The sequence below is a fragment of the Dasypus novemcinctus genome, chromosome 26 (assembly GCF_030445035.2).
Source record: "Dasypus novemcinctus isolate mDasNov1 chromosome 26, mDasNov1.1.hap2, whole genome shotgun sequence".
In the NCBI taxonomy this organism is placed as follows: Eukaryota; Metazoa; Chordata; class Mammalia; order Cingulata; family Dasypodidae; genus Dasypus; species Dasypus novemcinctus.
In genome coordinates, this window is record NC_080698.1 from 53,521,492 (window position 1) to 53,651,597 (window position 130,106).

The 130,106-nt window shown below is 58.3% G+C and overlaps 1 protein-coding gene and 1 long non-coding RNA gene across 6 annotated transcripts; one reads left to right on the forward strand and one right to left on the reverse strand.

Moving 5' to 3' along the window:
* Positions 1–29,565: 29,565 nt before the first annotated feature.
* FBLN2 (fibulin 2) lies at positions 29,566–112,546 on the reverse strand. Of its 5 annotated transcripts, none has more exons than XR_011647570.1 (18): positions 109,990–110,093; positions 84,798–86,142; positions 58,946–59,057; positions 57,504–57,633; positions 54,844–55,024; positions 51,332–51,541; positions 50,677–50,790; positions 49,851–49,952; positions 47,955–48,095; positions 43,510–43,644; positions 43,141–43,278; positions 40,997–41,140; positions 40,755–40,883; positions 40,233–40,358; positions 37,664–37,780; positions 37,089–37,217; positions 34,125–35,426; positions 29,566–30,468 (listed from the first exon to the last, which is right to left on the reverse strand). XR_011647570.1 is itself a non-coding variant. In XM_058288938.2 (18 exons), the coding sequence occupies exons 2-18, from the start codon at positions 86,098–86,100 to the stop codon at positions 30,111–30,113; spliced, it is 3,693 nt and encodes a 1,230-aa protein (XP_058144921.1). In that variant the 5' UTR covers positions 86,101–86,142; positions 112,465–112,546; the 3' UTR covers positions 29,566–30,110. The 5 variants fall into 5 exon arrangements, 4 of the variants coding, with proteins under 4 accessions (XP_058144921.1, XP_058144920.1, XP_071068342.1 ...); XM_058288938.2 differs by lacking the exon at positions 109,990–110,093 and adding an exon at positions 112,465–112,546 and having other exon boundaries at positions 34,125–34,248; XM_058288937.2 differs by having other exon boundaries at positions 34,125–34,248; positions 109,990–110,090.
* Positions 92,225–94,008, forward strand: LOC131276198 (uncharacterized). The gene is made up of 2 exons (XR_009183713.2): positions 92,225–92,495; positions 93,550–94,008. It is a non-coding gene; the product is annotated as an uncharacterized lncRNA (long non-coding RNA).
* Positions 112,547–130,106: the final 17,560 nt, after the last annotated feature.

Below are 130,106 nucleotides of genomic sequence, written 5' to 3' on the forward strand. Positions count from 1 at the left end.
CCCCAGGGCCTTTGCACCGGCTATGCCCTCTGCCTGCACCGCCCTGCCCTCAGCTCTTCACTTGACTCGCTCCTTCCCCTCTTTCAAGTCTTCACTCAAATGTCCCCTTCCCCCCGAGTCCTTCCTAGACCCCTGGGTCTGAAGCTGCACCCCCCCACACTCTCCCCCTCCCCGCCCCTCCAGTCTCCTGCTGGCTGTTACTCCCTAATACTTATCACATTCCGTTCATCGATTTGTTTTGGTGATTGACTGTTTCCTCACTAGACGGTAGCTCTGGGAGGGCAGCGAGCTTATCTGCCTTGTTCTCTGCTCTCTCCCCAGTGCCCAAAACCCTGCGCCTGCACATGTAGGTGCAAAATAAACACGTGAGTCCAAACCACAGGGGACTTCTGCTGGGGGCGGGCGCTCTGGCCCCGACACCCCCACCCATCCTCCGTGGCTGGCACTTGCTCTGGGGCGCCCCCTCCGCCCGAGCCCGGCCTGGGGAGCCAGACCGCTGGGTTCTGCACAGCTGGGTTCTGCACAGACGGATTCTGCCTTGAAAAGAGCAGGCATTCCTGGGCAGCCCCTCCCGCCGCTCCCGGCCCCGGGCCCGGCGCGCGCAGGCACGTGTGCAGACAGGCCGGCAGGGTGGGATTCCAGCAGCCCAGGGAGCAGCCCCCCGGGCCCGGCAAGGGGCTGGCCACGGTGGGGCACCGCCAGTCCCCAGCCCCTGGGGAGTCCCGAATCTGCTACCTGTGAGGGGCCCTGCCCCTACACACACACACACCGGCACACATTTGGAAATTCTAGAACCGCAGAATCTTAGGATTTTAGAACGTTATTTATTTCACCTTAACCCAGACTCTGTTCTTGAACGTTGGGGACGTGACAAATTGTACCCGTTGAGAGTCAAAGCCCACGAGACGATTCTGCACCAGAGTCAGCTGGTAGCCCCAGTACCATTCGCCTCTTCCTTCAGAGCAAGAGAATTATATTTTCAGTGGGTCTCCCAGAATGAAGACTCCATTTCCCAACCTCTCTTGCACCTATGAGTGGTCAACTTACTTGGCTCTGACAGGCAGGCAGGATGTAAGCAAAAGTATCCTGCATCGGTTTCCAGGAACTTAAAGAAGACATCTGTTACTCACATTTTATTCCTTTTTCCTTCTGCCTCTTTCCTGCTGCCTGGAACTCAGATGTGATGGCTGGAATTGTGGCAGCCATCTTGGACTGCAAAGACCAGCTCTCTTACTGATCTTGGCAAAGCCACGTCCTCTGGGCTTTAATATGAAAGAGAAAGAAATTCTATCAAGCTTAAGGCATTACCCTTTGGGGTTTTCATATATAGTCAAATCTACTTCTAAGTGACACACAGTCCAACCCTCTTATTGTATAGATGGGGAAACTGAGGTCTGAGTTCAGCAATGCCCTGTGCAAGGTCGGGGAATGAGTGAGGGCAGGGTCAGGACAGAACTTAGATGCCTGCCCAGTCTTCTTTGCGCCCCTGGGCCGGTTCCTCCAATTTCTACTTTAAGGGATCACCCAGGCCCGCCCTCTGCCTCATTTTCTGGATGGGGCCAGCAGGAAGCCTGGGCAGATTGGGAAAGGCCCTTCTCCCCTCTGGGCCCTGAGTGTGCCTCTGTCACCCACAGTCCTGGTCTCCACGGCTCCCCCAGGACCCAGGAACCCTGGGCTCTGGGTCACTATGAAATCACAGGGCCAGAGTCCTTGGGGGCCCCCAGCGCAAGCCCTGTCCCCACCAAGCTTCCTGGCAGGTGGTCACCCAAGAGCTGCCGCCCACCTCAGGGAACGGGGAACGTCTCCTCCCCAACAGCCCAGCCCAGAGCTGCTGCGCTCGGCCTGGGGCCCTGGGCCACCCTTGAGCTGGCCCGCGCCCCCAGCCCCGGCTCTTGGGTCCCAGCTGGTCCTCTGGGCCCCCTGCAGAGACGCAGGGTCAGACCTGCAGCCCCGAGGTGGCTCCTCCAAGCTGCTGCAGGTTTGCTGCTCCGCCGCTCTCGGGGTTCTGCAGCCCGGGGAGAAATGGGGTCAGGAGAGAGGAGGGAAGGCAATGCAAAATCACTGGGGCCCCCTGAAGCCTCGGGGGCTGCAGAAGCTCACCCCCAAGTCTCACACAGCACGGAAGGGCTCCCAGCATGGCTTGAGCACCGACTGTTTACCATGCAAAGTGCTCTGAGTACCTTCCATGCATATCTAAATGGTGTAACCGTCTTCTAAGACACGCCTAACATTAAGCCCATTTTAGAGCTCTGCAAAGTGAGGGCCGCAGAGAGAAAGTTGCCCAAGGTTGCTCGGCTCACAAATTCAGGTTCACCCAGGCGCCTCCTCCTCCAAGGCCTGCGCCCTTGCTGTGACCCCCCACCCCCACCCCTCGAGCCTAGAGCGGGAGCCGCGGGTGGAGCCAGAGCTCACCCACCACCGCCCGGCGTCGCTCCCGCACCCCACGTCGGGACAAGACTCCGGCTTGCAGGAGAAATCATGCACGAGGCGAAAGAAAGCTGTCCTGGCCGCCGTGCATGCCTTAAGTATTTAAATTCTTTTTCATAATTATCTCAAATAGTAATTACTGCAGGAGCAGATGCGCTTATCACAGACAAGAAACCACCTGCCTTCCCGTTTTTGTCAAAAGTGGAAACACTGACATTACTTTTGCGATTCGCCTCAATAGCTGTTTTCACTGTAAATACCACCTTAACCACAAGAAAAATACCCTGGGAGACGCAGGAGGAATTCGAGGTTTCAGGGGAATTATTCCAAGAGGGCTGCGGGGGTCCCACGTGAAAAAACGGCTTCCTCTGTGCTCCCAAGGGGAAAGCGCTCCACAAAAGGAAGGGAGTCGACGCGGAGGGGGGCCTGCCACTGCGCTCCCCCCGCCCCGTCCCCCTCTCTGCCCTGACTCCCCACCATCACCCCCATGTGCCTAACTGAAACAAGTCGCTCACCCCGAAGAACAGCGCAGCAACCTGGGGGCTCCCTTGCAGGCGCCACTGGAAACGGGGGGCCCCTGTCCCAGTGGGAAGCTCTAAGGATTCAAAGATTAGAAGGGACCAGGTTTCCAAGAATCCAGGATGCCAAGAGTTTTCAGACACACAGATGGGCAGGGGGAAAGGTGGAGAAGAAAGGGACAAGGAAAGGTGGAGCAGCTGGAAGGCTGGCGGGCGGCGCCTCCGTCGGCTGCGCGTCCCTGGGCTCCTGCGAGCGGGGCCTGGGGGTCACTTCTCACAGGCAGTGAGCAGCCCGGCCGAGAGCCGGGGCGAGGGGCATTGAGGGAAGGTCCTGGGACCAAGCCCTCTCTCGGCCTCAGTGTCCCCATCGGGCGCCGGGACCCTCAGTCTTGGCCTCTCCTGCCTGCGCGTCAAGGTGGGCAGATCCCTCCCCTGTGGGAGCCCCAGGAGTTTCCTCCCGGCCGCGGGGCCCGCGCAGCTCCTCACCCCGGTCAAATGCCCCTGGCCTGGGTATGAATTGTCACGGAGCGTTCGGTACGCTCCGGGCACTGCGCTGAGGGCCCGGCATCTCGTCAGCTGCCTGGCAAAAGGTTCCCACGTCACAGCCCTCCCATCACCCCATTGCACAGATGGGGACCGAGGAGGCTCAAAGAGGCTCAGAGACTCGCCCAGGGTCGCCCAGCTCACTGGTCCAGCCGAGGCACACGTAACTGTCCCTCCAGGCAGGGGTCCCAGGGCCGGGGCTGCCCGAGCATCCTTGGACACCTATGATGTGCCCCCTTGCGCTGGAACTCCAATTGTGCGCATTTCACAGATGCGGGCATCGAGGTTCAGGGGAGACGTGACTGGCTGGAAATGGTGGAGCCGGACATGTTCCTGCTGGTTGGGAGGGGAGAGTCTGGGGAAAGAGAAGCAAGGATGGGTGAGAGGGCAGGGGATGGAGGGGACAGGAGCTGTGTCCAGCCGGGGCTCTGAAGGCTCTCTTAGGGCTGACAGTGAGTCTTCCGCCCCCGCGCCGGGCCCGGCCACGTTCTCCGCTGCCCCCTCGTGGCTAGCAGAGGTGATGCAGCCTCTTGGAGTCACACAGCTTGAGAGGCTTGGGGGTGCCTGAGTGAGAGGGGGGGACCCGGAAGACAGAAGGCAAGGGGACGCCTCCAGCAGGAGTGAGGAGGGGGAGACCCAGCCCGGCAGAAGGCAAGGGGACGCCTCCAGCCGACGATGCGCAGCCCCGTGCCCGGGCCCTTGCACCTGCAGGCCTTGCCAGGGGCACCTGTTCCCACTGCTGGCACGGCAGCTGTCCTCTCCTCACTCAGGTTTCCGGTCCTGTGACACCCCCTCCCTCCAGCCCAGCCCTCGGTGTCGTCCTCTGCCCCGACCCCGCTCTACTCAACATCTCACCCTTGTCACCACCTGCCATCACTTTAGGAATTTACTCATTAATTTGTTGACATCCACTTCTCTGGGAAAATAATGTCAACACCAGTGTCTGGTACACAGAAGGTGCTTAATAACGACTGCTGAGCAAATGACTAAGAGCATCTCCACCAAATAGACATACCAGACTTGCTCACCTCCGTGACAGGGAGCTCACTCCCTCCTAGGAAGCCCGCCCCATTATGGGGTGACTGCCCCACAAGCCTGGACTCTTCCTCCCCAAGGGGCCAGGACCTACCTGTCCCTCCTGTCCCTCCTGCCCCAGGACAACCCTGCTGAGAATTAGGGACAGCACTTGGGACCCCGGAGGTTGTTTTTCTCTGGGCTGAGTCACCCTTTCCCCTCACAGGATGGGGTCTCCAGTGTCACCATCCACCCCGGGGCCCACTGCCAAGTCTGGAGCTGAGCCCAGGATCTAGGGAGCTCTGAGAAGAACAGAGCAGAGCTGGACATCTCCTCCTTCATTGCAAGCATAGACCTGTGGTGATGTGGCCTGACAGACACAATCATTCCCTCAACAGATACATCTCCATGCTGCTCCACGCTGGGGCAGGCGGAAATGAATCTGCCCTGGAGATTGCTCATGAGCAAGAGATACAGGCTCAGCCTCCTGCATCCCACCTACCTCTTTCTGGCCGTGTGACTTGGACAAGTCCCTAAGTCCCTCCAGTTTTTCTTAGGTACAGTGTGGGGCTAGCGAGGATGGCCACAGAGCTCCCCAGGACCCCGGAGCCTCCCATTTCATTGCCGTTGAGCCAGTCTCTCCTGAACGGTGACTTTAACGAGCACCCCTGGCGGTGTGCCGTCCTGCTGTCCCACTGTTTCCCGCCTCCCCCCTGCTGCTCAGGGGACAGCGCCCATGGCCTAAGCAGGGAAGAGCACCCACGGTTGTCAGAGGAGCCAGCAGTCAGTCAGGGATCCGGAGGGCTGCCCGCCACTGCCCAGCACCCGAGATGGCCTGGCCGTGGCTGGCAGAGCCCTCTCCTGGGGCAGAGGGGTGGCCTGGCCCAGCACCCCGCCCGTACAAGCCTCTCTCTTGCCGTGGGACAAAGTTGGGGGAGGCGGCCGCCCCCGTTTATACAGCACCCGTCCTGTATAAACCACACCCCATCCCGGCCATGTCCCCTCGGCTCCCCATTCCACCACCCACCTGGCCAGCGTCTCCAAACCCACGTTCCAGTCGTCACCTGCCACGGCTCAACTGCTGCGGCCTCTCATTTTCCTGCTTTCCAGAAAGAGAACAACCGGGTTCAAACGTCCCCTGGGCCCCCTGCAGCCAAGGCTGCTGCAGTTCTCCACTTCTAAGAGCCCCACTTTCTGTGCCTCCCATTCTAAGGGTTTCTGAGTCCACGAAACAAATGCGCAGCCGTGGGGGGCAATAATTAACACCTCAGGCGCTGTGCTGGGGACTTCACCCTCGCTATCTCGTCCGTCGTCACCACACAGGCAGGGACTATTAGTAACTACTCCACCTTGCAGGTGGGGAAACTGAGGCAGAGAGCGGTAATGGACTTGCTGCTGGCCACAAAGTTGGTAAGTGGCCAGAGTCAGGATCTGACCTGTGCTCAGCACGGCCACACAGCACTAACAGTCAGAGCTCCCGGATTCAGAATGCCGGTGCTGAGGTTTGGAAATTGCCACATTTTAGACACAGGAGAAAGTCTAACCTCCTGAATCAAATACTCCTGTGGAAAGGCTCCAAGGAAGCCTCCACTTTCGGCTCTCTGAGAATAAAACACTAAACAAAAGCAGGAGTACACGTTTTGGGGGGGGCCAGAGCTCGCCCTTTGGCGAAGTGGCCCCAAGTCTCTCTGAAGTCTCTATCATCCCCGGGCCTCTGCTTCTCCTGAAAAGGGCATAGGGGAGGAGGACAGTTCTCTCGAGGTGCGGGGGCAACCCCGAATTGGTTTGGGGGCTCCCTCCAGCCCCGGGTCCTGTGGGTGTTACTGGGGGAAACTGAGGCAGAGCATCACGTGGGATTTGAGCGGGCCCGTCAGCCTTCCCCAGGGCATTTGTGGGGGAAGCGGGTGGGTGCTCCGCAAGAACCAGGCGCGGGGCGGGCCCGGCTCAGACAGCCTCGGGGCGCCGCTCGCCACCCACAGCCTCGGGGCGCCGCTCGCCACCCACAGCCCGTGGGCGCCGGCCACGCGCGAACGACGGCGCCGCAGCGGCCCCTGGCGGCGGGCGGCGTGCCTGCGGGCGTCAGCCTTGGCGCGGGTGCGGCCCTTCCTGGGGCGGGGGCAGGGGTGCTCCCCGAGGCCGGGCTGGGGCGCGCCCCGGGAAGAGGAAGACGCGCCCGCGCGGCGGGAGGCGGCCAAGGCCTGGCCCGGGGAGCGGAAGGCGCGCGGGGCAGCAGGGCCCCGGCTCCCTGGCCTGGCCCGGCCCGAGCCTCGGTCCCCCCAGCGGCTGGACGGGACGGGCTCTTCCGTGGAGGCCTGGCCTGCGTCACCTCGTGGGGGGCTCTTGGCAGAAGGGAATGTCTCCGGGGCAGCCCCCCTGGAGCCTAGCCAGAGAGGGCGAGGGCAGGGAGGTGGGCTGTGCATTGGGGGTCTTGGTTTTAAGGTGGAAATGCGGGGGCTAGGGCTGTCGAGGGCACTTGCCTCAAGCCACAGTGGGCTGGGGACCCGCCCTGGATCCTGATGCCCCCACCCCCGGAAACTCTGCCCCTTGACCACTGTCACAAAGTGGTGCAGCAAATGGCAGGCTGCGGGGAAGGAGCATGGTCAGAGGGGGCTCCCCAAGTCTTCACCCCTGGCCCTCAGCTCAGACCTCAGGCAGCGTCCTTTCTGGAATCCGGGCAGCGGGGACCCCCCCCCACCCCCAAGGCAGGCCCTGGATCTAACAAAGGAAGGCAGACGCTCCCTCCCTGGTGCCTCTGTTTCCATGGCAACCCCTCCTCCGGGACAAAGCAAAGCCTCAGAATTACCCGCATCATGTTAGCAGGCTGCTAGAGCAAGGGCCCAGCTATTGGGGTACAGGTGGGGAAACTGAGGCCTAGGGAAGGGCTGATTTGCTCCGAAGGTTTGCCCCTAAATGGAACCCGCCACAACACAGGGCCTGCCCCCCAGGGACCCTCGGGCGATGCTCACACAGCTAAATAGAAAAAACATCAGCCGGTGAACGTGCTTTAAAAATATATATGCAAATTATATGAACGTGGGAGAGTGTGGGCTATGGTGTGGACCACTGACCATGAGGTGCAGCGGTGCTCAGAGATGTGTTCACCAAGTGCAGCGAGTGTCTCACGATGATGGAGGAGGTGGTTGTTATGGGGGGAGGTGGGGGGTGGAGGGTATATGGGGACCTCATTTTTTTAATGTAATATTAAAAAAATGAATAAAGCCAAAAAAAGAAAAATACTTGATAAAAAAAAAATAAATATATAGATGGGTAAGAGGACAAGGAACTCGGAGGGTCTTCCAAGCGGCGCTAAGGAATTTAAATTTATTTTGGGTGTGAGGGGAAACCACGGGGGGCCGAGACCAGGCAAGTTATTTAAAATAATTGCTCAGGCAGCCAGGAGTGGGGGATTGTGACGACAGGAGGGCCCCAGGGTGAGGGAAGCGGCCAGCAGGCCCACCACCCAGGTGAGAGGGGTCGGTGCCTGCAATCAGGCTGGTAGCAGTCGTTCTGGAATGTTCCGGGAGTTGACTGTGCCGGACTCACTGATGGCTGTGGATGTGGGGGGTGAGGCAAGAGTCAGGCTTCTCCAGGTTTCTAACTGCGCAACGGGGCGCGGTTCTGCGCACCCCTGACCCGCCCCAGCCCCCCTTCTCCCCGATTACCACCTGCAGGCCCTTCCCCTGCCGCTCCCGGGGCTCGGTTTGCTGCCTGTCGGGGCAGGGGGTAGGGTTCACTTGGGGCCTAAACTGGGGAAAGGCTGGCGTTGCCCGATGCCTTCTGCTCCCGCCGCCCGCCCGGGCCGGCCCCCAACCCCACCCGGCCCCCTGTGCGTCCGGCTCCATCTCGGCTGAAGGGCGTCCGCCCGGTGACCGCCTCCGGGGGTGGGATGGAAGCATCCACCCTGACCCGGCTGACAGCGGCCTGGAGCAGGCCCAGCGGCCCCGCTGTCCCCTTCCTGTCCCCGCCCTTCCTGGCGTGCTTCACGGGTGGGGAGTGGCCGGGGATCGGGAAGAGAAGCACTTAAACCTTGGCCCCTGCGGCTGCCGGCCCGGCCTCGAGCTTCCGACCTGATAAATGGATGGAGGAGACGACAAAGCCCAGCCCAGGGGTGACCTTAGGGCTGAGAGAGCCACAAAGAACTGAGGCCCAACTGGGGGGGTGGGCTCCGGAGCCTGTGTCAAAGCAACAGCCCCCCCAAGACACATGCAGAGAGGCACCTAGAGCTTTCTGGTGTTGGGGGAAGTGCCCCAGCCTGAGTCCCCCAACCCAACTGCTGCCACCACCCCCCCCAGCCCTGCTCCTCCCTTGGGCTCTGGCCCCAGCTTGGGGCAGTTCAACAAACTTTTCTTACCCCTGAATGGATGGAAATGACTGGGGCCTTCCTCTCTAGCAGCCCATGGGTGGAAGGTGGGGCGAGAGTGCCCAAGCACGTTTATCTATTTATTCTACTAACAGCTGTCGGTGCCTGCTTCTATGCCGTGCCTGGTGCTGGGTACCGTAGACTCAGAGATTGAAGTGACAAAATCCTGAGCTGGGTCACCCTGCAGGGACCCGTGAAGGCAGTGGGGACACAGGGCAGGGAGGTGCCAACTCTGTGTGGGGCGGCTGGGGCTGAGCATTGTGGGATGAGTAGGAGTTTGCCAGGAAGCAGAGGAAACAATGGGCAAAGGCCTAGACAGATGTGTGGAAGGGCTTGGAGGGAGCCAGGAAGGGCCAGCGTGGGGGGAGAGAAAGATGGGCCGTGCAGCTGGATATGGGCAAGGGCCAGGGCACTGATGCTGTGACTGGTGGGGAGGAGGTAGCAGTGGGATTTAGAGAGGGAGGAACCCTGGTGTTCCCAAACTGAATGTTTCCCCTGCCAGCTCAGCCTCAGACATCCTCTTCCCATCTCCCGACCTGGCAGGCGAGGAGGAGTGGAGGCTCGGAGAGGGTGGGGGTCCTGCTCCATCCCCAGCAGAGAGAGGATAAGGGCAAGGAAGGCTCAATCCCCGGCACGACTCCTAGACTCTGGGTCTGTTTCTGCACTTGTACAGTGGGGGTGGCATGGAAGGGAGAGTGTGTTGGGCGCCGCGGGAAGCCTCCCCCTGCAGTTCACCCAGGTCCCTCCCCAGGCCACCCACCACCCCCGGAACACCTTCCGCCCTCCCTGGGCAAGACCGAGTGTCCCCCGAGGGCCAGGGTGGCTGGGCCTGACCTGGAGCTGTGGGCCAGGCATCCGTCAGACCCCAGGAACAGACATCAGAACCCACCAGAGATCAGAGTACGCCCCCCACCCCACGACGAGGGCAGGGGTGGACCCCAGCCCCAACCTCAGACCCACCCCTCCACGGCTCCCACTCACGCTCACTCTCCCACAGACCACAAACTCAGCTGCCGCCGATGCCCGAAGTCCTCGGACGTGGGAAGCCCTCGTCCTGGTTTGCCCGGTGGTCCCAGTTTACATCCATGTCCCAGCAGAATGTTTAGTAATGTCCCTTTCTCATTCAAGCATCCAGATCTAGAGGATAAATTATATGGTCCCTTGCCTGATGCGGGGCACTCACTGATGTCTCCTTTCCCCAAGAGAGGGAGATTCGCAACCATTGTGTGTGTGTATGTGTGTGTGTGCATGCCAGAGACACTTGAGCAGTCTGAGGGTGTCTGTAGGTGTTAAAATGCCTATTAGATAGAAATTACAGTTATCAAAATTCTAAGAAGCGGGAGAAGATTTGGGAAGATGGTAAAGTAGGGGGCTGCAGGAATCAGTCCCTCCATGGAACAACTATTAAACAGGCAGGAAATGTCTGAATCAGCTATTTCAAAACTCCAGAGTCCAAGAGAACACTGCACAGCATGCAGGGAGAGCAGGGAAGAAGCTGGTAAATCACAGTAAAGACCAGGCACGTTGCCCTCTCTGCCTGGTGGCTACGGTCTCGCGGCAGGCGGCAGTGGGGTCCAGCCCTAGAGTAGCTTGCTGGTGCCAGAAAGGACATAAACATCCACCTCCCCAAGATCCGGGGTGGGCGTGGGTGAACTGCTGATCATGGCATTGGATTAGTGACTTTGGATTGCTGGGGCCCCAACTCTGAGCGGCCACTGTTCCAACCCGTCCTGTACAAAGACGGTGACGGAGGAGACTTAGAGGCGCTGTGCTTCCTCCGAGCTGTGGCGAACTCAAAGGCAGCATTTGCTGGGTGTGTCAAGAAGGCACAGCTTTGGGGGGCCATGGAGGGAGTTTCCAGCACCCTTGGCACTTCCTCCCTCAACACCGCTCCAGGGCAGTCGGGAGGTGGCCTGAGCCCCCCGTCGTGGGTTCCTGGCCTTGTTCCAGCTGGGAAAGACTGACATGGGAAACTCCTCTCCTGCGAGAACCCCTCCCAGAATCTGCCCTCCCGGGAAAAGTAGCCTGGGACAGGGAAAGAAGTATAAGAAACAACAGAGGCAGCCAGCCTGGGGCAAAGGCTTACCTGCTTTAAGTCTGGCAGTGGAATACCCAGGACAGGGAGACGGTCTCTCTCCCGGGAAGTGGAGGGGCTCTCAAACTCCAGGAAACGGGGAAACTCCTGAGCCCCTGTTGAGCACCATCAAGCACAGGCCCAGAAAAGACAAGAGGACCTGTGCCTTGTATTCACCTCGGACAGAATTTTCCGATAGAGGTCTGTCACTCAAGAAAACCTGTCATATCACCAGCTGGTTACAAACTCAAGAAACAGACATCTCAGGGAGTAAATCCCTGAGTTAACATTTTAAAATATTAAAATGTACAATGTGCAACAAAAGATTACAAGACAAACAACAGGAAATCATCCAAAGAAAGAGGATAAAAATCCAGAAAGCACCAACAAAGAAGACAAGTGTGTGGACATTCTGCACAAAAGCTTTAAAAAATGATCTTATTTCAGGTGCACAGGCTCACAAGCATAGTCATTGCTATCAAGGACTCATTGTTGGACCTTCCTTCTTTTTTGGTCTTTGCCATTGCACTTGGGGGATTGTTGCTGTTCCTTTAGGGACTGTGATAGAGCTCCCCTGGCTAGGAACTCAGCACTCCCTCAGTTGTTGTTTTTAATTGTAACCACTATGAAAATATCCAAACATTTTTATGTACCCTGGATATTATGCCCTGTAGAACTCCCTGCCAACCATGTGTCCCCTGTCAATAACATCCCACACCAGTATTCCTCCCCTGCCATTGTTGAACCTCTCTGTGGTCCAAAACTTCCTGAAAAGTGAAGCCCAATATATTGCCAGGTTCCATTAATAGTAAAATGGAATATAGTAATGAGTTTAAAGGTTAGATATAGAATACATATTAATTTGGAAAAATCATAGTAAAAATAAATTGGCGTATCAAAAAATTTAAAAATGCAAAAACTTTGTTTTGATGTTTTGTCTTCCATCACTGCAATAAATGTTGCCCTGTATGCAAATTGGCAAGGCAACTACTTACGTCTTTTCCTCATTGTCTACGTCATATCTTTTTCTTTTCTTTTTTCTAATTATTAAGCTTATCTTCACATGAGTTTTAGATCACAGTAATTTGTATATACAATATACAGTACTCCTACATATACAACATAAAACATTTTCCCTTCCACAGCAATAATCTTTTTACATAATCATACTATATTTACTAAAACTGATGTACAAGAACAAGGCCTAGAGCTGCAGGGTGCCTAAGAGTTACCTCCTGAGAGCCTCCATGTTGCTCAAATGTGGCCAGTCTCAAAGCCAAACTCAGCATGTAAATGAGTCGCCTTCCCCCCAGCATGGGACATGACTCCCAGGGATGAGCCTCCCTGGTGCCAAGGGATTACTACCAAGTACCAGCTGATGATGTAACTAGAAAATGACCTTGAATAAAAGGGTTGGCTTGGACCAGCAGAATATCTCAGTCTACATATAATACTAGGAGTTAAAAATGCTTTTTGACCTGAATAAAAGGGGGAAATGGAAAGGACAAATGAGTTTATATAGCTATGAGTCTCCAAAAAGAGCCGGGAGGTTATCAGAGGGGTTGCCCTTCTGCACGCCTCAGTAGAGTCCCAGAGATAGATAAAGTAGATACAACCCCAGGTATTGGTTCTTCTGAGGGCTGCAGAGACCCACGGGTTCTATGGTCATGGCTGATGGAGTTCAGTGCCATGTCAGTTGGCCCTACTTTGGAGTTTGTGTTTCTGTGTGATGGAGCAGGACTCAGATGTGCTCTTTTTTCACAAGCCTCTCCTGTTACTTTTACCAGAACTGTAGTTGGTGCAGGGGTTTAATATATACACAGGGGATCTGAATCTCTGGACTGACCATATGATAGTCAGGCCCTGAGCCTCAACAATCTTCAGCTCCTACACTCTGGTTAATTGGACTTACCTCACTCAGCTAACATGGAGGTGAAGAAGGTCAACCATCACACCATGGAGCCAAGAGTGCCTACAACTGCAAGCAGGAGGATTGCATCCAGCATCCATGTGGAATCTAAGCCCCCTCTTGATACAGATGTGGAGTGGACACAACCATTCCAAGGTCCACAGGATGGAGGAATAGAATATGGATTAGAGTGGACTTACTGATATTCTATTCATGAACTATAATGATTAGTAATCAAAGAAAATGTGGCATTGGTGTGGAGAAAGTGGCCATGGTGGCTGCTGGGTGTGGGGAATGGGAGGAAGAGATGAGATGTGGAGGCGTTTTCGGGACTTGGAGTTGTCCTGGGTGATGCTGCAGGGACAGTTACTGGACATTGTATGTCCTCCCATGGCCCATGGGGTGGAATGTGGGAGAGTGTGGGCTATGATGTGGACCATTGACCATGAGGTGCAGTGGTGCTCAGAGATGTATTCACCAAATGCAATGAATGTCTCATGATGATGGACGAGATTGTTGCTATGGGGGGAGGGTGGGGTAGGGGGGTGGGGAGTGTATGGGGACCTCATATTTTTTGAATGTAATATTGAAGAAATAAATAAAGACAAAAAAAATGATCTTCAATGTACTCAAGGAAATGAAGGAGAATACAGAGAAAGTACTAGAGGGTACCAGGAAAACAATGAATGTACAATATGAGAATCTCAATAAAGAGATAGAAACTTTGAAAAGCCAAACAGAACTACTGGAGTTGAAGACCACAATAACTGAAATGAAAAATTCTCTGGAGGTTTCAGCAGAAGATTGGAGCTGGCTGAAGAAAGAATCAGCAAACTCGAAGACAAGACAATTGGAATGAGTCAGACTGAGTAGCAGAAAGAAAAAAATAATTATAAAAAGTGAGAGAAAAAAAAAAAAGCCTTGGAGACCTCTGGTGCACCATTAAACATATCAGTGTATTTACTATGGGGATCCCAGAGAAGAAAAAAGTAAGAAAGGGACAGAAGGAATATTCAAAGAAATAATGAAAGAAAATTCCCCAAACTTAGCAAAAGATGTGGATATGCACATCCAAGAAGCCCAGAGAATAGCAAAGAGGATAAACTTGAAGACAAACACACCCTGTGTGACAGTTTGAGATTATTTTATGAATTCCAAAAAGAGAAAGATGATGTTTGTAAACTAATCTATTTCTCTGGATATGATACCCTTTGATTGCATTAAATCCAGCTGAGAGGGCTTTGATGAGATTACCTGCTAAGACTGCTGTAGGGTTTTATTGACTATTTCAGTGAGGTGGGACTCAGGGGGAGTCCCCGTCCCCTTGCTGTGTCTGATATAAATGGACCTCACTCAGACCCAGGAACTGCGCCATTTTTTATCCTGCCATGTGACAAGTTTCAAACAGCTAAGACCTGATAGCTTACAGGAACAGTAGAGACTGATAGAAGAGGCCCAGAAAGAAACAAGCCAGGAGAGAGAAGAGTACAAAATCACTTAAGCATGAAGCCTCCCGAGAGCTCGAGAGGAAAGGGGGAGCCTGAGGGAGGCTGAAACCTGGGCAGAGACCAGCGGCCATCTTGCTTCCCCGCAGGGCAGCGCGCCAGGATCGACAGGAGCTGGCTTTGGTGAGAAGGCATCTCTGATGGTGTCTCCGTTTGAACTTTTAATGGCCTTGGAACTGTAAGCTTTTACCCTAAATAAATCCCTTTATAAAAAAGCCAACACATTTCTGGTACTTGGCATGGGCAGCCCTTTGGCAAACTAATAACACCCTGCCAGATAATGATCGAAGTGTCGAATGCAAAAAACAAGGAGAGAGTTTGGAAAGCTGGAAGAGAAAAGCAACAGATTATGTACAAAGGAGTTCCAATTAGATTGGGTGCCAATTTCTCATCAGAAACCACGGTGGCAAGAAGTCGGTGGGTTGAAATAAAATGCTGAATGGAAACAACCAAGAATTTTATATCCAGAAAGACTTTCTTTCAAAAATGAGGGTTAGATTAACATTCCCAGATCAACAAAATCTGAGATCACCACTAGATTTGCCCCACGAGCAATGCTGATGGGAGTTCTTCAGACTGAAAGGAAAGGACACTAGACAATGGTTCAAAGTGGCATAAAGAAATAAAGACCTCCAGTAAGGGTAACGATTTGGGTAATTATAAATGCCAGTGCTATTGTATTTTTAAAATATATAAGTCCACTTCTTCCTACAAGTGCTAAAATTCAAATGCACAAAAAAATAATGATACATCTATGGTTTTGGACATACAGCATACAAAGATATAATTTGTAACAAGTACAAAAAAGGTGGGGGGATGGAGGAGTAGAAGAAGAGTATATGTATCTGCTATACATGCTATTGAAGTCAAGTTTGTATCAAATCAGATTGTTTTATATTTAGGATGTTAAATTTTAACCCCATGGTACATACAAAGAAAAGATGAAAATTTTATCTAGATAGAAATGAGAAGGGACTTAATATGATACAATAAAAAATCAAATAAATATGAAAGTAAGCATTAACAGAAGGGACAAAAAAGGGGTAAGGCTTACACAGACTAAATAGCAAAATGGCAGTAGAAAGTCCGAAATTATCAAAGTGACTTTAAATGTAAATGGATTGGACTCTCCAGTCAAAAGGCAGAGATTGGCAGAATGGATCAAGAAAACATAACCCAAATATGCTGTCTACAAAAAAAACTCACTTTAAATTCAAAGAAATAAGCAGGTTGAAAATGAAAGAATGGAAAATATATGTACTATGCAAGTAATAACACAAAGACATCTCAGGTAACTAAACTAATACCAGATAAAATAGACTTTAAGTAAAAAACACTTATGAGGGACAAAGACAGTCATTATGCACTGATAAAGGGGTCAATCCAACATGAAGGCATAATAATTATAAATATATATGCCCCCAGTAGCAGAGCTCAAAATGTAGGAAGCAAATACTGACATATTGAAGGGAGAAATAGGTGATTCTACATTAATTGTAGGAGACTTCAATATACCACTTTCAAAAACGAATAGAACATTTAGACAGAAGATCAATAAGGAAACAGAAAACTGGGACAAGACTCTAAACCAACTAGACCAAGCAGATTATATAGAACACTTCACCCAGAGTACGCATTCTTCTTGAGTGCATGTGGATCATTCTCCAGGATAGACTATATGTTAGATCATAAAACTAGTCTCAATAAATTAAAAACATTGAAATCATACAATATATCTTCAATAACCACAGTAGAATGAATCTAGGAATCAATAACAGGGAAAAATGGAAAATTCAGAAATTAAACAGTGCAGTCAAACCACCAATGGGCTGATGGGAAATCACAAGGCAAATTAGGAAATCTTGAGGCAAATGAAAATGAAAATACAACATACCAAAACTTATGGGATGCAGCAAAGGCAGGGCTGAGAAGGAAATTTACAGTTGCAAGTGCTTACATTAAAAAAGTAGAATAATCTCAAATCTGAGACCTAACCTAAAAACTGGAAGAACTAGAAAAAGAAGAGCCAACTAAACCCAAAATGAGCGGAAAGATGGAAATAACAAAGATTAGAGCAGAGATAATGGAATAGTGAATTTAAAAAGAGAGAGAATAAAAAAACTAACTTGTTCTCTGAAAAGATTAATAAAATTGACAAAATTTTAGCTGAACTGATGAAGGAAAAAAGAGAGAAGACACAAGTGACTAAATTCAGAAATGAAAAGGGAGACCTTACTGCTAACCCCACCAAAATAAAAAGGAATATAAGAAGATATTATGAACAATTATACACCAACAAATTAGATAACCTACATGAAATGGACAAAGTCCTAGAAACACACAAACTACCTACACTGACTTAGGAAGAAATAGATCTCAACAAACCAATATGTAACCAATAAAGAGATTGAATCATAATTTTTAAAAACCTCCCAACAAATATCCCAGGATCAGATGGCTTCACACGGGAATTTTGCTAAATATTCCAAGAAGAATTAACACCAATCCTGCTCAAATTCTTCCAAAAAATTGAAAAGGTGGGAATACTCCCTAATTCATTCTATGAGGCCAACATAACCAAAGCCAGATAAAGATACCATAAGAAAGTAAAATTATAGACCAATAACTCTTATGAATATAGATGCAAAAAATCCTCAACCAAATAATAACAAAGCAAACCAACCATACATTAAAAGAATTATACATCATGATCAAGTGGGATTTATTCCAGGTGTGGAAGCATGAGTCAACATTTAAAAACTTATTTCATATAATACACCATATTCACAGAATAGAGGGGGAGGAAATCATATGATCATCTCAATTCACACAGAAAAGGAATTTGTCAAAATTCAGTCCCCCTTCCTGAAAAAAACACTCAGAAAACTAGAAAGAAACATCCTTAATATTTTTAAAAGCATATATGAAAAACTCACAGCTTACATCATCTTAATGGTGAAAAACTGAAAGCTTTCACCCTAAGACCAGGAACAAAACAAGGATATCCACTGTCACCACTGTCACTCAACACTGTACCGGAAGCACTAGCCAGAGCAATTAGGCAAGAAAAAGAAATAAAAGATATCCGAATTGGAAAGAAGAAGTAATGATCCTATATACAGAAAATCTGGAAAAATCTGGAAAATCTGGAAAAATCCATAAAAAGCTCTTAGAGCTAATAAATGAATTGAGCAAAGTTGTGGGGTAAAAGACCATCACCCAAAAATCAGTAGTTTCTATACATAGATAATGAACAATCAGAAGAAGAACTCAAGAAAATAAATCCATTTATAATAGCAACTAAAAGAATCAAACATCTAAGACTAAATCTAACCAAGGGTGTAAAGGACTTGTACACAGAAAACTATAAAAAACACTACTTAAAGAAATTAAGGAAGACCTAAATAAATGGAAGGATATTCCACGTTCAGGGATTGGAAGACTAAATATTGTAAAGATGTCTGTATTAGTCAGCCAAAGAGGTGCTGATGCAAAATACCAGAAATTGGTTAGTTTTTATAAAGGGTATTTATTTGGGGTAGGAGTGACAGATACCAGGCCATAGAGCATAAGTTACTTCCCTCACCAAGTCTATTTCCACATGTTGGAGCAAGACAGCTGCTGACGTCTGGGAGGGTTCAGGTTTCCTGGGTTCCTCTCTTCTTGGATCTTGTTTCTCTCTGGGTTCAAGGTTCCTTTCTTCCCAGGGCTTGCTTATTTCTGGGCTCAAGTTTTCTCTCTTCCTGGGGCTTGCTTTTCCTTCCTCTCTGTGCTTACTCCCTGGGGCTCCAGCTTAAGGCTTCAGCATCAAACTCCAACACCAAAACTCTAACATCAAAAACCCCCAACTCTGTCCTCTGCATGCCTTTTATCAATGCCCTAATGACATGGCCCAATCAAAGCCCTAATCATAACTTAATGCTGCCCAGGTACAGACCAGATTACAAACATAATCCAATATCTACTTTTGGAATTCATAACTGTATCAAACTGCTACAATGTCCATTCTACCCAAAGTGATTTGCAGATTCAATACAATCCAAATCAAACTTCCAACAACCTTCTTTGCAAAAATGGAAAAACCAATCATCAAATTTATATAGAAGGGTAAAGGGCCTTGAATAGCCAAAGCCAGATGAAAAAGAAAAATGAAGTCAGAGGACTCACAATTCCCAATCTTAAAGCTTATTACAAAGCCACATAATCGAAACAGCATGGTTCTGGCACAAGGACATACATTTATAGACCAAAGGAGCCAAACTGAGAGTTTGGAAATCCACCCTCGCATTTATGGCCAACTGATTTTTGACAAGGGGGCAAAGGACCACTCAATTGGGAAAGTACAGTCTCTTCAGCAAAGGGTGCTGGGAAAACTGGATCTCCATTTGTAAAGGAAAGGAGGCCCTCTACCTCACACTATTGACAGAAATCAACTCAAAATAGATTTAAAAAACAAAACAAAACCTAAATATAAGAATCAGAACTATAAAACTCATAGAAGAAAACAAAGAGAAGTATCTTCAGGACCCTGTGTTAGGCAATGGTTTCTTAGACTTAACACCCAAAGCACAAGCAACAAAAGAAAAAATAAATGGAACTTCATCAAAATTAAAATACTTTGTGAATCAAAGGACATTATCAAGAAAGTGAAAAGACAGCCTATAGAATGGGAGAAAATGTTTGGAAACCACATATCTGATAAGGGTTTAAATCCAGAATATAAAAAGAAATCCTTCAAATTAAGAACAAAAAGACAAATAACCCGATTGAAAAACTGGCAAAAGCCTTGAACAGATGTTTCTCTAAAGATACTCCAATGGCCAGAAAGCATATGAAAAGACACTCAACGTCATTACCATCAGGGAAATGCAAATCAAAACCACAATGAGATACCATTTCACACCAACCAGAACAGCTGCTACTAAAAAAATGGAAAATGACCAGTGTTGGAGAGGATGTAGATAGATAGGAACACTCATTCATTGTTCGTGGAAATGTAAAATGGTGTAGGTGCTGTGGAAGACAGTTTGGTGATTCCTTAGAAAGGTAAGAATAAAATTACCATTTAACCTGGCAATCCCACTTCTAGATACATACCCCAAAACATTGAAAGCAGGGACTTGAACCGATTTTTGTACACCAATGTTCATAACAGAATTACTTACAATTGCCAAAAGATGGAAGCTACTCAGGTGTCCATCAAGTGATAGATGGATAAATAAAATGTGGTATATACACACAATGGAATATTCTTCAGCCATAAAAAGGAGTAAAGTCCTGATACATGTGACAACATGGATGAACCTTGAAGACATCATGTTGTGTGAAATAAGCCAGACACAAAAGGACATATTATATGATCACACTGAAGAAATAATTAGAATAAGCAAACTCAGAGTCAGAATCCAGAATACAGGTTCTCGGGGGCCAGGCTGGGGGTAGGGAATAGGGAGTAATGGCTTTAAATGTACAGAGTTTCTATTTGGGACTATGGAAAAGTTTTGGTGACAGATAGTGGTGACGATGGCATAACATTGTGAACAAAATGAACAGCACTGAATTATATTTGCCTATGGTTAAAAGGGGGGGAGGATTAAGATTGTATATATGGTACTAGAATACAAATTTTAAAATATCCATGGAACTGTGCAACCTAGTACAATGATAAAAATGTGCTTTCATCAGTTGTAACAAATGTACCTGGCAGCGGACTTGGCCCAGTGGTTAGGGCGTCCGTCTACCACATGCGAGGTCCGCGGTTCAAACCCCGGGCCTCCCTGACCCGTGTAGAGCTGGCCCATGCGCAGTGCTGATGCGCACAAGGAGTGCCCTGCCACACAGGGGTGTCCCCCGCATAGGGGAGCCCCACGCGCAAGGAATGCACCTCCATATGCAAGGAGTGCGCCCCGTAACGAGAGCCTCCCAGCGCAAAAGAAAGTGCAGCCTGCCCAGGAATGGCACCGCCCACACGGAGAGCTGACACAGCAAGATGACTCAACAAAAAAAAACACAGATTCCCATGCCGCTGACAACAACAGAAGCGGACAAAGAAGACACAGCAAATAGACACAGAGAACAGACAACCGGGGTTGGGGGGAAAAGGGGAGAGAAATAAATAAATCTTTAAAAAAAAACAACAACAAATGTACCAACGCAAGGGCATTTGGGAATCCTGCATTTTATGCAGGATTGTTCTGTAAACGCACAACTTCTCAAATAAATGAAAGAAAGAAAGAAGAAAAGAAGGGAGGGAGGGAGGGAGAGGGGAGGGGAGGGGAGGGGAGGGGAGAGGAGGAGGAGGGAGGAGAGGGGAAATACACAGATCTGCCCAATGACTGGACGTGCACTTTGTTCTTAACAAATAACACAGTGTAGCTGCAGATCTAATAACCACTCAATAACCACTGAGGAATGTCAAACAGTATTTCGAGCATAAATGATGTTTTGAGCACCAGTGGTATTTTGAGGTCAGCCTTGCCAGGTGGGGCCAGCACAACCTCTCCTGTCCTGGACCCAGCACCACCCGCAGTCCCAGGCACTACCACTGGGTGTCGCCGTGCGCACGCCGTGGACTGGAGGAGCCTGGCACCCAGCCTTGGTGGTTCAATCTTCAGGCTCCGCAAGAGGCTCTAGGAACGGGGTTCTTCACCTTGTTTGTTCCCCGGCCCCTTGCCAGTCAGGTGAAGACCACGGATCACTATTGTAATTTATTGCACACGTTCATAAGGGAAGGACGCTAGATTTCATTAGAGGTCAGAGAAAATAAAGACAATAAATGGATTTTTTTCAATTCAAGCTCTCGGACCCCCGTCCGTGGACCCCTGGTTAGGAGCCCCTGCTCTAAGGGGCAGCGCCCACCCTGCTTTAGCCTGCCTCCTGCTACTTATCTCTGCACTGCGCACCCCCACGCTGCACCTGGGAGCCCCACCTGCCCCCCCAACATCTCTCACCTTGGTGCCTGTGCACGCTGATTCCTGCGTATCTCCCCGGGTACCTCCCCCCTGACCCTCAAAGCCCACTGCACACACCACCTCCTCCAGGAAGTCTTCCCTGATGCCAGCTGAGGAGCCTCTCTGAGACTGCACGCCCCCCGTGGCTTTGTCATCCTTGTAAACGGAGACTCCGGCACTCCTGTGTCCACCTCCCCACCAGAATGCAACTCCAGGAGGCTGTGGGGCGATGCAAGGAGTTTTCACAGCCAGGCTGGAATCCCCATGTGACCTTAGGCGGGTGGCGTGCTCTGGTTCTGCCTCGTAAAGCAGGGGGGGCGTGTGGACCGGATGAGGTCTCAGCAGCGCAGAGCCCAGCGGAGCCCAGCGGAGCCCAGCAGAGCCCAGCGGAGCCCAGGACAGCCCAGGAGAGCCCAGCGGAGCCCAGCAGAGCCCAGCGGAGCCCAGGACAGCCCAGGAGAGCCCAGCGGAGCCCAGCGGAGCCCAGCGGAGCCCAGGAGAGCCCAGCGGAGCCCAGGACAGCCCAGGAGAGCCCAGCAGAGCCCAGCGGAGCCCAGGACAGCCCAGGAGAGCCCAGCGGAGCCCAGCGGAGCCCAGCGGAGCCCAGGAGAGCCCAGCGGAGCCCAGCGGAGCCCAGCGGAGCCCAGGACAGCCCAGGAGAGCCCAGCGGAGCCCAGCGGAGCCCAGCGGAGCCCAGGAGAGCCCAGCGGAGCCCAGGAGAGCCCAGCGGAGCCCAGCAGAGCCCAGGAGAGCCCAGCGGAGCCCAGCGGAGCCCAGCGGAGCCCAGGAGAGCCCAGGAGAGCCCAGCGGAGCCCAGCGGAGCCCAGGAGAGCCCAGCGGAGCCCAGGAGAGCCCAGCGGAGCCCAGCGGAGCCCAGGAGAGCCCAGCGGAGCCCAGCGGAGCCCAGCGGAGCCCAGGAGAGCCCAGCGGAGCCCAGCGGAGCCCAGCGGAGCCCAGGAGAGCCCAGCGGAGCCCAGCGGAGCCCAGGAGAGCCCAGTGGAGCCCAGGAGAGCCCAGCGGAGCCCAGCGGAGCCCAGGAGAGCCCAGCGGAGCCCAGCGGAGCCCAGGAGAGCCCAGGAGAGCCCAGCGGAGCCCAGGAGAGCCCAGCGGAGCCCAGCGGAGCCCAGCGGAGCCCAGCGGAGCCCAGGAGAGCCCAGCGGAGCCCAGCGGAGCCCAGCGGAGCCCAGGAGAGCCCAGGAGAGCCCAGCGGAGCCCAGGAGAGCCCAGCGGAGCCCAGCGGAGCCCAGGAGAGCCCAGCGGAGCCCAGCGGAGCCCAGGAGAGCCCAGCGGAGCCCAGGAGAGCCCAGCGGAGCCCAGCGGAGCCCAGCGGAGCCCAGGAGAGCCCAGCGGAGCCCAGCGGAGCCCAGCAGAGCACAGCAGAGCACAGCAGAGCCGGGGCCGAGCCGCCTCGTTCCCGGGGGTGGCCCCTGCCCATGATTCCACTGTTAAAGTGCCCTGGCCATCAGCATGGCCCCATCCAGGACAGCCCAGGGTGTCGCCCATCAATCCGGTTGCCAGAAAAGTTTTTATGGGCGAGAATTCTTGGTTCCAGTGACGGAGCAGATGAGCGGACCCCAGGGAGACCAGCACCTTGAAGCTGGGGACTCACCTGCGTTCAGGGAGGGAGGAGACCCACCTGCGTTCAGGGAGGGGGGACTCACCTGCGTTCAGGGAGGGAGGAGACCCACCTGCGTTCAGGGAGGGGGGACTCACCTGCGTTCAGGGAGGGAGGAGACCCACCTGCGTTCAGGGAGGGGGGACTCACCTGCGCTCAGGGAGGGGGGAGACCCACCTGCGTTCAGGGAGGGGGGACTCACCTACGCTCAGGGAGGGGGGACTCACCTGCGTTCAGGGAGGGAGGAGACTCACCTGCGTTGAGGGAGGGAGGAGACCCACCTGCGTTCAGGGAGGGGGGGACTCACCTGCGTTCAGGGAGGGAGGAGACCCACCTGCGTTCAGGGAGGGGGGGACTCACCTGTGTTCAGGGAGGGAGGAGACCCACCTGCGTTCAGGGAGGGGGGACTCACCTGCGTTCAGGGAGGGGGGACTCACCTGCGTTCAGGGAGGGGGGGACTCACCTGCGTTCAGGGAGGGGGGGACTCACCTGCGTTCAGGGAGGGGGGGACTCACCTGCGCTCAGGGGAGGGAGGGGACCCACCTGTGTTCAGGGGAGGGAGGGGACTCACCTGCGTTCAGGGGAGGGAGGAGACTCACCTGCGTTCAGGGAGGGGGGGACTCACCTGCGTTCAGGGGAGGGAGGGGACTCACCTGCGTTCAGGGAGGGGGGACTCACCTGCGTTCAGGGAGGGGGGGACTCACCTGCGTTCAGGGAGGGGGGGACTCACCTGCGCTCAGGGGAGGGAGGGGACCCACCTGCGTTCAGGGGAGGGAGGGGACTCACCTGCGTTCAGGGAGGGGGGACTCACCTGCGCTCAGGGGAGGGAGGGGACCCACCTGCGCTCAGGAGAGGGGGACTCACCTGCGCTCAGGGGAGGGAGGGGACTCACCTGTGTTCAGGGGAGGGAGGGGACCCACCTGCGTTCAGGGAGGGGGGGACTCACCTGCGTTCAGGGAGGGGGGGACTCACCTGCGTTCAGGGAGGGGGGACTCACCTGCACTCAGGGGAGGGAGGGGACCCACCTGCGCTCAGGGGAGGGAGGGGACCCACCTGTGTTCAGGGAGGGGGGGACTCACCTGTGTTCAGGGAGGGGGGACTCACCTGCGCTCAGGGGAGGGGGGAATTCACCTGCGTTCAGGGAGGGGGGACTCACCTGTGTTCAGGGAGGGGGGGACTCACCTGCGCTCAGGGGAGGGAGGGGACCCACCTGCGTTCAGGAAGGGGGGGACTCACCTGCGTTCAGGGAGGGGGGACTCACCTGCGCTCAGGGGAGGGGGGAATTCACCTGCGTTCAGGGAGGGGGGGACTCACCTGTGTTCAGGGAGGGGGGACTCACCTGCACTCAGGGGAGGGAGGAGACTCACCTGCGTTCAGGGGAGGGGGGCCTCACCTGCGCTCAGGGGAGGGAGGGGACCCACCTGCCTTCAGGGAGGGGGGACTGGCCTGCGTTCAGGGAGGGGGGGACTCGCCTGCGTTCAGGGAGGGGGACTCACCTGCGCTCAGGGGAGGGGGGAATTCACCTGCGTTCAGGGAGGGGGGGACTCACCTGTGTTCAGGAAGGGGGGGACTCACCTGCGCTCAGGGGAGGGAGGGGACCCACCTGCGTTCAGGGAGGGGGGGACTCACCTGTGTTCAGGGTGGGGGGGACTCACCTGTGCTCAGGGGAGGGAGGAGACTCACCTGTGTTCAGGGAGGGGGGGACTCACCTGTGTTCAGGGAGGGGGGACTCACCTGTGTTCAGGGAGGGGGGGACTCATCTGCGTTCAGGGAGGGGGGGACCCACCTGTGTTCAGGGGAGGGAGGGGACCCACCTGCGCTCAGGGGAGGGAGGGGACCTACCTGCATTCAGGGAGGGGGGGACCCACCTGCGCTCAGGGGAGGGGTGGACCCACCTGCGTTCAGGGGAGGGAGAGGACCCACCTGCGTTCAGGGAGGGGGGAATTCACCTGCGTTCAGGGGAGGGAGGGGACCCACCTGCGTTCAGGGGAGGGAGGGGACCCACCTGCGTTCAGTGAGGGGGGGACTCACCTGCGTTCAGGGAGGGGGGGACTCACCTGTGCTCAGGGGAGGGAGGAGACTCACCTGTGTTCAGGGAGGGGGGACTCACCTGTGTTCAGGGAGGGGGGGACTCACCTGCGTTCAGGGAGGGGGGACTCACCTGCGCTCAGAGGAGGGGGGAATTCACCTGCGTTCAGGGAGGGGGGGACTCACCTGTGTTCAGGGAGGGGGGACTCACCTGTGTTCAGGGAGGGGGGACTCACCTGTGCTCAGGGGAGGGAGGAGACTCACCTGTGTTCAGGGAGGGGGGGACTCACCTGCGCTCAGGGGAGGGAGGGGACCCACCTGCGTTCAGGGAGGGGGGACTCACCTGTGTTCAGGGAGGGGGGACTCACCTGTGTTCAGGGAGGGGGGACTCACCTGTGCTCAGGGGAGGGAGGAGACTCACCTGTGTTCAGGGAGGGGGGGGACTCACCTGCGCTCAGGGGAGGTAGGGGACCCACCTGCGTTCAGGGAGGGGGGACTCACCTGTGTTCAGGGAGGGGGGACTCACCTGTGTTCAGGGAGGGGGGACTCACCTGTGCTCAGGGGAGGGAGGAGACTCACCTGTGTTCAGGGAGGGGGGGACTCACCTGTGTTCAGGGAGGGGGGACTCACCTGCGTTCAGGGAGGGGGGGGACCCACCTGCGCTCAGGGGAGGGAGGGGACCCACCTGCGCTCAGGGAGGGGAGGCTGCTCTGCCTCCGAGGTCCCAGCCGCCGGGGACCACGCCTCGGTCAGCAGCCAGCACCTCCTCCATCTGGCCCCCCAGACGGCCCAGGCCCGCGGCTGCCAGGCCGCACCCTCCGTCCTCATGGGAGGGCCGGTGGTGCCCCCCGCGAGGCCCCACAGCCCTTCCTGCCGCGGCAGCTCTTCCCAGGGCCCACCCGCCTAAATCCACGCCTCTCCCCCGGGCTGGGCCGCGGCCACGAGGGGGCACCCTTGCCCCGCAGACTGGAAGGCTGGAAGGCGCGGCTCCCATCCCACCCGCTTGCAGCTCACCCTGGGAGCCAGGCTGTGGATCAGGCTGGGGAAACTGAGGCAGCTCCCCTAAGTTGCAGCCTCAGGGAGCACGGGGGGTGAACACTTATAAAAATCAATAGAATCTGCAGACGGGACTGGACTTCAAAGGCCCCATTCCCATGCCTGGGGCCTTCCAGGCCCTCCTTACACACCCCCCGTGATGGGGAACTCACCACCCCAACCCCAGGCCACCTGGTTCGTCTCAGGACAGCTCTGCCTATGAGAGAAGAGCTGTGCAGTGGTCTGGGTTCATTTTGGAGAAAACAGGAAATCTTAAGTGGCTACCAAAATAAAAGAAACATTGAAGAGAACCCTGGCCCGGTCAGCCTCGGCGAGTGGGAGTCCGTGCTCTTGGCCCATAGGTCACTTCCATCTCTTGCACCACGACCACGCCCCTCTCATGTCTATCACGCCATTTCTGGGGTTGCCCATGGCAAAGACTGGCCATTGGCAACTGGCTGGCTCATTCTGTTTTCTTGGCTGCACTGCTTTCCCCGGGTAAATGCTCTCTGGTCGCATCAGCGTGTAAAGCATACGTCTTACCTCCTCTCTGTCCACAGCCCCTGCTCACCTTCTTGCTTCCACTCACCCAGTTCTTCTCTTCCCAGGCCTCTGTCACCGGCCACGGCCCAGGAATCTGCATCTCTCCCCAGCCGGAGCCCCTTCGTCCACCCCAAGTGGAGGACCAGGTGCCCTGCTCACAGCTCCCCCTTGGAGCAGGTTCCCTCCCCACTGCCCTGGTGACCTTTCACCCTTGAACTGGGCTGCGACGAGCTGCCAGCCACTTTCACCTTGCACTCGGCTCCTGAGCCAGTCCACTCAGAGCCCAAGCCCGGGTGAGTTCTTCCTCTTTCCGCTGGCTACGGCAACCCCCAGACGGCCACGGCAACCCCCAGACGGCCACGGCAACCCCCAGACGGCCACGGGCGCAGGCCAGGGTCAGGCCCTTGCGCAGCTGCGCCGGGTGACACGGGGCTCCGGGCTCCCTGTTTCTGAAGCCGACTCACGTCCCTGGCCCTGCTCGGGCCCATCCTGGAAGGTCTGTTTCCATCTCCTGATGGCCTGCGGATGGGCCCGTCTGCCTTTAGCCCCGATGAGTCGACAGACCCAGCTCAGCGGTGGATGCACGGCCACCTGCTGCCCCTGGCCAAGTGCACGGTCTCTACTAGGGCCTGGTAGCATGCCGCAAGCTGCTTCACAAAGGGCGGATGGCGCGGCCTCGCTCCAGAGCCCGGGGCCCCGCGCCATGAGTCTCCCACACCACGTTTTTTCCCACCACTGACTCCAGCACCCCCGGGGCTGTGGTCTGTCTGGCCCGTGGCTGTGCAGACCGCTCTGCTGCGCGGGCCTGCTGCAGCGTCACTGTTGTCCGCCTCTCACCCCCGGCGAGCAGTGCTCTCCTCTCATTTGCTCACCACTGGGTCCCAGCACCTGGAGAGCCGCCCAGTGCTCAGCACAGTGCCCGATGAGCGGCGGCAGGACAGCAGAGCTCTGTCCTCCGGCAGCGTCTCCCTCGCACAGTGGGTCGTGCTGCCCCCTCCCCGTCTGTCTCCGCAGGAGCAGCTTCCCTGAAGCCCAAGCCCTCCGGAACCTCACCTGCAGCAGCTCGGTCCAGCCACCCCACCTGCACGCAGCAGGCACCCCTCAATGCAAGACTGCGCTGACGGCTGGACTGAGCTTGCTCTTCTCCATGCTTCGGCTTATGGGAGATGAAACTGGACCCGAGCCTTGCTCTCAGGCCCATTTATCCTCAGCGGTGCTTGTTTCTCAGCTGAAAGAACCTTGGGGCAGATGCAGAAATTGGGGCACCCCCACATGGAGGGGGCTCGGGATCTGAGCTGGGATCCTGGCCACAGGGAAATGAGCATCGAGCCGGGAGTCTAGGCCTGAGGTCTGGATGGAAGCCCCGTGGAAGGCAGGCTGAACTGGGCTCAACCCTGACCCTGACCTTCGCTCACTGGGGGACTCCGTGGAACACCCCAGACTGCCTGGAGCCCCCATTTCCTCATTCATCAAATGGAAACTATATGGCCTTCCTTCTGTCCTCCGTGAAAGATGGTGGGTTCATGGGATGGGCTCTTTAAATCCAGAAGATGGTCTGGAGTTTCAAATCTTGGGAGCAAGCATGGAATTCTAGAACCACTGAACCTTAGAGACTCTAAGGTCAGACAGAAAAGAGCTATCTTCCCAGGGTCCACACGAGTGCCAGGTGCCAAGCTGGATGCTTTTTATGTTGTTTCATTTAATCCACGTGGCAGCCTGCGAGGGAAGAATTGTTAGTGTCCCCATTTGCGGGTGAGGCAAATGAAGCCCAGAGAGGTAAAGGTATTTGCCCAAGGTCACACAGGGAATAGCCCGTAAACTGGGAGAAGCACCAAGGGCAGTGCAGAAAGAGTAGCTGTGGCCAGCCCGGGTGCTGCACCTGGTAAGGTTCCTTTAACCCTGCCCATCCCTCGAAAGGAACTCCATTTCATACCAGGTTCCTGCTTAATATGTAACCGTGGGAGACAGAATGAGGCAGTTCTGGCTTTCCAGTCCCGAGAGAGACACAGTGGGGCTGGTGGGAAGGAAGCCCGTGCTTCTGCTGCACGTTTTTGGGGGAACAGGGGCCAGGGAAGGCCACAGATGAAGAATGGGGGGGAGCTCCAAGGAAGTCTTTCGGCAAATGGGCTTTGATTGGCTCACACCTGAAGTTTTAATTAATTGCCTATCTTAAAATCGGGAGATTTTACATCAAAATATAGTTTGGGAACTTGTCTTGAGAAATCAGAACATGCGGCCATGCCGGGCCCGTGTTCCCCCAAAGCAGCCATCACCGGAGCCCAGCAGAGCCACCCCCCTGGTTCGGGGCTCAGGCTCTCTCATCCCCAACAGGCATGTGGAGCCCCCACCTCTGACCACCCCCACAACGGGGACCGGACTTCAGGTCACAGGAAGCCTGTGTGCACCTGTACGTGAGCAGAGAGGCACACACTACCGTTCCACAGCTTTCACCTTCAGGAGGCTGACACTCTGGCACTGGCTACCTGATTTGACTTCATTCTTAAAACACTGGCCGCAATCCCAGTCCATTCCATTCCAGACCCAGACAAGTCACGGCTTGGGGGAAATCCACTGGCTTAGGAGAAAGAGCCGAGGCCGGTGGCAAAAGTCTGTGCGTGGGCTGAGGACAGTGACCATGGGCCCTGGGCACACCTCTTCCCTCTCGGGGCCTCGGCATCCCCAGGGGTTCTGATACATCCCCTTTGCCCCAGAAACCTACACCGGAGAAGAAAAGCTGAATTCTTGCCTCCTCGGGGCTCACCCAAGCCCACTGCCTGGTCTGTTTTAGGCTCAGCAACAGGGGCCAGTACAGGAACTGCCGGGCGGTATCCAAAGTCACCAACAAGGGGGGGTCCACATTTGGAGGAGGAGGAGGAGGCGAGAAGAAAGGATCACAAAGCGTCTGTGGATTCTTCTGCCTTTTCCACCTCAGGGTGAACTTGTTTGCAGGCAAATTATTGACCCAAGAGAACAAGATGTGGTGGTCAGCTAAGACGCCGGGACACTCAGACACTGCCACCAAACTCAAAAACACGTGACACAAGTAAGGGGACCAGAGAGGTTTTACTTTTTCACTTTATAACCCTTTTGTGCTATTGAATATTTTTTTTACAATGTACAAGTACTACTTTTATCATTAAAAAATCTTAAAATGATTTTTGAAAAATAGAGTAAAGAACGAATCACAGTGGTACATGAAATGAAATATCCACTTTGGGGACGGGTCATCCAGTTGAGTCCAGGGGTCCCAAGGCGGTCGCTGTTTCCCTTCTGCGCTGCTCCTCCAGCCTTCAGCCTTCCGCCGCCACCCACGGAGCACGCGGCGACCTTGACGCTGACCTTGAAGCGAAGCTGACCTTGAAGCCGCCACTCCTGCCGCCAAACGCCCTCCACGCGGCAGAGGCCACGCGCCCAAGAGGGATCAAGTCAGCAAAACCAAGGCCGTTTGGGAATTCCCGGGGAACGCCGCCGCTGGGGTCGCCCCACCGCACGCGGGCGGGTGCGCCCAACAGCAAAAAGGAGCGGCCCGCCGGGCGCAGGGCGCGCCCCGGGGCTCCGCGGGCGCGCGCGGGCTCGGCGGGCGCGCGCCTCACAGGGCGAAGGGGGTGAAGAAGATGCGCATCTTGGCCAGGAAGGTGGTGACCGAGCCCTGCCGCCAGAGCTTCATCTCCACGTCCAGGGCGAAGTCCCGCGGCTCGCGCACCGGCCGCCGCAGGAAGACCACGCCCGTGTAGGCGTTGAGCCGGCGCGTGCCGAAGTAGCCCTCCTCGTTGCCCCTGGTGATGGCCAGGGCGATGGTGTCGCCCGCGAAGGCCGGCGCGGGCCCGATGCGGAAGATGTGCGCGGGCACCTGCAGGTTGGTCTGGAAGCTGAGCTGGTAGTGCGTGATGCGCGCCGGCGAGTTCTGGCACTCCAGGAAGTCGTGGCACGTGGTGCGCTCGCACTTCCTGCGGGGCCGGGGCGGGGGCGCGGTCAGCGGGGCCGCCCACCCTTCACCGGCCACCCCGCCCGCCCGCTCCCTCCAGCCCCCGCCCCGGCCCCGGGTTCAAATGCCAGCTCTACCGCTAAGGAGCCAGGGGTCTGGGTAAGTCATGCGCCCTCTCTTGACCTGTTTCCTCATCTGTCAGATGGCGGATAACACCCTTTGTGGTTCCCCTGGGAGGATGGGGCAAGTTTATAAAACACAGCGCTTCGCACAGGGCCTGGTATGGTTTTGTAGTTCTTATTTATCTATATGCACTTACATGCCTTCTTCCGCCCACCCAATCCATCCATCCATCCACCCTTCATTCATCCATTCCTCCCTTCCCTCCTCCCTTCCTTCCATCCATCCACTTACCCATCTCCTTGTCCAACCATCCTTCCATCCACTCTTATCTACCTACCTTCCTTCCATCTATCCACCCATCCATGCGTTCATCCATCCTTCCTTTCCTCCTTCATTCCTATCTTTCTACCTACTTTTCTCCTTCCTTTATTTCCATTCATCCATCAATCTCCCTAACCATCCAACCTTCCTTCCACCCACTCTTACCTACCTACTTTCCTTCCATCCATCCACCCACCCACCCATCCATTCATTTAACCATCCTTTCTTCCTTCCACATTTCTACCTTCCTACCTACTTTTAACTTCCCTCTACCCTTTCTTCCATCCACTCACCAATCCATCTCTCTACCCATTCATCCTTTCTATCTACCCACCTGCCTGCCTTCCATTCATCCATCCACCCACCCATCTATCCACCAGCCTACCCATGCATCCATCCATCCATCCTTCCATTTTTCCTACCTTCCTTCAATCCTCCCTCCCTTCCTTCCCTTTTCCCTTCCTTCCATCCACCCACCCATCCATTCACCCATCCTTTATTCTGACCTCCCTTCTCTCCTCCCTCTCTTCCCCCTCCCTCCTTCCCTTCCTTCCTTCTTCCTTTCCTTCCTTCTATCCATCCATTCATCTATTCAGCAACCTTCATTTCTTCCTCTCATCCAACCATCCATCCTTCAATCTTATCTTTGCTCCTGCTTTCCTTCCTTCCTACCTACCTTTCATCCATCTGCCCATCCATCAATCCTTCCTCTTGCCTTCTTTCGTTGCTTCCCTCCCTCCTTCCATCCATCCATCCACTCACCCTTCTACCCATCCTTTATTTTGACCCACCTTCCTTTCTTCCTTCCTATCAACCTTCTCCCCTTATTTTACTTGCACACTCCTCATTGGCATGGATTCCCTGGCCAAGGTGTTTTCATTGTTTAATTAGTTTTCTTTCATAATTTGACTCCCCTTCTAAGCCATTTCCCCTTCTGACCTGGGAAAACCTGCCCTTTTCCAGGTGGAAGCCTCTCAAGTGCCAAGAGATGGCCCACCTGGGGCTTTGAGTCATGCCCTCACCTGCTGGAAGCCTCAAGACTCTGCCGTGAGAGATGACAAGGGACACCCCCCCCCCCAAACCCTCCAGGGTAGCCTTAGATTTCTAAGCACACAACTCGGTCCTTCTTGGCCCTGGGAGCCACTATCATTCAATCACTGACTTTAAAAACTCTGCTTCTGAGATGGGACATGGCTCAGGCCCTCGGAGCACAGGAGCTCTGCATGATCTCCCAGAATAGGGTCCCAGACTGGTGAGCCAGGGCACATGAGTTACACGGGCACAAAGGAACAACCACCACAAGTGACACTGAGGAGGCACCTATTACATGCCGTGCACTGTGCCCAGCCTCTGACATGCACTGGCTCATTTCATCCCCACGCCCACCCTTGGCGGGGTGCTACTGTCATCCCCAGGTGGAGATGAGGCAACTGACACCAGACAGGTGAGGCCCCTGCCAGGGGCACAGACACGGCACTTAACCTCCCCAGACATGCACAGGGACATCCACCATGCAGAGTCCACTGCAGTAAAAGAGCGGCCACCCCTCCTGCAGGGCACCCAGGGATACGTCATAACACAAGCCATCCTGGGAAACCCCGTGCTGCTGGGAGGCGCTGTGCCGCCTGCCCGTGCCATGGCAGACAGCGTGCAACAGGAAAGGAGCAAGCTGCGGAGCCGTCGAGGCCCTGCTGGACAGATGGCGCTGCCTGGGGGGTTACGCTCAGGTAAGGGGAGACGTCCGCCGGCGGGCAGGGCACTGGGGACATGCAGAGCGGGGGTCAGGAACATTTGCTTCTGTTGTTTGGATTTTTTTTTATAAGCACGTGTCACTTTAGTCATTTTCAAAATTTAGATCTGGAAAGATATTATACAAAATAAAATAAAGTGGGGAAACCAGCTGTATTTAGTAAGAACAAAGTGCTTTAAGAAAATAACATGGGGAAGCAGTTGTGGCTCAACTGAGAGAGCGTCCGCCTACCATATGGAGGGTCCAGGGTTCGATCCCCAGGGCCTCCTGACCTGTGTGGTGAGCTGGCCCACGCGCAGTGCTGCCGTGCGCAGGGAGTGCCGTGCCACACAGCGTGGGAGAGCCCCACATGCAAGGAGTGTGCCCTGCAAGGAGAGCCGCCCCATGCAATAAAAGCACAGCCCACCCAGGAGTGGCATCGCACACCCGGAGAGCTGATGTAGCAAGATGATGCAACAAAAAAAGACACAGATTCCTGGTGCTGCTGACAAGAATACAAGTGGACACAGAAGAACACACAGCGAATGGACAGAGAGAGCAGACAACTGTGGGAGATGGGAGAGAAATAAAATAAATCTTAAAAAAAAAATACATGTTTAGAAAAGGGCAGGAAATAGAGCAAAATGCCAAGCACCATTCAGTCACGTGATCCCAGCCAGAGAGACGCCCCATGTCCTGCACCCTGTGATGCTGCCTCCCAGTGAGCCACACGCGGCGCTGGGCAGGAGGCTCAGTCACCCCTGAGGTTAGGTTAGGTCACAAAGGCCCACGGCTTCTGTCCTCATCCTCTCTCTACTCGCTCTTGGGGACACCATCTCATGAGCCCACCTGGCAGGAAACTGAGGCCTCCTGCCCTTGCCATGGGAGGGAGGTGTGGGGTCCCACAGCCCTGGCCGAAGGGTTATGGCAACCCTGAGGGAGACCCTGGCCAGAACTGCCCCACTCCGCGGCTCCTGAATTCCTGACCCTCAAACTGTGTGAGATCATAAATGTTTGCTATTTCAGGCTGCTAAGTATTGGGACAATTTGTTACACAGCCATAGCTAACTAATACATTATTTGTGTGTGTGAGAGAGAGACAGAGAGAAAGGAGATAGAGGGAAAGAGAGAAGAGATGGAGGGAAGGAGAGAGAAGGAGGGAGAAAAAAGGAGAGGGAGAAAAGGAGAGGCAGAGAGAAATAGAAGAGGAGAGAGAGGGAGGGAGAGGGGTAAAGAGGAAGGAGAGAGGGAGGAAGAGAGAAAAGAGAAGGAAAGAGAAGGGGAGGGAGGGAAGGAGAGAATCAAGACAGAGCTTGAGGTTTCCTGTGAGCCTTTTTCTCTTCATCCTCTATTTGACCTTTCTGCAAGATGCTTTTGTTTGCTTTTGGGAAACTGAGACCAAAGACCAGGCAGTGAGGGCCGTGAAAAGCAGGGGTGCTCACGGCCCCTGGGCTGCACGGGAGCCGTGCAGGGCCCCGGGCTCCAGGCCAGGGGCAGACACTCACGTTTCGGAGACCCGGGCGTAGTTTGGAGGGCACTCGAAGCGCAGGCAGCGGAAGCTGCCCTGGATGTTGTGGCAGGTCTCCGCCTCGGAGCAGTTGTGGGTGCCCAGTGCACACTCGTCCAGGTCTGCAGGGAGGAGGGGAGGGGCGCCTGAGGGACCCCGTGGCAAGGGCACCCCAGCCTGGACCAGCACACACTGGAGTGGGGCACGCTGTCCTGATTCTGAGACCCCCGGCTCACGCCCCACCCCGCCCCACACATGGGGTCCAAATGGCCCGTCCGGCCACATCCCCCGCTGACGTCGACCCTCCAAGAACTACAGCCCGAGGCCCCCCACGGACGCCGGGCTCCTCCCCTTCCCGCGGAGGGATTCCTGCGGCTTTTGCACATGCACTGCCTCTGCTGCAACTTTCCCCGCATCTTCTCTGACTTTCAGGCCTCGGCTCATCACCTCCTCCCAGAGGCCCTCCCCGACCACCTTCTCCCTCAGACATACACCCAAGCCCTTTCGTCTGCCGGTTTCCACCCTCCCTCCTCAAACGCGGGCTCCGGGAGAGTTCAGGTCTGGGTCCCTCTGTTCCTGGAGGGCCCCAGCACCCAGCAGCACACTGGCACAGAGCGGGCACTCAGGACGTGGCGTGTGCACTGCTGGCTGCAAGCCCGAGCAGCTGCTTGTACAGACCCCAAGGCGCACAATGCTGGAGGCCCCACTGGGCTGCACAGACGTGCTCGCGCTGCACGGATGCACAGAAACACACGTGTGCAAAGACTCACGAGCACAAAGCACGGCCACTCTCAGATGTTCATGCAAACCACACAGGCAGGGGGACACGTGGGAATGCAGACACACGAACACACAGACACAGGCAGGGGACACGTGGGAATGCAGACACACGAACACACAGACACAGGCAGGGGACACGTGGGAATGCAGTCACACGGACACAAAGACACAGGCAGAGGACACGTGGCAATGCAGACACACAGGCAGGCAGGCACACGAGCAGGGGACACGTGGGAATGCAGACACACGGACATGCGGGCACACAGACGGGACACACAGACACACAGGCAGGGGACACGTGGGAATGCAGTCACATGGACACGCAGACATACAGGCACACGGGCAGGGGGACACACAGGCCACGAGGACACAAACACCCAGCGGCAGCCACTCCAAACACTGAAACGCACACACCCCACGCGGAGAGATGTCCCAATCAGCATCTCCGACAACAGCTCAGAGGAGCACGCGTGGGCGTGCTAGGAGATGTGAGTGTGATGGTGAGCCACCTGTAGACGACCTGTAGACAGGAGCAAATAAGGGTTCCCGAGACCCCCTTTCGGGGTGCTCCGGCCGCTCAGCTTGGAGAGGGCAGCTGGGGCGGGGTGGCAGGCGGGGCTGGCAGGGCCGGGCCACGGGAGACCCCTGGGCCGCCCGGGGCCGATTCTCCACCCTGACCTGCTTTAGGCAGTTTCCTCCTCTAAGCCCCACCGCAGCCCTGGGCGCTGCAGGCCACCCGCCACCTCCAGCAGGAGGACACTGAGGCCCAGGGAGGGGGACGGGCGTGGCTGCAGGCCACACAGCAGGAGCGGGGCAGCTGGGCCCGATGCGGGAACCTGGGGTCCAGGCACCAGGCCGGGCGGATTCCCAGCGACGACAGCACAACCCGACAGCGGTCGCGGCAGCCCACCCGCAGCTCGCGGTTTCCCACGGGACGTCCAGGGGGCGTCAAGGCCCCTTGAACTCACACCTGCTCCCGGCACGCCGGGACGCTGGCACTGGCCTCAGCCCGTGTCCCAGCGTGCCCGAGGTCACGGCCACAACTGCGGCAGGTCCGCGACCGCCCGGGCGCAGGCTGTTGGCTGCCCGTCTCCCGTGGGGCCAGGCCCGCCCCCCTCCCCTCCCGGGCCGCACCCTCCTCCTCTGTGAAATGGGCCAGGGCCTGATTTCCCTGGGAGGGGCGGAGGCCAGTGGGAGGAAACAGAGCAAGAGGCCGGAGCAGGACGTGGCTGTGGGCGGGCGGGGCCACCGCACCCCACCCACCCACGTGAGGGAGGGCGCGCCTTCCACGCCTCCTCCCCTGCCCCGGGTGACCCTCTGCTGAGGGGCCCTGGAGCTGGGGTCACGGGAAGGGGGCGGGATAGGCGGGAAGGGGGCGGGGCCTGCTGCCGCCCTGTGGGCGCTGGTGGGTGGAGGGACGGGGAGGGGCAGCAGCTGCGGCCCGGCCCCACCCAGCTCGCAGGCAGCGGCAGGCTGGACTCACGACCACCAGGGGCCTTGCTCGGCACACCCCAAGACCCTGCCGAGGGATCCTCGACCCTGCGGCCTCCCCTGGGGCTGTCACCCCATCACTGCAGCCTCAACAGACCAGACGTGCAGAAATGGGGATAAAGCCCAGCATCACAAGAAATGTCAGAATCTGGTCCCCATTCAGGGCCAGAACCCCCTCTACTGCAAACCTAAGGGGTGGCTGCCCAGCCCCACTTGCATGCCTCCAGTGATGGGGAGCTCACTCCTGTGCCACCCTTCCTACCCCTGCAGAGTCCTGCCTAAGATGGCCTTTGTGCACGCAGGGCTGGGATATGCCTCCTTGTGACCCCCTTCCCGCTACCCTCTGTGTCCACAGACCCAACTGCACCCCATCACTGCACAGCAGAGAGACATGGGGACACTGACTGGGCTTTGGAGGCTGCCATTTTCATGGGCTCCTCAAAGGACAGGTCTCCTGCTTCTTGGAGAGCCACCCACAGTGTCCCTACCATATCCCAGGGCAGGGCCCAGGCCTGGAAAATTCCAAGCAGTGGATAGACCATCACCTTCCTCATCCCAGGCATAGACCTTGGCTAATGTGGCCACTGCCGGCACTGACCATCGTGGCATGTGAGCTCCAAGCACAGAGCAGACCCTGTGAGGCTTTCCACGTCCACCCTTGCCCGTGGAAGGGCAGGGAACCCCAGCTCACCTTTGCAGGACCTCCCGTTGGCCGTCATGGTGTAGCCCTGCTCCGGGCAAGCACACTGGTAGCTCCCTGGCACGTTGAGACAGCGGAAGGTGCAGAGGATGCCAGCGCCCTGCGCGCACTCGTCGATGTCTGCCCGAGACAGGCGTGGCCCTCGTGAACCCTGTGCCCGCAGGGCCCCACCACTCACGCTCATTCTGAGGACCACAGGCTCAGAGAGCAGAAGAGAGTAGCCCAAGGCCACACAGCAAAACAGGACTCCCATTCCAGTGCTCACTGCCTGGAACTGCTCCATGATGGCTGCTCTCAGCTGAGGGCCAGTTAGGGGCCTGGGGGCTCTCACATATGTTATTTCATTGCATCTATTATCCACCTGAGGTCAGGATCACTATTCCCGTTTGACAGAGGAAGAGCCTGAGGTTCAGAGTGGGGAAGTGATTCGTCCAAGGTCATGCAGCCAGGAAAGAGCAGGGCTGAAGCCTGTGTGTCCTGTGCGTTCCGAGCTTGGGGGAACTCTCTGGGAGTCTGGAACCTGGGAAGGGGGTTTCCTCTCTGGGGTGCCTGGGAAAAAGAGGTACCTCTGCAGGTGTGCCCGTCCTCGGCCAGCTGGTAGCCCTGGCGGCAGTAGCACTGGTAGGAGCCATAGATGTTGGCGCACTCCTGGCTGCAGCGCTGGGCCTCGCATTCATTCACGTCTGCACGGAGACGGGGGTCAGGGCGGGCCTCCCGGTCCTGAGCCGCCCACCCCGGGCCTGGCCCACACCCCCTGGGCACGAAGGCCCAGCCTCCCAGGGCTCACCGTGAGCCTCCCCGTAGGGTGGATGGGGAAACTGAGGCCAGAAGGGGCAAGACCGGCCCAGCATCACCATCTCCAAATCCTCAAGGTTGGGGAATTAACAATGGACTAAGCTAGACTTACGATTATTCTACTACAGACTTATGATTATTCTAGCAACGGAAGAGCTCTTATCGCTGATAGAAAGGCAGTGGCCACCAGAGGCTCTGAGGGGTGGGAGAGGGAAGGAGAGGTAATATGGGGCATTCTGGGGACATTGGAGTTGTCCTGCCTGACACTGCAGTGACAGACACAGGCTGTCGCATATTTCATCGTAACCTACCAAACTCTGCAGGACACACTAATGGACGATGTTGTTAATGTAGAAAAGCGTGCGAGGGGGAGGAACCGGGGCCTATGGGAATCCTGTATATTTTTCATGTAACATTTTGTAATCTAAGGTTTCTTTGAAAGAAAAAAACGAGACCCGCCCAGGAACCGTGGCTGTGGCAGGGGCGTGCTGGTGGACTCCTGGCCCACTGCCTGGAGGAGGCAGCCACAGGCCACCTCAGACGCCCAAGGGGGGGAGCTGGACACGGGCCTCCTGAGAGCCACGCCCCTGGGCACAGGTGCCTCGTGGGAGCCGCTTGCCCAGGATGCTAACGGCGCTAATAAATTAGCTAAATAAGGAGTATGTTAAAAGGTGGCAGTGCCATAGAGAAAGATAAAGCAGAGAAGGGGGGACAGGGGGCGTGTCCCGGGGGCGAAAATTTTAAATAATGCCGTCAGGGAAGAAGTGGGCGAGAGGGAAGGAGCCGTGGGGCTCTCGAGGGAAGGGGCTCCAGGCAGGAGGCCAGGCTAGGGGGTGGGAGGGCGCCGCGGGCGTTCAAGGGACAGCGGGGAGGCCCGGGTGGCGCAGTGGAGGGAGTGGGGGGCTGGAAGCAGCCAGGGGAGCCCCCGCAGGATCTGGCAACATAGTGAATGAATGAATGAATGAATGGCTATCTCTTCTACTGGTCTCTGAGCTTCTCGGGGACCAGGGTGACACTGGATTCATCTGAGTCTCTGCTTAACATGAAGGCTAAGAGGCGAATGAATGATGCTGTGACCACACAGCACTGCCTGGAAGGCAGGGACCTCCACCCGCATGGCACTCGGCTCACGGCTGGGCGTGGCAGAGGCGCTAACGCACACTGAGCATGTGACTGAATGAATGGGTGGGTGAGCGACCGAATGGCGAGTGAATGAATGGCAGGGTGAATGAATGGCTGGGTGAATGAATGAATGGGCGAGTGAATGAATGGCTGGGTGAATGAATGAATGCACAAGCAGAGTGGCAGAGGCTGCTTTGCGGAGCCCAGCCCCATGGCGTCTACCGCAGCCCAGTCTGCCACGCACCCTTGCCCCGGCACGGGGCAGACACGCAGAAGGCCGGCTCCTCCGCCAGGCCGGGGGACTGTGGGGGCTCGAGGGCCTCCCGGGGGGCTCGCAGACCCTCCTCACCAAGAAGAAAGTGAAGAGGGAGCCTCGGATGGGGAGGGGCTGGGGAAGACAGCGCCGGGCGAACGGGGCTGAGCCCCCACGCCTCCTTCACTCGCCCACCCCCGTCAGCTGACCAGTCCCGTGGCCCCTCCACGCCAGTTCCTGCTGGACCTGACAGCGCAGGGAACACGCGTGGGGATGTGTGACGGCCCCTCTACACCACCCCATCCGCCAGCCATGGGGGCGTCCCACGCTGAGGGGACACGGACCCCACGTACCACCTGGGGTGGGGCCAGCGGGTGGACGGCTTGGCTTAGCCTGCAGCGTGTGTTTTAGGTCCTCGCCCGTCAACGACGTCGGCTACCAGGGATGTCCCTAACATTTGCACTCCTGGCTCCTCTGGGAGCTCCTGGGGCCCCCCAGCCATCTGCGGGGGGGTGGCCCCGGGCTCCCCAGGGTGCTACCTGCCCTCCTCACTTCCGCACCTGCCCGGACCCCAAGGCCTCGCCACCTGTGGGATCAGAACCTACCAAAAGGTGCGCTGCCTGCAGGAGCTTCCGCCTGGGGGCATGGGGGACCCTGAGACCCAGCCCCTCTGGTCTGAGGCAGCCCCTGTCTGCGGCACTTGGGGAGGGAACTCGAGACAAGAAACCGCCCTACCTGCTATGGCTGGGGGGCGGGGGCGGGGTGCACTGGGGGAGGAGGAGGGACACCCAGCAGCAGCGGGGGCCTGGGGGGAAACGTGGCCGGGGGTGCCAGCGGGCACCCGGGGGCGGCGCTGGGGCTCCCCGCGGAGGGGACGCCCGGGCTGCCAGGTGCTGTCTGCGGTGAGGGGAGCCTGGCCAGGGAGGGCGGGGGGCCGGGCGGGGTCAAGGTCGGGGCGCGGGCACCTTCGCAGCGCTTGCCGTCGGCCGCCAGCCGGAATCCCGCGGCGCAGGAGCAGCGGTAGGAGCCCAGCGTGTTCTCGCACGTGTGCTGGCACAGGCGGCCCGGCGAGGTCCAGCACTCGTTCACGTCTGCGCGGGCGGCACGGTGGGTGGGCGGAGGCCCAGGCCAGCCCCTCCCCTCCCCGGGCACCACCCGGCCCGAGCGGCCCGGACAGGGCGGGGGGCAGAGAGACAGACAGATGGACACCGAGATTCAAGAAACGAGGGCGACAGACGGAGGGGGTGGCTAGAAGACACAGGGACAGAGGCACAAGAAGCAAGGAAAGAGCGTGACAGAGGCAGGGACCAAAAAGCAGAGGGGAAGGGTGACAGGCGGACAAGAACGCAGGGAGGGGTCGGGAGGCGGGGGCGCCAGCTGGAAGGCCAGCCTGGGCGCAGAGGAAGCCCCGGGAGGCTCAGGCCGCCGCCCGTGGGCTGGGGAGGGGCACCGAGTGCGTGAGGGTCCCCCAACCCCCCACCACGCACCGATGCAGGCTCGGCCGAAGGCGTCGCGCTGGAAGCCGGCTTTGCAGTCGCAGCGGTAGGAGCCGGGCAGGTTGTGGCACACCTGGCCCTCGCCACAGCGGTGCACGCCCGCCTCGCACTCGTTCACGTCTGCGGAGCGGAGAGCGGGGGCGTGCACTGAGGCCGAGGGCTCTCCCTCCCCCCGGGCGCCCCTCAAGGCGTGGGCAGGCCCGCGGCGCTGCGGGCGGGGAAGGAGGCCTTACCCACGCACTTGTCCCCGTCCTCGCTGGCGTGGTAGCCGCGGCTGCAGAGCAGAGGGTTCCGCTGGCACGTGTAGGAGCCCACCGTGTTGATGCAGCTGAAGCCCGGCCTGCAGGGCTCGGGCAGCGACGTGCACTCGTTGATGTCTGCAGAGCAGGGGCCGGGTCACGGGACCCCAGGGCGCGCCCGCCCCCCACGCCACGGCAGGCCGCCGGAGCCGAGACCCAGGGCAGACCCCGGCCAAGGCTGCCGGTCCAGACGGGGCCATCCTGTGTCCCCAGGCCCGGGGGCTCAGCTCCCCAGGATCCCAAGTGTCGCGTCCTGCAGTGTCTCCGCATCCGCCCCTGATGGAGCAGCCGGGAGCAGAGGGAAAACCGAGGCTGAGCCCTGGGATAATTGGAGCACGTTCTCCCGAGGCCCCTCCTGCCTGCGTGGCCTTGTCCTGCCATGCCTCCCTCGACTCTCGTCACCACCCCACAGCGCCCGGGCACCGTCCCACCACGGGGCCTTTGCTCCCGCTGTTCCCCCTTTCCTATCACAGTCCTTATGTTTTCAAGGCTGGCTCCCTCACTTCCTCTGGTCCTGCCCCAACGTCACCTCCTCAGGGAGGCCCTCCTGGACTAGCCCCGGAGAGGCGCCTCCTCTTTTATTATTTGCAAAGCACCTGGAACTCCTCCTTTTCTAAATGTTTTTGGGTAGTCTCCCCCCCTCCAGTATGTCTTGTTAAACAGCTGTGGCTCCCCCACATCTAGAACCCCGGGAGCGCACGGGGTGCCCTCATATGTTGTTGATGCACACGGCACCGAGGAGCGGGCTGAAGGCGCACACGCCTCCCCGCCGCGCCTTGCCCCCCGCTTGGGAGGGGCGGTCCCAGGGCCGAGCACGGGGAGCCCCTCGTGCCCACAGCCCTGCAGCGGCCTCAGGCGCTTCCTGCATCTGGGAGGAGCTGCTAAAGGGGGTGCGTCAGGCAGGTGCCCAGATTTGCCAGGGGGACCCCCGAGAATCTCGAGAGAGCCCCTGGCTGCGCCTCAATTTCCTCCCCACAAAGTGGGACGCCCACCCACGGGCTGTTGTCGGGAGGAGGGGCAGCTCAAGGGCTGCCTGTGCTCCGGCAGGCTCCCCGCTACACGGGCGGACCCCGGAGCTGGCCCCGCACGCAGCCGCCTCCCCACAGGCCTGCTCAAAATGCAGCCTGCCCTTCTGGGGGAGCAGGGCGGGGGGCTCCCGGGGAAGACGGGCCCCTTGGCTGCGGACCCACAGCGTTTAGCAAGGGGCTGGGCGGGGAGGGAGGGAGCCGGGGCCTCCGATCCACTGGGGGCCACACCAGGCCAGCGTCGGTCAAACCGCAGGCCTCAGTGCCTTCCCGCTCCCCCCCGCGGAGCACGACAGCAGCCTGGAAGCGCCGCCGGCCTTCATAGAACAGACCACGTGAACGCGTGCCACACGCCGGCCCAGCGGCGGTGAGATTCGTGTTCCAGGTGGGTGCGTGCGGGCGTGGGCCAGGTAACGATAGAAGACACATTTCTTACTATTGGTTGGGTTAAACCAATAAACCTCATCAGGTCCAGCTCCACTGGGTCAGCACGAGTCTCCACCCACGTTCCCCTGTGCCCATCTGTCCCCTGGGCCTCGGGGACGCTGCGGATGGTTAAGGAGGCTGAACGAAGCAGAGCAGCTTAACCAAACCTGCCCAACATCCCGACAAGCAAAGGAGGCTGGACTCAGATAGGAACTCGAGGTCAGAAGGAGCCAGACGAGGAGGCAGGCGGCCATGGGATGGCGGCCGGTACAAGCCAGCGCGCCGCGAGGGAGAGGGAAGCCAGCGCCCGGATGCTACAGGCTCCGGGGAGTGTGTGGCCATTGAGACATTGGACTTCTGGCCTCCAAAGCAAGAGATTCCCATTGGCGAAGGCACCCTGGTCTGTGGTCGCGGCCCTGGCAAACTAGGACACCCGCAGACGGGTAAACTGAGGCCCCTGGGGGCGACCTGCAGCGAAGGTCAGACAATCTGGGACAAGAAGAGCAGCCCCCATTGGGAGGTGCCTCCCCGCGGCTGGCCATGGGCAGACCACTCCCAGGTGAGGCCGGGAGAGCGGGGCGGAGCAAGCCGGGCCCACCCCCAGCGGCCCCTGCAGCCCCCACTCACCCACGCAGTTGCCCTCGGGGTCCTGCAGGAAGCCCTCCATGCAGCGCTGCCGGGGCTGGCAGTAGAAGGAGCCCCTGGTGTTCTGGCAGGTGAAGCCCGCCTGGCAGGTGTGCGTGCCCAGCACGCACTCGTCCACGTCTGCACGGCGGGGGCGGGCACCGGGGGGCGGGCGTCAGGGCAGGCGGGCCCTGCGCCTCGCCCCCCGCGGCCCCGCCCCCACAGCCCCGGCTGGGCTCATCTCGGCGCCCCGGGGACCGAGGTCGCCCCGCTGGCACGTGACCCCTCCCGGCCACGGCCGTGACCACATTTACGGCGCTTTGCCCGGGTCCCGGTCACTGTTCGCGGCCTGCGATGCGTTGACTCACGTACCTGTGCACTCCCCGTCCTGCAGGGTGTAGCCCGGCTCACAGGTGAGGGCCTTGTAGCAGTGGAAGGAGCCCGGCGTGTTCACGCAGTGCTCGCCCCGGCTGCACGTGTGCAGCTCCGTCACGCACTCGTTGATGTCTGCGGGGAGAAGAGGGCCCGGTGGCGGCTGTGAGCCAACTGGGACAGGGGCGTGTGCCGGGTGTTCCAGGGGCAGCCGGGGCCCCGTGGGCCACCGGGAGGTGGCGAGAGCCAGCCCTGCCCGGAAGGCACCCACCATCCAAGGAGAGCTGATCTATCTACTCATCCATTCAGTCAACAAGTACTTATTGAGCAGCTACTATGGGCCAGGCACTGTTCTGAGATACATCCGAGCACAAGAAAAAAGGAACTCCCGCCTGGTGAAGCTGATGGTCAAGGGAAGGAGACACGATAAACACACATGGAAGAGGGAAGGTGGCCATGAACTTGCTGGAAGGGGGTAAAGGAAAGGAGGGGTGCAGGAGCAGGGGAGCCCCGCTTTAAGTAGGATGGGCAGGGAAGCCTTAGAGAAGATGCTGCTTGAGCACGGACTGGAAAGAGGTGACAGAGCCACGTGGATACGAGGCAGAGAGAACCACGGCGCAGTCACGGGTGTGGCTGGGGCGAGCAGGGAAGCAGAGGGGGTGCTGGGGGGTGAGAGCGGGCAGGGCAGGTGGGTGGGACACTGGCGGCCAAGCTGAGGCCCGGCTCTCACCTGGAGGGAGGTGGGCGCCCCAGCGGAGGGGGGAGGTGGTCTAATCTGCAGCAGGCCCCTGGCTGTGCGCACAGCCATCTAGGGGGTGAGGGGGGAGGGGGGAGGCCTTTGCGCGGGCGGAGCTGGGCCTGGGAGCCGGGTAGGATGCTGAGCTATTTGCGGTGGGACCCGCCAGGGTTGCGGTTGGGATGGATGAGCCGAGGGTCGAGAAGAGGGAAGGCAGGGGAGGCCGAGCACCCACAGGGGCTCAGGGAGGCTGCCCGGAGAGCCACGCTGGAGCTCACGGAAGGGGCTGGACGGAGACCCCACCTGGGAGGGTGGCGTGCACGTGGTACTAGAGCCCCCGGTCTGCTGGGGTCCCGGGGAGGGACACACCGAGGAGGGGCCAAGACCCGGCTGCTGGACACTCCGGGGGCTCCAGGGGCCAGCAGCTGGGGGGGCAGAGGCCGCCCAGGAGAGCGGCAGGGGCGTCGGGGAGGGCGGGGGAGAACGAGAGGGCGCCCAGGGTGCCCGGGAGACCCAGGCCCCGGCCTTGGCGGAGCCCGCCTCGCTGGGGGGTGCATGTTCACCTCGCGTACCCACTCGCACGCGCAGCCCCCTGCACTCCAGGAGCCGCAGGAGCAGACCCAGGAAGCAGGGCGGGGAGGCTGCCGGGAAGGACGCAGCATGGACAGAGAATCCCGCTCGGGGTGTGATGTTCGGACAAGGGCGAGGAGGGACGCAATGGAAGGGCAGGGGCAGGGCCGGGGGCAAGACCCCCCCCGGCTCACTGGGGGAGTCAGTGGGGTGCACATCGGGCAGACCCTGGTGTGGGGGGCGGAGAGGAGGGAAAGGGAGACTTCAGGGTCCGTGGTTTCCAAGGCAGGCTTGGAGGACCGAGGGGAAGACTACTGGCTCACAGAACCCGGCAGGGTCCTGCGGGGCGGAGGTGGCCGGCTCCGTCTCACAGGTGAGGAAACAAGGTGGCCCTGAAGGGCTGGGCTGGGCCAGAGCCACGCGGCCACCACGTGGCAGCAGCAAGGACGGATCCCGAAGCGCCTGGCCCAGAGGCCGCGCCCCCTCCCCACTGCCCTGCGCTGCAGCACGGCCGGCCCGGGGCTGCTCCTGTCAGGTCTTCTCGCAGGCCAGCCCACTGGGAGCACTTTCCCCAGGGGGCCAAAGGCAGCCCACGGAGTGCAAGGCACACGCGGCAAGTGGCAAGACACGGGGGGAGTCCTCCAGCCTTGGCCCCGCCCAGTACTGTCCCACTTTGACTTACACACTTCTAGTGACAGGGAGCTCACCACCCCCGCAGGCTGCCTCGGCCTAACGCATTTGTTGAGCCATCAAAACGATGTTTAACACTAGCAAGTGTTTTATATGGATGAACTCATTTAATTCCCCCACAATGACCCCCACGGGTGGGAGCTAGTATTATCCCAATTCACAGATGAGGAAACCGAGGCTCAGAGGTTCACTGACATGCTGAGAGTCTTACAACTAGAAAGTGGCAGAGCCAGGATTTGAACCCAGACACTCTTGGAGAGTGCACCAGCCTCCCTTCTCACCAGCTTGGGTGGAAAACAAAGAACAAAAAAAAACGAGGGTGGCGTGAACAAATGAACCGCAGAGATGCCTGTGGGTGAATAAGTGATAGAAAGCAAGAATTGTGGATGCTGATGGACGATAAAATGAACACGGAAGTGGACGTGCAATGGAAGGACCAGAGAAGGCACAGAGAACTCTGAACAGAATGTGATAAGGAGAGAGAAAAATGAAAGCGTGGGAGTGAGAGCGAATAAATTTTGCTGAATGGAATGCACTTTTGCTCCTTTCCTCCCAGAACCCGTTCTCCAGTTGCCCGGGGCTTGGAGGGGCCCCCTCCACACGAGCTCTTCTCCCCCCAGACCGTGGAGGGGCCCCTGGGACGTGCCAGGGGAGCCCTTGCACTGCTGGGAGCTGGCCTGAGGGATGGGCGCCCTGGGGGGCGGGCACTAGGGGCACAGGGGCCTTCCCAGACACCCCCGCACACCCCCCACCCCCGGCAAGCACATGGGGATGGCGGGGCGCATGCTGTGCCCTCGGCGGGGCCAGGGCAAACACATCTGCGGAGGCGGCCCCTGGGGCCCGTCTGCCCGCGCAGCGGGGGAAAGAGGAGGGCACATTTGGACGTGACGTGACCCGCAAGCACAGAGAAGACAAATGGGCTGGCGCACGCGCCCCGGACACGCTGCACTCCTGCTACTCTTCCTCGAGCTGCCCCTGCTGACGCCCTTCCTCGTGGAGCACCCCTGCCCCCTGCTCCCACCTCCCCGTGCTCCCACCGCCCCCCTGCTCCCACCGCCCCATGCCCCCACCGTCCTGCACTCCCCCTGCCCCCTGCTCCCACTGCCCCCCTGCTCCCTGCTCCCACCGCCCCCCTGCTTCCACCGCCCCATGACCCCACCGCCCTGTGCTCCCCCTGCCCCCTGCTGCCCCTGCCCCCACTGCCCCCACCGCCCTGCACTCCCCCTGCCCCCTGCTCCCACCGCCCCCTTCTCCCACCACCCCGTGCTCCCACCACCCGGCACTCCCCCTGCACCGCACTCCCCCTGCCCCCTGCTCTCACCGCCCCATACTCCCCCTGCCCCCTGCTCCCACCGCCCCGCGCTCCCCCTGCCCCCTGCTCCCACCGCCCCGCGCTCCCACTGCCTCGACACTCGGAGACCTGCCAGCGCCCCCTTTCCCAAAAGCCATGCCCGGATCCCCCCCCCACCAACTGGAGTGAGCTGCCCCTTCACCGGCCTCTGTCACAGCACTGGCCACAGCCTTACCCGAGTGCCCGCTAGCTGGGGTCCCTCTTTCCATTGGGGACCGTGAACTCCAGGAGGACAAGGGTCTCTGTTTCCTCGGGAGCCATCGGACCCACCAGCCTGGTGACCCACTGTCCTTGCTGCCCCAGGGCACTCCGGGAACCCCAGCCCCCAGGCCCACACAGACATCCAGAGACGGGAAGGACGGGTCCTCACCAAGCACTTCCGAGGCCATGCCCAGGCCATGCCCAGGCCCCCAGTCCCCCGGCTTGGCAGGCCCCCAAGCTTAGAGGTGAGGAGCAAAGGCTCAGAGAGGACAGCTCGACTGTCCAAGGCCACACAGCAAACACGCACCAAGCCTACATCCACTGGACCACAGCATCCATCGTTTGTCTCTGGACTCTGGACACACTTAACAGTCTAAGCCACTAACGTAACCGGCTTGCTACAGCCCCAGAGGCTGTGCCACCCTCGTCATGTAACACTCGAAACCACCCTCCAGGCCCAGATGAGGAAACGGAGGCTCGGAGAAGGGAAGTCATGTGCCCAGCACCTCCGAGCTGCCAAGGGGCAGAGGCCCACTCTGAACCCCGGCCTCCCTGACCCCAGCCCCCAGGTAGACCATCCTGCTGCCCGAGCCAGGGTCTGACCTCCTCGTTTTCCCGCAGCCCAGGCAGGTCAATGACCCGGCGAGGCCGCGCATCCCTTGACGTACTCTGACCCTGGGGAAAGCAGCTTCCCGGGGGAGCTGGTGGACAAGCGGGACAGGACACCAGGACACGGAGGGCAGGGCACGGAGCGGAGGGAGGGAGCCGGCTGTGCTGAGCTCACATGCAAAGGGCCAGGCCCTTTCGCATGTGGCGGCCACGGGGCGTGGCGTGGCGTGACGTGATGCAGAGCGGAGAGCCGTGGCAGTGGGCGGGCGGGCGGGGGCTCTCGCTTACCCACGCACTTCCTGTGCGCATTGAGGATAAAGCCCTCGGCACAGAGCACTGTGTGGTTGACACAGTAGAAGGATCCCAGGGTGTTCACACAAAACTGCCGTCGGCTACAATCGTGAGCGCCCAGCAGGCACTCGTCTCGGTCTAGGGTGGCCGCGGGGGGAGGAAAAACAGAAGGGCTGTTAGAGGGACACGGCCCGCCACGGGGCCTCAGGGGACAGATGGGGAAACTGAGGCCAGGAGAGGGGCGGGGACCTGCCCAGTGCCAGACCTTGGACCAAGTCTGAGTTTGCAGAGCCACGAGATGTTGGGGCTGGAGCCCACTGCGCTCCCTGGACAGATGGCGAGGACGGGCTCAGAGAGGGCGGGCGACCTGCCCCATGCCGCACAGTGGGGTGGGACCAGAGGCAGCCCCCACCCAGTCCCTGGACACGCCCCTTCCTCCACTGGCAGCCAAGGGGCCGCACACCTGCAGGGCCAGGGGGCCAGGCGGGCAACGTAAACTAGAAAAGGGGCCGAGGGGGCTCTAGGGAGCGATGGGCTGTGCTCTGTCCCGGGGAGGACCAGAGATGTGAGCACTTGTGGCCAGGCTGGGTGGAGGGTCAAGAGAAACCTAGAATCTGGAATTGTCCAAAGTTTCTCGGGCTCTTCAGGTTGGCAACTTCTGGAACACGGTGGGGGCGACCGGGCCCCTTCTGCGAACCAGGCTGAGCCTCTGGCCTGGGCATCCAGTGCTTATGGCAAGGGTCCCCGTGGGTGAAGCCGTGGGGACACACGGGCGCCGGCCGCGGAAGCTCCAGGGGCCTCACCAGGGCCGCCCCCTCCCGCCGAGGCCCACTGCCTGGCTGGGGCCTGAAGGAGTCTGACCCAGGACAGACGCACTCCTCATGTTCTCCAGGGCCCTCGAGATGGGGGACCGGCGCCAGGGGCCACAGAACCGCCTGGGCCAGAGATCCGCCCCAAGCCACCTGAGACAGAGGCCTGCCAGGTCCTCCGCCATGCTGGGAGCCCTTGGGCAAGTGTCTCGCCTTCTCTGGGCACACGGGATGATTTTCATCCCCATCAGAACACCAGGCTCAGTCAAGGGGCTGGACGTGAGATTTCGGCTGCTGGCAGGGTGAAGGTACTCTCCCCAGGGAACCCCGTGCCCTGAACTTGACCTCAGCCTTGCCCAGACTCTCTGAACGCTCTCAGCCTGTCCTGCCTCCAGAGATGAGGAGGTGACCCCTCAGGGCCTCTGAGGCTGGTCCTAGAAGCGCGGTCCCAGCCCCCACCAAGAGCCCTGGCCCTGGCCCTTGAAACACCTGGGCAGGTGCTTCCCTCCTCCTCTTTCTCCATCCGGGGCTGAAACACGGACATGGGGCTTGCAAACCAACGTCAACCAGGCAGACGAGGGCAACGCTCAGGGGCAGGGCTGGTCCCACGGTGGTCCGCAGGCCAGAAACAGTGCCTGGGCTCTTGTTAGAAATGCAGATTCTCGGGCCCCACCCCAGACCTCCTGAGTCGGAGGTCTGGGAGCCCAAGAACCCGGGTTCTAAGTGGGCGTCCAGGGGACTCTAGCGGCCACCAAGTCCTAGAGGCCCTGCTCCGGGAAACGGCAGCGCCACGAGATGGAAGAACCCGGGCCCCTGAACAACGTTTTGGGGCAGGGGCTGCCGTGTCCCACCCCGACCGCCCGTCCACCCCCGCAAGGTGATGCGTGAGGGAAACCCTGTTCAAGCCGCCACATTTGGGGGATCTTCCTCGCAGCGGCCAAACCTGTTCCGTTACTGTTCCTTAACGGACACGGCACGTGTCGGACCTCGGTCGCTCCCGTCCCCGTCCTGGTCAGCTTGTGCCCTCCCCCTCCCCACGGGCTGCCTGGGCTGGGACAGGCGTGAGGGGGCCCCGGGCACTCACCTTCACAGGACACGCCGTCCGCCATGATGGCATAGCCGGGGAAGCAGGAGCACACGGCCGTGTCCCCGACGACGCGGCACACCTGCTTGCAGGGCCCGTTGTCTGGGAGGAAGCGGCACGGCAGTCAGAGACCACCTGCCGCGGCCTCGCGCCTCCCCCCAGCGGCTCGCGAGCCCGGCCGCGGCCGATCCCCGTGGCCCGTGGCGTGAGAGAGGCCGCGGAGACGGAATCAAGGGCTCCCGCTCCCGGCCCTGTGGACAAAGCGCTGCGCAGGCCTCCGCGGGGCCCCCTGCCCCCGGCTCCAGCCCCGCCGGGGCGTCGGGAAGATGCTCCGGATCGCCCACCATCGCCAGCACTTGGGTCCCAACCCACCCACCCCCCAGCGGTGATAACGACAGTGAGAAAGAGAAGGGAGACAACGGAGGAGGAAAAGGGAAAGAGGGAGGAGAAAAGGAAAGAGGCAGGAGGGACTGGAGGGGGAACAAAATCGGAGAACTCTCTGCATTCCCAACTGCAGCCTCCTAAGGGTTCTGCCGTCGAGGACTTTGTATCTCAATTTGCAAGTAACTGAGATGAACAGGCGTGAACCTGCTTCGGGGTCACACACCCAGGAAGGCAGGCCAGTAGGACTGAAGGAATAAATGAAGCAACAGGTCCATCTGCCCAAAGCCCAGGCCAGAGGCTGCCAACTGACCGCGCCCCCCGCTACGCTCCCGGCTCCGCCAGCTCCCAGCAGCGGGCCCCTCTGCCACCTTGCACGCTCCCAGCACCGGAGAGCTCACCCCCTGCCAGCCGCCCAGCCCGCACCCCCTGCCCCTCGGCCTACCTTTGCAGGTGCTGGGCTGCGGCAGGGGCAGCAGGATGGTGTTGGGGGCCGCCTGGGGAGTTTCTGGCCTGGGTGCCGGCTCCGCCGCGCCCTCCGGCTGTGAGCGGGCCCTGTCTGTCGCGGGCAGGGCAGACAGGGAGGGGGAGGGAAGCCTCACTCTTCAGCAGAGCCAGGCTCCCACCCTGGGCCCAGGCGGCCCTTGGCAGACAGCACCTCATTCCATCCTCCCCCGTCTCCACAGGGAGCTTAACAGCCAGTTTTAGAGGCTGCGCCATGGTGGTCGAGCCGAGCGGGGCTGGAGGCTTCCACCGGCCAGAGCAGGGAAGGGAGGATAAAACAAAATCTATCGCTGGACACGGGGCACCGAGGAAGCCCTTCCAGACCACAGGCCGGGGCCAGCTCCGGGGCTGCCTGCTAGGGCCTGACCACTGCAGCCCGAGGATGGCTGGGGGCTCGGAGCGCATCTGCAGGCCTGCGTCTCCTGGGGCTGGCGCCCCGCTCCCTGGAGGTGGCTGCCGTCTGCCTAGCCTCCCAAGCCTTCAGAGCCGGGGAACCCTGGCTCCTGCGGGCTCCTGGGGTGGGAGGGGAGGCCTGCCCACGCCGCACGGCAAGGCCAGCCCCCACCCAGTGTCCAGGTGGGCAGGAGGTCCCTCACCTGGGCGGCAGGTGCGGCCATCGTCCTGCAGCAGGAAGCCAGGAAAGCAGGAGCAGCGGTAGGAGCCCACGGTGTTGATGCACAGGTGCTGGCACAGCTCCCCGGGGAGCAGCAGGCACTCGTCCTGGTCGTCGCCCGGCAGGCTGTTGGGCAGCTCGGTCTCTGCACCCAGCGACAGCGCCTCCCGGCCCGCCGCGTCCACCTCTGAAACTGGGGCGGGGGTCGGCACTCGTGACCTGGGTGGGCCCAAGCCGGGGGGGAGGGGGGGGCTGAGACCACAGGCCACCTGGAGATCAGGGCGGGTCCTTATCAGAACCCCCCGTGTGCCCGGGACAGGGACAGTGACAGCGTGGGCAGGGGTAAGTGTGAATGAATGAATGAGTACGGGAATGAATGAATACACCCCGGCAATAAGAGGACTCCCATCAGAGCCAGGGTCCAAGTTCTGGCACCTGCGGTCCCCGGCAAAGGCTCAGGGTCAGGCCCGTGACAGCCTTCGGAAAGCTTTGGCTCAAGCGTTGGACTGGGTGCAGACCTCTGATCTGGGGGACATCAGGGGACGTCCCCTAGCAACCGGAAGGGCCCCAGGCCCGGATTCCACCAGACGGGGATGTGAACCTGCCCCAGGCCGTCCCCAGCTCCGTCACCTTGGGTGACACCAGGCCCCTCTGCGATGAATCCCTGCAATCAGGGCTGCAGGGAGAAGCAGCTGAGGCTGGGAGGGCCCCGGGGCTGGCCCCGTTGGGAAGCGCCTCCTGTAGAAAGCCGGGGCAGGCCCGCCCCAGCCCCTCCCTCCGTGGCCTGGGGGGCTCAGCACTGCCCACCAGCCCCACCCAGGTGGGCCCACCGAGAAAGCAGCTGCACGAGGTCACGGCTGAGGAACGTGCTGCATATTGAGGGTGTGTGCCTCAAGCTCCAGCCCCATCGGCCCGGCCCTCGCCGAGTCCCAGCACGGCAGGCGTGCAGCGGTCAGCCCTGGACCCCGGGCTCCTCGGACCGCTCCAGAGACTCAGGCTCAGCTCACCCTTGGCCAAGTCCCTCCCCACGCTCCTGCTGGCACCGTGGGACACCGAAGCTCGGGGGAGCAAAGTGACGTGCTCAAGGTCTCTGAGCAGGACTCGAACACAGGCCCGTCTGACTCTGCTGCCTGCGTGCCCTCAGGCCTGGGTCCCCCCGGGTGTCCCAGGAGGAGACACGCACCGGTGGCACTGGACCCTGCCCTGCTCCCCAACCCCTGAAACTGGACTCCCTCCTGGACTTTGCCTTGAAGCAGATGCTTCTGGGGCCACACCAGTCCCTCGGCCAGCTGCCTACAGCCAAGGCCAGCTGTGGGCCTTCCCTGAGCCGTGCTGGGAGTCCGGGCCCGTGGGGCTGGCCAGTTCCCCGGCCTTGGGTCATCTGTCCTGACCTGGCCTGGTCCAGCCGCCATACGCCCACCCTGTCCTGCCCTGCTAGGACACCGGGTGCCCTGCCCATCGGGCCCACCACGTCTGGAACCCTGGCGGCCCTCGAGGTGTGAGCTTTTCCCCAGGAAGCCCCTCCGAGGAGCCCCCGGCCCCCCGATACCAGGCACCGAGTCCCACGTCTTGCACTGACAGATTCGGGTGGATTCGGGCCAGGGCTGTGGGGCTCTGGGTCAGAGCCAAGGGCAGGGGTGGGAGCTGTCAGGGCCCGAGGGTCCTCGCTGTGCCCAGGACTCGGCAGGGGCCTGGGCCCTTTCGGGGCCTCCGGTCATCCTCCACCTGCTGAAATGGCCCTACCGAGAGGACGGGGCCAGCGTGCCAGCCCCACCGGGCACCAAGCTTCAGGCCATTTATTCAGAATAAGATGAAGAGCAGGATCCCATCTGATAGAGGCAGTAACTAAGGGTCAGGGAAGGGTCTGATTCCCCCGAGGTAGGTGGTGGAGCTGGAATACGACCAGGTCTGCCTGACCCAAGAGGCCATGAAATCCATGAAACCAGGGCCCCAATCCACCAAGTACCCAGGAAGAGCTCACAGGGGCTGCAGAGGGCCCACAGAGCTGCAGGAAAGGCCAGGCAGTGGTTCTAGAGCCTCCGGAGCATCTGGCCCCAGCCAGCCAAGGCTGAGCCTGTGGACAGCTGAGGAGGGCCCCAGGGCTTTCGCTGTCCTGTCCCGGGCTGCCCAGGGCCCACGGCAGCCAGACTGCCCGCCGTACCGGGGCGCCCCCACCCCACACCGGCAGGAGAAGGCTAATGCTAATGGCCAAGTCAGGGGACAGGCTGGCCTGGGTGCCTGGATGGGCAGGCAGCTGGACCAGGGACCCCAAGCACAAGGGGGGCAGGGGAGGGGGGGGACGCCAGGGGCACTGAGGCTGGAAGCTTCAGGCCGCGGCCCAGACACGACCCAACATGGGCCAGGCTCCTCGCTGGCCCCGGAGGCACTGTGGGGCTCTCAGCCCCCACACAGGGCCTGTGCCTGCTCCGAGGCGGGTTCTGGGTGGGAGCAGAGTGGGGTCAGGCCCAGGCAGCCCTTGAAAGGCTGACGGGGGCACGGTGGCGGCCACCAGGTGAGCCCATCTTCCATTCATCCATTCAGCGATTCAGGCACTCGTCAGGGACTCTTCTGGGCCAAACACGGGACCAAGGGCTGAGCACACAGAACTACAAGACAGTTCTGGACTGAAACACTGGTTAGGCCAGCGGGAAAACTGACGAGTTCATTCTCTGCACCTGGTCCTGTCGGGCACTGGGGGCCCATGGACGGCACAGGTGAGAGGGACGTGTTATGGGTGGACAGGAGGAAGGGAGAGTGAAGGGACAGGTGAAGGGGCTGGTGGGCAGATGGACAGAGGAAGAATGGGTGGATGGAGGGATGGAGGGACGGATGGAAGGATGGATGGAGGGATGGACGGATGGAAGGAAAGTAGGAAGGAAGGAAAGAGGATGCATGCATGAATGGGGATGGATGGATGGATAGGTATGGATGGATGGAAAGAAAAGATAGATGAACGAGTAGGGGACATATGGATAGATGGAAGATGGATGGAAGGAAGGAAAATAGGAAGGAAGGAAAGAGGGTGGATGTATGAATGGGGGATGGATGGAAGACAGATGGATGAATAAGGGATATATGGATAGATGGATGGATGGGTGAAGGGATGGAGGATGAATGGATAAAAAAGGAGCAGTGGTGAACAGATGAGCTGATGGGGAGGAAGATGTGCAGTGGACAAAGAAGATGTGCAGTGGACAAAGTAGAAAGGAGAAAGGTGACGGGCGGTACTCTGTGGTTAGGTCAGTGGGTTGCTAAGTAGAAGGTGGAATGGAAATTTGCCAAGCTCACCTCAGAACTAATGGGTCAGAGTCCACAGTCCAAGGCCACAGAAGGACTTTGCTTAGAGCCAAACTTGTGCCTCAAGCCACAGGTGACGGTGGACCCAGGGTCCCCACAGAAGGTCAGAGGTCACCAGCCTTGGCTGGCAACCCCAACACTTGTCCCCACCCTCCCCCGACCACCCCACCCGCCGGCACAGGATGGGGCAGCACCCACCTCTCCGCGGCGTGGCCGCGGGCCCCGGGGGCCTGCGGACCTCAGGCACGATGAGGGGGTCCTCGTCCTCGCAGCAGGACAGCATGACGTGGTTGCAGGGGTAGCCCAGGTTGGGGTTGGACTCGCACGACTGGCCGTCTTCCCGCACGCGGAGCCCCAGGCCGCAGCAGTCGCAGCAGTGCTGCGGGCAGGAGACACGCGCCGCTGCCCACTCGCGCCTCGCCGGCCGGGACGCTGCCCCGCGCAGCCTGGAGCCCGCGTGACGCAACGGGGGCCCCAGGCACCGCCCAGGGCCAGGCTCCTGGGAGGGGCCGATGCACGGGCCTGAATCGCCCAGTGTCCGTCTGTCCTGCCACCTAAGTGCACTCTGCAGGCAGAGCGGTCGTTTTCTCCCAGCCAGGTCTGGCAGAGAGTTGGGCTAAGACAGACTTTATAAATAAGTAACAAATGCATGGCCTCTTGTGAAAACCCACCTCCATTACTCCCTCGTCTTTACTAACAGAAACCCAATAAATTCAAGCCAGTTAAGACATCGCTTCCCAGCGTCTCTTGTGGTTAGAGATGGAAGCCGCTGGGGTGGAGCTTTCAGGAAAGCTTTTTAACTGGGGCAGACTCATCTGGGAAGTGCATCGTTTTTGCTCTCTCCCCTTCCTCCTTCTTGGAACACCTATGAGATGGCTGGAGCTCCAGCAGTCATCTTGGGACATGAAGTGAGCTTGAAGACAGAAGCTACACGCTCAAGATGACTGAGCAGAAAAACAGAAGAAACCTAGGTCCCTGAAAGTATCAGGGGATTCACCCCTGGAGAGCTTACCTCCAGAGAGAAAGTCTTTAATTTCTTTAAGCTATCATGGTAGACTGACTGTAGTAAGAGCCCAATGTGTCCTGCGATATGAGAGTGCAGCGCCTCTTCTCAAGAGCAGACGCCTACTTCCCAACCTCTTAGTTGTTTCTTATGATTTGCTTTAGCCAATAAGATGAGAAATAAATGGCAGTGTGCCAGTTTTGGAGCCTAGGCCTCAAAAGATCTTGCATACTCTTATTTCCTCTCTTAGAACCCTGCCCAGCCACTAAGTGAACAAGCCCAGACTAGCCCGCTGGCGGCTGACCGCCATCTCAACTAAGGGCGTCTAGCCCCACAGCTCTCGGCTGACTGCAGGTGCAGCGTGAACCCAGCCACATCAGCTGCATGTGGCCCAGCTCGGAAGAACTATCTGGCTGACCCACAGTCTCATAAGCTAAGCCACTCAGAAGCCACTAGGTTTGGGGGCGATTTGTTACACAGCAACTACTAACTGAAACTCTAGACCAATATCTCCCAAAGCTGAATATCTGCAGTTATTGAAGACTCACCACATACTCCATACACCTTAATTTCCATTATCTCTGATCCTTTCAATCACTCCCATAAGAGATGAATTTTATAGATGGAGAAGCTGAGGCTCAGAAAAGGGGAACGGCCCAAGGTCAAATACAAAGACATAACTGATTCTAAACTTGCCTGTTACTGCTCCTTTCCCTAATAACAGGTTGTTTTTTTAAAGGAGGAAATTGATTTTAAAGGAGGAAATTGATTCCAACATGACAAAAACACAACTCAACATCCTCCTCCCAGCACTGCCCACTTTGAGAGCTCTGTCACCATCACTCAGCGTGAAACACTGTTGCCTTCTCCAACTCCTTCCCCTCCTCTCCCCCAGTCAGAACAAGGTTCCTCTATGATGTCTCCTGAAATTGTCCCATTGCTCTAGGACGCCTCCTCCTCTCCTGAAGAGACAGCCAATACCCGTTCTCCTTTCATCCTGATGACATTTCCCAGCCTCCCTGGCAGCCTGGGTGTGGCCAAGGACTAAGTTCTAGCTAAGGAGATGTCCTTCCTCCTGCCCGCTGGCTGGAGCTAGAGCAGCCCTCTTGGACTATGAGGCAGCTGACTAAATTTTGCGGAGCAACAAGACAGCAGGGGCCTGCATCGCTTCTGACTGTTGCAGCTGCCACGCCAGCTCTGGTGGGCCTGCCTCCACCAGCCTCCAACATGTGAAAAAAGTCAACGTTCTAAGGAGTTCTCCATTGCTTGCAGCTAAGCTGACACCTGGCCCTGGCATCATCTCCTACCACTCTCTGCTCACACCGCTCCTCAAGCTTCTACCGCAGGACTCTGCACCTGCTGTTCCCTCGGCCAGGAAAGCCCTCTCCACAGATGTCCATTTACAGGGCTCAGCCCTCTCCTCCTTCAGGGTTTTATGCAAATGTCCCCTTCTCCGCGAAGCCGTCCCCAGCCACTGCCACGACCTCTCCCCAGCCCTGACGCCGCTTATCCCACCTCCGCGCCTCAGTTTCTCCTCCAACTGGAACACACCATCACGAGTGCGTTCGCCTTGAGCTCTGCTGGTTCTCCCTGCCTAGAAGGAAAGCCCCACGAGGGCAGCGATTTTCACCCGTCGTATGCACCGCTGCATCTCGAACACACCCTGTCCTACAGGACCTGGCAGGTGCGCTGGAGCCCAATGAATCTCTTGAATGAACTGATCGATAGAGTAATTGATGATTTTCCTATAAAGATGAACCCCCCACACACTCCTCCTACATGGGAGCCCAACCCCTCGACCCTCAAGCCCTTCAAGCCCAAAGCCCCCCCGCCCCCTCCCCGGGCCACGGCTTGCCTTGTACAGGGAGACGCTGCAGGTGTCATTGTCCCTGGCCCCGCAGGCCTCGCCCTCCTTGGCGCCCGTGACGCCGGCCACGCAGCTCTTCTCCTTCAGGTAGGAGACGCAGCAGTGCTGCTGGGCTGTCCTGCAACAGAGGGGTGCCTCAGCCCCACCCAGCGCCCACCCTGCTCCGGGCACCTCGCCCCCTTCTCCCCGCCGCCCGCTGCAGGAGGGAGCACGCTCCCCACTTCACAGAGGAGGAAACTGAGGCTCAGGGAAGAGAGTGCTCCGGGCGGCACGGCCAGCGCTGGGCATCAGCAGAGCCCAGGGCAATCCCTGCCCACCACTCAGGTGCATGTCCCGCTGGCCTCAGCGCGTGTACCCGGCCGCTGAGCGAAAGGGGTCACCGTTCAGAACTGGCCCCAACAGAGGCCAAGAAGGAAGTGTGGCGGCCCCATCCCAGGAAGGCCTGGGTAGATCAGCCTGGGGGAGAGAAGCCTCCGAGGTCCCTGGTCACTGCCTCCCAAACGCTGCAGGGGCTCATGAGCCAGTGGCACTGAGGGCCAGACGCAGGGGAGAGGGACAGAGGGAGGCAGGTTTGGGCCCCATTGGAGGAAGAGTGTCTCCCAGGAAGGCTGTCCAGTGATGGGACTGTCTGTCCACCACGTAGTGAGTTTCCCATCACAAGACGTATGCAAGCATGCAATAGGGCTGCTAAGCTCAAAACTCCAAGGGTTTTGAATGCTGCATTCCTAAGTAGCCTCAAACTGGTGGGATGGCAGAAGGGAGAGGAGAGGGACTAGAATTAAAATTGTTTCTCTAGTGAGCTGGACATTAGGAAACATGAAGCCTAGTCCTAGCCATGCGCCAATTAGCTGTGTGGCTTTGGGTGAAGCACATCACTTCTCTGAACCTCACCTTCCTTGTCGGGAAAAATGAGCAGGTTGGAAAAGACGGTGTCCCGGAAAAAAAATAAGGGGTAAATGGTGGACAAAGAGCTCTTCTGAGAACGGGCAGAGAGAGGCCACGGTATAATGATTCCTTGGCTGAGAACACCAGAGTCAGAAGGGACAATCGGCGCCGGCAGCAGAGGTGGACGGTGAGAGGCCAGCCTTGTGGGGAGCCGGGGCAGTAAGCAGGGCAGGGGCCTGACGCGCTCCGGGTCTACACTAACAGCGCGGGCTGAGCCGTGCACAGCGGCTGCTGCCGTGAGCGGGGAGAGGCCCCTTGCTGTTCCTAGGTGGGACAGTCCTGAAGACTTGCTCCAAGTCGGATGCCGCTCTGATGATGCTCCTTAGCCCAGCTACTACTCTTGGTGGCTTGTCACTCCTGGGACCAGTCGGGGCCAGTCACGCCTGGGGAACACCTGGCCAGAGGGCGCACGGCGGCCCATCCGATCACCCGGGGGCTGAGGTCCTCGCAAGCGGGGACCCGGAAGCGCCGCGGGGGCCCCGTACCTGCAGACGTCGCCCTCGGCGCCGCTCTCGGGGATGTCCGCGCACTCGTCATTGTCGATGGCCCACTGCTGCCCGGCCGCACAGCACGTCTCGATCAGGTCCCTGGTGGAGACTGTGGGTGGCGACACGGGCAGCGTCACCGCCCGGGGGAGGCGTGTGGGTCCCACGGCGTCCAGGGTCGCCCGGTACAGCGGATGCTGCCAGGGCCTTTCACCGGGCAGGTAACCCTGCCCCGCCCCACCGCGGGGCGGGCGTCCTGGCTGCAAATGGCCCCCGACCACAGCCTTCTTCAGAGAATCACCCAGGAGGGTAAGTCCTCCCGTGGGGGTGTGGGGGGGGAGCCAACAGCTAACACGGGGTCCGAGAGCCCAGCCCCCTACCTCAAAAGGGTCCATCCACGCTCCAGCGTTCCCGGGTGGGGCCAGGCGGAGCTCAAGCACAGCTGCCACTCCCTTCCTGGGCCCCCGCTCTCCTGAGGGGTCTCCCCCCATGCACCCCGTGCACAAGATTCCCAGACTTGGGCTCTGCTTCCAGGAAAGCCGTCCTAAGACCTCAAGACCAACGATCCCGCAAACCACAGCCATAACAAGGACGTTTAAAACTGGACATGGAGGGACATTTGCCAACGCGGAGGGCGGCAAAGGTGAGGAGGAGTCCCTAAAACTCAAAGGCACAGACCCTGAGTTAAAAAATCTGATGAACGGGACAACCTCAGAACTAAAATTTTCCACACAACAAAGAGCGCCACGGACAAGTATAAAAGACGGCTGACAGGTGAGGACACACGGCTGGACTTGCAGGACCGACAGGACTGGCTAGCAAGGAAAGTCAATGAACGTTGAAAATTAACAACAAAAAACGGACCAAGTCCCAAGTAAAACAGGTCAAGTGTACGAGTAGACAACTGAGAGACACGGCCCAAAAAGCATCTTTCCAGGAAAAAAATGAAAACAGAAAATGAAATACAATGAAAACAACAGTAAAATGTCCCTTTATCATGGGAATAAATGAAAAGGGGGGCTAAATGCCAGGCGCACTGGAAAGCCTGGTCCCCTGGCTGGGGCAGCGACGGGGGGCGACTTAGGTAATGGGGTACATGCGGTTCTGCCGGGTGTATACCCCAGGGAAGTCCTCTCCCAGGCCCCCAGGACGCCCACATCAGCGTTACTTGTGGAAGGGGGTGGCCTGGCCACCATCCGTGGGAGAGTGGACAGTTAAAAAGGGGGGCCGCCCTCCACGGAGGCCCTGCATCTGTCAGAAATGACAGCTTCGACGCACGCGCGGCCACGGGAGCTGGACACGTGTCCACACAGCAGCGCGGGGCGCGGAGAACCCCGTGCTGAGAGGGACCACAGGAGAAGTCCAAGGGGACCCATTACAAACGTTTAAAATACTAGACACAAAAGAATACACATTCCGCAAGAACACGTTAAACTAAACGAATGAAACATGAAAGAATAGCTGTCTACAGGGAAAAGAACAGGAATGGGGAAAAGAAAGGGAAGGGGATAAAACACACAAATCACGCAAGGGAAAGCCTTGCAAAGACCCTGACACGGTGCCAAGAAACAAGAACGCTCGTCTCGAGCCTGCCGGGACTACAGGGCGTAATGGGAAGCTTCAGAGCCTGCCAGGCCCGGGTCCGCACTCAGGGCCACCGTTTCCAGCTGAGTGCTGGGGAGTGCTCTCTCTTGGGAGGATGCCACAGCTGCTCGGGGGCTGACACCCATGGGGACCTCCAGCCAGAACCTTCAAGGAACCTGGCAAGACCGAGAGCAAATGCACCAAGCGACGTCAGGAGCTGCCAGTTCCAGCAGCAGAGCAAGCGCGAGTGCAGTAGTGCAGCCTCATCCGCCTTGTAGCCTCGGCAAGTCACTAAGCTTTCCTAACTTTCGATTCCCCGTTGTAAAACAGGGGACAATGAAGTTCAGTCACCACCGCAGGCTGTTGTGGGGCACCAGAGGAATGAGGTTTCTCAGCAACAGTGTAGCAAGCCTCACACTCAATGATAAAACATCAGACATCTATCCAGAAATGTGACAAAAATGCCCACTGGCACTGTTCCTGTTTAGCATTATCCTGACGATATGAGCAAATGCAATAAAACAAGAAAAAAAGAGGCAATAGAAATAGTACAGAAAAGAGGCAACAGTCATTATTTGCAGATATTATAGTTTTATCTTCCTAGAAAATCCAAGGGACTATAACAAAGTAACTAATAATAATAATAGAATTAATACAGTGACCACAAATAAAATCAACATACTAAAAAGTGTGGCCAATAACAATTAAACAAAAAGGGTAGTAAGAAAAAATCCTATTCAAAACAGAAACAAACCTCGAAATAAATATATAGTCAACATGCCACAGCTATACAAAGAAACAACGTGCACTGCCTAATGGATAGAACAGTTGACTCGATTAGAAATATATATCAGTGTCTGGATGGGAAGATTCTATGCCTTAAAGATGTCAGTTCTCCTCCATTTAATCTGAACTTCAATGGAATCCTAGTCAAAACCTCAACATAACTTGCCATGGTTATTTGATAAGCTGATTCTAAAATTCATCCAGAAAAGGAAATGCTTAAGAATATCCAAGAAACAGTCTGAAAAAGAAAAACAAGTAAGGTGGGCCTTTCTCTCCTACATATCAAAACATACTAGTAAGTTCTCATAATGAAAACAGAGAGATGAGGAAATCAATGTAACAGAAATAAGAGTTCAGGAAATGAACCATGTACTATGGGAATTTAGTATACAATAAAGGTGGCATTCAAAATCAATGAGAAAAGTATTCAATATATTATGCTGGGACAAATGATTATTCTTTTGGGAAAAAATAAAGTCAGATTCCTATCTCACGTCATGTGCAAAAATAACTTCCAACTCTATAAAAGTAATATTGGAAGAAAATATGAAAAAATAATCTTGGAATAAAAAAGAGGTTTCTCCTGGTGGTGGAGGAGATATAAATAAAAGGCAGTTTCCTCCTCCTGAAGAGCCTTCTTCAGAGATAAAACCCACAAACACAAAAAACAAAAACCTTAATACAACTGACAATATAAAAGCATAAAACACACACATATACATACGGCAAAAGTCAGCACACGCAGCCCCAGCTCCTCTCTGCTGCCCTCACTCACTTTTAAAAGCATTTGTCATGATGTGGGACTTCTTTATTTAAGAGCTGACTTTTTCAGGGGCTTGTTTCCTCCTCTACAATGTTAGGTCCAAGAGAGTTAGGTCTTACCTATCGTGCCGTGGCAGGGGGCCTGGGACGCAGTGATAGTGGGTGTCGGATGGATCAACCAGACACCAGGCAATGGGGAGCCCTGGCACCAGGGGGCAGCACCAGGGCTCGCCATCTGAGCATGACCTGCAGAGCTACCCCTGCCCAGGACTGGGGGACAGAGGGTGCCCCGTCTCCACCTGCCTGGAAGCCAGGGCAGGACGTGAGGCTGTGTGGTCCCTGAGAGTGGAGCTGCCCCCAGGCTTCATCCTCTCTTGCTACACTCCAGCACATGCCTGGTGTGAATACTTGTGGGGACGGGGAGCTCACTCCATGCAGCAGCATGTCCCTTTTCTGAACAGCCCAGACTCACAACATACTTTCTTTCACTGGACTGAATTCTCTCCCCTACTACCTTACAGAGATTTGGAGCTGGCACCGGATCCCTGGGTCTTAGCCAGACAACAGGAGACGAGAGCCCTAACAAGGCTACGGCAGTAGAGGAAATGTATTGTGTACCAGCAGTGAGCGGGGCTTGGGGCCAAGCGCTTTACATCTCCTGCCACTATTCCGATTTCACAGATGAGGTGGGGGTGGGGATTGGAAATCCACAGCCTCAATTCCCACCTTCCATTCCCCTCTCCAGCCTCGGTTTCCCCATGTCTGTAGCGAGCGGCTTGATACAGCTGATCCCGAAGGTCCCTTCTGCGAGTCCCACCGCCACCGCCTGCGCAGGGGTTCTGCTCTCACAGGGGCTGAACGGCGCTCTCTTCCTGCCCCTGCCTGGACCAGACGCCAGGTTCCAGCCTGCGCTTGGCAGGCTTCCCGCCATTCTCTCCGGGCCTTTCCCTCCATTTCCGACAAAGGAACTCGGGGGCTGGGACCCCAAACACGGGGAGACAGGCCGACGCGGAGCAGGAGGGGGAACTGGCAGAGGCCGAGCGTGGCAGTGCCCAGGACCACCCAAAATGTGGGCGGCAGGCCCGCGAGAACAACAGCACGTGCACCCGTCTCCTTGTCCGGAGTCCCACGCCCACCCCATTCTTAAGACACCCGTGGAGGCCCCTCTGCGCTCCCTCTCGGCTCCCCCAGCTCCAGTCCCTTTCTCCCCAAGCACCACCCTTTAAAAGGTGCAGCCCTGGGGCCCCAGGTCCTCGCCACCCCACGCCAGCCCTGGGGAGCGCAGCCACCCCCTGCCTCCGAGTGCCACCCCGCCCGGCCTGCGCCTGCATCTCGGCCTCTGCTTAGCGGGCCAGAAGCCGCCACGCCCGCCTCCCAGGCCTTCCTACAGCCAGGGCCTGTTCAGCCGCTGCTTTTCCCCAAACCGCCTCCACCCCCAGGGCTCCCCTGCACCCACTGCACCCACCCTCAGGGTTTCCTCCCAGCCCCACCTCCCTCCTCCAAGCCATCCGCCCTCCAGTCTCCTCCCAAACGCGTGCAAGTTGGTCCTTCCCCCCTCCCCCTCCCGCCACCTCTCCTGACTCGGCAGGGGGCCGCTCGCTAGCCCTTCCAGAGCACAGTCCAAATGACCCTTCACAAGCACGAAACAGATGGGGGCTCTCTCTCCAGCAGGCGGGATGAAAGTGACGTGGCCCAGCAGAGCCTGGCTGCACAACACCAAGAAGCAGGAGCTTCAGAGGACGTCCTCCTCTGATAGCCCTGGGCAGCAGCGGGAGGTTAAGTCCTCCCTGGAAAACGGCCGACCTCATCTCGTAAAGCTGAGGACGCGCAAACCCCACGATCCGGCCATGTCATTCCACAGGCACGGGCCCGAGAGCAGCCTGTGCCCACGTGCGCCGGAGACCACTGAGCCCCCAAACGGAAATAACCCGAGTGCCCCAAAACAGGAAAATGGGTAAAGGGGATTGTTTAGGTGTAACACTATGAAACGGAGGACAGGGGTGAGAACCACGGAAGTCGAGGCCCTGCTCGCTGCAGAGGGAGGGCTGCGGCCCGGGCGGGCTGGCCACACTTTCTGCTTCCACTGACGGGACGTTCGTGGGTGTTTGCTGTCGATGCTTCTGTGACACTCAGATAAGTTCCATACACTTCTCTAGATGCAAATATTTCACAGCAAAAAGTATTACTGAAAGCAGTAATATTTTTCAGTAGCCTACTCTCCAGTTCATTGGACTCACCCAGGTCAGCTAACGGGGAGGTGAGGATGGTCAACCAGCACACCAGGGAAAGAGAGGGTCTACAGCTGCGAGCAGGAGAATCGCATCCATCAGCCATGTGGGGTCTAAGCCCCCTCTCGATATAGAGGCAGAGTGGACATCGCCACCCCAGGGTCCTCAGGATGGAGGAATAAAATACGTTTGGAGTAGACTTGCTGGTGTTCTACTATAGAACTGTTGCGACTTCAGCAATAGAAGTAATTGTACCATTGATATGGAGACAGTGGCCATGGGAGTTGCTGAGGGCAGGGAGAGGGAGGAAGAGGTGCGATATAGGGGATTTTCAGAACTTGGCATTATCCTGAATGATATTGCAGGGACAGATGCAGGACGCTGTATATCCTGCCATAACCCACTGGATGGACTGGGGGAGAGTGTGAACTACAATGTAATCTATGGTCCATGCCGTGTGGCAGTGCTCCAGGGTCTATTCCCAAATGCAATGAGTGTGCCACAATGATGAAACAGGTTGTTGATGTGGGAGGAGTGGGAAGGGTGGGGGGTGTAATACGGGAACCTCATGTTTTTTAATGTAACGTGTGATCTATTTATTTATTTTTTTAAAGATAATAAATAAAAATAAATAAAAAATAAAATTTAAAAGGTAGTCTGAGTTCACGGCATTACACAGCCCCTGAAGAGATGAACGGAGGAACAAAATGCATTACCCACACAGGAATATTACTCGGCCGTACAAAGGAAGGAAATCCCTGATGCATGTGATGAGAGAGGAACCCTGAAGACATCGTGTAGAGTGAAACTAAGCCAGACACCAAAGGACAAATATCGCAGGGGTCCACTTACGTGAAACACTTAGAATAAGCAAGTTCATAGGGCCAGAGAGCAGACGACGGGCGGCCAGGAGTACGGAGGGAGGTGGGGAATGGGGGGTGACTGCCTAACGGGTACGGATTTCCATTTGGGGTGATGAAAAGGTTTTGGTATGGGATGGTGGTGATGGCAGCACAATATTTTAAATGTAATTAATGCCCCTGAATGGCCCACGTGAAAGCAGTTACACCGGGAGATTCTGTGTTGTAGGTGAGCTGCCATGGTAATTTCTTAAAAGGTAGTACAATTAGAAAATACTAAGGTCGAAAGATTCTTTAAACCGTGTGACCCGGGCGTGCCGTCCTCGGAACGCGGGTCGGGGCGCCCACCGCTGGCACGTTGGGGGCCGCACAGGTCCGGACGCCACCTGCTCTCCCCGCCCCGCTGGGGCGGCGGCTCAACAACGCAGGAGAAAGGCCGCCACCCGTGCGGGTCGTAGGGCACCAGGCAGGTCTGCCGCCCTGGGAGACCGCTCCCGAGAGGTGCCGTGAAGAAGGCATTTTTAAACGTGCAGAGAACAATCTGTGCACGCAGCGCACCGTGGGCCGGAGCTCACGTGGAGCACTGTGGCAGGAGCCCCAAGAAGCTGGCAATGGTGGGGGTGGGGGCCTCGGGAAGAGCCCGACCCCGGGAGGAGGAAGCCGCCTCCCTGTTTGTCCCTTCGGCAGGTTCTATCTGTCTTTGATAACATGCAGGTATTGTCCTTTCAAGAAACACGTGTAATAAAAAGCTCCAGGGGGGCAGGGGATTCCAACCTCCTTTGATCCCAGGACAATGGGTGCCCCGATAATCCAGCGCAGAGGTCAGGACCCCTCCTGGGCAGGCCCCTCTCCCGGACAGACGTCAAAGCCCTGAAGAATTCTGGCTTTGGAAATGCCCCAGGCAGGCGGGTGGGGAGTGGGGCCATGTCTCCCAGACCCTCTGTTTGGACAGGATGTTTGTGGACTCCTTGAGCCAAGAGCCCAGAGAATGGAGCCCCCAGCCCCCGCACTAGGTGGGGGAGGGGCGGGCTTCCCGCAGCCCCCCGAGAAGCTCCTGGCTTCTTTAACATCACTGGGACGAGGATAAACAAGAAGGGTCCCTTCGGCTCGCCTTCCAGCCCGGCTCAGCCCCAGGATCACGGCGGGGCGCTGGGCTGGAGGCGCCGCCCGAGACCACCCAGCTCGCCCGTGAGAGGGGCCTGCCCCCCAGGCTGGGGCAACCCCGCAGCCCTCACCCCCGGCCTCCACCTCCACCGCACCTCCCAGCACCCGCCGCTGCCTCGCTCCTGTGGGCGGGGGTTTATGGTCTGTCCTTCCCTCCCTGAGCTGGCCCCTCACTTGGACGGCTCCCGCCGCAGCCCCAGCCTGGTCCTGGGCCCCAAGCCTGGACCTCAGCCTCTGAGGCGCCCCGAGTCTGGCCCCACGGCCCTCAGGAGGGGCTCTGAGCTGCCCCACAGCTCCCGAGCTGCCCGTGATCCCTGAGCCACCCGTGGACCCTGAGCTGCCCCTGATCCCTGAGCTGCCCGTGGACCCTGAGCTGCCCGTGATCCCTGAGCTGCCCCCAATCCCTGAGCTGCCCGTGGACGCTGAGCTGCCCCGTGGCCCCCGAGCTGCCCGTGGACCCTGAGCTGCCCCCAATCCCTGAGCTGCCCCCAATCCCTGAGCTGCCCGTGGACCCTGAGCTGCCCCGTGGCCCCCGAGCTGCCCGTGATCCCTGAGCTGCCCGTGGACCCTGAGCTGCCCCGTGGCCCCCGAGCTGCCCGTGATCCCTGAGCTGCCCCCAATCCCTGAGCTGCCCCCAATCCCTGAGCTGCCCCCAATCCCTGAGCTGCCCGTGGACCCTGAGCTGCCCATGAACCCTGAGCTGCCCGTGGACCCTGAGCTGCCCGTGATCCCTGAGCTGCCCATGGACCCTGAGCTGCCCGTGGACCCTGAGCTGCCCCCGATCCCTGAGCTGCCCGTGGACCCTGAGCTGCCCGTGGACCCTGAGCTGCCCGTGATCCCTGAGCTGCCCCCGATCCCTGAGCTGCCCGTGGACCCTGAGCTGCCCCCGATCCCTGAGCTGCCCGTGGACCCTGAGCTGCCCGTGATCCCTGAGCTGCCCGTGGACCCTGAGCTGCCCGTGGACCCTGAGCTGCCCGTGATCCCTGAGCTGCCCATGGACCCTGAGCTGCCCGTGGACCCTGAGCTGCCCGTGGACCCTGAGCTGCCCCCGATCCCTGAGCTGCCCGTGGACCCTGAGCTGCCCGTGATCCCTGAGCTGCCCGTGGACCCTGAGCTGCCCGTGGACCCTGAGCTGCCCCCGATCCCTGAGCTGCCCGTGGACCCTGAGCTGCCCGTGATCCCTGAGCTGCCCGTGGACCCTGAGCTGCCCGTGGACCCTGAGCTGCCCGTGGACCCTGAGCTGCCCGTGAACCCTGAGCTGCCCGTGATCCCTGAGCTGCCCGTGGACCCTGAGCTGCCCGTGGACCCTGAGCTGCCCGTGATCCCTGAGCTGCCCCCGATCCCTGAGCTGCCCGTGGACCCTGAGCTGCCCGTGATCCCTGAGCTGCCCGTGGACCCCGTGGACCCCGAGCTGCCCCATGGCCCCCGAGCTGCCCCATGGCCCCCGAGCCGCCCATGGACCCTGAGCTGCCCCATGATCCCTGAGCTGCCCCATGGCCCCTGAGCTGCCTGTGGCCCCCGAGCTGCCTGTGGCCCCGAGCCTGGCCCGCCCGGCCCCACCAAGGCTCCCTGCAGCTCCTGCTGCCGGCCTGGCTCTCCCAGCCCACACCTGCATCACCTTCCCTAAGGCCCCGGGAGGACGCTCCTATCGCCCCCCCATTCTGCAGTCAGGAGAAGGCGAAGTCGCCCAAGCTCACCCCCTCCAAGGAGGGGCAGCTGTGGGGCTGTAGCCCCCGCTGTGTGGCTCCAGACCACGGAAGCATGCTTCAGGGAAGGAACGGAGGAGAAGGAGGGAGAGAGGGAGGGAGAGAGGGAGGGAGAGAGGGAGGGGGAGGGGGAAATTCCTGGTCCTCGTTCTGCATGGGTCACTTCCAGGGCAGCAAGGCTCACCTCGTCCTCCCACAGGCCCCTTCCCAAACTCCAGGGCACAGCAGGCAGCTCTGCCTCCCTCTGCCTGGCACAGGCTGGGAGTCGGGGCACCAGCTCTGGGGGTCGCTCTGCCTCCCCTGCCAACCTGGAATGAAGCCTGGCCCTTCAGCTGTTTCCCCGGGATGAGGGCTCCTTCCCTCACAGACCCCCAAAGAGGCTAACAGCCACCACTACAAGGAACACCGAGGCCGGAAGCAAGGTCCCCTGCCCGTGATGGGGCACGGGGTCTACAAACGGCAGGCTTATTTTGTGTGTGTGTGTGGTTTTTTTTTCAAGATACATAGATCACAAAAAATGTTACATTAAAAAATATAAGAGGGAAGCAGACTTAGCTCAACGATGGAGCGTCTGCCTACCACATGGGAGGTCCGTGGTTCAAACCCGGGGCCTCCTTGACCCGTGTGGAGCTGGCCCATGTGCAGTGCTGATGCGCGCAAGGAGTGCCCTGCCACGCAGGGGTGTCCCCCGCGTAGGGGAGCCTCATGCACAAGGAGTGCGCCCCATAAGGAGAGCCGCCCAGCGCGAAAGAAAGTGCAGCCTGCCCAAGAATGGCGCAGCACACACGGCGAGCTGGCACAGCAAGATGATGCAACAACAACAACAAAAGAGACACAGATTCCCTGTGCCTCGGACAGGGATGCAGGCAGAAACAGAAGAGCACACAGCGGATGGACACAGAGAACAGACAACTGGGGTGGGGCGGGGGGGAAGGGGAGAGAAATAAATAAAATAAATCTTTAAAAAAGAAATTTATATATATATAAGAGGTTCCCATATACCTCACCCCCCACCCCACCCCCACTCCTTCCACATCAACAACCTCTTCATCATTGTGGCACATTCATTGCATTTGGTGACCACATTTTGGAGCACTGCTGTGCCACGTGGATAATGGTTTACATTGTAGTTTACACTCTCCCCCAGTCCATTCAGTGGGTTATGGCAGGATATATAATGTTCAGCATCTGACCCTGAAATATCATTGAGGACAACTCCAAGTCCCGAAAATGCCCCCACGTCACATCTTTTCTTCCCTCTCCCTGCCCTCAGCAACTCCTGTGGCCACAGTCTCCACATCAATGATACAGTTTCTTCCATTGCTAGAGTCATGATAGTTCTATAATAGTTCTACCAGCAAGTCCACTGTAATCCATATTTTATTCCTCCATCCTGTGGACCCTGGGATGGTGATGTCCACTCCACCTCTAAATCGAGAAGGGGCTTCGATCCCACATGGCTGATGGATGTGATTCTCCTGCTGGCCCCTGTAGACCCTCTCATGCCCTGGTGTGGGGGCTGACCATCCTCACCTCCCTGTCAGCTGACCTGGGTAAGTGCAACGAACAGGAGAGCAGGAGTTACCGCTCTGGCAGGCTTATTTTGCAAGAGGACCCTCCCTCCTCCAGGACAGGAGTCAGGCGCTGCCCAAGCTGCGGATCTCCTGAGCCCAGGAGACCCTCAGGGCAGGGTCTGATTTCTGAAATGACGGAACCAGGTGGCACCTGGACTCAGGGAGACGCCCACCCACCAGACCCAGCACCAGGACTTACGCGAGACTTCCAAAGGCCTTGTCGAATCGCAAGGATTCGCCACTCCTGAGAAAGAGGCTCCGCCTGACCTGGATTTTGCCCTCCTCTCTGGGACAACACAAGGGGAGCCTCGACTCCTGGCTGGGCCTCCCACCGAGAGGCTCTGTTTCTCCATCCCTTGAATCTGGGTTGGCCTCTGACTCAGCTGCTTTGGCCAACAGGGTGTGGTCAGAGCGAAACCGGAAGTGCGATTCCTGCTCTCTTTGGGGAACCTGACAAGCTGCCACACAGGCAGGCCCGGGTTAGCCCGCTGGAGGACGGGAGGCCGCGCGGCGCAGCGACACGCCATCCCAGGTGAGGCCACCCCCAGCGGACCACAGGCACGGTGAGCCAAGCCTGGCCCGGTCAGCAGGGCTCAGCCCCAACGGCCAACTCATGGAATCGTGAGCCAGATAAACGGTTGCAAAATTAAAATCAGAATTAAATTAGCACTAAAACTGGAGAGGGAAACGGACGTGGCCCAGCGGTGGGGGCGTCCGTCTACCACGTGGGAGGTCCGCGGTTCAAACCCCGGGCCTCCTTGACCCGTGTGGAGCTGGCCCATGCGCAGTGCTCATGCACGCAAGGAGTGCCGTGCCACGCTGGGGTGTCCCCCGCGAAGGGGAGCCCCACACGCGCCCCCCCCCGTAAGGAGAGCCGCCCAGCGCGAAAGGAAGTGCAGCCGGCCCAGGAATGGTGCCGCACACACGGAGAGCTGACGCAGCAAGATGACGCAACAAAAAGAAACACAGATTCCCACACTGCTGACAACAACAGAAGCAGACAAAGAAACAAGACGCAGCAAATAGACACAGAGAACAGACAACCGGGGTGGGGGGGGAGGGGAGAGAATTAAATAAAATCTTTAAAAAAAAAAAAGATCCCTTCTTTAAAAAAAAAAACTGGAGACTTTGTTGATTGACATAAGGGATGTTGGAGATCATTTTTCTGGGTGAAATGAGCAGTGTTGAGCACAAATTATTTGCTAGTAATATTGTACAGGTACTGGTACATCACTGTTTCATCATACCTTAGTATGTTCCCATACCTCGAAGAGGGGCTTCAGGTAGAGACCCCATTCGGTCCTGGGCTTCCTCACTTCAAAGAGGAATCTGTCACCTGATAGGACCAGAAGGTTAGCTGATCCCAACGTCAAGATTCCGCTGTGACTGCTGTAAGGTGCTTGGCAGCAAGGGGCTGAGCTGCCATGCACCGCTGAGCAGTAAATACAGAAATACTCCTTCCCTCCAGGAGGTGGAGGCGAATCCCCCCACTGCCACCTTGAGAGGAACAGAACACAGAAGAACAGAACATAGGAAAGGGAAAATGGTAATCTTACAATGGAGAAAACCAGTAAACACCACGTTAACCCAGTGATCCAAGTTCATCTCCTGTGTGGCTCGCAGGGACCCGTCGGGTGTGAGGAGAAAGGTGTTGGTCTCTGTGGTGCTCTTCCCCAAAACCCGCACCTGCCGTGTACTCGGGAGGAAACGATCAGACAAGCCAAGCACGGAGGAGCCCCAAACACCTGACCAGTCTCCTAGAAAACGCCAAGGCCATCCCAAACAAGGAAAGACTGAGCAACTGTAGGAAACAAGAGGAGGCTCACCAGGCAGGACACCTAAGTGCAACGAGATAAGCTGGACTGGGTCCCGGGAGAGAAAGAGGGTGTTCGTGCGAAAAGCTGGTGAAGTCCAAATAAAATCTGGAGTTTTGTTACTAGTATGGTACCAGTGTCGGTTCCTTAGATTTGGCAAATGTGCCATGGTAACGTACGATGGCAACCATGTGGGAGCTTGGGCAGGGGTAAGGAAACTCTCTGTACCATCTTTGCAACTCTTGTGTAAATATAATATTCCAAAATAAAAAGTTTATTTAAAAAATATGCAATTACTTAGAGTTGATGGATACAAGCTAAACATATAAAAGTTAAAAATATTTCTAAACAGCAGCTACAAATAAGTAAAAAATAAAATGTTAAAATAATACAGTTTACGATAGTATCAAAAACATAAAATAGCTAAGAATGGATCTTATGAAAGATTTACAAGGCCTCTAACTATTATAAAACACTGCTGAAAGAAATTTAAAAAGCCTTAAACAAATGGAAGGCTGCACCACATTCACAGATTGGAAAACAATATCATTAAGATATCTATACCAAGTCACTTCTCCCAAAACTGATCTACAGAGTCAACACAATACCATTCAAAATCCTAGCAGGATTTTTTAGAAAAGAAATGGACAAGCTGATTCTAAATTTATGTGGAAATGCAGAGGACCTAGAATAGCCAAAACAATCTTGAAAAAAATAACAAAGCTGGAAAACTTCTACCAAATATCAAAAAAGTTACTGAAATCCAGTCAGCATGGTACTGACGCAAAGACAAAGAACAGAAATAGACCCACGCTTTTGCAGTCACTGGATTCCTGACAGAGGTGACCCTGTACAATGCAGCAGGGGAAAGACGGGCTTTTTAATACGTGGGGCTGGAACTACTGACATCCATTCGAAAAACAAATGAATTTTGACTCCTACGTACACCACACACAGAAACAAGCTCCAGATGGACTAAGGATCTAAATGTGAAAGGTAAAACAATAAAACATCTAGATAGTAACAGGAAAATATGTTTCTGATCTTGGGGTGGACAAAGATTTTGTAAACAAGTCACAAAACATGCTAACATGAATCTAAAGATTAATCAATTGACTGTCATTAAAATTAGGAGCTTGGGCTCATCAGGAGGCGGCATTTGCAATGCATTCATCAGAAAACATCATCAAGAGAACGGAAAGGCGAGTCTCAGAATGAGCTAAGTTACTGGTAGTCCAACAGAGATCTCCTAAGTAGAATACATCAAGAACTCCTGTAAATCTATAGACAAAGGAACCCCATTTATAAGGGGGGGAATGACCAGAAAGCGGTCAGTAATAATATGAACATGTATTCACTGCTACTTAGGAAGCAAATTAAAACCATCATGAGATACCAACCGGCTCAAAGGAAAACAAACAACAACACGCAGGGTTGGCAAAGTGTGGAGCAACTGGAAACTCTCACTCCTGGCTGGTGGGGAGATAAATGAGTAACATGCTTTGGAAAACTGTTAGGCAATATCGGCTAAAGCTAGTTATATCCTTTGATGCGGCAATTCCGCAGAAACGAATGCCTCCATCTTCCAAAAGACACGTATGAGGATATTCACAGCACTTGTAGCATCAAGCCAAATGCCCAGCAACACTGGAAGAGATAAAGTTAACCAGGATCCATTAAACAGAGCAACAAAGAGCAATTTTTTTTAAAAGCTACATGCAGTAACGGGGATGCATCTCCAGCGCATTACCTTGAGTTAAAAAAAAAGCCAAACACAAATTCATATTGTATGGTTCCCTTTCTATATAATGAATTCAAGAATAGGCAAAATTAACTGATGGTGAAAACAGAGAAACACTGGTTGTGGCTGGGAAGAGGGTGCACCAGGAAACACTTTGGAGTACTTGAAATGTCTTATATCTTGATGTGGGTGGGGCTACCAGGGTGTACACATTTGTAAAGACTCACTGAGCTGTTTTACTAAGACTAGTTGCTTTACTGCATATACATTATACTTCAACATGAAAGTTACATTGAGCTAGGTTAAAAGATACTTGAGAGTGCATAGTTTAAACTTGAATACAAACTTCTAGAAAGAAGGAAACTCAGGAGATATGACAGCCCAATATATACCAAATTGTTTGCAGTCTTCCTTGATGAGTTATTACTTCTGCAAAACCAGTGATAAAATACACTTTGGGGACTAGTGGAGAACTACAAATATGGCTGAGCATTAGCTGCTAGAGAATTGTCACTTGGATTTGGTGCAGGCTTGTGCTATGAGGAAATATAAGAAAATGCCTATTTTTTAGGGTTCTAAGCTCCAGTGTCAAGACTGGAATGGTTTCCACGCACGTGCTTACGCACGCAGGCACACACACATGACAAATCTAAAAAGACGAGGAAGAAGGAGCCCTGGCCAGTGATGGGCTGAGGAGTCTCACCGAGCCCCCGTCCCCTCGGCCAGCCCCACGGAGGGCTCCGCCCCAGTTTCCCGATGCAGTTTGGGGTTCCGGGAGGAACCCGGATGTTAGCTTGCTGCGACTGGGAAAACCACGGTTACCAGGGGCAGCTCCACGGTGGGTTTCGACGACACCGAGGGGCTGCGAGGTCCCCAGGGCTCGGCTCTGGGCTGTCCCCAGGCAGCTCTGGGCGCTGGTGGTCAAGCACTCCAATGACCTGTGGACAAGCCCCTTCCCTTCACGGCCCTCCAGGGAGCGGGGGGTCCGGGCCCCAGTGTTTTAATGGGTTATTTCTGCTCAGACATTGGCAACAGATTAGAAGTCGCGTTTAAGGAAAAAAGAGAAGAATAGAGCTTGTCCAAAAACATGCTGCCCTAATTCAGAAGTACAGATGTTCGTCACAGGCTTAGCTCTATTTGGAAGGGTTCTGCAGGCCTGGCATCATTTTTTGAGAATACCCCCCTTTTGGAATCTGGAGGAAAAACCGGGGAAGACTGAATGGGACCGACTTCACTGGGGAGGAAATAATTTTCCAAAAACAAGTGCAGAACAAAGGGAGATTCAACCTGCATAAGCTTCCCAGCTGCTAAAACAGGTCCCGTGCATCGGGCTGGCCTAACAACAGGATCTCCTGGCCACGGTTTCGGAGGCTGGGGTTGGAATCTTCTGGCTGGCCGGCAATCTTTGGGGTCCCTTGGCTTTCCGTCACTGGCAACGCACACGGCAGCCTCTTCTTTCTCTTCCGGGTTCTGTTCACTTCCAGCTCCTGGCTCCTCCCATGGCATCTCTTTCCGTATCTCATTTCCTTTGCGTAAAAGAACTTCTGCCATATTGGATGAAGGCCACCCAGCTTCCGCCTGGGCACACCTTAACGAACGATACCTTCAAAGGCCCTATTTACAAATGGGTTCCCACCCACAGGACCCCGGGTTGGGCCCTGAACACGCCTTTTGTGGGGAGCATGATTCAACCCCCAACACAGACCCTTGGACCACGTGGCTGCATGGCTCAAATCGTAAGAGTGATCGGTCACCAGAAGATCACTTCAGAGTCAGACCTTCACAAGCGTCTTTTCCAAACAGAGCATGGGGTCCCTCACTAAGGGTGGGCCTTTGCTCAACAGGAGACCTGTGTCTCCCTCCACCAGGCTCCCACCCGGGCTACTAGGCATGTTCCCTCACCTGTTCCTCTGACCCGGAGTTCACTCTGACCTCAAGATCCATTCCTTTCCTTCCTCATGTTGAAGGAAGCCTCTAGGGTCCCAGCCAGCTGGATTTTCCAGCCACCTTCAGAGCCTTCAAAGGTAATTCAAACTTCAAACAAACCAATCCTTTGGGTTTCCAGAACTTTACCAAGACACTGGGACTTTTCTGTTCCTCCTCAAAAAGAATTTTGAATTTCCTCTTCATTATTAGTTTAAGAAACTGCTACTACCTAGGAAAGTATAGTTTTGTAGACAAGGAAGTCTGCTGGAATTCCGGTTCTTAGGGAAGTGTTCTGAAACTATTGTTTATAGATAAATCTTATAAATGACTCAATCCTACTTTATTGTTCTTTCTAGATAGTTTAATTTAATTACTAGTCTATTATACAGGCACACAGTTTAATAAGACATTACGTTTAACTACAAGGCAATTTTGGTTTGCCCAGGCCGGTATTTATGAGAAGAGAAATGTAAACATGACTTTATCTTGACCTCAATAAATAGTGATTGATCTTTAAAAAATACAAAAAGAAAAATATCACATAAAAGAAAAAAAAACGAACACGCTTTTTCTCTTAGACGCAAACAGGAAGTGGGGGCCGGAGCCCGCTGTGGGCAGCAGCACTGAGTCCGGAAGCCGGAGAACCAGACCGGCCCCGCTCGGCCTCTCGTTGCCCAAGCCCCTCGGCCCCTCTGCTCCTTCACGGGGGCTTCCGGGGCCGCGCGGTGCTCGATGAGGAGTCACAAGCCGCTCCTCCGGCCATCACCCACCACCAACCCACTGCCCAGCTTCCAGGGCGAGGCCACCTCCCGCGGGAGAAACAGAAGCACGCCGTTCTCTGCTCGGATTTCTACCTCCAGCCTGCACCTGTGCCCCCAGCCCAGGCTGGAACCTCCCGCTGCGAGGCGGCGGGGAGCTGGAAGGAAGGCTCCCGGCGCACCTCACCCCAGACCTGAGACCCCCACCTCAGGGGGCCCGGGAGAGGGCGGCTCGGAGAACCCCCGGTCCCGCGCCACCTGCACCTGCGCCACCAAGCCGTCCCCGGGTCCCCTCCGTCCCGCCCACCCTCCAGCAGCGCTGCCTGCTCCAGGCTGAGGAGGCCTCTACCTGAGGCCACGACCCCCTCCCGTAGCCTCCCTGCAGGGCAGGGCTTAGGAGGTGCTGGCAGCAGTGGGGACCGTTACACCCTAAGCCTGAAGGGGGTGGTAATGGGGGCCTGCCCTGGCCCTGCAGTAGCCCCTTCGTTAAACGCTCTTCAGTCGCCCTCCGCCTGCAGGACAGAGTGCTGGGCTGGGCCCCAGGGCTCCTGCTTTAGCGGCTCCTTCGCAGGCTCGGGGCCCCGCTGCCACCCTACGAGATAATCATAGGTAGGCCTATAATTTAGGGTGTGAATTCAGTTCTCCACGAATCGAAACGGGGACATCAAGCTGGGACCCACCGCACGCTTCGTTAGAGCTGTAAGATCTCTGATTAGTTACCAGCATTTACAGGTGGCGTTTGCACGTCGAATTCCAGATCTGGGGCCTCTTTTGAAATATCCAAAGTTAGGGTCACACCAGGCCTCCACGACCCCACAGCGGCGATGGGAGCTGGGTACCCACTGCCCTGGGTCCAGGGTAGAGGGCTCCGGCACCCACAGCCCCACCTGCCAGCCCCTCTCCCCCTCCCACGAGCTGCTTCACCCGCTGCAGATGGGTGTGTGGAGCCGACGGGATGCCCACGGCACGCGCGCCCCGAAGGCCGGCGCTTCGCAGCCTCTGGGCCACCGTGGGGACCCCCGCTCCCGGGGTGGGGAGGGTCTTCAGCTTTCTGATTGTCCTGACTCCCCAGACCCCACCACCCTCCAGTCCCAAGGACACGGCCCCCCCGGGTGTCCTGGAAGAGCAAAAGGGGCGGACAGGAGGGTGAGGGCTGGAAGCAGGCAGGCTCCTCCCTCTCAGGCTGTGGGTGCCCTAAGCCCAGGCAGCTCCCTGCACCCAGAGTTCACCCTGCCAGGCCCTCACCCCACGGGGCAGGTCCCAGGGAATTCCAGGGCCACGGAGGGGGCCTGCCAGCCCTGCCCTCGGCCCTGCTTGGCCTGGCGTGCACTGGGCCAACAGGAAACGCCCTCTCTGGTCGAGCAAGCCCAGGGCGACGGGGAGGCCAGTGGGAGGCCCTCGGCTGGAGGCGAAAGGCCAAGCTGGTGGGGGGTGAGCTCCTCCTCCCTCGGGCGCAGCCCCCTCCGTGTGCCTCGGGCACTTGGTCTATAAAATGGGAAGTGACCGCACCGCTCCCACTGGGTGCCATGAGGACTGACGAAACCAGCGCGAGCAAAGCAGGGGGCACGTGACCAAGGCCCCACGAGGCCGGTGGCACTGTGGGCTGCAGGAGGCCGTGGGCAGCCCGTGCCCAGCACCGTCCCCCCGCCTCACGGCCGGGCTGCTCCACGGAGCAGGCCGGGGCTCAGCGGGCAGGGGCTGGCACAGGCAGCACTGGGGCAGGCAGCAAACAGGTGGCGAGGAGTGTCCCCCCACATCTGGGGACAGAGGGGATGGCGGTCATGGGGGAGGGCAGGAAGCAAGCAGCTCCATGCCTCCCACCCAACCTCCCAGTGCCTGACCCCTTGGGCTCTTTTGCCAGAGGGGACAGCTTGCAGCCACCAGAAAAGACGCACATCTGTTCCCTCAAACAACAACACAAATCCTCTGGCGGGGAGGGAAGGCAACTCGAGGTACAGGGGCGGCTGCTGTGCACTGGCTTACGCTATCCCACCCACCCACTCTTCTCGGAACCCTCGTGGCAGAGATTGCACTCCCCTTCCTACAGATGCAGCAGCTAAGGCTCAGAGAGGGCAAGCCCCTGGCCTGAGGTCACACAGCCAGGGCTGGCTCAGGCAGAATTCACACCCGGGACACAGCAAGGGCCTTGCCGGGCTCATCCCCAGCATGACTTGGTCCCAAGCCCACTCTCCCAGCATGGAGACCCCAGAGAGGGACAAGCAGGTGGGAAGTATGCCTCGTTTTATTGTGCTTTGCAGATACAGTGCTTTTTACAAATTGACAGTTTGTGGCACTTCTGCGGCAAGTAAGTCTATTCATGCCGTTTTTCCAGGAGTACTTGCTCGCTTCATGTCTCTGGGTCCCACTTTAATCAAGGTATGCACATTGTTTTAGACATAACGCTACTGCACTCTAGGCTACAGTAAGTGTAAACTGAACTTTCATATCCCCTGGGAAACCGAAAGGTCCGTGGTACTCGCTTTATCGCGGTGGCCTGGAGCTGAACCCGCGCTATTCCGAGGCGGGCCAGTTCTTGTGCGCCAGCGCCCCCACGCAACAGAAACGTGCGTGCGTGGTCACCAGCAGAGAAGGCGCGCGGCCAAGCACTTCACGGAGACCCCGGACCAACACGCACACGCCCTGGCAGTGCAAAGGAGCAGCGCCTGAGAGCCCGGCTCGGGCAGGGCGGCTCTCAGACACAGGCCGAGCAAAAGAAAAAGACACCGGGTGGCTCCACTTACAACCGTTTAAGAACAGGGAAAGCTCGTCTCTCCTGCCGGAAGTCAGGGCGGCGGCTCCCAGGGAAGGGGGAGCAGTGATCGCAGGGGGACACAGAGGCATTCTGGGGGCACCGCCAGCTCCACTGCTAGATCTGGGGTGCCGTGATACAGGTGAGTGCGTCCGTGAATATTTCTCGGGTTGTACACTTCCAGTAGGTATGGTTTCTATGAGTAAAACTCCAATGAACAGTTTACAAAGGACGAACTAAAGAAATGCATGTGAACAGTTCCCCAGCGATGCCACTCCGGGCACGGCCTGAAGAGGCGGGCTCAACGCCGCTCACGCAGCAATCCCTGTTCAGTGAAAAGATGGAAACAAGCGGAAGGTCCATCCACAGGGGGCGGAAGGAAAGACGGGATGTGCACGCACTGGAGCACTGCGCAGCCGTCCAGCGGGACAAGGGAAGAAAGACGGCAAGGGACACTGCCACTCAGAAAAAGCACAGGACAAAACGGCTCGCTACTATTTATGGGGGGAAGTATGCGTACTCACCGACCTGCCTGCATTTCTACTGACCAGCTGTGCTCAAGTGTGGTCCTGGGCCCCAAATTAGTTTCCTAAGAACACTGAAACAAATGCCTTTTTCGTGCCCCTTGTCCCATGAGCAAGAGCGTAGGGTGGCGATTTCATGGGGATACATAGCAATGCGGTGATGTCGTCGCGCTGATGGCCAATGGAGTGGATGCTGCGCACTCTTACACTAGCTGGGATTTTCTAAAGTAAGCTCATGAAAAAATGCCCAGCATCATTAGTCATTTGGAAAACGCAAACCAAAACCACAGTGAGATGCCACTTCACACTCACGAGGACGGGTCTACTAAAAAGGGCAGATAATGACAAGTTACTGGCCAGGATGGGGAGAAACTGGGACCCTCCCACTCTGCTGGCGGGACTGTAAAATGGTGCAGCGGCTTTGGAAAACGGTCTGGCGGTTCCTCAGACGGTTAAACACAGAGTTACCGCAGGATCCAGCAATTCCACTCCTCGCATCTACCCAAGAGAAATGAAAAACACACGTCCACACAAACCTTGTACACGAATGTTCACAGCACACGATTCGCAAGAGCCAAAAAGGGGGAGCGGCCAGATGTCCATCAGCGGATGCGTGGACGAACAAAGTGCAGCACATCCACCTAAGGGAACTCCAAGCAGCAAGAAGAAGGAACCAAGTTCCGGCACGCGCGACCACACGGATGGGCACTGAACACAGCACGCTAAATGCAAGATGCCCATCGTGAAGGTCACATACTGTCTGACTGCATCGTTTGCAGTGTCCGGAACAGGCAGAGACGCCAAGCAGGTGAACGGCCGCAGGGGCTGGGCAAGGGCAACGGACACGGGGTTTCTCGGTGGGGTGGTGACAATGTTCTCCAAGTAGGTTTGGGCGAGGCTTGCACAACTCTGCAAACATTCTAAAAACCACTCAACTGCATACTTTAAATGGGAGAATTTTATGATATGCAAATATCTCAATAACGCTGCGGGCAGGAAATACAGAATCAGTTTAAAAGTTGAGAAACCACCACAGTCCTAGCCCTGGCCCCAGCCTCGTGGCGGGCGCGGCTGTCAAAACGCGCCCCTCTCCGAATGCCACTGTCTCCAGAAAGGGCCCGGCGACAGCCAGCAAGACCCATGCATGCACCCAGGGGAGCCCCGGGGGGGCTGGCCTCCTGCCCAGCTCTCCCATGAGCCCCAGAAAAGCACCCCACCAGGGCATCAGCTTTTCCAGGCACGAGACAGGGGTACCCGCCAGCCTCTCTCGCTCTCTCAGGGTCACACGGGGGGAGGCCGTGCTGGCAGGTGCCCCTTCAAGCAGATCCGGCTGCGCAGCCATGCTGGGTGGCGTAAGAGCGGGTCGGGAGAGCTGGCCTGCAGCAAACCGCAAGGGCAGCCCCTGCCCAGCTGCCCGCCGGCCGGCCACGGAACGGGAGCCAAGGGCGGCGCATCTTCCAATATTTCAACCAGACCCAGAAAGCTGGACTTCTTGTGAAGTCTTCTGATCCACAAATGTCTGCGACAAATTCTAGCCCTCGTTACCAATTAACACGCCTGCGGGAAGCCAAGGCGCAGGCTGACGCGAGGCGGCAGGGCTGCGGGGGAGGCCAGGCCGACCGGGCCCCCGCCTGCACTCGGCCCTGCTCCTGGCGCCGGGCTGGGGTCACCACCCCGAGTCCTCCCAGCAGCCCTGGGTGCTCGTGGCACTGAGGAGAAACTGAGGCACTGGGGTGATGCCACTGGCCCATCGTGCAGTGAGGGCCCTGCACATACCCCAGGCCTGCCCCGACCCACGACCATCGGAGCCGCTATGCAGGGGGCTCGACACGCTGCAGCTGGTGCACGGAGCAGGCAGCCTCACTCCAGGCCAGGGGCGCGCGGGGGGCAGTGGGGAGCCCAGCGGGGGCGCGCGGGGGCCGCGGGGAGCCCAGGCCTGCTGCCTGCCCAGCCATGGCCGCTCCCTGCAGGCTGCAGGCAGCCCTGGTGGAAGCAGAGACGTCGTGTTCTGAGATGCCCCCAAGGAGGCCCGGCCAGAACCGCTTCGTGGGCAGGAGCGAGGAAGGGCCGCTGAGCCCACCCGCAAGGCCTCCTCTCGGGGCCCTGCTGCCATCCAGGGGCCACACCCCCCACACAGAAGACCCCCGCCCCCAGCGGGCTCCAGGGGCTCTGAGTGCCCCCAGGACGCGCTCCTGTCACACAGGACACAGGCTTGCGTGTCCGCCTCCTGCACCGGCCCCACGGGCTCCGCGGGCCCTGCACGTTTAAAAGCCCCATCGGCCACGCCCAGAAGGGAGACAAGGATCTCCTGAAACAGCTGAGCCTGGACAGGGGGGCCGTGGAGACGCCAGGGCCTGCAGGGACAGGAGAGAGCCCTGCCCTGGGTCCTGGAGCTACCTGCACCCGCAGGCAGCTCTGCAAAACGCGAAGCAGATCGTGCCAGCCCCGTGCTTCCCCACTGCCCTTGGAACCACGGCCCAAACATCCATCGCAAGAATGGACACAGTCCCCTGGCCCTGCCCCCAGCTCCTTCTCACCCCAGGCCCATGGTCTCCTTCCAATAGTTCACCAAAGCCCCCCTGACCACAGGGCCTTTGCATGTGTATCCTCTGCCTGGTGCACTCTCTTCTCACCGCCCCACTTACCAAGTGAACACCCCTCCTCCCTCCGCTTCCTCGTCTCCTGCCAAGCACTGCTGCCTCCAGGAAGCCTCCCCTGCTAGACAGCCTTGCAGAGCACTATTTTTGCCTCCACCTGCAGGTCGCCCACAGCCCTTCGCTTCACAACCGTGGGACCACTGGCTGCTTTCACCATCCACACCCCCAGAGAAGGAACGACGCTGTATCTCACTCAACCTCACACATTCAGCGTGTGCCGTACAGGCACACGCTGGGCCCCCAGACATGACTGTTGGACAGATGATGAAATGAATTACGAGCAGAGACGCCCTGAAAGTGCATCTACGGGGAAGGGGCCGCCCCGCTCTGCAACTCATTCTCCCCTCCTGTAAACCCGAAGAACCTCCCTTGCAAGGCTGTTGCCAGGACTGAAAGGGTTAGCAATGACGCCAGCTTAAACCCGGCTGGCACAAGCCAGAAGGACCCAACAGTGTTTGCAATTAACCAAAGCAGCTGTTTGCATTTTGAAGCGTTTCTCCCTGTCAACCCCAACGTCCAAGTATTCAGAGGCCCCGGGCCAAAGGTCCCGGGCAAGTAAGGGCCTGAGGACGGGACCACCTTCCGGCCACCGGTTCCTGGGGAGCCTTGTCAGGACGGGGGCTGCCCCCCGCTGCTCCGGCGCCCCCACCTCCTGAGGGCCACCCTCGACCGGCATCCCGGGCGCAGCAGGGGTGGGGAGGGGCGGCCCACGGCCCCCTCCATCTGGCCAGGCAGTGGGAGACACGGCGCTGGCAGAGCCCCCTGGGTGGCAGACACGGCAGGCCCCTTCTCTTGGCTCCAGGGCCGGGCATGTGGCTTCCATTAGGCCACATCTGGACATGCTCAGAGGCGGGACAGCCGAGGAGCCCTGGGGCCCTGGCACTGCTCCGGCTCAGACGGGACCTCCCACCCAAGCCGGGCCTGGGGCGATGGCTGGAGGCCTCCCGCCCCAGGCCCCAGGGCTGCCATGGTAACACAGCTGGGGGGGCCCGTTTCCAGCCCCCTCACCTGCCTCTCCACGGGCCTCACCAGCTGAGCAGGCCAGAGCGGCCACCTTGCCAAGAGCCCCTCCTTCCCCGGGGCACCCCCAGCCCTGCCCCCATGACAGAGGGCTCCCCCGCCAGGATGCTCGATGGGGGACCCTCCCCCAATGGGATTCCCATCACCACTGCCTGCCTCCCGCCCTTAGGCCCCAAAAGGGGTGCGGCTGCGCCTGCCTGCCCAGCACAGCTCCCCGCACAGAGTGGGCGCTCAGTAAAGACTCGGTGAAGAAATAGGTGGGCGGGCTGAAGAATGGATGAATAACCATCCTCATGCACGTTTTTGATTACTCAGCAAATACCAAGCTGAGTGCGGAATGCTGGACACGAATCAGCGCGCTGAGTCCTCAGCGCAGCCCTGGTCGGCAGGGGCTCTTCCTCTCGGCCGTTTCGCAGGTTGGTGAAGAAATCGAGGCAACCGCCATTAAACCGGGCGCCTGACCTGCACAGGTGGTGGATCTGGGGCCCGCGGGTGGGTGGGTGAGTGGGTGGACAGCCGGGTGGGCAGAAGGACGGCAGGACAGATGGGGGACAGTGGGAGGCCTGCCAGCCTTTGTGGGTGCGGCCTGGGGTCTCACCCTCAGGGGCACTCACGCCCCCTCCTCCCCACATCTGCCAATCGCCACACGCTCGAAGGCTGCGGCTCCTGGTCCCTGCCCGGCTAAATGCCCCTCTGTGGGCCTCTGCACGAGCGGGCGCTCTGCCAGCGCGGCCCTCAGGTGGGATGTGCCCTCTACCCTCCAGCAGCCCTTGCCCAGGATCACGCCCCAAAAATCCACTGGAGAGAGCTCTGGGCAGACAGAAAACTGGGGCTTGGGAGAACAAAGCCATGGTCGGGGATTCCCAAGGCCCAGAACTGCCAGAGAAGCCTCTGGCAGCAAGAGGAGGGGGTGGGGAAGGGTGGGAGCTGCAGCTCTTTGGAAACCCTGGAATCTGCAGCCCAAATGCACTGCTCCCTGCTCCCGGCCAGGCCGTAAACCGCCCCCAGGGACCCACGTGCGCTCCATCACGCCACTCGCCCTGCCCCGTGCGTGCTCCCACAGGCTCGGGGCCGGTGGCAGGAGCACCATGCCCCCCGGAAGCCCGCTGGCCTGGGTCCCAGCCTGCCACCTCCAGCTGTGGGCGCTGGAGCTGCCAAGCACGCCTCTAGGACCTCCACCGCCTCGGCTGGGGAAGCGGGCGGCGAGCCCACCTCCCCGCCTGGCTGGGAGAATCGAGTCATAGAAACAGGAGCTGGCAACCCAAGGGTGCTCAGCGAGGGTGGGTTCTGTCCCCCACCCAAGCTGCAGAAGCAGAGCTGGCCAGGCCAGCGGGGCTGAGGCCAGGAGGCGCCCAGAGAGGCCCCCAGTCTCCCTCCAGCCGTGTGCACACAAAGCTTTGTGCAGCCGATGCCCAGCACACCACGGGAGCAGCCGTCCAACACTGACGGAGCACCGGCGACGCCAGGGCCTGCTGGACACCTTCGTGGTGCTAACACGTCACAGGGCGAGATGGGCGATAAACAGGTGAACAAGCAACTGTGTACGATAATGTCAGACATCGGGAGAGACAATAAAGCAGAGCGGATCAGAAGGGTGGGATGCTCTTTAGCTGGGTGTTGGGAAAGCCTCTCTGGGGAGGTGGCCTCAGGCAGAGGCTGGATGACAGGAGGGGGCAAGCCCGGGACACATAAAAGAACATTTCAGGAAGGGTGGGTGGCAAGCGCAAAGGCCCTGGGGCAGGAAGGAGCCTGGAAGGAGGGCCGGCAAGGGCGCCCTGGTGGGGGAAGATGTGACGAGGCTGCGCCAGGATTGTGACGCTCAGGGCTTCTTGTCCCGGCACCCACGGACCCTGCCGGGCCCAGCTGTCGAGGCTCCCCTAAGGGGCCCAGAGCCCGTGCCCAGCTCCTCCAGGCCAGAGAGCTGCTCCCACCCCACCCACCCCCGAGGCTGCCCGTCACCAGGCCCAGGGCCCAGGAAGGAGCCAGGAGGGGACCTTACCTTCAGGGCCGCCTCTGGGGACAGAATGCACAGAGTTGGGGTCGGTGTCCTCCTTCGCCTGGGGACGGGGCAGAAGCGGTGGCTGCTCAGGCATCTCCTGGGTCGGAGGGGCCTGGGTGGCCCTGTGCGTCGATGCGGTCGGCACGGGGTGGACGCTGGGCTGGGCCAGGCCCCCGGGAGCGCCCTGCGCGGCCTGGGTCGGGGCAAGACCCGCCGTGCCTGCCCCCGGCGCGGGCCTGGCTGCCTCCTGCCCCGGGCTGCGGGCCGTGGGCTCAGCGTCCGGGATGAGGTTCTCTTCCGGCCGGGCCTCCTCTCGCTCCTCTGGGACGGGGAGTCGGGGCTTGGCTGGGCCCGTGGTGGGCGGCCCTCCGAGCCCCCCGGGGCTGCTCGCAGCCACCGCCGCCGGCCCCGGGATGGCCAGCTCCTCCTCCTCCTCTCCCTCCTCCTCGCTGTCCTCCATCACCCTCTTGGCTTTGGCCTGAGCAGGGGCTGGGGGGCCCAGGGCGGCCGCCGCCGTGGGCCTGGGGAGGGCAGCCGGCCACGGCGTCACGCGGAGCGGGGCGGGGGGCTCTCTCCCACCTTCGAGGGCGGCCGGGACCCCAGCACCCGCCTGCAGCTCGGCCGCCAGGGCCGCCGCCGCTTCCACCTCGGCCACCTCCTGGTCGTAGCTGTAGGGGTCTCCGTAGTGTCGCTCCGGCTCGCCCTCCTCGGCGTCCGAGAAGTTCCCGGTGGCCGCGGCGGCCACAGCCAGCAGGCCCTCAGTGTCCCCACTGCAGCCGGGGAGCTGGTAGCAGATGAGCTCGCCGCCGGCGTCGGGACAGTGGCAGGCCCGGCAGGGGGACAGGTGGACGGTGTGGCCGGCGGCGTGCTTGCGGCCGGCGTGGGTGCAGCCCACCTGGCCACACTGGGGGCAGCTGTCGGCCACGGCCAGGACCTCGATGCAGTTGGGCGGCAGCTCCGGGCACAGCATGAACTGGCAGCTGATCTTGCCGCCCCCTAGGGGGCAGGAGCACTCGGTGCTGCCGAAGTCCACGAAGTAGGACTGGCCGGCGGGCACGCGGCCGCGCACGAAGCCGCCCTGCAGGCAGTCGTAGTACTGGTAGCCCTCGCAGGCGCAGCCCTGCTGCACGCACCTGGCACAGCAGGCGCCCGGCTCCAGCGTCTCCTCGATGCAGTTCTCCAGCGGCGGGCACTCGACGCCCGTGCAGTCCCGGGGCGGCGCCGCCTCGCCTCCGCGCCGGCCCACGGCCAGGGCCAGCGCCAGGGCCAGCCAGGCCCCCGCGGGACCCCGGGGCAGCGGCATCGTCCCACGCCGGGCTCGGGCACCTCCCTCTCCTGCCAGGGCCTGGGGAGCGGGGAAGGGGCTCGTCAGCGGCCCGCGTGGACGCGGCGCACGCATGCGCGCTGGGACCCGGCCTCGGCACCTGCCCGCTTGTGGGCGCCCCCCGGCAGGCTGCGGGTCCAGCCCCCACCCGGCCTCCCCCCACGCGCACACGCCCACCACGTCTGCTGGACTCGGGCCGGCCCCGCGCGCTCACCCACGGCCAGGGCGGCACACTGGCGACAGCCCTCACGTGGGCCCTCTGGGGCCCGCCTTCACCAACGTGGCGCAGGGCCGGTCCTCCTGCGCACAGGCACACGCACACAAGCGCACACACGCGGCTGTGCCTCACACTCACACACACCGTGCCCTCACACACTCTTACACACAGCTGTGCTCTCTCATACACCACGCCCACACTCACACCACTGTGCCTCACACTCACACCACTGTGCCCTCACACTCGCATAGGACTGTGTCCTCACACTCACATGATTGTGCCCTCACACTCAGACAACTGTGCCCTCACACTCACACGACTGCCCTCACATTCCCACAACTGTGCCCTCACTCTCACACATACGACGATGCCCTCACGCTCACACACAAGTGCACCCTCGCATACTCACACGGTTGTGCCTTGCTCACACAGTCACACTTGCTCACCAGGACGGGCTCTCAGCTCCACGTGGGCACCCTGGCTCTCCCATGCCCTGCGTGTCCGGCACGTGCTGCACGCCGTCGCCCACACGCCCAGCCCCACAGCCACCCGTGCACGACGACACAGCCCCTCTCGCACACACAGCCACGCCCACGCCAGCCCACCCACAGGAGGTCTCGTCCCACGCCTGCACACACACACAGCCGCCTGAAGGACCAGCTGGATGCCAGAGACGCCGCAGAGGGCCCCGCGAGCCCGGGCTCTGGCGCAGCCAGCCAAGCCCCCCCTGCAGCCCGGCCGGCACGCCCCAGGGCTCAGGACCACCCCAGGACGCGGCCCTGTACTTGACCCCCTTTCCCTGACCTAACCCTGCTCCGGTTTCCCACCCCCAGCAAGCGGCAAGGCCCGAGCTCCCACACCTGGCGCCCCAGCCCGGAGGCGCCTCCCGAAAGCTTCCTCACCCACCCGCCCTCAGAGCTGAACACCCACGCGTGGGCTCTTGGCACCCCCAGCCCCCGCCCCTCCATATCCTACAAACCTCTCCAATGCCACCTCTCAGCAAGTCCTGCCCCCCCAAAAAATGCCGTCCCCTGCTCCCCACATCCCCACTGTGACTTGGGGTGGCCCGGCCTGGCCCCCGCCTAGACAGGATGCTCCCAAGAACCACAAAGGCTCTTTCTCCACCGACTCTCCCAGTCCCCAACCCAGCCCCCAGCCCCAGGCCCAGCCCAGATGCCGCAGCTCATGTCTGTAGTTACTTTACTAAAACTGCCTGCTTTAAAAAAAAAGACAATGAAGCAACATCTGCAGTCATTTAGACGCCTGTAATTTCAAACCTAAAAATAAGAGCTCTAATAAAGGTTTCTGACGAAGAAGAGGAGAAAGGAAGCAGCGGGCTTGCCCACCGCCGTTGTCTCCAGGGAAAGCAGCCCAGGGGCCGCCCGCCGGCAGGCCAGATCCCGGGCGGGCCCAGGCCCCTGGTGCCCCAGCGTGGTAGGAGAGGAGCAGGTCTGCCAGGCGATGAGCTGGAGTTCCTGAGCCCTGCTAGGAACTGGAGATTTATCCATGAGCAAGATAGGCCTAATCCCTGACGTCCTGGTGCGGGGAGGCAGATAAGAAACCCACGGACAAATCAGCGGCTAACTGACTGCCAGCTAGTAATAAGGACACGAAGAGATCAACCAACACAGGCAGGGAAAGGGGTCAGAAAGTGATCTGGGTCGGGGAGAGCCCACCGTGGGCAGAAGTCGAGGAAGGCTTCCCAGAGGCGGTGACGTTGGAGCTGAGATCTGAACGGCTCGGGGGAGATGGCCACGTGGGTGTCTAGAGTAACGGGAGGTCAGGCAAAGGACAGGGCAAGAGCCAAAGGCCAGAGGCGGGAGCAGAAGGAGCAAGCGTGAGAGTGAGGAGAGCAGCTGGGAGAAGACGCCAGCTGTGGCAGGGCTCTCGGGGGGGTGGCACGGGTCCCTCCAAGTGCGGTGGCTCTGGAGCTTGGGAATGACAGGGTCCGGCATTCTGGCTGGAACGGGGACCAGGGAGGAGCCGAGGCAGGGACGAGAGAGAGCGGGGCAGTGAGGGATGGAGGCGGGCAGAGGAGGCGGGAAAGGGAATTCCGAGGATGGGGGGATGTGCTGACGAGTCAGGAGGAGCCTGAGCGCTGGAGGGAGAGGGGCTGCAGCAGGGCCTTGGGGGGCTCGGGGAGCTCGGCGAAGCCAGCACTCACCCGGGGGAGGTGGTCAGGGGGCCCCTGGAGACGGAGGCTGCGCCCAGGCGAGGCCGCGGCCGCGGAGGGGCTGAGCCGGGGGCGCTCTGGCGGCCTCCAGGGTGGGCACCCCCTCCCAGCTGAGCCATCCAGAAGCCCCTGAGCGCCTGCCAGGGGGAGAGCCCGACCCCCAAGGACAAAGGAAGCGCCCCTCTTGGGTGGCATCAGAGCTCCAGCCCCCTCCCACCAGGGCCATTCGAGGAAGCAACTTCCAGACCACCGCCGCAGCTCCCATCCCACCCGTGGGCCTTTCCACTCGTCGCACACACACACAGGCGTGAACGACGCACCTGAGAACACGTCCCTGCCGAGGTCGGCGGAGCCCCCCACCCCCAGGGCCCAGCCCCCCACCCCCGGCGAGCCACCCACCACGCCGCTCCCTTGTCTTTCGCTCACCCCGGCGGCCTCCCTGGGTGGCCAGGCCCCCCGACCCCCATCACCTTCTGTCCACACCCACATGGCTCCCGATCTTGAGCCGGACCAGCCCCTCCTCCGAGGCCCAGGAGAATCACAAGAGCAGAAGGCTCCAGCCCGAATCTGCGTTCTCTGACTTGCTGGGCGACCTGGGCGAGGCCCTGGCCCTCTCTGAGCCTTAGTTTCCACAGCTACAGAGCACAAAGCTTCCACTACACTCAAGGTCGTGCTATGGGGGGGCCATGGGAATGAACCAGCCCATTTTGTTTGGCTCGCACGGTGGAGTTTTTTAAAGTTTTAAATTAGTTACCAGCATTTAGCATTTGGGAATATTCTAGCAAAAATTCAGATTTCTGGCTTCTCTTGAAAACGCAAGCTCTGGCCATACCGGGGCTGCAGATGGGGTGTAAACACCCAGTGGCCCTGAGGACCCCCTGCCCCTTTGCTCACTGGAACACAGCTGGGGTGTCTGAATTCACCGCCCCGCCAGCTGGCCCTCCCAGCCGGCTCCTGAACACGGGCATTCCCACCACGTCCCCACTGGCAGCAGAGAGGTGCGGGGCCCCCACTGAGGGCCTGGTGGTCCCACAGGGCTGGCTCGGAGCCCCCTGGTGAGGTCTGAACCCTGTCTGCACCAGGAAGGGACCGTGAGCGTCTGGGCTGTGTCCAGTGTAGAAGCCCAGGTGGGGAGGGGGCCAGGTCCCCCTCGCATGGGACCAACCCAGAGAAGAGCAGCCCGAGGGGGCTCTGGCCCACTGTCCTAACGTCTCCACAGTAGGGGGGGGCGGTTGTTCAGACAAACACAGGACATTTCAGGTGCAGGTGGGGAAAGCTTTCTCCAGGGCAGGGACAGACCAGGTTGCTAGGGGTAGAGAAGGAGCTGCCCGTCTCAGGAGATATGCAAGGATTAGGGACACTCACACAAGTGAGAGGGAGAAAGGTACAACCCTGCTGCTGGTTCTATAGACCCAAACACGCCCCCCAATCCCCTCCCGGGGGCGCCCACGGTCCCCGTGGCGAGCGGCCTCCTGAACATCCGTCCGTCCAGCTTCTGCAGACAGGACCTTGCCGAACAGACAGGCTCCTGACCACAACGCAAAAAGGCACCCTGAAAAGAAGAGCCACGCAGGGAGGGGCTGCGGACAGGGCCTGACCTCCTGGGCGGAGGGGACCCCCAGCTGCAGACTCTGGCTGTAAAGACCTTAGGGCCCTGCTGCTTGGCGCTGGCTGGGTCCCGGGGGGGCAGAAACACGCCACCGCCCCAACCCTCCCCAGGAGGGGCCTCCCAAGCGGACACCCCGTAAGCTCTCCCCGACACCCGTTCGAATGGCAAACACAAGAAAGCGCGGGAACGCACACACCTAATATTTACCACGAGGAGGTGTTATAACACCAGGCTGCCTAGGCGTCGGCAGGGGCAGCCCTCAGGAGAACAGGACACATGCAAATTCAGCTTTCACCTTCCCCCGGCCCCACAGTTCCACTCCTAAGCCTACGGCGCAAAGAAATTTGCACAGGTCCACGTGGGCCACGTGGTGGTGACTAGGTGCCAGGTAATAGGTGGGAGGTGACAGCAGGTGGAGGCCACTGGGCCATTATTTTTCAGCTGCCCATCCCCATATCCACTCCCTGCCTTCCTGCACCTGCTCTGTACCTGTGCAGCTGGCCTCAGACCTCCCTCCGGCTTCCTGGGGGATTCAACCAATGGGGTCCCTGACAGGGGATGAGAGGGAGGGAGGGAGAAAGAGAAGTTGGGGTGTTTAGCCCTCACCTCCCTCCTTGCTGGGCTGGGGCCTGGTGGTAGCCAGCTAAGCCCCCACCCCTGCCCACAGACACTGCTCCTGGTGGGTGACCTTCTCCCACAGCTGCAGCTCTTAGGGGTCCTGATAACTGCCCCCCTTCAGGCCCTGGGGTGGTGGTGTGACAATATGAGGCTGGGTAGATCCCAGAAGATCACGATCTTAAAGCTAATCCATTCCTGTGGGTATGAAGCCTGGGAGAGATTCCGTTTAGGGACCTCCTTTGCATTAGGTCACTTCAGTAAGGCATGACCCAGGCTGGATCTTAACCCTCTTCCTAAACAGAGGAATAAAGAACTGTAGACACAGGGAAAAAGCCACAGGGACAGAGAGAAGCCTCCAGAAATCGACAAACCCGGGAGAGGTAAGAGCCACAGACCGCACAGCCCTAAGCAGAACCAGCAACGAGGCCCAGGTGAGCGCGGAGAGAGGCGAGCACAGCAGACACTGCCCTGTGCCTGACAGCCCAGAGCTCAGGGAGAAGGCGAGCCCGGAGGAGAAGGCAGACACTGCCACCACCGTGCCTCCACTGGCAGGGGTCCGGCTCGCCGGCAGCTGGCCTTCGGGGAGACAGCATCTCTGGTGATGCCTTGGTTTGGAAACCTCCAAAGCCTCAGAACCCCAAGCTTTTAACCTAGTAAATCCCCATTGTAAAAGCCAACCTATTTCTGGCATATTGCATTGGTAGCCTTTAGCAAACTGAAACAGGCAGGGTGGCAACGGGTCCCACCGTCGCTAGCTTGGGGTGCTGCACTGCCCTTGCTGGGCCCCACACTCTCAAACTCCTCAGGTACAGCCTGCGAGTGACCCCTCTTTCCTCCCGGGACCCCACAGGATGCCTCCCCAAGGAGTGCGCCACAGCACTAGAAGCAAATGATTCGGGGTACCCCGCAACAACTGGGCCTCAGAAATGATAACAGAATGCCAAGTGGGAAGGTTAAGAAAGAATCCAAACAAGAGGCACAATCCGGCATCATTCACATGAACTAAAAATGCACACACAGAGCTGAAATACACATTTTGCAAGAAGCAGGCAAACAAAAAGATACTCACTAAACAGAACTGAATGAATAGCGGCCTACTGGGGGGTGGGCAAGGGGTGGGATGCAGAGCGGGACAAAGAGAAAGGGGGACAGATAACCAAGAAAACGAGAGCTAGGCCCTGCACACACAAAGATAATAGTGTGCTGCTGAGTGGGGAGTATAATTAACTCAACTCTTAGCTCCCGAGGTCTGGCCGGAAAAAAAAAAATCAAGCAAACAAAAAGGACCCCTTGTTCCAAACGGGCACCTCTGCCAGCTGGGACCCCAGTAGCCCCAGCACGGGTTTCCGGCCGGCTGGCCCCGCCCCATCCAGCTGGGGGCGGGGCGTGTCCTCACCGGCCAATCCACACAGCTCATCCCCCTCTTCGCTGTGATTGGCTGAGGAAGCGCATGTGACCAAGCGGAAGCTATGAGACGGCTCTGGCTAAAAGCTGCCGCGTGCTGAGCCCGCTCCGCTTCTGCCGCTGGCCTTGAGACCCCGAGGTCCAGGGGAGAAGTCTGACGACCCTCCCTGGCGGGGAGACCCCGGGACCCACCCCCGGTCCTCCCTGCCGAGGCACCAGGCATTCACCTGACCAGACGCCAGGTGAATACAGCCCACGTGTGCCCGGTGGCCCCAAGTGACTCCCCGGGAGCACGGAGAAAGGCCAAGCCCTGCCTCCAGCCCCGAACAAATCCAACGACTGCCAGTCGGAAGGTACCAAGTGTTGTGGTTTGCCCCAGAAAAACGGGGCTCTCGATCCTGAACAGGGACCCTCTATAGGAGCAGGGGCCCAGCCCTGCAGAAGGGTGGGGGGACTCCCTAGACGACGAGAGGCCTGAGACCCAACGCTGGCGCACGTGGTTCTTGACTGGCCCCTGGTTTGCACACACCAGCAGGGAAGGGGTATTCCAGGGGTAACTGAGGAGCCCACGGTGGACCGGGCATTAGACTATGTCAAGGGACAATGGCTACATCGGTTAGGTGTGAAAGGTGGCAGAGACTGGCACTTTAATTTTAAAAGATTAACACTTTAAATATCACCATGTCCATCTCAGGCTTTCGTGCATTTCAGCATGACAGCCAGCTAGAGGTAACAGGCAGAACGCTCACAACTCATACCTGGGGACGAGCGTCGGGTGTTCCTTTAAGCATCACCTCTAGGGTGGCTTGGCATTTTCCATAAGGACGAGCCACAAAGACGGTGAGCCTTGATGAAAATGGAGTATGCCACGCCGCTGGGGGAGCGTCCAGCCCCGTGGAGGGACTCCTCGTACACCAGAACTGGGCAAGCCAGAGAGAGCCATGGGCAAGTGGGGGCGCCGACACCTGGGTGCTGGGTGCTGGATGCTCAAATTCCGGGCTGGAGGTGGGGAGGAGCGGGGTTTACACCCGGCGTTAGGTCCTCGGGGCTCTAACTTGAGAACGAGCAGAGGTGGAGGCGAGGGTGGGTGGGCCAGGGCCTCTTCCCAAGGAGCAGCCTGCTGCAGACAGGTGGCTGAGGACACCCCCCCGCCCTCGGCCTGGAGGCACAGGCTCCTCTGGAGAAGAGTCCACTCTCCCACAGCCTCGCCAGCCAAGGGCACCTGGGGTGGGCAGGAACGGGGGACGGAGGCACCTGCGGAGGCAGGGTCAGAGAGGCCACCAAAGTCCCCCAAACCTCAGCTTCCCCGAGGCCCTGGCTGCTGGCTCCGAATACAAACACCCCCCGCCCCAAAAGGGGGGTCACACCCCCTCCTCCGCGCAAATAAACCTTGGTGCTCATCCGCAGGAGGCCCCGGAGGAAGACTGCGCTGGAAGGGACGCTGGGATGCCGAGGCCGCCCCAGGGGAGACCTGTCATCCGCTTCTGCCGCTGGTTTTGAGACCCCGAGGTCCAGGGGAGAAGTCTGACGACCCTCCCTGGCGGGGAGACCCCGGGACCCACCCCCAGTCCTCCCTGCCGAGGCTCCAGGCATTCACCTGACCAGACGCCAGGTGAATACAGCCCACGTGTGCCCGGTGGCCCCAAGCGACGCCCCGGGAGCACGGAGAAAGGCCAAGCCAGTGCTGCCACTGCTGGAAGTGGGTGCCTGCCCGAGTAGGGGTGAAGACCCGGCCTCAGATAACATCAGAGCACCCACGAAGAAAGCTCTTCCCTTTTTCAATCCCCCCCAGTCCTTCCAAGGCTGACAAGGGTAGTGTTGTTGGATTTAGCAGATGAAAATACAGGCTGTGCCGCTGAATGGGAAGTGCAGAGAAAGGAGTGGTTTTTTAGTAGAAGGGCGTCCCGGGCAGTCACGGGGGCATGCTTAGTCACCGTTCACCTGAAATCCCAACCTAAGCAGGTGTCCTCTGTCATTTTTATCTGGCAACCTTAGGCAAGAAGATGGTCTCAGGCTGGTGCTGGCAGAGCTTAGGGAAAAACTTCTTAAGTCTTTGCAGGGAGTTTCAAACAGCAGGGGATGGCAAAAGAGAAATAAATATACAAGACACCGGTAAACGGACAAGTTATGAACGTACAAGTAATCAGTGCCACCCAGCCGGCCCGGGGGCGCCTCTGAAGGCGGCTGCTGGCTCCAGATGATGCTTCTAGAACCCTGGCCCAAGAAGGCTTCCCCCAATCCCGAACCCAGTCAGAGGCCAGCCACAAAGCAGCAGCCTGGGCCCGCTGGGGACCATAGGTGTGGGACCCGCGTCGTGCTTCCTGAAATTGTTACACAACTTAGATAATTTCACATTGAAGGAGTATCACATTCCCTAGGAAAATCAGAAAGTCAGGCCACACGTGGCCTCCCCCACGATAACAGGTGTTCAACCATCGAAATCAGAAGGTGCACACGGCCTCGTCACCCAGGGCCCTGTTCCCCGCCTCCAGCCCGGACGCCCTGGGCCCTGGGCACATCCCGTATAGCCCGAAGGAGAGCGGCCCAGCCACAAGGCACGGCGCTCCCGCTCCCGCCTGCCCCGGTCGCCTCCTGAATACCCTGGCTTCCTACGTTAGGATCCGCATCTTCTCTAAATGGCAGGCACTGGGACTCTGAGCCCCCTTCCAAGGAGACCACGCCGACCCGACACGGCCTGGGGGGCCTCGGGGTGCCGGTCAGATCAGAATCCAACCTGACATGCCCACGGTCACACAAGACACCCCGTTGAGGGGGGGCACGGGTTGGTTGCACACTGCCTTGGGGTGGGTTCCCCAGAAGAAGAGCCCGAGACAGATTCTAGGTCCGTGATTTCTCAGGGAGAGATCCAAGGAGACAGGGATGGAGGGAAGCAGGAGAGATACGGGGAGTCGCTGGGCCAAGCTGGGGCCTCAGCTGGGGCTCGGTGCCGGCCTGATCCCTCCGGGGAGCTCTGCGTGAGGCTAACACTTCAAGAATTGGCCCACGTTAGTCAGTCATTGGCCAAGGGCCACAGCAGGCCAGGGGGGCAGGCGGCTTAGCTCTCCAGCAAGTCCGCGGAGGCAATGCCTGTTGGCCCGGGGCAATCTGGAGATGGGCCCAGATGTGAGCCAAATGCAGCCGACACCTGTAGCTGCTGCAGGTGAGAAGGGCCTGGACAGGAAACACGTGGTATGTCCAGTGTCTCCCACACCTTCAGACCCACATACACACATGGAACCACCACCCGCCTGATCAAAAGTGGGGAAAATGGTTTGGCCCTTGAAACTGTCCAGAAACCCCTCTTTGATTTATAACTTAGCCTGGGATCACTCCAGGCCCAAGAAGATAAGAAAGGAATTTTTTTTTAATTACAATCATAAGGCATGTATACTGTGGCTCCATAAATGAATAATCAAATCAGAGAGAGGAAGGGGGGGAAAGACTACAGTGAAGGTCCAGCAGGAAACAGGGGCTACTATGGAGACCTCCCTGGAGTCCCAGGCCAAAAGGGAAATTAAAGGTTGCCCCGGCGCTCCTTGTCTGATGAGAGGAAATTATCTAGTTCACTGGGAAAAAACACAAACTTGTTCTTGGCACAAATCGTTAGCAGGGATTTTCGCTGTTGAGCAGGTTCATACTTAACTCTCATTTCCTCAGTGCTGAGACAATGCCAGACGCTGGACTGTGAGTCTCCAGGAATATGCAGTTGCTCTAACCATGCTCTGCAGATGGTAATATGGGCAAAGCAGTGGAGAATGACTGGGCGACTCTTCTGGAATGTCAGAGAAGGCCTCACCAAGGAGGTGATCTGCCTGGTGAACACATGGTGCCATGCAAACAGGGGAATGGCCTCTCAGGCAGCAGGGACCACGTGTGCAAAGGCCCTGTGGCAGCAACAAGCTTGACCCGCCGTGGCCGGTGTAACTGGCTTGCAGGGAACAAGGAAGAGAGCAGAAGGAGGCAAGTGAGCGGCAAGAAGAAACGAGGTGGCAGGAGCATGAAAATCAAGGAAGGCGAGAAGACAAGAACGGGGAGGGATCAGGCGGGCACCCACGTCCAGTGCCCTAGGGAAGTCGGCAAAGCATCCGGTACATTTACGATTTAGCGGACGTTGTTCCAACGGGTGGGAGGGAAGGCACGGCTAGGTCACAGCACACTGGGAACTCAAGAAGAGACTGCAGAAGCCTAAGGAAGATTTCATTCAGATGAAGCACAAAAATAGGCAAAACCAGCGACATCATTGAGGGAATACAAAGGGAGGAGGCAAATCTAGAGAGAAGAGCTGGAGTGAGTGCCATAAAAGCCTGGCCAGTGCGGGGGGCGGGAAGATGCTCAGGAAGAGCCATGGGGGGTCGGCGGAGCGGGGCAGTTTTCTCATTCTTCGCCCAGGTGCTCACAGGGGAGGATCTGCTTTACCTTTGTTTATTAAACTGTACCCTGATTAACACATACTTTTTTGTATGTGTGATCAGCAATGAAAGAGCTTCTCTAAAGAAAAGGGAAAAAAGCCTCAAGTGTGGCAGTCTAGAAAAAGGAGACAAAGGCCAAATGAGGGTGCTGGCAGAAGAGATGGAAAGGAAGGAGTGGTGTGAAAGGGAGTCACAAATTATCAGGAGAAAAGTGATCACATTTGGCATCCATCTTTAAAGTCTCTGTTCATCTCCCCACGGGCCAGAGCCTTAACGATGGATGGCACGGTTTGCAGAAAGACGAGAAGTCTGGCTGAGAAGGGGGGCTGAGGCTGGGGGTCCAGGGCAGGGGTCTTGGCCGTGATAGGCTGGGAGCTGCCTGAGAGGTTTGCAGGCCAAGGGGAGAGCCGGGCAAGGCTGAAGACATGGGTGGCGGGGGCGGCAGGATGTCTCGGAGGAGGGAGGGGCTGATGGAGAGGGGAGGGAGGCACCAGGTCTCTGAGCAAACCCTGGATTTGCTAACAGAGCAGCGAGGCACCAAGGTGGATTTTGGGAGATGCCAGGAGCCCCATGTTTTTCACACACTCATCGGCCACTGGGGATTTCCCTCAATGGGGTGAGCTCATGTGAAACTGGGAAAAATAATCCGTCAAGTAGAACAGCCAGGTTTTTTGTTCCCCTCCCTTCCCTTGCCTCCCTAAAAAAGAAAAAAAGAAATGAATTAAAAGCGCCTGCAATCTTGGACGAGAGCTGGCCCCACATCTATAATCGCCAATCTCATTACCAACGTAAGCAGGTGAAAAATTACAAAGATTAATGTCGGTGACTTATAATCAACCTTTGAGAAAAGAAAATGTTGCTTTTGGCACGGGCGGGAGCTGATATTTTTCCTTCCCCACAAGTTACTACTCTGGAAAGAGGAAACACTCCTAGGGCAGAGCAATAAGAAAACGCCCTGCCCACCAGCCAAGACTGAGCTCACCAGTCCTCCCACCTGCCGCTCCCCCGCCCCTCCACCCCGTCCCGGGGCGCATCACACCCCTGACCCCCGTCTCTGCTTGAGGCATCCTCCTCCAGCTCACCCAGGGTCCTGCCCACCAGGTCAGAGCTGATCACATCCCATCCCTGCTCAAAATCCTCAATAGCTCCCTATCACCTCTGGCCCCTCTGAGAATCAGAGAAAAACTATAGATAACCCACCCCCCACCAAAAAATAAGAATATGAACCATGCTCTGTAGTGCAGTGGACAGGCTACATTCACCTGACGGCCACTCACAGCCCCTGAGCTTCACCGGGGGCCCACACTACCCCACTCTTACTCCAGGGGGCACCTCCCGTTGCCCTGACAGCCACGCCTAACTCGGGGATGGACGCCAGGCCAGTCAGAGCCCGGGATGCCCAATTCAGGGGCTTCTGGGAGAGATGCCCGGCCAGCAGCCCTTCCCACCACTGGAGGCTCAGGAAGATTGAATGTCCAGGGCCCCTGCAGATATCTCGCTGTCCGTTGAGAATGCCCGGGGCTGGAGCCAAGTCAAAAAACCAAAGAGCCAAAAGGTGGAAAGAGTTTTATCTGTGGAGCCCTTGGCCTAGACCTAGATATACCTGAAACTAGCTGAAAAGCTGAATTTTGCAGTAACATGAGCCCATTTTGTGTAAGCTCCCTTGGACCGGGTTTTCTGGCACTTGGAATCAAGAGTCTTAACAGATACGCAGACATATACCAAACACCGTTGTGTACCATTATAGGGATCACACCGATTTCCTGGAGCTCACTCAGGGACCCCAGGCTAAAGACCCCTAGCCCGACGAAAAAATGTCAACTTCCAAGGGTGGCATTCCAAGCCCTCCCCAAATTTTCTAATCCATCTCCCTGTTGCCCTCCACCCACCCAACCCTCACGGAGCTGGGGGGCTGGCTCTGGTTCCCAGCCCCTCACCTTCACTCACATGGTGACCCATCCCAGGATGCCCCCCTCCTGAACCTGCACACCCAAACCCTACCCACTTATTTAAGGCCGAGTCCCAAGGGTGGTTGGGGGTGTCGGTGGGGGGACGATGTTTGGATGGGGAGGAGATGGAGAACAGAGGAATGGGAAGTGGTGAAAGACTGGGTAAGTGAGCTGGTACATGGATGGAGAGTTGAGGAAGAGATGGACAGGTGAGTAGATGGATGGAGGATGGGTGAATGTGTGGTAGGGGAGGACAGATGGATGGGAAGATAGATAGATGGGTGAATAAGTGAATGTGGATATATGTCTGATGGACAGGTGGGTGAATGGGTGGAAGCAGATGGAGGGTGGATGGATGGCAAGGTGAATTAAAGGATGGGTGAGCCAGGAAGGAGATGGTTGGCTGAGGGACAGACAAACAAACGGCTCAGCAGACAAATGGATGCCTGAGTGGTCAGCGTATAAATGGAGATGTGAACCAGGGGATGGTGAGTAGAGCTAAGAAAGTTCTGAGGCTCAATCTAGTGCTCCTCCCAGGCTGCCCTGGGGGAAAAAAAAACAGACCAAGACCAATCCCTCTTCCACAGGCCAGCGTCGCAGCCAATTCACACGTGGTGTGAACAGCACAGAAAGCACAGGCTGGGGTCAGACTGGCCTGGGGTCAAGCCCCGGCTGAGCCACTTCCCACAGACTGCGTGACCACAACGAGAAACGCTGTCTCTCTGAGCCCCATTTTCCCCATCTGTTCAATGAAAGAATAACCACACCCCCCTCGCAGAGTGCTGTGAGGATTAAATAAATTATCTACAGAGGCTAGCACAAGATGTGGTAGAGTCAGAACTGACAATAATCTCTTTGTTATTAAAAAAAAAGTTTTTTCCAGGACCTAGAAAAAGAAAGGTGGCCCCACCTCTCATTTTATAAGACCAAGAAAACCCTAATATCAAAAGCAGACATGGACACTAAAAGAAAAGGGAATCACAGACCAGTTTTCCTTATGACTCTAGCTGCCAAATCCTAAAGAAAATATAAGAAAATTGAATCCAGAAGCATATTAAAAGGATAATAATATATAATATGCCCAAGTAGGGGTTTACCTCAGGAATGCAAGGGTGGTTCAATATGAAAAAAAAAAAAATCGGTGATTCACTTTGTTGTAAAAGTGGTTGGAGGAAAAATTCAACGTGATCATCTTACTAGATGCTGGAAAAAGTATTCAGTACAATTCAACGTCTTGTGACAAAGAGCTCAGAGAAAAGCAAGACTGCTGGGAAAGAGGCTCATATACCAGGTTCCTACAGGAGGTGACACCTCCCCACCGGGCCCTGGGAATGTGTCCACCCACCTCCTTGCAGAGAACAAATTGGCCATTCAAAGGGGGGGAAGGCTGGGGGTGGGGGGCTTGAATGCCTTCCCCCAAGGAACACAGATGGTGGGATTTCAGGAACCGAGGCAGGTCAGCGGGGAGATATACGTCGGGGTCCACCCCTCTTCCAGAGCCTCTCAAACCCCTCCAGGGAAGCCGGGACGTAGCTCAGCCCCTTCCCCAGCCTCCGGGGTTGGGTCCTGAGTCCAGTGTGGAATCCCTTTATGCTGAGAAATCGAGCCCAGAACAGAACTGAGGCTTGGGGGTGGAGGGCGCAAATGGGGTCCCCCGAGAGGTGTCGACCTGGTGTTCTCCCTTGCCTCAGGGCTCAGGCATTCTCTGGCTTCCTTTACTCCTTCTCCTTTGAATAGGAGAGGTTTTTCCAAGGGAAGCCTAGAAACCACGATTCCTTTCCATGAGATGCGATTACCTGCGAGACAGGGAGCGTGTGCACGCGTGCTCAAGACTGTGAAGAGAGGCACCCGTGCGCACGTGGACGATGTGGGAGGGTGGGCGGGGCTGCGTGCGAGGCTCGTTAAGCACGTATGACTGAGCAAGTGCGTGCAAGCGCGTGTAAGAGTGAGTGTGTGTGTCCGCCCCTCCTCAGCTGGAGGTTTCCCACCCCTGCTCCGCTGGTCACCACCCCACCTGCAGCCCCAGCCCGGGGGGCACGTCCCCTAAAGCCCACGTCAGCCCCCGCTCCTGCCTCTGCACTGTGGTCCTCTGCTGGACCCGGGCCGGCCCCTCAGTCCTGCTCCCCGGCCCCACTCCCGCCCCCACCACGCTCACCCGTCCCTCGCAAGCCCACCCTCTCCGTGCAGCCACTTCTCAAGCCCAAGCTCAGCGCAGGCAGCCCTGCCGACTCCGCCCCACTGGATGCTCTGAATAGCACCCTGGAGAGACATGTCTGCCCTCGGCCCCATCTCACAGGTGACCCGTCTTCTGCTCCAGGCCAGAGGGGATGCTCACCAGAAGCCGGGCCTGGCTGCACCCTCCCCACACTTGGGGGCTGACATTTTATACGGACACGTAGGCCGGCATGGCTGTGTCTGCAACTAGACCATGACCCTCTGAAGGCAGGCATCCTGCCTCTCCTGCTCATCCCAGAAACCAGCGCCTGGGACACGGTGGACACTCGGGATGCTTGTGCTGGGAATGTGGATGGGCGGATGGATGGCGGGTGGGTAAGTGGGTAGAGTGGTAAGTGGATGGATGGTAGGGGGATGGATGGGTTAGTGGGTGGGTGGGTGGATGGGCGGATGGATGGTGGATGGATGGGTCAGTGGTTAGGGTGGATGGATGTGTGGGTAGGTGGGTGGGTATATGGGTGGGTGGGTGAGTCAACGGATGGGTCAATGGGTGGGTGGAAGGGTGGTGATGTGTGAGTGGATGGGTGGATGGATGGATGGGTGGATGGATGGACAGATGAATGACAAGTGGTGACTGGGAAGGTGGGTGGGTGGGTGGATGAATGGATGGCTAGATAGGTAAGTGGGTAGAGTGGTAAATGGATGGATGGTGGGTGGATGGATGGGTTAGTGGGTGGGTGGGTGGATGGGTGGATGGGTGGTGGATGATGGGTCAGTGGTTAGGATGTGTGGGTAGGTAGGTGGGTATATGGGTGGCTGAGTTGACAGATGGGTCAATGGGTGGGTGGAAGGGTGGTGATGTGTGAGTAGATGGATGAGTGGATGGATGGATGATGGATGGACGGATGGACAGATGGATGAGGAGTGGTGACTGGGAAGGTGGGTGGGTGATGGGTGGAGGTAGATTACTTTATTCATCTCTACGGCCCCAGCAGGGGGCTGGCCCAGAGCATGGGCTGAGTTACAGCTGTGACCTCACCGACACCCGCCCCCAGCAGGGCCTGCAGAGAAAGAGAGAAACCTGCCTGGCGTCTCTCCGCAAGGTGCTGGCGAAGCCGGGAGCCCCACACTGAAAACCAGAGGCCCCTGTCCACCCCTTACATTAAAGCACGTTCATGTGTGTGTCTCCTTTTAGCCTCTCGAAGGCCCAAGATTCCGAACTGGGGGAGAGGGGGCAGAGACAGGCAGAAAGAAACTGAGCAACACGGAAACTAACAGACCAGAGAGAAAGAGCAAGACACAGAGTGAAAGAGAGAAAGAGAGAGGCAGAGAGACAGAGAGTGAGAAGGAGGGAGAGGCCAGCGGCGGGGTCCCCAGCACGGAAGCAGAGGGGGAAAGCCGGCAGGCAGGCGACCGCAGGACAGGCGACGGAGACAATGGAGAGAGCAGGCAGGGCTGGCTCCAGGGCCTCGGGCTGCAGGAGACAAGCATCTGGCCAAGGAGGGGGAGGGCGTCGGGCCGGCCCTGCAGGGCACGGAGCCAGTTAAAGCAGCTCTGCGCCTCCCGCGGGCCTTAGCTGTGCCAGCGCCCCAATTCATTTACACGGCCCTGAAATTTAGGAATTTGTCGGTGTGGAGCAAACGGCCCGGGGTCTGGCACGGGCTGTGGCAGAACCATCTAGGCTGGGAGTCTCCGAGGCTCCCTAAGACAGTCCAAGCACCGCTGCTGAAGCAGAGAGTGAGCAAAACCAAGTTTTGGATGCCCAGAGACCGGGGTTCAAGCGGGAATCCCTCCTTTCCTGCCTGGAGGTGGCTGGGCGCTGGGCCAACTCTAGCGATATTTTCCTCTGGAAAATGGGCCAATCACGGCAGCCTCTTAGCAAAACCGAGAGGATTAAGGGAGAGAAGGGAAAGAGCCATTCCTGGCAAACATCGGGCACTCAATAAATATCCAACATAATAAAATAATTTACCAGCACCAGCTACTCCAACCTTCTCATAGCTCCTCAAACCTGCCCATTCCCTCTGCCAGGCATATCCATCTTCCCCTTTGCAAACTCCTATTCATCCTTCAAGACCCAGTTCAATATCCCTCCTCAAGAAAACCTTGCCTCAAGAGTTCACAGCGACTTTCTGTGACTTCCCTGTGCTTTATATTCAGAGTTCTTGGGCCTTCTGGTTCACAGACAAGAAATATGAAAAAAAAAAACAAGAAGTTTAGAGCAAAGCCACAGAGAATAACAGACTTTCTTTGCCCATATTCTCAGGATTTGGGATCATGCAGTTGGAATGGAACATCGGGACCCCACAGCCGCCATTCTCTCTCCAACTCCCCATTTAACATGAATTATCCCCAATGTTGAATAACTGCTGTTATTCCTACTAGGATGGCTCCACCATGTGAGAAGAGGACAGAAAAAGCAATGAGCAGGGCAGGCCGCAGATGCTGCAGGGATCTCTGCCCCCTCCTCCCAATAAGCACCCTCATTTTCATCTGGGGGAAGCCACCCTCAGGCTATGTGGCCTGCAGGAGGGCCAGCTAGAGGCCTCCCTCCCCCAGCCTCAGTGACGGGTGAGGGTCAGCCACACGACCAAAGCTGGGCCCAGGCGGAAGCTTCTGGAAAAGAGGGGCTCCCTTGCCCTGGGGTTGCTGAGCGGAAGGTTGAGAGCCTGGAGCTGCTGGGGCCATCCGCCTACAGCATGGGCAGAGCCCACCTGAGAATGATGCTCATACAGAGAAAAGGAGAGAGACGGAAACCTAGTCGTGATGGCATCGTTGGACGGATACAGGCAGGCCTGAAGCTAGACCCGTGTTCTCTGCAGTTACACGACTTTTTTTTTTTGCTTAGGTTGTACTTTCCATCACCTGCACCCAAAATAATCGTGCCCCTTACAACAAGAAAGCAAGAGTGTTTGGGTTTCTGCGGTTGCTAAGCACCATCCCTGCAGCAGACAGCTCCCCTACCCTGCCAGAGCTGACTGGTCCAGGCTGGATGTTGTACACAAGCTGAGCCAATCAGAACTCTTCCCCGGGATTTTAAACCGCAGCTGAAAAAAGCACAGACCCACCATCCCTGGTGCAAGCAACTGTGAACCGTGGGGCCTCCAAGCTAAGGGCTGCCCGCGTCTCCTATCACGCGGTAGAAGCCTCTTTGAGATCATCGAACAGGTTCACAGAGGAAACCAAAGACACAGCAAGCCACCTCCATCCCAAAGAAGCGTGCCCAGACCGGGGCTGCCCTGCCTTGGAGACAGGCAGCTGCTGTCGCCCTGCCCTCTGCCATCCTCAGCAGTCAAATACACCCGTGTCTCCTCTTTTTTGGGAGCATAAGGTCAGGTGCTCAGTTCAAGAGAACACGCAGGTGGGTAGGAGAACAGGGTAAACTTCTCCGATGCCAGGTCCCATCGCTACTTATGGGACTGAACTGCCATGACTCACCTGGCGCAACCCTTTCCAGTTCACAAGGCACCATCTGCCTGGCCTACTCCGTGGAGGCCCAGCCTCATCCCACCGGTCCCGTCACACTCATCCCCTCAGCACCCAGACGCTGGCCCTGAGCCGAGGCTTCCCAGGGTCCGACCTCCAGCTGCTGCTCCCCCCGGCACAGATCCCAGGCCGTGGGACTCCCCAGGATAAGCCGCCTTCGTCACCCAGGGTTCTTCCCAGGCAGCAGGCAGGTCGCCGAGGTGGGGGGTGGAGAGGAGCAATGGGAATCCACTGCTCCTAGAACCAGGGACCTGGCTGGGAGAAGACATCCCTGCTGACGGCGCTGGGAGCTTCCCACAGCCCTGCCCCACGGTCCCAGCACAGAAGGCCCCAGGAGGGCCCTGAAGTGGGAAGAAGTCCATCCCTACAAAGGACATTCAAGGACCCCACTGGAGGGGCTTTCCAAGGGGAGCCCGAGATGACCGCTCACTGTGCTTTCCGCGGCTCAGGAAGAGGGCACCGCATCCCAGGGATCCCAGTGGGTAGCTATCTCCTTTTAAATCAATGGGAATATCAGAGAGCGCTCTGTACTGCTGCACCTTTACCCCCTCTGTGGCTCTTGCTAAGCTTCCTGTTAAAGAGAGAGCAGGAGTAAGGGCTCAAACCTAGGGCAGGAAGCAGGTGGCTAGAATTTGAAAGGACTGCTCTGTTTCTTGTTACATTTCTTTTTACGAGTAGTTCTGATTTTATGAGCAATCCTGATTTCTATTTACAGTTGTGAGATAAGGTTTTACTTTTAAAGAAGTTTAACTGGTGGGGGACTTAAGAAAATTTTTAAGTAATAAAGGTACCGGAGACAGAAGGCTATAACAGAAACGGGATGTGGGAGGCGAGTCACCGTTTTATCGGAGGAGGAAGCCAACAATCCCGCTGGTTTTGTCCCCAGCCAAGGGCAGAGGCGCCCCCTCTGAGACCTGCCCTGGTCCGTCCCGCAGACGGCAGGCGCCGGGGAAGCTGGGGGGCCCCTGGGCCAGGCAGCGCAAAGGCTGGTTGCACAAGAGGAAACAGTGGCCGCAGAGGTGGCGCCCACCCTCAAAGGAAGCAAGCCAACACGCACTCATAGGCACCAACTACCTGCCCAGGCCAAAGCCAGCCTCCCACCAGCCCCACGGCCCAGGCGCAGAGGCTGAGGAGCTAAAGCACTAAAGTCGGGGTGAGCAAAGCGCCCGGAGTCAGGCCCAGGACGCATGACAACCCTCAGGGTCCCCCCCACGCCCGCTGGGCCCCCCGCCACACCGTCAGCCCACACCTGAGTCCTTTCAGGTCATTCCTGGGAACCAAAGGTCCACGGGGCCAGGAAGACAGTCTCCAGTTCACAGGTGAGGAAACTGAGGCCCCAAGAGGCGAGACGACCTGGGGCGAGTGGGGCTGCCTTAAGCAAAGCCCCCCCCACAGTGGCCACCCCGCTGCACAGGGGCCCACTCCTCACACCGTCCCCCTCGGCCGGGCGGAGGCTCCCAGGGTGCCCCGTCTGACCCCAGGCCGGGCGGCACCACTTTCTCACCAGCACGGGACCCGGGCAGGATACAGCCCCCCTCCAACGAGCCTGGCTCCCCACCCTCAGGGAAGGAAATAACCTTTCCCCAAACCAGCACTTTCTCTGCAATAATCTCCATATATGAGGAGAGAGAGGCATTCTTGCAACGTTTCCAAATTCCAATAGTTGTAAGGACAATGGAGCACAATGACGGGACAAAGGGCACTGGAAAAGGACCCGTTTGAGGGAGGTGTATGGAGAATGGCACGTGTGGGCCGGAGGGGCAGCTCGCCCGCGGGGGAGCTCTGGGGCCACCAGCCCCGGTGCCTGCCCAGCCCTCCCTGCTTACGCGCTGGGGACCTCAGGCCACGCGTCCCGCTCTGAGCCGCAGGTCTGCTCTCACAGGGCTCTGGGTCCACGGTCTTGGCCCCTCCAGAGCAACTCAATTCCCAGGCAGCCAGAGGGACCGCCCCAGCTCACAGGCCTGGCCACGTCCCTCCCCAGCTCAGAAATGTCCATGGCTTGCATTACCTGTCCTTGGACCAGGATTTGAAGTCCTCCATTTTCAAGGGACCCCAGCCTCATCTGTGCCCTGTCCTCCACCCCATGCCCCCGAGAGAAGCCAGGCTCCCTCCCAACTCTTATTTCCCTTCACAGATTCTGCACCACCTCCTCCAGGAAGACTTCCCTGACCACTCCCCAGCTCAGCAGGATGTCCCCTCAGCACCCCATAGCCCGTGACAGCCCTGGCCCAAGTGGTTTAGGCCCCTGAGATGGCAAAGCAAAAGGACTCAGGGTCCTTATCTCTGTAGATAGAGCACCCAGCATGGGGCCTGCCCACACCAGAGCCCACCAGGACCCAAGTGGCATGTCCCTGGTGTGGGAGTTCAGGGAGCCACTGTCCCAGGGGTCCCCAACTCCAGCAAGACCCCCCAGCTGCTCAGACTCAACATCCCATCAGGGTTCTAACTTCCCAAATCCACGACCCCCCACTGCCCTGTAAGGCTGGGGCTCCCGTAGGTCCCAGCCCTGCGCCCCCGCATCTGCCGCAGCACTGCCCCACCCGTGCCGGTCAGTCTGGGAAGGGCCCCGCTGCGGCCCCTGCAGTCCCAGAGGCCAGAAGGAGCCCAGGGGGCAGGGCCACCTGTGGCCCAGGCCCCCACCCCCGAGAAACCCTCTCCTACCTCGGAGGCCTCCGGGGCTGCAGCAGAGCCGCCATCAGGCCAAAAGCCCCGGCATCGCCTGGTCTCCTCTCTTTCTCGCTCCCTCCACTTCCAACCCGGCAAGAAGTCCTGGCAGCCTCGCCTTCCAGACAAATCCGGAACCTGACCACGGCTCCCCCCTGGCCCTGCCGCTACCCCGCTCGGGCAGCAACTCCTCATTGGACGCCGTGGCGGGGACGGCTGTTCCTCCACCGCCCTCGCCCCTCCCCGAATCAGAGTCCTCCATCACCCCGAGAACGCGAGGGAAGCCCGCCCGCGGCCACCTCCGCCGGGTCACCAGGGTCCTGTCCTGCAGCTGGCCCCAGCCGGGTGGGCCTGCTGTGCCCAGGGCCGGGCGCCCACCTTGCCACGGACCCGCTCGAGTGTGCCCTCCTCAGACAGGCCTTCTCTGGTGCTGTCTGAAAGAGCCCCCCGCTCCCCTTGCTCCCGCCAGCCCACGCGGCCGGCACGGAACAGTACAGGGCACGTCCATTTACTTCCCCTCCGTCCTCCCGCCAGAGGACGACTCCACGGAGGCAGAGGACGTAATCTGGGTCCCGGCTTTATCCCAAGCACTTAGAATAGGGTCCAGCACACAGTAGGGACTGAATAAATATCTCTTTTTAAAAATATGAATTTATTTATTTACTTTTAAGAGGTACCAGGGAGTGAACCCAGGACCTCAAACAAGAGAAGAAGATGCTCAGCCACTGAGCGACATCCATGCCCCAGTGAGAGCTGGGTCTTTTGTTGGTTTTTAGGAGGTACCGGGGGTCAAACCTGGGACCTCGGACATGGGAAGCAGGTGCTAAACCACTTGAGCTGCATTCACTCCCCTGAACAAATATCTTTTGAATGAACGATCTCACTTCCTTTTTCCAACAACCCTGAAAGATAGGGATTATGGCACCTATTTTACAGGAAAAGAGACTGAGGCTCAGAGTGACAAAACATCACATGGTCCCAAGTGAAGGAGCTGGGATTTGAACCTCGTTGGACTCCAAAGACCGGAGCTGTCCCCACACCCGCACTCCCTGCTTTGCAGCCAGGCCGGCCCGCCTACCACTGGGGGCTGGAGCCTGGAGCCAAGCTCCAGGTCGGCGGAAGAGACTATAGAAATAGGTTAAGAAAGAAAAGTTGAATGCAAGAGAGCAGAACACTAAATCACTGTGATGCCCGGTCCAGGAAGAGCCCGCAATCAAACCACCAAAAGGAAACACACCCAAAGGAAAAGAGGTTAGAAAGAGTGGGAGAGGGAAAGGGAGGGTGTTGTTTCTTTTCTTCGTTTGCCAAATTTTGCAAAAAGTGACTTTGTTACCATATCATTTTAATCACAGTGGAAACTTTCTCATAGGAGGCCAGGAAGGAGTTCAGTCTGTTTGGCAACAAAGACGGCAAAGCAGGGAATTTTAAAACCACCTTCAACACTGACTTCACACCGCTCACCCACCGGTCGCTTTTTAACGCCATGTTTTGAACACATTTGAAAACCAGAGAGCAAAAAAAGGCAAAAAGGCATACAATGGGAAGTCTCACCTCACCTGCCCAGACTTGCCCGCCCCCACCTCCCAGGTAAGGGCAGAAGCACCATCCTAGGTTTCCTCCCATGCTTTGTTTTAGGCACATACCAGCAAACGTGAATTTATCTTCCTATCACCCCCTCTTATTTTACACAAGAGGTAGCACTCTTTACATACTACCCCACACCTTGTTTTCTTCTCTTCCTAGATCTTGAAGACCCTCTGAGAAGAACATCCTGGTTTTTTCCTGTTAAGAACACACCATCGTCGGTAGCCCTGCAGGCAGCACCCCTGACCTTAAAGGTCTGCCCCCCTGCCTAATCCCCCCCACCTGCCTGGAGCTCCTCAAGGTAAGACCTGCCCCTGAGTCACACCTGAGACCTGCCCCCCAGCACGGGGCCTGGCACAGAGACAGCTCTGATGAGCGGTTATCAGGGAAGGGGGCACCCCCTCAGCAGCCATGCAGAGTCTCTTGATCTTGCAGCTAAGGAGGGTATCTCAAAATGGAAATCTGATCTCGTGGCTCCCTGGCACAAAACTTTTCAACAGCATTCAGACTCTCAGCTACAGCCTCCTGGCCCCGCGTGACCTGCCCCTGCCACCTGGCCCTCACCTCCTCCCTTTCTGTCCTTCACACACACCGAGCAGGACCCCGCCGCAGGCCCTTTGCACCAGCTATTCCCACTGCCGGGCTTTCTTGCTCATGGCTCTCGTCAGCTCAGAAATCGCCTCTTCCCAGAGGTCTTCCCAGCCCACCCTGGAAATCACGGCCGGGCTGGCTTCGCCTCCATGCTAGCACCTACACTTATCTGCAATCGTCGTCTTTCATGCATCTGTGGCCTAGCTCGCCCTGCCTCACCCCTCCAACTAGAGCAGAAGCTGCGTGAGAGCAGAAACGCTGTGGGCACCGTGCACCACGAGCTCCCCTATCCAGACAGCGCCTGGCCTTGCTGGATTTGCGTGTGTCGAAGCTATCACGGGAGCGCAGAGGACTTCCACCCTCAGCCCAGGGGCATGCTGGAATCGGTCCTGCCTCACAGAGGCCTGTGGGACCAGCATGGAGGGACCCGGGCTTCTGTCCCAGGACGGAACTGCCTCCTGGGAAAATCCTCTAGCTGGGGAAGGCCCCTCAGAGTTCAGGAGCCAGAGAGGTGGGCTACCCCCCATCTCCTGGAAGCCAGTTCCCAGAATCCCCACCCCACCCCCCAGTTCGGGGACCATTAGCACTGAAGACCATCAGTCTGCAACCACTGCACAGAGGGGAAGACTGAGGCCCGGGGGCCCCCACCCCAGGCCCCCTGCCCCCCCGGGCCCAGTCAGCCCTAGCACCTGCCTCCCCAGCAGGAGAGAAAACAAAACTGCCCATTCTTTCCCAGGAGGTACAAGGAAGAGGCCACACCTGCCCACGAGCACCCCCGACTCGGTCCCAGGGAGGCCTCAGTGAATTTTCAAGAATTCAGCTCCATATACTTGGCCAACAAGCCACAGCAGAGAGGAACAGGAAAGAGGACTTAGAAGAAAGCAGTGGACGGCCCCACCCATGCCACCCAACGAGCTAGCAGAGCCAGGAGCGGGACCTGCTGCCCCTCTGTCTGACTCAGGTCCCCTGAGGGTGTGCACCTCACGTACCAAAGCTGACCAGGTGTTTAAGGCAGGAAGCATCCAACCCGGAGCCCCAAAGGCCAGGCTGAGGCTTCATCCCAGGACATGCCGCGACGGGGCCTGATGCTGAAGGCAGCGGGCCACGGGGGAGTGCAGCCGGCAGGGCTGAGCTGGGAAACGCGGCTGTGCTCTGCGGCCGATGAAAAGGCATGTTCAGGCCGCGTGAGAGCGTCACCTGAGGCCCTGACTTCAGATCCACCCTGAAGCTACATCTACGTTCCTCATCCCACAAATACTTGGCCAGCACCTACTGTGCTTAATAAGGCCCTGCCGGGGAAGTCCCCCGGGGCAATCCTCGATCAGGTGTATTCACTGCCACGCGGGATGAAAGCGCTTTAGAGTCAGCAAACAGGGGTTCGAATCTCAGCTCTACCACTTTGTCGCCGGTGGAAGCCTCTCACCCTGACAGAGCCTCAGTTTCCCCGTCTGTCAAGCCTTCCTTGCAGGATCACTGAGAGGATCTGGGAAGAAAGGAAACGGATGAGCCTGGCCCCGAGACGCCCCCTTGCCCTGTGTGGATTCCCGCCTCCTTCCCACCGCCCCCCACGGCCCAGCAGAAAGTGCCCGCTGCCATCACAGAGGTGCCCTGTGGGCGTCTCCGGGCTGCACCCCTCGGGGCTCTGAAGACTAACGCCTTCAGCTGGGCCGAGGCTCCCCGAAAGCTCCCCACCCACAAGACTAGCCCGGATTCACCCTTGGGGTGGACAGAGCAGCACGGCACAGCCCAGCTGACACGGCAGGCGTCACCAACTGCAGACACCAGGCAGGGGCCAAAAACGATGAGCGAATCAGGCCGGTGGGGACCGGCGGCCAGCAGGCCCCCCTGCCTCCCACAGAGGGTCGACGGTACCAGCAGGATCCGCCCAGGGCTGCCGCCAGGGAATGAAGCCCCCGAGCTGCCAGACCTTGGGATTTTTCAAGAGAAGACGGAAATCCGGACTTGCGTGTGCAACCTGCCAATTTGTAAATGCTGGCAGCTAATTAAATTTTTTTTTTTAACTAATAATAACATGTCGAGAGCCAAACAAAACACACAGGACCAGCCCTGGGAGGGGCTGGCAGGTCCGTGCCTCTGTTCTAAGATTCTTTGGACTGCATCCCCTGCCCACTCTCCCATCACCCAGCTCCGGATGTAGGCCGGCCTGGCCTGGCCGGAACCCTGTCCCCTCCTTCCCTCCAGCTGGGGGATCTGCACCCCCGTTTTGCACGTGGGGAAAGGGAGGTCCAGGGCCCCCGGTCATTCGGCCACAAACACGCCTTGGCGCCTGCGTGGACGCCGTCCCAGCCGCCCCGGGCTCATCGGGGCTCTCTCCGGAAGGGCCCCCAACCAGTCCCCTGGTGCAGCTTCAGACCAGCCCAAGTGGCGATCACAAAGCAGAGATGGGGTGATACCCTGCACCGGCCATGGAGACGGGGAGGGCAACGCCTGAAGAGCGTGGAAGGCTGTGCCCACGGACAGGGTGCTTGTGACCATCAGGTTGAGACTTCGGGGTGTATGTGACTCTGTGGTGGAACGCCACGTGCAGGTCTATTTAACCAGGTATTGAGTGTGCAAGATGCACGTGCATGAGATGTGCTAGAGACACGCATGCATGAAGACATGTGAGTGACCGACGTATGTGCAAGTTAGAGAGAAGCACGTGCGCTCGACAGACAGCTCTACGTGACAGAGGTGTGCGTGTCTGAGGGCTGCTGTGCCACACGTGTGAGGCATGTGCACGTGAAGCGTGTGCGTGAGAGAGCGTGTGAGAGAACTGGGCGTGAGAAGCAGGAGCGTGGGAGAGGGATTCTGGGGGTGGAGGGGCTCAGGGTGCGGGGCTGTGAGACTGAGGGCGTGGGTGGGGTTCACGGCAATGCAAAGCGTGGGGCGACTTCTGCTGGCCACGGTGGGAGCCGCTGGGGCGGCGACTGTGCCTGGGGGTGGGGGCTGCGGGTGTGAGCGTGAAGGTGAGGCGGTGCATCCCCGAGGGGGCCGGGAGTTCCCCACCGTGGGGATGGTGCCCGGGCCTGGGGACCAGAGGGGCCCCGCGGGGTACCGCGGGGGTGGGGGGTGCGAAGGGGGAGGGTGGGGCGGCTGGAACCAAAGTGGGGACCCGAGGAGGGGGACCTGGCCGGGGACTCACATCCCCCACACACACACAATCACCATCCCCCGCGCGCCTCAGTGCCCGCATCTGTACAATGGGGCCCGGCGCGCTGCTCTAGGGCGCGGTCCCTGGGGCTGGGACCCGGGGCGCGAAACCCCGGCAGGGGCAGACTGCAAGGAGCAGGGGCGGGGACACCCCGCGGCGCGGCGAGGCGCGGGTCCTGCGGTCCGCCAACCCGTCGGGGCGTCCGAGCGCCCCCCCGAGCCGTGTCCAGAGAGGGGCGGCCTGGCGAGCGCGCGGGGGCGGGCGGGGGAGATGGAGACCCCGGGCGCGAAGGGGGTCCGCGTGGACCTACCTCGGTGCGGTCAGCGCGTCCCCGCGTCCGTGCGCCGGCCCCTGGGTGCTTGCGCGAGCCCGTGCGCCCCCCGAGCTGTGCGCGGCGCGGGGCGGAGGCGCGGGAGGGGCGGTCCCGAGCGGCCCCCAGCCCCCTCCCCTGCCCCCGCCCCCGGGGCGGGGTCTCGGCAGCCGGGCCTGGGAGGGGGCCGGTCCCGACGGCGCCGCGGGCTCGCTGCTCGCCCAGATTCCCCCCCAGGGGCCCGGAGAGGGCTTCGCCTGCCGCAGGCCACTCGGGCTTTCGCCGCGGAGCGCTGGGCGCCCCTGCCACCCGCACACACCCGCTTCCCGCGCCCAGACTGACTTCTCAGCTCCAGACCGGGCACCGCTGCCCCCCCAGCTAGCGTCGCCCTCAGTGTCCTCACCTGGAAGGTGCGCCCAGCTCCCCGAGGGGTCTGCCTCCAGACTGGACACGAGGGCCGCCATCGGGGGTGGGGGGAGGGGTGTGAGGGGGTCGGAGTCCTGGCTCAGCCCCCCCCCCCCCAGGAACCACACCTGGTACCTAGCAGGCTGGCAGCCCCCAACTTTGGGACAGCCGGGATCCCCCCTTTCTCCCAGCTCCACTCGGCTGCCTGTGACCACTGTGTGACTCTGGCCCACGCCTTCAACCTCTCTGAGCTTACCTTATCTCTTGGATGGGTGACTCGAGGTCAAGGCCCCACAGGCAGTGACCGCTGGGTGAGCTCCAGGAGCGTTCATTACCGTGACTCTCAGGCCAGGACAGGGTGAGGCACCCCGGACCCACTCGCCCTGCGTGGCAGGCCCGGAGCCTGAGTCTGGACGAGCCCCGCGGGGAGCGGGCAGCTGGCGCAGGGCTGGGGCTGGGTCCCGGCTCCCGGGCAAGGGCTCGGAACACACACAAGCCAATTCCAGGCACTGCCAGGCGAGGGCAGACGCTGCGACACCACAGCAGCCCTGTGCCAAAGGAACTGTCCCCAACCCCCTGGGCGCAGGGGCTGGGCTGGCACAGACCCCGTCCCTGCACCACTGTGGTTCATCGCAGGCTCGCAAAGCCAGGAAGGCCCAGAGAAAGGCGGGCCCCAGAGTTCTGTCTGTCCATCCGTCCATCTCTCTCTTGGCCTCTTCATGAGTCTATTTTATCTTTTTCTCTCTCATTCTGCAATAAAATCCGCATGGCATAAAACTCACCATTTTAACATTTTAAGGTGTGCATGTCAGTGGCAGCTGGTACGTTCCCGCCTTCCGCTCTTTCCCTCTCTGTCACTCCACCTTTGTCTCCCTCCGTCTCTCTGACTCAGCCTCTCTCTGTATCTCTTGGCATCTCACTGCAATGACCCGTGTGTGTCTCTCTCTCTTGGGGTGTCTCTCACTCTCCCCTGAACTGGCCTCTCCCTAGGTCTCCCTCTGTGTCTCACCCCCTTTGTCCTTGTTGGTCCCTCCTCTCTCTCTGGCTTTATCCCTGGGTCCCTGTGTCTCCCTCAATTCTGGGCCCACAATCTCCAGGACCACATGCCGTCTCTGCCTAGAGACACACGACCTAGCGGTTAGGGCCTCACATCGAGGCAGTAGCTGAGAGCCCAGAGCGGGCCCCAGACCACCCCAGGGGTCTCCTGGCAGCCCAGCGTCGGGGTGAGATGGCCAGGATGGAAGGCACAGAGAAGGGGAGCAGCCTGCCTGGAGTCACACCGCTGAGGCACGAGGGCACAGCACAGGGGAGCTGGCTGGGGTCCAGGCCCCAGGCCTCAGAACGGAGAACCCAGGCCCCCCGCCCTGGCCGGTGACGTGCCTCCCTCCCCGTTGGAGCTGGCCCTGCTTCCCAGCCTTTGCACTGGCTGTCCCCTCTGCATGGAACTCTCTGCCCCAGATCTTCCTGCGCCTGGCTTCTCCTTGCCTTGACACATCAGCTGAAATGTCACCACCCCCACAGACCCTCCCTGACCCCCTCAAGTGCCCTACCCCAGGCACTCCTCTTCTGTCACTCAATTGCATTCTCTTTATAGCACTTGCCACAGAACTGACTTGTTCCTTCATTTTTTTGGTCTTTATTTTTTTTAATTACATCAAAAAATATGAGGTCCCCACATACCGCCCACCCCCCTCACCCCACTCCTCCCCCCATAACAACAATCTCTTCCATCATCATGAGACATTCATTGCACTTGGTGAATACGTCTCTGAGCACCGCTACACCTCATGGTCAGTGGTCCACACCATAGCCCACACTCTCCCACAGTCCACCCAGTGGGCCATGGGAGGGCATACGATGTCCAGTAACTGTCCCCGCAGCACCATCCAGGACATCTCCAAGTCCTGAAAATGCTCCCACATCACATCTCTTTCTCCCACTCCCTATCCCCAGCAGCCTCCATGGCCACTTTCTCCACACCAATGCCACATTGTCTTCGATTACTAATCACAATAGTTCATGAATAGAATATTGGTAAGTCCACTCTAATCCTTACTGTATTCCTCCATCCTGTGGACTTGGAATGGTGATGTCCACTCCATATCTATAGCAAGAGGGGGCTTAGATTCCACATGGATGCTGGGTGCAATCCTCCTGCTTTCAGTTGTAGCACTCTTGGCTCCCTGGTGTGGTGGTTGACCTTCTTCACCTCCATGTTAGCCGAGTGGGGTAAGTCCAATAAACCAGAGTGCAGGAGTTGCAAGTCTGTTGAGGCCCAGGGCCTGGCTGTCACATGGTCAGTCCAGAGATTCAGATTCCCTGGGTATATGTTCCTTCATTTTAAATGAATACAGGCAACTGCCTGGGGCTAAGCGCGCTGCAGGGACTGAGGCCGCTCTGACCCGCTCCCTGCAGGTCCCCCCCGGGCGCCTAAGCCCCAAGGGCGCCTTTCCATGAGATAAAGTGGAGTCGGGTCTCCGGTCCCCTGTTATCTGAGCCGGAGATGCCCCGCAGGCGACCTTCCCCCTGGGGATCGGGCCACGACTTTATCGTGCTCAGCGCTGATCACCCACCAGGAATCTGGGGCCTGGGGCGGGAGGAGACATAGTTGGCGCAAGTTTCAGGGCTGATAAGGCCCAGGCAGACCCCAAGCAGGCAAGGGTGCTTATTTACATCAGCGACCATGACCCAGCCTCCTGGACACCAAGGCGCCAGGCCGAGGCTCACCTTCACCCACCCCGCCAGCCTGGATGGGGAGGAGAAGGCACACCGCACTTGCCAGGTCTGGGTCCTTGCTGGGTAGCCTTGGGTAGGTCGCCGTCCCTCTCTGAGCCTCAATATAGGCATCTTAAATAACATCCGGTGTGGGAGCATGGACGCTGGAGCCAATGGCCTCGTTCAATCCGCGGCCTCCCTGCGTGACCTTTGGCAGGTGGCTGCACCGCTGAGGTCTCGGTCTCCTCCTCTGTAAAACAGTTCCTTCCTCCTAGGATTGTTCGGAGTTAAGATGCTTAGAGCAGTGTCGGGCACACGGTAAGCCCTCTCCACTCAATGTTTGCCATTGTAGTTATTAATTACAAACAACCTAAGCCAACTGGAGTTGTTCAAGGGAGAAAGGGAACCTGTGGTCACAGTGTCTCCAGGAACCAAGCTTGGAGAGAAAGGAGCAGGCAACTGCTCCCAAAATTCCCCCTACACACCCGGTGCAAACAGCCTGGGCTCTGCCCTCCCCTGGAAGGTCGGGCCAGGGTCTTCCCACTAGGCCTTCTGCTGCCACGACTCCCCTTCCTCCGAGAGTGGAGTTTACACTGGGCCTGCTGAGTCATAGCTCATCTCCCACTCACACTGTTGCAGCCACTTCCGGCTGGTGCCGTGGGGGGTCTCCTGTCTGTCCCCAGTTGCAAAGGAGGCTGGGAAAGTGAGTGAATGGTCCCAGCAAGACTCCCCGGGGGGCAGTGGCAGGTGGTTCCACAAATAGAGGGGAGCTATTCGCTGGTGGGCAGTGATTTTCAGCCTCTGCAAGGAATGACACGATCCAGACCCCAGCTTAGAGCAAGGTTTCTCAAACTTGGCAGTGCGATAGAACCACGTGGGGAATTTTTAAAAAATGTACTGCCTCGTTTCTACTCTGGAACAATTAAATCTGAATCTCCCAAGGGTAGAGATAGGCACTAATATATATTTTTAATGCCCAGATGGTTGTTTGGAAAACACTGGTTAGAGGGCCTCACTCAGCCCCCTTTGTCCCCCTGAGTCCATCCCCAAGGGCTGGGGAGTCCAGCAGAGCCGGGAGACGTGCCCCCCACCCCCAGAGCCCGGGATGCCGCACGCCAGCACCTGGAATTCCCTGTTCAAATGACCCTGAGCCCGGGGCCCGGAGGGCCTCTCCTTGTCTGCCCAGCACGGGCCACCCACCATCTACACATCCCAAGGCCCAAGAGTGACCAAGGGCAGCCGCCGGCATGGGCACGTCGCCATGAGGGCGCACAGTCAGTCCCTGGAACGGAATTCAGGCTTCCCCTTCCAGGCCCTCTCTGCCCGTCTCTCCCCCTTGTCACCCTCCACGCTCCTGTACCACTCTCACCAGGTGGAGAGCTCACTCACTGCACACCAGTAACTTCCTCATCTCCTTGCCTTTCTCCCATTCCACCGCAGATGCAGTCCCACCCACCCAGGACCCCTCCGCCTCCAGCACCTCCTCCAGGGACGGCACAAAGGAGAGACCAGGGTAGAAACTACAGCAGAACCTGCTTCTTGTCCCCCCCGTTGATGTAAGAGACTTCATTGGAGGGGCTTTATCTGACACAGGCCTGCCTGGCTGAAGGCCCCGTTCCCAGCATCCCTTGCAGCTAGATGGGCCCGGGAAAGTTTTGCACCCTTGGATGGGAGCAGGAGCAAGAGGAGCAGCTTCTGGTTCACGGCCCTGACGGGAAAGAGTTCACTTCCCCTTTGCCTTCTCCCCTTCCTGCTGGCTGAAGTGAGGGTCGGTGCAACAGCCGTCTTGCATTAGAAGATGAAAGTCCTGTTTTGACGGACAAAACTCCTCTGATGATCGTGAAGCACCCGTGGCTGGCCCGGACAGACACGTGAAAGAGAAATAAGCGTTTACGTTGGGTAAGCCACGGGTTCTTTAGGGCCTTTTTGTTAGGGCAGTCCAACCTAAACGTAATAACCATCCTTCCACGCTGACAGCTGGCTCAAATGCACCTGCAAAGAGACAGACACCGGGTGCTCTAATCTTCCACCCACGCTCTTGATTTGGGGCTCTCCAAGAAGACTTGCGCGGTGTACACCTGTGGTTTCTGTCCATCCACGCCCCCCTGTCCACGTACCTGCCCTTCGAGTCTCCTGGGAAGGTTCACGTGGAGCCAGCCGGGAACCTGACCAGATGTAGCCTGCTGGAATATCCCATCTCCCAGCCACGGCGCCTGGCTCAGAAGGGACGTGAGCCTCAAGTCAGGGGTCCCTTTACTTAAGGCAGACTCTGCCACGACAGAGAAGCACTTTCTTTCTGCTCTGTAGCTCAGCTGTGGCGTGTGAGCCTGGTCCTTGAGGGACACCTTTTAGGAGAACCTGCTGTGAATGACACCAGCTCCAAGGAAAGCAGAGCTGAGAGAAGGGGACAGCAACAGAGAAAGAGCGAGCCTTCTGATGACATTATTGTTTATTAAGCACCTGATTAGAGCTCTGCCTGAAGCCATGCCACTCCTGGGTTTTTTGGTTTGGGGCCAATAAATTCGCTTTGGGACTTCACCCGATTTGAGCTGGGGCTGTGCCACTGACACCCAAGAATCTCGCTGACAGAATTTGTCTCACTGCGGTAGCACCAACTGCCACATCCGGTGCCTGCCTTCCCAGGCCCCTTTGCTCTGGGGCTAGCCGCTGGGGATCAGGTTTTCAGGAAGTGCAGGCTCTCTCCTAGGGTGACACCTTCAACAAAGGGGGCAATGCTGGGAATAAAAAATAAACTCTTATTTGTTTACCAAACACTGTGTGCTAAGATTTTAACAGGTTCCTACACTGGCAATCCTAGAGGTGCTCGACAATATCACCCCCATTTTACAGACAAAGAAACGGAGGCTCAGTGGCGTCGCTAGGACCCCAGCCCAGAGCAGTCTCACTCCAGAGTCTGCACGCTTTTCCCTGCCGTGGGGCAGAGAAAGCCGTAATGAAGCAGTGAGTTCTCCATCACCTGGAGAATGTAAGCAAGGACTGGGGGACCCCTCGGCGGAGTGCTCAGAGGAGCTGATGTGCGGGGAATGGAGGGGGATGTTCAAGTGTTTCCTTCCTGAACTGTCTGCTTATTCCAGGAAAGCTGCCGGGTCTGACCCCTCCCGTCTGGGAGTGCTCGGCCCCTACTCCCGGGGCGACTCACTCGTGACTCACCCCCCAGCCCTCCGCCTGCTGTGATGAAATCTCTGGCACTCCTGGTCACCGTGCACAAGACGTGGCCCAGCGTCACTGCTCAGGCCGGCTCTCCCGGCAGGGGGATGGGCGCAGGGCAAGGGGCGCGAGCCCAGACCTGGGACCCCCCCCCCAGCAGGCTGGGAAACTAGGCCGAGGGGCTTCTGAGCCCCTTCCCTACTGGGCCAGCCCGGAGAGAGAAGGGACTTCCTCAGGCCACACAGTGAAGCCCTGGGGGACTGAAAGGGACCCTAAGGAGAACGAAGGCAGCCCAGGGCCAGGGGGCCTGATCCCGTGAGTGTCTTGTCCCCCTCTGAGCCTGTTTCCCCACCTGTGACACGGGAGAGACTGACTCTGATTGAAGGAAATAAATTAGAAAATGCACATGGTAAAACACTCAGAACCAACAAATCTACCTTCCCAAGTGCATCTTTCCCAGCCACGTTTGATCTATACATGCACATATATGTAAGTATATATGTATGTATTATGGACATCCACAGTCAACTTCTCAGGAATGTTTTTCCTGCTGTATCTATTTCCATGTGATACATTGTGGCCATTTTCCACATCAATAAATATATATCCACGTAATCGTTGTCAGTGACTTAGAGTGCTCCGCTGTCTGCTCTGATTGCAGTTTATCTATCAGAGCTACCATTTATTGTTTCTAATTTTCCTTATTACAAAAAAATGATTTCAAGTCTATCCTTGAATCTGTGGTTTTGGGCACTTGTCCACCAGCAGGAGTTGAAAGGGAAAAGAGCATGGACGTTTTGTTTAATGCACTTGATACATATTGCAAAAGAGCCTTCCAGAACATTATGCAAATTTACTCCCACCGATTGTGAAAGTGCTTTTCCCCACAGCTTTGCCATCACTGATTATTATCAGTCTTCCCAGTTTGGGTTCCTTCTGCTAGCAAAAAATTGTATCGCATTTCTTGAGGTTGACCATCTTGTTAAATGCTTATTAGCCATTTGCATTTCTTCTTCTGAGAATTGCATATACATGTCCTTTATTCATTTTCTCTACTGGTGTGCTCATCTTTATCTTAATTTTTAAGAATTGTTTGTATAGAAGGAATAGTGACTGTCAAACACATGGTGCAGCTATTTACCTCTGTTGTAACTTTCATTACATTTTTCTTTTATTTACATATAAATTTTTACACTTTTGATGTTGACAAATTTACCAGAATTTTAATCTGTGGTCTACGGCTTTGGAAGTGGGCCTAGAAATGCTTTCCCCATTCTAAGATAGGAATAGAAAGCCACCTATTCTCTTCTAGTTATTTTTTCTGTCCATCTCTCCAGCCAACTGTTGCATCTAAATCTACTCCAAACCCCTCTGGCTACCACTTCCCACACACCTGGTGGCTGGGTCCTCTAGCACGTTGCCGGGTAAGCGACAGGAATTTCCTGGAATGCTTGGAAACCTCCCCTTCGAGGAATGTGAGGAAGGAAAACACACTTCTGTTTAGATAGCAAACCTTGGCGTCTGAGGCTCCCAAGAACCTCCCGGTCCCACCGTGCTGAGGTATCGAGTTTGGGATAATGATGCTTCCGGCAGCCCTAAAAATGTGGCTCTCACCTCCTGCTCCTAGAAGCACAGGGCTGGCACCTTGGCGTTTGTGAACCCCTCCCAGCCAGCTCTAAGGCAGGAGCCTGCAGGCAAGACCTGCAGAAAAGCGGCCTGCGGGCGCTGCCTCGCCCTGGCTGAAACTTGAGGAACTACGCTGCTTTCCAACACTCTTGCTGCCCAGCCCTCCTGCCCCCTCTCCTTTCACCAGTGTCCCCTGGGCTGTCGCAGCCTGAGGCTCTCTCTGCCTTCTGCTCCCTCCCCCCATGGTTTTCTTGAATATATAATCCTACCTGCTTCCTGACATTTTGAGTCAATGACAAAAATATTAACTAGAATGTTCTCTGAGCCTTGCAGTTTATGAAGCTCCAACATGCCAGTGTCTCCTTTGCCCCTCTCCACCATACTGAAAGTTAAATCCTGTGTATTCCCACTTTGTAGATGAGGAAACTGAGGCTCAAAGAGAGGTGAGCTTGGGTCCAAACCCAGGCGCTTTTCCCCACCCCCACCAGGAAGCTCGGGTGGATTCTATGAGCTCCCCAGAGTCCAAAGCTCTTCAGTCCAGAATATCCCAAGCCAAACTCTCAGCTCCCGGGGCCGCCGCCCAGCAGGCTTTGTGTTTCCTGGTCCCAATCGGAGACCCCGGGGCCCCACTGGGCCCCAGGAATGTCAGGGTCCAGTGTCCCCTTCCCCCGGTGCAAGAAACCCAGCCCTGCCCTAGCTCAGCCTGGAGGAAGGAGCCGGGAGCTCAGCTCTGGGATTCCTGGACAGCTCTGCCTGAGAGAAAGGCCTTCCTCACACAGGGAGGTGACTCCCGTCTCGCGTTCTGTCCCTGCCCTGTGGTCCCCTGGGACCTCCTGCTCTTCTCCAGACTGAGCCACCCTAGCTCCTCCGAATCAGCCTGTCCCTCTCCCAGGGCTGGCAAAGGGCTGAGCACAGGACCCCGGGGCAGTCCTGAGAGAAGTTTCACCTGCCACATTCCAACCCTTAGACTCTAGGGAAGGTGGCCCACGCTGGTGGGGTGCTTTGGGGTCACTGAACCAAGTGCCAACACGCCCCGCCTCTGGGTTCCACTCGGGCCTCCCAGCTGAAGATTCAGAGCTGCTTGGCCCCGTGCTCCCGAGGGATGGGCTCGGGCACCCAGGGGCAGGCCTGCCCACCCGTCCTGGCTCAGCCCCTGGGCACCGGGCCGGCCTCCTCACCTCGCACCCCGTCGCCTCCTCTGTGAACGGGTGACGGTCGAATGCGCTCCCTCCAGTCTCTCTCCAGCCCACCCAGCTCTCCCCCGAGGCCGCCCCCACCTCGTCCTCCCAACCGAGGCCTCGAGAAGGCCGCCGGCCGTGGCCGAGCCCTGCCTGGAGAGGGCGGCCAGCTGGCCCCGGCCCAGGAAGCAGAGGAGGTCCCCAGGGAGCCGCCTCACTCCTCGTCTCCCTCCGTCTAACCCCGCCAGAACTGGCTGGGAACAGCCACCCAATCTCGGCCACTCCCCTGGCCTCCCGCGCCCTGACCGGGTCGGAGGGCGGCCTCGGCGTCCCGGGATGACGTAGCACGTGTTTAGAGGCCCAGAGCTGGGGCGGGCCTTCCTGGGTCTGAGTCCCAGCTCCGCCGTGAGGCCCTGGGAACCCTGTCCCGGCTGCGAAACGACGCTGGCCACCTGCACGTGTGGACACGAGGACGGAAGGAGTTAGAGCTGTAAAGGGCTCCGAGAGCGGCTTGCACACCGTAAGCTCGCCACACAGGCCAGCTGACACGACTCCCTTGGCAAATCTGTACTGCACACCTACTGTGCGCCATACAGGCCAGCTGACACGACTCCCTTAGCAAATCTGTACCGTGCACCTACTGTGCACCGGTCTGTCCATTCCCCTGAGGATCAGCAGTGGGTATGAGAAGCATCTCTGCCCTCATGGAGCTCAGGCTCGAGTGGAGGCAGATACAAATTCAAATCCTCTCACAATGAACAGCAAGAAGAGGCCGCCATGGAGGTGGCGTGGCGCAGTGGGAAGTCCGTGGGCGCGGGAGCCAGGCCTCATTTCCCTTCGCATGAGGACTCAGTGCAGTCACGTGTGGGAAGGGCTTAGAGCAGGGCCAGGCACACAGTAAGTGCTTAACGAAAGCCAGGCCGCCTGGGACGACTCACCAGAGGAAGTGACCCGGAGGCTGCAGAGCTTTTTGGGGTGAAGGGGTGAGAATGGCAGGCTCAGCAGGGCCAGGGCCCCAGGGGGCCCTGGGGGGCTACGGGAAGAAGTTTGGTAGTTACTGAGAGCAGCGGGAAACTGTTGAAGGATTTTTAAACGGGGCAGTGCCGTGGTCTGATTTCTGTTTTACAAGGTCCCCCTGGCTGCCGGGGGAGGGCAGGAAGCCCCTGAGGAGGCCGATGTGAGGGTCCAGGCGAGCCGTGATGGGATTTAGGTGAGGGTGGTGGCAGTGGGGAGGGGGCAGGCTTGGAGAGAAACTGATGAGAGAGACTACAGAGGGCCAGTGTCAAAGTCGGAAGAGAGCGGGAAGCGGACGTGGCTCAACTGATAGAGCGTCCGCCTACCATATGGAGGGTCCAGGGTTCAAACCCAGGGCCTCCTGACCCATGTGGTGAGCTGGCCCATGTGTAGTGCTGCCGCACGCAAGGAGTGCTGTGCCATGCCGGGGCACGTAGGGGAGCCCCACGTGCAAGGAGTGCACCCCTCATTGAGCCACCCCACGTGGAAAAAGCTCAGCCTGCCCAGGAGTGGTGCTGCACACATGGAGAGCTGACACAGCAGGATGTCACCACTAAAAAGAAATGCAGTTTCCCAGTGCTGCCTGATAATACAATCAGACACAGAACACACAGCGAATGGACACAGAGAGCAGGTAACGGGGGGATGGGGAGAGAAATTAATAAATCTTTAAAAAAGAAAAAGTTGGAAGAGAGGGAGAAGAAGGGGGCTGGGATGACTCCCTGGTTCTGGCTCAGGAAGGGTCACTGATGAGTCGGGGAAGGGTAGCAGGCTGGATTCTTTCTCTTACAAGTCATGACACACTTGAATCAAAAAGCCTCTAAGCCAAAAAATAGAGCTATTGAACCAGTAAAGGAAAAGCATAGGGGTGGATTTCAGGCTCAGCTGGATCCAGGTGCTCAAATGTGTCACCAGGAGCATGTTTCTCCCTCCTTATCCCTCAGGTCTGCCTCCCTTGCAGATGGAGCACATGTGCCCCCAAAACCACCTCTTCCGATGACCAAACTTGCCTCGCAGCTTCAGCCCACACCTTCGGGTCCAGGCCAAATAGAACCCTAGTCCCCTGGAGTTAAGATTCACTCTGATTGGAGGGGGCTCTGGTCAGGTGCCCCATCCTTAACCAATTGCCATGGCCAGAGAAAAAGGGCTGTGCTGATCGGCTCCACCCGGGTCACATGCTCGCCCCAAAGCCTGATGGGGTGGAATGACTCTCTAAATAAAAAACGGGTTTCTTGGCAGATGCTGGAGAGGAATCTACGAATGGCCCTGACGGGGCAGATGAATGCGCAGCCTCGACCTTGAGGCCCGTTTCTTCTCCATTAGACTCAGACCCCACCGGCTATTTCCTGCACACACTTTTTAAAGAATGTTCTCGGTAAAATTCCCAGTAGGCACAAAGAACGTCCTCCAGTTCTCAGTGGTTGGCTGCCAGCTGGTGGGAGCCCAGAGCCACCCGGCCAACCCCGCCGAGGCTTTGTCTCCTTAGCCAGGGCACCAATGAGGCCAGCTAGAAGCGACTGGGATCTGAGGGGAAAGCAAGTTGCCTGTGGTCTGTGACTAATGAAAAAACAAGCAGGTTACACCCATTGCAAAAATGTGAGCCGGCAGGAGAGAAAGTGACACGCACGCAAGGGCTGATCCGGGTTCGGGGGACCCTCCCCTGTGCCCCTCTCCAATCTCATTTCCTCCCCAAGAGAGAACCTCTCTCCTCCCTCGTGGGGTCATCTTCCCCTCGTTTTGCCTTAAAGTTTTGCCACCTCCATGTGGGTTCTTAAACTATCTGTTATTTCAGCTCAGGCTGCTTTTGGACTTGATACAAACAGACTCACGCTATGAGGATTTCTCCCGGCGTCCCTGAGAACAGCCACAGCGGTCGCTGGCTGTCCATTTGTTTTCAGTACCGTGTAATATTCCACGGGGCAGCCGGCCCACAGGGAACGATTCCCTTGCCCGTGAACAGGTAGGTTGTTTTCCATATTTTCCTTTGACTAATAATGTTGCTAGAACTGTTCTTGCCCCAGTCTCTCCTCGTGGCCCTCGCACAAGTTCTCGAGGGTGAGCCCCCAGGGACAGGAGGGCTGGGTCACGGACACGCACAGGTTCAAGTGCACCAGCTCACGCCAAACCGTAGTTGCAGAGGGCCTGTACCCGCGGGCACCCTGCCAGCTGCCGCCGAGGGCCCCCCCCTCCTCGCCCACCCTTGGGCCTGCTTGCCCGCCTAGACGGTGCGAAATGGCATCCTGGGGGCGTTTAAATTGCCGTTTCCTCTGTTGCTAAGGACAGTGAGCATCTTGGCCTCTGTTCACGAGCCATCTTGATTTCCTCCTTGGTGAAATTTCTGTTCATGTCTTTTGCTCCTTCAAACCGGCTTCTTTTCTTTGAGCTCCATGATTTCCACAGCCCCGGTCTGACCGCGAGACTCACTGCCTGTCCAGCCCTGGTGTGGCTCCCGCTCAGCCTCGGAGGAAAGCCCAGGCTCGGAGGCCGGGCGGACCGGGCCCGCGGTGGTTTGGCGCAGGCCTGCGTCTCCACTCTCGATAGGAGCCCCGTCCGCCCCCGGGCCTCTCGTTTCCTCCCCTCCCCTGGTCCTGCAGTGCTTCTTCCACTCGCTGGACTGCACCCTGCCGTCTGCAACCTTCCAGCTCTCGCTCGTGCTCTGCCGGGTGCCAGAAGCACCCTCGCCCTTCCCCTCTGCACCCCATTCCTGGCTGCTTCTGCCTCAGGTGCCAGCTGAAACATCACTTCTTCCGGGAAACCCACCTAGATTCTCACCCCCACCCAGGCTGTACTGTCACCTGCTCTCCCTGTGGCTTGTCAGGACCCACCTGCCACTAGATAGTAAACTCCCTGCAGCCAAGACTGGCTGTTTGGCTCACAGTTATATCCCTGGAATCTAGGAGAGTGGCTGCACAAAGCAAGTTCTCCAAACCTACGAGAGGGAAGGAGGGAAAGAGGGGGGAATTCACAGGGGGCAATGAGAGCTTGCTAAAGAGTGGCTGGACCGGGGTACCCCAGGAGGGACCCCCGGGATCCTGGGCTGATGTTCGGTGGAGGAGGGGAGAGCACGGGGATGTAGTTCTGGTGCTGCCCCCAACACCCGAGCACTTCGGAGAACCCCTTGTCCTCTCTGGCCTCGGCTGCCCCATCGTGACACAGTGGAGCTCCCGGCCGGTCACAAATGGTCCCCCTGGACGGCCGACTTGAGCCCTGACCGGCAGCTCCAGGCCCGGGGCGCGGGCAGACCCCGGGCCAGACAAAGACGCCTTGTGCTCGGGCAGGATCTTCCCCCCCCACGGCCTGGCTCCCGCTGAACAAAACCATATGCCACCGAGTGGGAGGAGGGGACGCAGCGGGCGGGCAGCCACCCGCGCCCCTCTCCACGTCCGGGCCCCCTCCCAGGGCTCCAGATGCCGCGGACGCGGAGGAGAAGTCCCCTTCCGCCGGCCCCGCCGCGCCAGGCCTGCTCTGCGGCGCCCCTGAGGCTGAGGGCCGGTGGAAGCAAGTGCCCTGCCCGCCTCACGCCGCCCCGGGCCAGCCCTGTGGGCAGGCACTGCTGTCAGGCCCGTGTCACAGACCAGGGAGCCGAGGCGTGGAGGCCACCCTGCCTCGCGCCTCGGGCTTCAGCGGGGGGGTGGCGGTGGGGTCCCCCCGGGCAGCCTCCCCGGCTGAGCCGGCTGCCTCCAGGTACCCTGGTGGGCGGTTTCACTGCCCCCCAGAGCTCCCAGGAGATGGTGGGGGGGCCTCCCCACCCAACCGCACCCGAGGCTTCCTGGGAGAAGACGGGCACGGCGGCCTCCCCCAGCGAGCCCGAGAACGGGAGGGGACGGCGTCATCCCCAGGCCTCTGGACAGCTCCAGAGAAGAAACGGGCCTCAAGCCCCGCTCCCCACTTGCCTTCTGGAAACCTGCCCGGCGGCCCCCAGCGGCCCCTCCGCCCTCTCTGCCTCCCAGCCCGCTGAAGGCCTCCCCGAGAGAACCCTGGCCCAAGCCCCCGTTCTGCCACCTGCGCTTCGTGTGACGCAGAGCACAGGGCGTCCCTCCTCGAGGCCTCTGCCTTCTCATCTGTGAAATGTGGACGAGGCGCTACAAGGCTGCTTGGGAGAAGTGCTCTGGCTCTGTGCCCGCTGGACTCGTGGAATGAAAAAGATAGAAAACAGCAACGTAGGCAAGGACGCAAAGTAACTGGAATTCTTATCCACTGCGGGGGGAGTTCTTAAAATGGTACAATCATTCTGGAAAACTCTTTGGCAGCATTGACTAAAGCTGAACATATGCATGTACTATGACCCAGAAATTCCACTCCTAAGTTTTTACTCAAGAGGAAGGAGACAGATGACATGCATGGACAAGAATATTCCTTGTAGCACTGATCACACTATCCCCAAACTGGAAACCACTCAAATGTCCATCAACAGGGGATGGATAAATACACCAGGCTTTTTAGAGTCACACCACCGAATACTCCAGAGCAGCGGAACAAGCAACTTACAGCTACACCCAGCAACGTGGAGGCAGCTCACAAACATATCTTTGAGCCAAAGAAGTCAGACACAAAAGCCCTCACATGGCTGATTCTGTTTCTGACAAAATTCTGGAGGAAGTTAGAAGCTAGGAGAGTGGTATCCTGGGAGTGGTTGTGGCAGGGAGGGGCACAACAGGGACTTCAGGGAGGCTGGCCACATCCTCTCTCTTGATCTGTGTTCCACGACTCTGTTGGCTTTGTGAAAATTCATCAGACCTGCACTTGTGATATAGGGATAAGTAATGAAAGGGGAATTGTGGTAAGCCGTGACGTTGCCTCCAGGTCAGTTTATTTTTGTTTTTATTATTATGAAGTCTGTAAAGGGATAGCTAGGGCCACGCCCTGCCCGTGGCCTCAGTGGACACCCCAACACACACACGTGGCCTCCTGCTGGCGACTCTGGCTGCAAGAGCTCAGCAGCAGCCCGGAGTGCCGCACACTAAAGCCTTCAGGAGCGGCCGTCAGCCCACGAGGAGCGGGTGGGGGAACACACCCCCTGCTCCCTCGCCCCTTGCTGGGGCAATTCTGAGCCCTTGAGGGCCCCCAGCTGGGCTGAGCCTCGCTTGCCCCCACGGTGGCTCGTTCACTGACACACTCCTTCTTGGCTTGCCTCCTTCCCTGCCTTGTGCCCTCACTGTCCTTTCGGGGATCACCTCCCAGATAAGCTCCTTGCCTCCCAGATCTCGTCCCAGGTCTTCTGGCCAGGACCCAAAGCTGAGGATGAAGAAGCATCCAGAAGCCCAGCTTCTAAGGAGAGCCAGCAGCAGATGGAGACCAGACACGCCCCCACGCCCCAGCCACCACCCTGGAACGCCCTCCTTGGCCCGTTCCCCCAGTCTATAAACGACCAGGAAGAGAGAAGAGACTGAAAACCCCATCTGAGTGGTGAATGGTTGCTTCAGAAGCACAGGGGCTATGCTTCCCTTGGCCCCAAAATCAAACCAAAGCGCCCCCCCCCAAGCCTTTATCTCCCAGAGATTGGGTGGAACTGCCAGGGCAGGGGTCAGGCATCTCACGTTCAGCTTGCACGTCACCTCGTGCAGTGGAGCAGCAGCTCTGTGCCCGGGTCCCTCTGCACAGGGTCGAGGAGGGTGGAGAGAGGGACAGGGCAGAGAGGAGCAGCAGGGGAGCCGCCTGCCTGCCCGCCCCCCACTGGGTGGCGTGAATTTCTGCAAGACAAATAAATGGCCACCACAATAAGGGAACCGGGCTTGGGCCATCTGGCTGGGTTCCCCACTCCAGAGGGCAGGCCCCCAGGGCAGGGTGGGGTGGCCCGCAGCAGCAGCAAGGGACCCTGCTGGAGGCAGGGGCTGAGCAGGGTGGGTAGGAGGTGAACCGGGGCCAGATGCCCTGTGTCAGAGCCTCCTGAGAGGGCCACGGCCCAGCAGTGCTCCCAGAAGAACCAGGGGTGACCCCAATTAAGCCGGTGGGGACGGGGGCTCCGTGGGAACAGGAGACTGACGGAAAGAGCTCAGGAGAGTCCGAGGCGGCTCGTCCCTGCCCTCTACCTCGCCCTGCAGCTGGACTGGGAAGAGGGCCAGACAGCAGGGAGGGGCTGGCCGCTCGGCCTCATGCCTTCCGGGGGAGGGGAGGGGGGAGGAGATTCACAGAGCACGGTGGCATGAACTGGACGTTTAGACTTTTAACATCCAAGAGCTCTGAGATCGGCCAGCGATGGCTCCCAGGGGACAGCAGGGTCAACACAGCCTGGTGATAGCTCAGGGGAAAGGACAAGTAAACCCTTTCTGTCCTCCCCGCAATCAAGCCCTTGAATCAGAGAGCAGTGCTCCAGAAGGAGGACTGGGAGCGGGTTGTGGGGAAGTGGAGCTGTGCTGTGGGCCAGCTGGGGGAGCCTGGACCACCCCCCGTCCACAGAGCAGACTCTGGGGCTCCCCCCCCACACCCACACAGTGACACCAGTGGCCACCAACCTCACAGCCCAGGCATCAACTCCTCCCCCCACCTCCCCCCGGAGACCCCCAGACTGCACAGACGCACGTGCCCACCCAGGGCCTGGGAAGCTCTGCCCGCCCCCCCCGCAGGCTGCGCCCTCAGCCTGCGCACCGCGGGCCAGGCTAGACGGCTGAGCTGGTGAGCACGGCTCTACAGGGAGGGAGGGCACAATGAGAGCTAGAGGCCGGAAGGACGAGAAAGGAAACTCCGGGAGACCTAGATGCCGAAATCCTCAACGAGATCTTAACGACCAACTCCAGCACGCTCTCTAAAACACCGGACACCACGTGCAGGTACGATTTATCCCGAGAACAGAAGCTTGGCTTAAACCTTAGACGGTCGGGTCATCTCGTTCACCACACTAGGAGAAAAATCAGATGATCATCTCTATAGAGACAGGAAAAATGTCTGAGGAAGTCGACATCCATTGAAAAAATTCTCAACATCCAAATTCTCAAAAATGAGCAGTGGAAAGGAACTCCCTTAACCTGATTTTAAAAATAATAATTGTCTACAGAAAATTACAGCTAGCCAGAGGAGCCCAAGGCTGTGGCCTTAAGTCCAATTGCATATGCCAGTGTCGTGTCAGTATCGATTCATTCATCCAGACACGGGCATCTCCAAGTGCCTCCCGGGTGCCAGCTCCAACACTGAGGCTGCGGAATGCACCGGGAAGGCTCTCCGGGCTCACGGAACCACGTGCGCCTGGCTGGCTGCGCAGAGCCAGGACGTCAGCAGCCCAGCGTCCCCAGCCTGCCCTCCCCTTCCTCGCTTGAACATCCTTGTCACTTTCTGCACAGAGAAACGTGGCCCCAGGCCCACAGGATTGTCCCAGCCCCGCGCCACCTGCTCAGAGTCTGCGCCTGGGAGAGGAGTCGTGTTGCCCAAAAAGGTGGAGGCTTGCACTCAAGAAGAGGAAGGCTGTGGGGTGGGGAAGGGGTGCAGAAATGGAGGGAGGGGTCATCAACAAGTCGGCATTATTACCTACAGAAGCCGTCTTGGCTTATCTTTAGAGCGAACTAGTTAGAAGTTAGCTCAGACAAATCTGGGCCACGGATATGT

Bases quoted from the DNA above. Each gene is read 5' to 3' on its own strand.
- FBLN2 (XM_058288937.2), bottom strand. From the start codon at position 110,022: ATGCTTCCTGCCTTAAACACCTGGTCAGCTTTG. The intron at 57,634-58,945 runs GTACGGGGCCCC...CCTCTGTTGCAG, and splicing joins GCCGAGGGCGACGTCTGCAG to GACAGCCCAGCAGCACTGCT. The intron at 37,781-40,232 runs GTGCCCGCGCCC...GTCTCCGTGCAG, and splicing joins CGACGGCAAGCGCTGCGAAG to ACGTGAATGAATGCGAGGCC.